At 38.0% G+C, this 144,179-nt stretch overlaps 3 protein-coding genes, 6 long non-coding RNA genes and 1 pseudogene across 10 annotated transcripts in view; 3 read left to right on the top strand and 7 right to left on the bottom strand.

The window, feature by feature from the left end:
• The window catches only part of LOC149270100 (uncharacterized), a 16,587-nt gene extending 5,438 nt beyond the window's left edge, over positions 1 to 11,149 (bottom strand). The window contains exon 1 of the mRNA XM_089463596.1: positions 1 to 11,149. This exon is cut by the window's left edge and continues 5,438 nt beyond it. Within this exon, the coding sequence (XP_089319722.1) occupies positions 8,513 to 10,528 (2,016 nt within the window). The 5' untranslated portion in view covers positions 10,529 to 11,149 and the 3' untranslated portion in view covers positions 1 to 8,512.
• Positions 11,150 to 33,643: 22,494 nt separating this feature from the next.
• Positions 33,644 to 45,684, bottom strand: LOC149270099 (uncharacterized). Its single transcript, XR_016268940.1, has 3 exons — positions 44,490 to 45,684; positions 43,976 to 44,084; positions 33,644 to 34,739 (listed from the first exon to the last, which is right to left on the bottom strand). It is a non-coding gene; the product is annotated as an uncharacterized LOC149270099 (long non-coding RNA).
• On the top strand, positions 41,713 to 91,563 carry LOC149270094 (uncharacterized). Its single transcript, XM_089463595.1, has 8 exons — positions 41,713 to 42,105; positions 45,680 to 45,962; positions 46,020 to 46,388; positions 52,857 to 52,926; positions 52,989 to 53,088; positions 69,693 to 69,858; positions 72,345 to 72,428; positions 91,263 to 91,563. The coding sequence occupies exons 1-8, from the start codon at positions 41,917 to 41,919 to the stop codon at positions 91,451 to 91,453; spliced, it is 1,452 nt and encodes a 483-aa protein (XP_089319721.1). The 5' UTR covers positions 41,713 to 41,916; the 3' UTR covers positions 91,454 to 91,563.
• On the top strand, positions 56,631 to 66,926 carry LOC149270096 (uncharacterized). Its single transcript, XR_016268942.1, has 2 exons — positions 56,631 to 56,842; positions 66,254 to 66,926. It is a non-coding gene; the product is annotated as an uncharacterized LOC149270096 (long non-coding RNA).
• LOC149270098 (uncharacterized) lies at positions 60,246 to 63,626 on the bottom strand. Its single transcript, XR_016268938.1, has 2 exons — positions 61,879 to 63,626; positions 60,246 to 61,794 (listed from the first exon to the last, which is right to left on the bottom strand). It is a non-coding gene; the product is annotated as an uncharacterized LOC149270098 (long non-coding RNA).
• On the bottom strand, positions 66,165 to 66,789 carry LOC149270097 (uncharacterized). The gene is made up of 2 exons (XR_016268941.1): positions 66,485 to 66,789; positions 66,165 to 66,398 (listed from the first exon to the last, which is right to left on the bottom strand). It is a non-coding gene; the product is annotated as an uncharacterized LOC149270097 (long non-coding RNA).
• LOC149270095 (uncharacterized) lies at positions 67,195 to 69,686 on the top strand. Its single transcript, XR_016268939.1, has 3 exons — positions 67,195 to 67,990; positions 69,324 to 69,487; positions 69,540 to 69,686. It is a non-coding gene; the product is annotated as an uncharacterized LOC149270095 (long non-coding RNA).
• A 24,149-nt stretch (positions 91,564 to 115,712) lies between the features above and the next one.
• LOC149270093 (uncharacterized) lies at positions 115,713 to 116,938 on the bottom strand (annotated as a pseudogene).
• Positions 116,939 to 129,345: 12,407 nt separating this feature from the next.
• LOC149270092 (uncharacterized) lies at positions 129,346 to 129,918 on the bottom strand. Its single transcript, XR_016269128.1, has 2 exons — positions 129,858 to 129,918; positions 129,346 to 129,772 (listed from the first exon to the last, which is right to left on the bottom strand). It is a non-coding gene; the product is annotated as an uncharacterized LOC149270092 (long non-coding RNA).
• Positions 129,919 to 134,020: 4,102 nt separating this feature from the next.
• Scp1 (Sarcoplasmic calcium-binding protein 1) lies at positions 134,021 to 141,383 on the bottom strand. 2 transcript variants are annotated; one of them, XM_089464321.1, is made up of 6 exons: positions 141,316 to 141,383; positions 141,144 to 141,228; positions 138,762 to 138,928; positions 135,534 to 135,614; positions 134,535 to 134,687; positions 134,021 to 134,475 (listed from the first exon to the last, which is right to left on the bottom strand). In XM_089464321.1, the coding sequence occupies exons 2-6, from the start codon at positions 141,193 to 141,195 to the stop codon at positions 134,359 to 134,361; spliced, it is 570 nt and encodes a 189-aa protein (XP_089320447.1). In that variant the 5' UTR covers positions 141,196 to 141,228; positions 141,316 to 141,383; the 3' UTR covers positions 134,021 to 134,358. The 2 variants fall into 2 exon arrangements, with proteins under 2 accessions (XP_089320447.1, XP_089320446.1); XM_089464320.1 differs by having other exon boundaries at positions 141,144 to 141,240; positions 141,316 to 141,377.
• Between the last annotated feature and the right edge of the window lie 2,796 nt (positions 141,384 to 144,179).

Genomic DNA, 144,179 nt, shown 5'->3' with positions numbered 1-144,179 from the left:
CTTCAGACAAAACTACAGTAACGGCTAGAAAGTCCAGAAATCAATCGAAATTCTAAGAATGTGAGAAAAGGCGCGCTTCTGTCTGTACGCATAGAATAGACGATGAGTGTGTGCACAAGCATAGGAAAATCGCGCTGATCTGCTGTTAGCTTGAAGCCGGTATCCAATATATGGATATAAATATATAATAAAAATCAAAATTGTATAAATTATATATGTATGTAATTTGAATGCAATAGCTATCGATGATTTTCCAATTTTAATGGCATCATGCCGTGTTTTTTGCTGCACATTAGACTTGAAAATTGCACTATATACTCTGGTTGCCAGCGTTTGGGCTGTGAATGAGTCTTCTGCTTTCGGTATCGCCCGATTGCAACGTTCTTACTTGTTGTAATTACTACAGACGATTCATTAAGAACTTCGCCAACTATTCTCGTCACATAACAAAGTTATGCAAAAAATATGTCAAATTCGAATGGACGGCAGATTGCCAAAACGCCTTCGAACATCTAAAATCGGCATTAATGAATCCAACACTTCTCCAATACCCAGACTTCAGCAAAGAATTTTGCAATATAACGGATGCCAGTAAGCAAACTTGTAGAGCAGTCCTGACCCAAAACAAAGATGGACTTCAACTCCCGGTAGCATACGCATCAAGATCTTTTACTAAAGGAGAAAGTAATAAAAGCACAACAGAACAGGAACTAACAGCCATACATTGGGCAATAACGTACTTCAGGCCATACATTTATGGTAGACACTTCACTGTCAAAACAGATCACAGGGCACTCACATATCTATTTTCAATGACAAATCCGAGCTCCAAACTCACCAGAATAAGACTTGAACTAGAGGAATATAATTTTACTATAGCATTTCTAAAGGGAAAAGACAACTACGTAGCCGATGCGGTATCTAGAATAACTTGCAGCCTGCAATTCGAGCCGGGGTATACAACATTAGTATGATTGTTTACTGTTATCCTCCAATAAGAAACTGCAGCAAATGCCTGTTCGCTTGCATCTACAAATGTATGCAACTCCACATCAGCTTCATTTGATAGAAAATGGGGTGAGTAGCATCTTCCTATCTTGAAATTCTTGACCTTTTCGATTTGGAGCATCCATTGCTTAAATCGAACGAATAAATCCTCGGGCAATAAATCATTCCAGTCTATTCCAAGTCGCCACACTGCTTGCATCAAATGGATCATAGATTGACATCACTAAACTGAGCAATTGTCGTTTAGATGGACACTTAATCCCTCTTACGATGTCCTTATCCACCTTATTTAACTTCAAGTCAAATACGAAGTTGTCATCTGTGCTTTGCCAATGCATACCCAAAATCTTATCAATGGCCTCAACGTCCATTTTAACCGTTCGTATCCTTGTTTAATTTTGCTTGTACTTCCGTTGAATTTGATACAAAGCCTCTCAGTTCGAAATGCGCCATTTTGTGTACTCGACATACCTCTTTGCTTATTTCACATGCTTGTTCTTCAGATTGAAAACTAGCAATATAATCGTCCACATAGTGTTTTGAGTGTATCGCGTCGATCACTTCATCCTTATATTTTACAGCTTGATACGCATTTACATTCTTCACGTATTGAGCGCAGCACGGTGAGCACGAAGCGCCGAATATCATAACCTTCATCTTATAGGTATCGACTTTTCCGTTTGAGCAGTTACTCCTCCATAAAAATCTCAAGGAGTCTTGAAGAAACATCTCTTTTATATCCGCGCATATTCCAATCTTGCCCTGTCGAAATTTATATAATATCTTCGGTAAAGGCGGGTTCTCATCTGGTCCTTTCAGCAATTTGGAGTTCAATGACACTCCGTTGACCATTGCAGCCGCGTCAAATACCAGCCGTATCTTGTTTGGTTTATTAACATTGTATACAGAGAAGTGTGGTAGGTACCACGTCCTCGGACCAACCTTTTCTGCATCTTCGTTCGACATTTTTATTGCATATCCTTTTCTAACAAATTCCATGAGAGCATCATTATACTCTGTGAACTTTCCATTACGTTCCAATTTATATTCTATAGCCTTTAATCTCTTTAAAGCTGCATTGTAACTATCCGGAAAATGTACATCATCTTCAGACCATAAGAGACCAGTTTCATAAGCTCCCTCAAGCCGCTTTGTAGTTTCCATCAATATTTTCCGAGCACGCTGCACAGTTACAGATTCCAAAGCTTTCCCAATCGCTTTTACTCCAAAATTTTCTGTTGAAAAATAATCAGACATAAGTTCATGCAAATTTGACTCATCAGCATTTTCTTTAATATGTGTATAAAATACGATTAGCAATAATGGAGACTGGACTTGTTTCTGCGAACCCATCGATCCATAAACAAGCCATCCTAACTCCGTTTTTGCTGCTAACAAGTTGCTATCCAGATTGATACTTCTCGATGTTGATCCTAGATGACAATTATTTATCCCAATTAGTATTGTGGGATCTGCATTCATATATCCGCCCAATGGGATATTTCTTAGCTGTTTGTATTTATTTTTCAATTCTTGCAGATCTACCGTCTGCAGAGGTAGCTTCAAGTCCGGGACTGTATTTGCTTCAAACCTCATCCATTTTCCATTCCCTCCTGGGGCTCGTATTCTCAAGTGACAGCTCATTGACTTTACATTAGTCGCATGACTACCAATCTAGTTAAGCGTAAGATCAGACCTTCTCTGATTCACTCCCAGCTGACAAGCAAGTTTCTCATTTACGAGTGATGCCGATGATCCCTCGTCTAGAAATGCATATGTTTTCATTATTAGGTTATTCGGACCCATAACCTCAACTGGCAAAACCTTAAATAACAATTTCGACCCTCCATGGTCAAGCTTATTTATGGCTGCCTTCGCGGCGCTATTAGTAGACACATCTTTCATAATTACATAATGCAGTGACTTATGATGTAGCTTTATACAACCATCCTGACCGCAACTACGTTTCTTCTTGCATGTCGTCAAACTGTGTCCTCGGTTCAGACATCCAAAGCAAACTCTCAATCGTTTCACCATGGACCACCTTTCCTTTGTGCTTGCTTTGTTAAATTCGTCGCATTTCTGAATCGTGTGATCTCCCTCGCACTGATAACATTTTATCGACGAATTAACATGTCTCGTTGGCTGCTCAGTAGTTTGATATATCCTCTGTGTGTTGGCTGGACCACTCCTTGATTGTGTCCTTTGACTATTTATAGTTGTTGCTGCTCGTGCAACGCTTCTCGCCACGCCACTGAGCCAATCAGTGAAGTGTCTTAAGTCTGTATATGGGCGAATAGATGCTGCATAATCTATCCACTGAATCCGTTTCGTCATTGGCAGCTTCTCCACGAGTTGCTGCAGAAGTACAGGATTGTGCAAATGCTGCACTGCATTTGCTGACTGTAAAAATACTACCAAATTCTCAACTTTAGACGAAAAATGTACCAAACGTTCCAAATTATTCTCATTAACCGGACGAATCTCACCAATCAACTCTAATTGGCTTTTTATGAGTAACTCCGGGCGTCCATACATAAATTGTAGACGTTCTATGATGCGTTCCACATTGATCGGGTTTATTAGAAGACCTTTTACTTCTTCCTTCGCCGGTCCCTTCAAGCTCTTTTGCAATCTGAGCAAGTTTTCCAAGTTAGAGTATCCATACGCTGCTGATGATTCTCTAAACATAGTTACAAATACAGGCCAGTCTTCAGCATTTCCTGTAAACTCTGGCAAATCAATTAACTTATACAACGGTGAAGTACGTGGCATACTCATGTGTGTTCTATTCTGTTCTTCTCTATCATTTGTTCTGCGACCCCGTGCAGCCAAGTCTACTAGATCGCAACCCCGAAATCCCACATGCCCCGATACGTTACCATACATGCTGGCTTCAACAAACGATTCATCTGGATAGGGGACTCCACATCTTGTACCAAAGCCATAAGCTCCATGGGCAGCTGCACCAGCTCCATACGAGACGCCATACACGCCTCTCAGATTCGGTATACCAGATTTCACGCCGCCACCAGTTGGCGCCGCTTGCTGCACAGCTTCAGACGAGACGCCATACACGCCTCTCCGCTCATCTTGATTGTCACATAAGTCACCCAGTGTGACTCCTTGACAATCCACGTTGGTCACATATGCAGCTCCATCTCTTCCAGCTTCTGTTTCAACCATGCCGCCTCCAGTACGCGCATCACCTTTGCCCATACATTTGGCACGATCATCATCATTTGTGTCGACTCGATGAGAATTCCCAGAACCAGTGCTTCCATTTGCTGATACCACCTCGTGCGTATCCAGTTTCGATGTAGGCGTGACGTTTACTTTTGATGTTGCGCTTCCATGTAAGCCACCAGCATCCATAATAGCAATCATTGGGCCGCCCTTTGCTGCACCAACTAGTCCATCGTTGTCGCAAACTGCATTCTGCGAAGCTTGTAGTTCTTCCAGTATGCCCTTCTGTTCCGCTTGAGTATTCTGCATCGTTGACACTTGCATAGTTAATTGCTTAATTTGCTCTAATACGCTTTTAACCAAATCATTGTTCATATTGTTATCTTTCTCTTTATTAATAACAATATCATTATTATTTGCATCCATTTCAAATAATTCATCTAACTTGTCGTTTGTCTTCTTATTTTCTTTCTTCTGCTTTTTTGCGCTTCTTAAAACCGACATCTTGCTTCAGCTATGTACTCAAAGCGTCGGAAAAAACACCAATACAGACATACATGCACGTTTGTATGTGTCACTGTATTGCGCCGAATTTCACAATTCCATGTAATTGCGATCCATATATTCCAATAGCGACGGCAGATAAAATAAGACTTTGAGCCAATACAGACACACATGTACTTATGTATGTATCACTGCATTGCTCCCAATATCACAATTCTATATAATTGTGATTCACATCCAAAAAACGGCAACAAATAAAAATAAAACTGTTGCTACTCTTGCTAGCAAGTAATTTCATTTTATTACATCACGAAAATAGAATAAGTTTTAGTCGTTTTCTTTAGTTTTTCCATTGGTTTATTCCATTTGTCCATAGTTATATTCAATATTTCACGCATTAATCTTATTTAAACATAATTAAATGATCGTTAAACAAATAAACGTAAAACTTGTAAAATTTATTTTTATGTGTTGTGCTGCCGTTCTTCAGCTCTTTCTTACGACTAACTGATCGACATATCGAAGCTTGAGACCAGGGCTGCGACCTATCGATAACTTACTGGGGTGCAATAGATATCTAATTCGAAATTAACGTTTGATATATTTTAATTCACAACACATACATTAAAAATTTGGAGACTCTAGCAATAAAGGTGTAGAAGATATAATTTTATAACTGGTTTTCGATAAGGGTTTTTATCGATAAAAAAAGATCGGGATGATAAACTTGATATGCGCGCTGTAATTACGGACATTTTTAAAAAAATTTGAAGTCTCTAGCTCTTATATCTTCTGAAATCGACGCGTTCATACATACGGACAGACGGACAGATAGACGGACAGGGCCAAATCAACTCAGCTCGTCGCCCTGATCAAGAATATATATACTTTGTGGGGTCTGCCACGCCTCCTTCTCCCTGTTACATACATTTCAACAAAACCATTATACCCTGATTTCCCATTGAAAATGGGTTCAGGGTATAAAAATAACACAGTAAAGGTTCGAACCTCCCCTACTCTAACATTACTTGCGTCGCCCTTAGCACCCGCGCCACTGCTTTGCTCGAACAATCAGTTGCTAAAATAGAATAGCTTACTAAGAGAGCGTCTTCAGACAAAACTACAGTAACGGCTAGAAAGTCCAGAAATCAATCGAAATTCTAAGAATGTGAGAAAAGGCGCGCTTCTGTCTGTACGCATAGAATAGACGATGAGTGTGTGCACAAGCATAGGAAAATCGCGCTGATCTGCTGTTAGCTTGAAGCCGGTATCCAATATATGGATATAAATATATAATAAAAATCAAAATTGTATAAATTATATATGTATGTAATTTGAATGCAATAGCTATCGATGATTTTCCAATTTTAATGGCATCATGCCGTGTTTTTTGCTGCACATTAGACTTGAAAATTGCACTATATACTCTGGTTGCCAGCGTTTGGGCTGTGAATGAGTCTTCTGCTTTCGGTATCGCCCGACTGCAACGTTCTTACTTGTTGTAATTACTACAGACGATTCATTAAGAACTTCGCCAACTATTCTCGTCACATAACAAAGTTATGCAAAAAATATGTCAAATTCGAATGGACGGCAGATTGCCAAAACGCCTTCGAACATCTAAAATCGGCATTAATGAATCCAACACTTCTCCAATACCCAGACTTCAGCAAAGAATTTTGCAATATAACGGATGCCAGTAAGCAAACTTGTAGAGCAGTCCTGACCCAAAACAAAGATGGACTTCAACTCCCGGTAGCATACGCATCAAGATCTTTTACTAAAGGAGAAAGTAATAAAAGCACAACAGAACAGGAACTAACAGCCATACATTGGGCAATAACGTACTTCAGGCCATACATTTATGGTAGACACTTCACTGTCAAAACAGATCACAGGGCACTCACATATCTATTTTCAATGACAAATCCGAGCTCCAAACTCACCAGAATAAGACTTGAACTAGAGGAATATAATTTTACTATAGCATTTCTAAAGGGAAAAGACAACTACGTAGCCGATGCGGTATCTAGAATAACTTGCAGCCTGCAATTCGAGCCGGGGTATACAACATTAGTATGATTGTTTACTGTTATCCTCCAATAAGAAACTGCAGCAAATGCCTGTTCGCTTGCATCTACAAATGTATGCAACTCCACATCAGCTTCATTTGATAGAAAATGGGGTGAGTAGCATCTTCCTATCTTGAAATTCTTGACCTTTTCGATTTGGAGCATCCATTGCTTAAATCGAACGAATAAATCCTCGGGCAATAAATCATTCCAGTCTATTCCAAGTCGCCACACTGCTTGCATCAAATGGATCATAGATTGACATCACTAAACTGAGCAATTGTCGTTTAGATGGACACTTAATCCCTCTTACGATGTCCTTATCCACCTTATTTAACTTCAAGTCAAATACGAAGTTGTCATCTGTGCTTTGCCAATGCATACCCAAAATCTTATCAATGGCCTCAACGTCCATTTTAACCGTTCGTATCCTTGTTTAATTTTGCTTGTACTTCCGTTGAATTTCATACAAAGCCTCTCAGTTCGAAATGCGCCATTTTGTGTACTCGACATACCTCTTTGCTTATTTCACATGCTTGTTCTTCAGATTGAAAACTAGCAATATAATCGTCCACATAGTGTTTTGAGTGTATCGCGTCGATCACTTCATCCTTATATTTTACAGCTTGATACGCATTTACATTCTTCACGTATTGAGCGCAGCACGGTGAGCACGAAGCGCCGAATATCATAACCTTCATCTTATAGGTATCGACTTTTCCGTTTGAGCAGTTACTCCTCCATAAAAATCTCAAGGAGTCTTGATCTTCTTCTCGTACTGATACTTGAAGAAACATCTCTTTTATATCCGCGCATATTCCAATCTTGCCCTGTCGAAATTTATATAATATCTTCGGTAAAGGCGGGTTCTCATCTGGTCCTTTTAGCAATTTGGAGTTCAATGACACTCCGTTGACCATTGCAGCCGCGTCAAATACCAGCCGTATCTTGTTTGGTTTATTAACATTGTATACAGAGAAGTGTGGTAGGTACCACGTCCTCGAACCAACCTTTTCTGCATCTTCGTTCGACATTTTTATTGCATATCCTTTTCTAACAAATTCCATGAGAGCATCATTATACTCTGTGAACTTTCCATTACGTTCCAATTTATATTCTATAGCCTTTAATCTCTTTAAAGCTGCATTGTAACTATCCGGAAAATGTACATCATCTTCAGACCATAAGAGACCAGTTTCATAAGCTCCCTCAAGCCGCTTTGTAGTTTCCATCAATATTTTCCGAGCACGCTGCACAGTTACAGATTCCAAAGCTTTCCCAATCGCTTTTACTCCAAAATTTTCTGTTGAAAAATAATCAGACATAAGTTCATGCAAATTTGACTCATCAGCATTTTCTTTAATATGTGTATAAAATACGATTGGCAATAATGGTGACTGGACTTGTTTCTGCGAACCCATCGATCCATAAACAAGCCATCCTAACTCCGTTTTTGCTGCTAACAAGTTGCTATCCAGATTGATACTTCTCGATGTTGATCCTAGATGACAATTATTTATCCCAATTAGAATTGTGGGATCTGCATTCATATATCCGCCCAATGGGATATTTCTTAGCTGTTTGTATTTATTTTTCAATTCTTGCAGATCTACCGTCTGCAGAGGTAGCTTCAAGTCCGGGACTGTATTTGCTTCAAACCTCATCCATTTTCCATTCCCTCCTGGGGCTCGTATTCTCAAGTGACAGCTCATTGACTTTACATTAGTCGCATGACTACCAATCTAGTTAAGCGTAAGATCAGACCTTCTCTGATTCACTCCCAGCTGACAAGCAAGTTTCTCATTTACGAGTGATGCCGATGATCCCTCGTCTAGAAATGCATATGTTTTCATTATTAGGTTATTCGGACCCATAACCTCAACTGGCAAAACCTTAAATAACAATTTCGACCCTCCATGGTCAAGCTTATTTATGGCTGCCTTCGCGGCGCTATTAGTAGACATATCTTTCATAATTACATAATGCAGTGACTTATGATGTAGCTTTATACAACCATCCTGACCGCAACTACGTTTCTTCTTGCATGTCGTCAAACTGGGTCCTCGGTTCAGACATCCAAAGCAAACTCTCAATCGTTTCACCATGGACCACCTTTCCTTTGTGCTTGCTTTGTTAAATTCGTCGCATTTCTGAATCGTGTGATCTTCCTCGCACTGATAAAATTTTATCGGCGAATTAACATGTCTCGTTGGCTGCTCAGTAGTTTGATATATCCTCTGTGTGTTGGCTGGACCACTCCTTGATTGTGTCCTTTGACTATTTATAGTTGTTGCTGCTCGTGCAACGCTTCTCGCCACGCCACTGAGCCAATCAGTGAAGTGTCTTAAGTCTGCATATGGGCGAATAGATGCTGCATAATCTATCCACTGAATCCGTTTCGTCATTGGCAGCTTCTCCACGAGTTGCTGCAGAAGTACAGGATTGTGCAAATGCTGCACTGCATTTGCTGACTGTAAAAATACTACCAAATTCTCAACTTTAGACGAAAAATGTACCAAACGTTCCAAATTATTCTCATTAACCGGACGAATCTCACCAATCAACTCTAATTGGCTTTTTATGAGTAACTCCGGGCGTCCATACATAAATTGTAGACGTTCTATGATGCGTTCCACATTGATCGGGTTTATTAGAAGACCTTTTACTTCTTCCTTCGCCGGTCCCTTCAAGCTCTTTTGCAATCTGAGCAAGTTTTCCAAGTTAGAGTATCCATACGCTGCTGATGATTCTCTAAACATAGTTACAAATACAGGCCAGTCTTCAGCATTTCCTGTAAACTCTGGCAAATCAATTAACTTATACAACGGTGAAGTACGTGGCATACTCATGTGTGTTCTATTCTGTTCTTCTCTATCATTTGTTCTGCGACCCCGTGCAGCCAAGTCTACTAGATCGCAACCCCGAAATCCCACATGCCCCGATACGTTACCATACATGCTGGCTTCAACAAACGATTCATCTGGATAGGGGACTCCACATCTTGTACCAAAGCCATAAGCTCCATGGGCAGCTGCACCAGCTCCATACGAGACGCCATACACGCCTCTCAGATTCGGTATATCAGGTTTCACGCCGCCACCAGTTGGCGCCGCTTGCTGCACAGCTCCAGACGAGACGCCATACACGCCTCTCCGCTCATCTTGATTGTCACATAAGTCACCCAGTGTGACTCCTTGACAATCCACGTTGGTCACATATGCAGCTCCATCTCTTCCAGCTTCTGTTTCAACCATGCCGCCTCCAGTACGCGCATCACCTTTGCCCATACATTTGGCACGATCATCATCATTTGTGTCGACTCGATGAGAATTCCCAGAACCAGTGCTTCCATTTGCTGATACCACCTCGTGCGTATCCAGTTTCGATGTAGGCGTGACGTTTACTTTTGATGTTGCGCTTCCATGTAAGCCACCAGCATCCATAATAGCAATCATTGGGCCGCCCTTTGCTGCACCAACTAGTCCATCGTTGTCGCAAACTGCATTCTGCGAAGCTTGTAGTTCTTCCAGTATGCCCTTCTGTTCCGCTTGAGTATTCTGCATCGTTGACACTTGCATAGTTAATTGCTTAATTTGCTCTAATACGCTTTTAACCAAATCATTGTTCATATTGTTATCTTTCTCTTTATTAATAACAATATCATTATTATTTGCATCCATTTCAAATAATTCATCTAACTTGTCGTTTGTCTTCTTATTTTCTTTCTTCTGCTTTTTTGCGCTTCTTAAAACCGACATCTTGCTTCAGCTATGTACTCAAAGCGTCGGAAAAAACACCAATACAGACATACATGCACGTTTGTATGTGTCACTGTATTGCGCCGAATTTCACAATTCCATGTAATTGCGATCCATATATTCCAATAGCGACGGCAGATAAAATAAGACTTTGAGCCAATACAGACACACATGTACTTATGTATGTATCACTGCATTGCTCCCAATATCACAATTCTATATAATTGTGATTCACATCCAAAAAACGGCAACAAATAAAAATAAAACTGTTGCTACTCTTGCTAGCAAGTAATTTCATTTTATTACATCACGAAAATAGAATAAGTTTTAGTCGTTTTCTTTAGTTTTTCCATTGGTTTATTCCATTTGTCCATAGTTATATTCAATATTTCACGCATTAATCTTATTTAAACATACTTAAATGATCGTTAAACAAATAAACGTAAAACTTGTAAAATTTATTTTTATGTGTTGTGCTGCCGTTCTTCAGCTCTTTCTTACGACTAACTGATCGACATATCGAAGCTTGAGACCAGGGCTGCGACCTATCGATAACTTACTGGGGTGCAATAGATATCTAATTCGAAATTAACGTTTGATATATTTTAATTCACAACACATACATTACATACGCACACACACGCACGTACGCACACACAGGCACGCATAAACACGCATGGGCTGCAGTGTGCGCTTACTATGAGAACTTAATTGTTTAATAACTTGTTTTTATGCACGTACGATCTTCATGAAACTTTCAGATTATGATTATAACATGAATATGCATGTAATTGCCAAAGCACAAGTCTCTAGTATTTTAAATACGCTTTTTACAAAAGTGATGGTGAGGGGGTGAATTTAAGGGAGGGGGGTAAATTTTAACAAAAACCGAAATTGTATAAATTGCATATAAGCATACATTAAAAATTTGGAGACTCTAGCAATAGAGGTGTAGAAGATATAATTTTATAACTGGTTTTCGATAAGGTTTTTTATCGATAAAAAAAGATCGGGATGAGTTATCGATTTTTAATAATAAACTTGATATGCGCGCTGTAATTACGGACATTTTAAAAAAAATTTGAAGTCTCTAGCTCTTATATCTTCTGAAATCGACGCGTTCATACATACGGAAAGACGGACAGACGGACGGACGGACAGACGGACAGACAGACGGACAGGGCCAAATCAACTCAGCTCGTCGTGGGGTCTGCCACGCCTCCTTCTCCCTGTTACATACATTTCAACAAAACCATTATACCCTGATTTCCCATTGAAAATGGGTTCAGGGTATAAAAAGAAATAAAAACAATATTCAAACTTAAAAGTATTTAAACAACTTAAACCGAAAATCTTCAACAAATATAATATTAATATTATTATTGCATTGATACTAAGTACTTATGATGGAAAAATCCAAAATGAAATAACTAAAATTAAAATTTTTACAATTTATTTATGCGTGCGAGCTTTGAATTAGACTTGGGTAGCTCATGAGTGAGTGAGTTCACTGAACTGAGCCACTGAACTTGTTCTTTCAATATTACTCATTTTGGCACACTAGCTCGTATGACTCATTTTGCGTTCTTCGGAATTGGCGTTCGCCAAATTAACGTTCACATTTTTGAATGTCAGACTATCGATAGACGAAAATAATATCGAGGTATCGCCGTTTTAGAAAACCATCGATAGTACCATCGATTGTTTTGCATTCCTAGCGTCCGGTATCGAGTGGGCGTTGAGCTGCCGGTAATCCACACACATGTGTCATTCTCCTGTCTTCTTCCTGACCTTCCTGTGGGTACACTGTGCGGGCTCCTCGACGGCTTAATGGCTCCGAATCTGAGCAATTCGTCGACATGCTCGTTGATTACCTTCTGCATGGCCGGGTTCTTCGGGTAGTACCTTTGTTTGAGAGGCTTATCGTCTCGCATCCTGATGCTGTGATCCGCGACGTGAGACACCCCCTCGAGCTTCTCGTAGAGTGCCATCTCGGTCTCCAGAAACTCCTTCAAATTGGGTTTCAAGTCCTCCGGCCATCTCACGGGGGAAGGCCCTGCGTCGTCTTTTTCTTCCGGACCCACTGCTCCTTGTATCGGAGATGCTCTCCCGGTTTCTAGCCGCTCGTCTTCCTTCCTGAAGGCTAACAGATGTCCGGCGCCCTCTGCGATCCGGCGTCTGCCCGAGCTTTCCGTTTCTCCGACGGCGGAGTCCAGCTTGGCACCTCGGGGTTCAACCTCCTCTTACCTACACAGCTCGGGACGTCTAGCGACCACCCGTCCGCCAGCCTTATTCGTGACCGTAACTCCTGTGACTCTCCTTGAACCGCATTTCGGCGCACCCCGGTGTCGATTGTGGCGGTCATAATCTGGCCTCCAATACTCACCGCCGCGACGATCTTCCCTTCTTTTAGCCTCCGCGTCCCCACTACGCATCCGTCTGAAGGCAACACTCTTGTGTGCTCCTCCCTTTTCTGCCGCATCTTCGACAAATCAGCACCTGCGCGTTGCGACATTCCCTCGCGAAGTGCACATCTGTAGTACACTCGGTGCGGATCGAAATCGAATCCGGCATCCTGGGCCATCACGCGATGCACCGCCTCCGTGGGTGGCGTTGCTGACGCCGGGACGTGGTCCAAGCTTTTCCGCTCAACTCGCGGCTCTGGCACTTGTACGCCGCCAAGGCGCCCTCGAATGGCTCGCTCGAGTTCTTGAAGATTGCGAAGGTCTGGCTCCGACTTCTGCTAAGCGCGCCCTCCCATACCTTCCGCCCCTCCCCCCTGGAATGTATCCGCCCCTTTGGGAATTCGTTGAGGAAGGCCACTACCGCGCTGCTGCAGCTAGCGTTCCGGGAACGTATACTCAGCAGATTTGGAGTACCCAGGACATTCGTCTGCGACAACGGCGTTCAATTTACAAGCAGAAGCTTCAACGCTTTCATGGAATCCCTGGGGGTGACACTCCAATAAACAGCGCCTTATTCGCCGCAGAAGAATCCGACGGAGAGGGCAAATCGCACGGTAAAGACGATGGTAGCACAATATATCGAAGGCCATCAAAGCTCGTGGGACGAGCTGCTGCCTGAGATAACGCTGGCCGTCAACTCGAGTGTGGCCGATTCCACAGGCTTCACTTCTGCATTTCTAATGCTGGGGCGGGAGCCACGCCTGCCCGCCGCATTGTATGAAGCAGTCACACCCGGTTCTGCGACGAGAGAAATCCAGCCCAAGGCCAAAGAAGTTAGAATGAGGGAAATCTTCGACATAGTGCGCAACAACTTACAGCGAGCCTCGAAAGATCAAGGACGATATTATAATCTGCGTAGGCGCGAATGGAGGCCGAGGCCAGGTTCGTCAGTCCTGTTGAGGCAGCACTTGTTGTCCAACGCGGCGGATGGCTTCGCAGTACGAAGGCCCCATCAGGATCACTAGTTTCATCTCCCCCAACATCGTACGGCTTGCCAAACGCGGTGAACGCAAAAGACGGGTGGCTAACATCTCCCAGCTCAAGCCCTTCCACCACGACGGCGATGAGAGCGAAGGGGAATCGGATGACAGCCGAGGGAGCATGGACAAAGAATTCCAAAACACTGACGGCGACACACCCTGGGCAGACTGACGCTGCCCCAGCTGAAAATTGGAACCTCACAACACACACATACACAAACATTTACATACACATACACACACAAGCAAAAAAACGCATGGGCGGCAGTGAGCGCTTACTATGAGAACTTAATTGTTTAACAACTTTTGTGGACGTACGATCTTCATGAAACTTTCATGCCTCCTTCTGCCTGTTACATACTTTTAACAAAACCATTATACCCTGATTTCCCATTGAAAATGGGTTCAGGGTATAAAAATTATAACTTCAGTATCCATGAGCCTAAAGCTGACTCTCCTCTCTACAACTTATATACATATGTATGTACTGTAAAGTAGTAATTTTATAGCTGGGATAGATTCAGTCTGCCCAGGGTACTCTCACAGGAATATTTATTTAAAAAGTGTGAATGGGAGAATGTTTCAGTAATTGGGCTGGGAATAGGGGGAAAGGGGAAGATGATAATTAACCACCACTCACGTGTACCGTTTTTACCACCGTTTAGCCTTGAGTCCGCCGCCGTCTCCCATCGATCCTCCAGACATATCGCCCGCCTCCACTAAACACAGTTCCGCGTTCTTCGCCTTTTATTCCACTTTCACAAACCAAGTTAAAGACTTATATGCTACATTACAATCGCTTGGTAGCCACTCGCTGACCTTAAGAGACACTTAAACTTGACCGCTCTGCCCGGCGGTCACTCATCCACCCTTCGTCGTCCGACGACCTTTGCTGCTCAATCTCCACTAACTCTCGTTTTTCTTTCTCCCTCGCCCAGTGCTGTCATAATTTTTCGAGCATATAGAGCCAGATTGGCAAAAAAAAGAAGCTAAAAGAAGCTAAATTCAAGAAAAAATAAGCCAAAATAAAAGATGGGTTTAAAAAACACTATTTTCTTAATTAAATTCATTTATGATCATTCATTTGTTTTTAATTGTTTGATTCCTTCAACTATAGACAAGGAATCTCCACTTTCAAGAGAAATATTAAAATCAGGAACGTCGAAATCATTACTCCACTATCAACAGAGACGTATTTAATAACGACACCTAAAGCCATTAACGTAGAAATTATAGATATTTGTATATGCATATACATATATACAAATTATAAAGTATTCAATCTTTTAAAGAGAGGTCAGGTGTTTAATGAATAATTGTTATTTACCGAGCCGCTTTGTCACTTGATTTGTCCAAAACCAAAATAAATTTAACGCTTCCAATCTTATTTCTAAGATCCTCCAGAAAATGAGGAGCCAACGAATGTTTAATTATGTTGTACATTTAATACGGCATAGTTTAAATCGCTAAACGCTCATGCTGTCGCATATATTTTTTTTTTTTTTTGGCAGAGAATACCTAGGTTGTTGATGATGATGTGTGATTTGCCACATAGAGGAAATGTTCTGTTGGTTGTTGCTATGGTTTTTGTTGGAGCTTTCCCAAAATCAATTTTTTCTTTCTGTGCCCATCCAATTCGTGCACGTTAGTGTTTTTTTTGTTGACAAACAAGACCTGTTGCTCATATCACGAAATGATTTCGATAGATTGTATGATATAAAATCATGTATCGACACTTGTATTCATGATTTTTACTGTTGACAGCGATAAAAACAAAAGAAATCAAAATAAATAAATGAATATTAAATAAAGCTAAATTATTTTATTGAAAGCCAGAATTCCCGCAGCCCGCCGTTTTCGAATTTTTCCCGCAATGGGACTTTAAATAAAGCCAGATCTGACGGGAAAAAAGCTGAAATGACAGCCCTGCCCTCACCCAAAGCGCTCGACGTCGGCGACGTAACTCTCCGCTTAAAACTCTCCACGCAGGGTTGCGCCGCCGATCGCCGATAAATCATCAGCGCTTTGGGCGGCCTTTTCAAATACAAATTTAAATGCAAACTAATACTTCTTAATTTACTAACTTAACCACTAATTACTACGTCTAGATCTTAACAAACTAAACTTAAAAGAAAATCTATGACTCTAATTCAACATAAGAAATTTATTCTATACCAAAAATTCCAATTTAATACTTCATTTTTTCTCGCTCATTAATTCGACTAAACCAAAAACTACAACTTCAATTTAATACTTCATTTCCTTTTTCCTGTTGTTCATTAATCCAACTTAAAACTATAACTTCATGACAATCATCGTGAGGCGGTGATCGGCGAGCCGTCTCACAGTACCTAAACCTTATCGACTACCAATTCTATATCTAAGGCGTGAGCCACTAACCAGAGAACACATAGACCGGACACGTAGTGTAAAGCTTTTTGCACACTTTTTTTCGAGCGTCAACACCCCAGACAACTTCGTATTCGCTCGGCTCCCCACTTTTAGGTTTGGGTTACTAAAATATACGAAAGCACAATCATTTCGCTTCATGCGCTCGACCGAGATGGTCAAATGTTGAACAAAAGATCACTCTATGCTCAAAGTTTCCCTTGCTCTCTCTCTCTCTCTCTCGATACTCTCTGCTCTCTCAAATGTGTATATGTATGTATGCATGAGAGGCTCACGAAAATTGAAATTTCTTCGCAGCAAGAACCCATGCCTTCCTTTCTGTGTGAAGGGTATTCCGAACTCTTTAAGCAGTTTGCCATGCGTTTTCGTTATTATTTGTCGGAAGAGTATGAAAGCGTTGGTGCGCATAATGTATGTTTATATGTATGTGTATGCATGCGACATGAGCATTGACGTGTGCCTACGACAACTTAGAATTGTGTGAACGATTTTGGGTTTTATTTGAAGAGGCGCGCTTACATTTAAGTAGATGATTTTGTTTCAATGGTCGTGGGTTTGCCTATCAGAATGATATTTGCTAAAAATGTAGTACCTGATCAATCCCTGTGGCCAAATTGGAATGCGATTTTCGATCCCTTGTACCTGCACATACACAGGTGAAATTTACCTTTTTAATAAGAAGCATGTGTATGTACATACATACATATACTGGCTAAATGGACCCATTTTAAAGGGTGCATCTGTTAGATGTCATAAAAATCATACAATTAAAAAATACCTATAAAAGTAATAGGAAGTGCACTTGTTATTTTAATTAGTCAGCTACTTAAATAAAAGCGCTTCTTCAATTAAAACCCAAAATCGTTCACACAATTCTAAGTTGTCGTAGGCACACGTCAATGCTCATGTCGCATGCATACACATACATATAAACATACGCACATACATATAAAGGCACTAAAATGCTTCTACAATGATTACCCCATCATTTGTGAGCATCGCGGCCCCTGCGTACACACAATCAAACATATTTCTGTAAGTGTGAGCACTTCACAATATCGACCAAATTCAAATGCTAGGATTTCAAATTGCTACAGCCAGCAAGGGCTTTGCACACAGGCATACAAATGCTCATAGTACATGTAGCATACTGTAAGCGTGTGTGTGCATGCTCGTCGCGAAAACATTTTCATTATGCGCACCAACGCTTTCATACTCTTCCGACAAATAATAACGAAAACGCATGGCAAACGGCTTAAAGAGTTCGGAATACCCTTCACACAGAAAGGAAGGCATGGGTTCTTGCTGCGAAGAAATTTCAATTTTCGTGAGATGCTGCTTGTGCTCACAATGTGAGCCTCACATGCATACATACATATACACATTTGAGAGAGTAGAGAGCATCGTGAGAGAAAGAGAGCAAGGGAAACATTGAGCATAGAGGGATCTTTTGTTCAACATTTGACCATCTCGGTCGAGCGCATGAAGCGAAATGATTGTGCTTTCGTATATTTTAGTAACCCAAACCTAAAAGTGAGGAGCCGAGCGAATACGAAGTTGTCTGGGGTGTTAACGCTCGAAAAAAAGTGTGCAAAACGCTTTACACTACGTGTCCGGTCTATGTGTTCTCTGGTTAGTGCGTGAGCGCAATGTAAGGTGGGTCGTAGGTGAGCCATCTTACAACTTAATTATTGAAGTAAATTATGTACCCTAAAAGCTTTAAATGAAATGAAAGTACTGTTTTTATACCCTGAACCCATTTTCAATGGGAAATCAGGGTATAATGGTTTTGTTTGTTGAATATTGAATTTCATCACCATGTTTAGAAACACTCATGTTGCGACATATAGCAAAAGTTTGCAACATTGTGAAATTCATTTTCATGCAAAAGCAACATCGATCGTCATGTTGACTGTCGCGACGCTAGTCTAGAAACATTATGGGTCTGACGAATTTGACTAGCACGCGTTGAATGTTGCTGCGTCGTGATCTGTCTTGTTGCGATTCTTGACCTGTGTATATCGATGTGCTGTGCCGTGCTTAAATCAAAATTTAAGTCATAATACAAAGTAACAATTACTGTGTTCTTATTTCGGGCCTGGTTTTTTAGCAGCTTATGGGCCCAGGCACGAATAAGTAAAATAAATTAAAAGTTAAATATATAGATAATTAAAAGTTTTATTAGTGGTTCGAAATAAATACATGTATGAAATTTATTGGCAGTGCATATAGGTATACACATACAAACATATGTACATACATACATATACGCAAAAGAAATTGCGTCGAGCAGTGGACAGTTTTGTGTGTACAGACAAAACATAGCTAGATCAGTGGCGCCGCAGTTCTTGGAAAAGAAACAGCAATATATACATTTGTATATATGTGAGTGCATGCTGTATATTAGAAACGTGGTTTACACATACATACATAGCTAGCGCAGTGGCGCCGCAGTTCTTGGAAAAGAAGAATTCATGGAAAAAGTGAAGCGCAATATCAAGCCGTTTGACGGCGAAAAATATTCTATTTGGAAATTTAGCACGGAAAATAATTGCATCGGGTGCAAAGGCTGAGGAGGTGGACAAAGTGAGCCATTTATTGTTGACATTGTCGCTTTGCTATAATGGAATCATAACTGCTATTGAAACGTTGTCCGAGGAAAATATAACTTTGTCTTTTGTGAAAAATCGGTTGCTTGACCATGAAGTAAAATTGAGAGGTGATGCTAAAAAGCTAAAGCCAAGCAATAATAAAGAAAACGAAAAGCAGGTACAAGCAACATCAGTTGTACCACAGCAAGCAATCGCTTTCATGACAAGACGGGCGATAAGTCACTGTGCCATATGTGGCGGTGTGTCATTTATTTTGGACTCAGGAGCGTCTGATCACATCATAACCACCAAGAGTCTGTATGCTGATCATATTGATATGGAATCCCCTATTGGTATTGCAGTGGCAAAGTGTGGCAAATATGTAAATGCCACATCAAAGGCATAGTTAAGCTACGCAGCAGGAGCCAAGTCGATGTCACTCTGGAGGATGTTTTGTTTTGTACAGAAATTCCTCATAACTTGCTCTCTGTGAAGCGAATGCAAGATTCTGGAGTAACAATCGAGTTTCATCCAGGAGGTGTGAAGGCCACAAAAGATGGGCAAGTGATTCTGGAAAGTATTTGTGAGTAAAACGTTCCCATTATAAACTTTGAGCTATGCCATAGAGCATAGAGCAAAGAATATCGTTTGTGGCATGAAAGGTTGGGGCATTTAAGTAAAGGTAAATTTTTAAAAATCAAGAGACATAACATGTTTGAAGATAGTCATCTCTTGAAAAATGTACAAATTCATAATGAATTTGTGAAGCATGTGTAAATGGGAAGCAATGTAGATTTCCATTTTAAAAATCTAAAAATAAGGAATATATTAGAAGACCTTTGTTTATTATCCATTCCGATGTATGTGGTCCGATAACACTTTCTACTCTAGATGGCAAAAGTTATTACGCTGTATTTATTGATCAATATACACACTATTGCGTAACATATCTTTTGGCCCATAAATCAGATATTTTTGCAATGTTTAAAGACTTTATAGCAAAAAGCGAGGCTCATTTCAGTTTGAAAGTTGACAATCTATATATAGATAATGGAAGGAAGTATTTATCCAACGAAATGCGACAATTTTGTGTAGATAAGGGAATAATCTACCATTTAACAGTACCTCATACCCCTCAGCAAAATGGCGTTGCAGAACGCATGATAAAAACATTAACTGAAAAGGCTCGCACCTTGGTAAATGGCGCACAAGTGAATAAAATGTTCTGGGGTGAAGCTATTTTAACAGCTACTTATTTAATAAATAGACTCCCAAGTAGTGCAGTAAGGGGCCACAATAAAACTCCATATGAAATGTGGCACCAAACCAAATTTCAAATATTTAAAGGTGTTTGGTTCTATTGTGTATGTTCATCAAAAGGTGAGAAAAAGAAAGTTCGATGATAAAGCATCTAAAGCTATTCTTGTTGGCTTTGATCCATATGGTTTTCGACTTTGGGATTTAAGCGCAAGAAAGTTTGTGGTTGCAAGAGATGTTATTGTAGATGAAGCTACAATGAATTCTAGAGCTGATGCAGATTCTGGGTTCCTGAATGAGAATAAGAAACATGAAGCCCTGGACCTCATTGATAATCCCAGTGATAGTGGGAATCATAAAGGTCATGATGATATCCTTAAGAGTAAGGATTGTGAAAATTCCGATTTTCTGAATACAGACCTCATTAATGAAGATAAGGAGCATAAAGGTCATGAGGATATCCTTAATAAGAGTAAGGATTGTGAAAATTCAGATTTGCTGAATGTGGACTTCATTGCCATTCCTAATAAGAAGCATAAAGGCCAAAAGGGCATCTGTAATGAGAGTACGGAGGAAAATGCAAAAATATGAAAATATAAATGAAAAAATATATGTGTATCAGATGATCCGTCTAGAAATTCTCTTGAAACACTATGTTTTGGTGTGGAATCCATTGATAAGAAATGTGATGTTAGACGAAGTGAAAGGTTAATGAACAAACCAGCGAAGTCTTACAAACTTTTAATGAATGCGCAGAATTTTCCCAATAATGTTCCCAAGTCATTTGATAAAATCACGAATAGAGCTGATAAGGCAGATTGGCAGAAAGCTATAAAAGAAGAGTTGGAGTCTCATTATGAAAATGAGACATGGACTATTGTAGATAGGACAGAAAATAAGAATTTAGTCGATAGTAAGTGGGTTTTCTTGATAAAGCATGATGAATTTGGAAGTTGTATATACATAATTGATAATGAAGACATTTTAAAAAATATTTATGTACTTTTATATGTAGACGACATAATTATAGCAACGAAAAACCTTGAAACTATGTCTAATTTTAAATCATATTTAAAGAGCAATATTAAAATGACTGATTTAATGGAAATAAAATTTTTTATTGGAATTAAAGTAGATAGGAGTGGAGATAGGTTAAGTCTTTGTCAGTCAACTTATATTAAAAATTTTTTAGAGAGATTTAAAATGCATGAGCCCAAGCCAGTTAGTACCCCACTTGCAAATAAAATTAATTATGAAGCATTGAACTCAGAGGAGGAATGCGATGCTCCTTGTCGAAACTTGATTAGTTGCTTTATGTACATAATGTTATGTACGCGCTCTGATTTATGTACATCAGTGTGCATTTTGAGCAGACATACCAGCAAAAATAACAAAGAACTATGGCAATGCCTGAAAAGAGTTTTAAGATACCTGAAAGGTACGATTGATTTGAAATTAACGTATGTTAAGAGTTCAAACTTTGAGAATGTTATTGTTGGATATGCTGACTCGGATTGGGCAGGTTGTGAAATTGACAGGAAAAGTACGATTGGGTACATATTTAAAATGTTTGACTTAAATCTGATTTGCTGGAATTGTAGGAAACAAAATTCAGTAGCGGCTTCTTCTACAGAAGCAGAATACATGGCTTTATTTGAAGTAGTCAGGTAAGCTTTATGGCTTAAGTCATTAATGCAAGGAATAAAGGAATAAGAAAATAAATAAATAAATTCATATTGAATGATAAATTCTTATCTTAGTTTATAATTGAATGTTTAATTTTTTCTTTCATTTTTCAATTGAAATTTAAATAATATTAGTACTATTTAGAATGGTCTGGTTGGGTTTTGTCTGGGTTTCCCCAATCCATCGCAACGAATGTTGGACCATGTTATTGTAATTATTCCCCAGAAAGGTACAGCACATCAAGTTAATTATAATACAATTGAATTAATGTAATATAATTTTTTTGAAATTTAATTTTTGTTATATCGATGTTTCTTTTGAGGAGGTGTGTTGAATATTGAATTTCATCACCATGTTTAGAAACACTCATGTTGCAACATATAGCAATAGTTTGCAACATTGTGAAATTCATTTTCATGCAAAAGCAACATCGATCGTCATGTTGACTGTCGCGACGTTAGTCTAGAAACATTATGTGTCTGAAGAAATATAAGTCATAATACAAAGTATAACAACTACTGTGTTCTTATTTCGGGCCTGGTTTTTCAACACTGTTAAATGTACATATGTAACAGGCAGAAGGAGGCGTGGCAGACCCCACAAAGTATATATATTCTTGATCAGGGCGACGAGCTGAGTTTATTTGCCCCTGTCCGTCTGTCTGTCCGTCCGTCCGTATGTATGAACGCGTCGATCTCAGAAGATAAGAGACTTGAAATTTTTTTCCTAGGTCCGTGTATATCACGCGCATATCAAGTTTTTCTTTATATATCGATAACTACTCCCGATATTTTATTATCGATTAAAAACCTTATCGAAAGCTAGTTATTTAATAATATCTCCTACACCTTTAGAGCTAGAGCTTCCAACTTTAAATATAGATTTATATGTATTTTATATCATTTCGGTTTTTATCAAAATTTACCTCCCACCCCTATATCTATCCCGTCACCATCACCTTTGTAAAAGGCGTATTTCAAGTACTAGAGACGTGTGCTTTGGAATGTACATACATTTTCACCATATGATTATGCCCTGAACGTTTCATTAAGATTGTGCGTCTAGAAATTAAATTATTCAACAAATAAATTCTTATAATGTTGCCCACACTACAGCGCAGCCCAAGCGCAGTCGCTGCTTACTGCGCAGTTAGCAGAGCGCGTTCTAATACGTGCGTGTGTATGTATGTGTGTCGAAAAGAAGTGCAGACTGATTAGAATATCAGATTAGAGGGTTCAGGGTATCTCCTAGTCGAGCAGTTCGACTAGAGTCTTCTTAATTGTTTTTTTTTTTTATATTCGTTTATTGACAATCTTTATAATACAAGTTGCAAGTTGAGTGCTGGCTAGGATAGTGCGCGATGCTTGCGGGACGGCCGTAAAGCATTGCTTCGCAAGAACTGTGCACGACCTTAGCCTGGGACAGCTCGTCTTCTCATTCGCTCGACTCTGCGGAGCTCCATCATCACTGTGGCCGCGAAGGTGCTTGTTAGTTTCCAAGCTTCCTCCGATTGACTATGTTGTCCGCTCTGATGGAGCGGCCCACTGCCTCTTCCAGACGACGCCTCTCCTCCAGGAACCGTCCACATTCGAAAAGAATGTGGTTGGCGTCTTCCACATGCCCTCGCTCGCACCAGGGGCACTCGTCAGATCCCTCGTGGCCAAAGCGCTTCAAATAGCTCCGAAAGCATCCATGTCCCGAGAGGATCTGCGTAAGGTAGAAGTTTACCTCGCCGTGTTTGCGTTTGACCCATGGTTCAAGCTCCGGGATGAGCTTGTGCGTCCACCGCCCTTTAGCTGAGCTATTCCACCCTCTTTGCCATCGTGCAATGCTGTTCGCCCTCATAGCGTTGAGTCGCGCAGGCGCGTGCGAGTTCCGCTCCACGGCTTCGGCGACCAAGTACTCCAGTGGTACATACCAGCTATGACGAGCGCCGTGTCATCGGAGATAGTGCTGAAAGCGCAGCTGACTATGGTTGCGTTCAATCTGTAGATCCCGCAAATGCCCCAGCTGTATCGCTCTTGCCCATATTGCCGCAGCATAGAGGATGACGGACCTAATGACGCTCATTAGAAGGAGACGTCGTTGCTGTTTAGGTCACCGTGTGTTAAGCATAATTCTTGAGAGAGCTCTACAAGAATCAGCTGCCTTTTTATGCACATACTCTAAGTGCTCGCGGAAAGTTAATCTTATGTCTATCATGACACCAAGATACTTATCGCCCTCTTTGACGCAATGGTGACGCTACCGATCTTTATATTGGCAGTTTCCACTCTTTTGCGACTGCTGACTAGGACAACTTGAATTTTGTGTGCCGCTAGCTCGAGCCCAGCTCCAGTCAACCAGCTTCGTATGCGATTGATACTTTCGCTGCACATATCCTTTGTATCTTTGAGCTCCTTTCCTATGGCTACGACAGCTACATCATCAGTAAAGCCAATGGTGTGCGCACCTGCATGATATTCCATAGGAGAGGCCCGAGCACTGAGCCTTGGGGTACTCCAGCTGACACTGTATGAGTTTGGGGACCCTCACTCGTATTGTATACCAGTGTTCTTCCTCTGAAGTAACTCTTTATTGTTTCTTTAAGATATTTAGGGATATTATATTGTGACAGCGCATCCAGTATCATATCCCAACTAGCTGTATTGAAGGCATTCTTTACGTCCAGGGACGCAATAATGCAGTATTGCTTCGTCCCATGCATCCATCTTGCGCCATGGATGGCGGAAGTGGCCAGACCAACAACTTTGTTTAGCGCATCCGTTGTTGACCGGGCCTTCCGGAATCCAAATTAATTTGGTGACAGGCCTTCGGCGCTAGTAATCGCAGTCTCCAGTCTAGAGCAGATCAATTTTTCAAACACCTTTCCCATGGTGTCTAAGAGACAGATCGGTCTGTATGAAGATGGCTCATCTGGTGGTTTGCCAGCCTTGGGTAGCAACTCCAGGTTCTGGGCTTTCCATTTTCCCGGGAACGTCTCTTGAATTAGACAGTCGTTGAATAATTCAGCGAACGTACTAGGGTGCAAGGCGAGGGCTAGCTTTAGCGCACGATTGTGGATCCCGTCCGGCCCTGGAGCAGTGTTGGTTCTAAGACCCCGGAGAGTTACTATGATTTCTTCCTCTGTGACTAAAACAATTTCAGTGCTGGTTGAGCCCTGATCAGCAGACTCAGACCCAGGGGCGTGAATGGAGCTTAAACTTTCTGGAAAGAGCATTTCCACAATCGATTTAAGCTCCAGACGATCCTGCGTATAGTCTTTTAACTACTATCTTATATTTAACTACTATATCATATTCGGCTGAGTCGCACAAATTTAAAAAGCATTCTCTTTTGCTTGCCCGAATGGCCCTCTTCAGCTGTCTTCTAGCTGCCTGGTAAGCTAATTGTTTCTCAAAAAAAAGGTAGACCTACCGCGAGCCCGTTGGTAGCTTCTTCTCGCCTGGATGCATTTGCGACGAATGTCACCTATTTGTGCATTCCATCAATACGTAGGCTCTTGTTGTCGCGTGAACTGCTGCGGTGTAACACAAATGTATGTATGCATGTGCTCACTTCACAAGGCAGACCAACGGTAAATTTTGGGCTGATGCTAGACGAAAATACTGAGAAAGAATTGAGTTTCGCGACGCACGCACACAAAAGCACATACACGTAGCAAAGATGTAAGTGTGTGTGTGCATGCTCGTCGCGAAAATGTATTCTTTCTGTGCACAACAGCCTGTGCAAATTGTAAAGCCCAAAATTTACCGTTGGACTGCCTTGTGAAGTGAGCACATGCATACATACATTTGTGTATGTGTATGCTTGTATGGGATGGCAAGCTAATTGTCTCTGGATTTAGTAGTTTGTAAATTTTGTATGATTTGAATCGTAGGGTGACTATAAAATGGGCCATTATGACCTAATTAGAAATTTTTGACAATAATGAGTAAAGCTTGAGTGTAATATGACATATGTATTTCATATATTGCATAGCATTTAATAAAGTTAGTAGTGTTTTACGATAATTTTTTCGGTTAAAAATGTGTATAAAATAATTTTAATTATATATAATTATTTACGGATATAAACACATTTATAAACATGATTAGCAATAATAATATATAAATGTACTTATGTACATATGTATGTATGTTCATACATAGTACATCTGTTTAAAGTGGTTATTACAGTCCGTAAGACCGACCAAATGCAAATGCTGGGCTTTAAAATTGCTACAAGCAGCAAGAGTAACGCACGCAGGTCACAAATGCTCATACATGTAGCAAGGGACTACAAGTGTGTGTGTACTTGCCCGTCGCGAAATCATATTCTTTATGCGTATCAACGCTTTCATACCCTTCAAGAGGAAAGAGCTGGGATCGTCGCGAACAATATTCAATTTCTGTGCGCTGCTGCTATTTGAGAGGCCATAGAGAGAGAGAGATAGAGTGAGAGAGAGAGAGTAGGACAAATAGCGCATAGCCGTGCTTCATATAAGAATGGCACCATTTCGTTTGAGCGCTTGCAGCACACTGATTTTGTCGTGCAATATTTTCACTGCTTGAGCCTCAAGAGACTGAGCCGAGCAAATACGAAGTTGTGTAGTCTCCTCAGCGCATTTTTTCGTCGGTGAAAAAATTTGTTCTAGATGTCTAGTCTATGTGTTCTCTGGTTAGTGGTGTGAACAATAGCAGACGTGTGTAAATCAAGAAATTAAGAAATAAAGAAATTAAATAAAGGGCCTACTACACCTGCAAGAGAAACCACATATTTTCCAACTAAAATAAATAGGAAACACGCAATAAAATACACAAGATTCAGACTAGGACACACAAAACTAACTCACGAATATATTTTCAACAAAACACCTGCTCCTATTTGCCCTTTTTGCAATAGCGACACCCTAACAACAAAACACCTACAACTCCATTGCCAACACGTAATCAATATCTGCAAATCCCTTAATTCTCCCACACTCAATATCCTCATCTCCAAACCCAACAAATCAAACATAGAAAATTTTATAAAAATAATCAAAAAACTTAATATAGACCTATAATATATAAAATGTAAATAATGTATATAGAATGTAAATAATGTATATATATATATAAAGCAAATAATGTATATAATGTAAAAATGCCTGAAGGCTTTTGTCGCTCTGGCTTAAAGAAATTGTTACATAGAATTAATTTTTGGTAACAATAAATAAATAAATAAATAAATAAGCTCATTTTTCGTCTTAGGGCTCCGTTTGGCGACTTTTCTCTTTAGTAAAGCCCACAAATTCTCAATCGGATTGATATCCGGGCTTTGGGGTGGGGTGTCAATAACTTTGCTGCAGTTATAAAGAAGCCAAGTGCGACACAGCAGTGACTTGTGTTTCGTTTGCTGGGGTTTTCAGGATTAATGAAGCCAAAGTTGTGCGCGCTTTTTGTCAATTCGTTCTTCAAAATATCCAAATAAAATTCCTTCGTCATGATATCGTCGAATATTCTCAGCTCTCCCACACCTTTCGAAGAAATACAGCCCCACATCATCACTGATAGCTTGCCAAACTTAACAGTAGTTACAATGTTTTTGGCGTGGAGGGCTGTTTTGGGTTTCCGCCAAACTTTTCCTGGGCCATCATTATAAAACAACATTATCTTTGTCTCGTCGCAAAAGATAACATTATTCCAATAGTTAGGAGGACAGTCAATATGAAGTCTTGCGAAGGTCAGACGTTTTTCAATATTTACAGCAGACAGCAACAGTTTCTTTCTTGCCACATGTGAGGAGTATTTGTGTAAATTAAGAACTTTTCTCACAGTCTCGCGACACACTGTCTTTTGAAGGTTTAACCTAATGTCCGTCACCAACTCCCGGAGACTTGTGTGTGGTTTGTTTTCCACTGTCTTAAGAATTTGAGAACAATCTCGTCGAAAGAGCTTTGCTGGTCTGCCTTTAGAGCTGTTTAGCTCCAGTCTATTTTCTTTTTCTGCCCGATTAATAATATTATAAACTGTTCTAAGCTTAATATTAAACATTTCAGCTAACTCCTTGATGGTTTTTCCTTTCATATAATTAAAATGCACTAATTGTATCAAATTGTCATCGGTGCGTTTACCAGGCATTGCAAAAATTCAAATTTTATGAAAAATAGTAGTGATCCCACGACTTTATTATAACGAATGAATTCGCGGAAGACTTGTGAAAATAGACCCAACGAGCCGTATTTAATTTTGATGTCCCGTTAGTTTTTTCCCGTCTTCTTTCAACTAATATTTGCATTTTGCAAAGAATTAATGGACAGCCGATATTTGCTGTTTTATTTTGTTTTGAATTATTTTGTATGTTTTGTTGCTATTCTTATTATTTTCGTTATTTATTTTCTTTAAAGTAATGTAAAAAAAAAATTCTGAGAAAAAGTGCCTTTCCTAATAAAATATGATGTTAAAGTTAAATTTGTACGACTTTTTTTATTTGCAAACAATTAATGGACATACTGTATATCGTGTAAGTAAAAACATACTCATTTATACCCTTTATACAGATAATAACAATATTCTAAAAAATTCTAAGCTCTTTCAACAGTCTGGTATATTCTTCAATGAGAAGGGCAATGGACGAAAATGGGTTTGTCGCCAACTTTAATTTTTGTACGCAACTGGCTTGAGCGTGCAAACATATGTACATATGTACATATAAATTCACTTTTACATTACATTTACATTTACATTTACATTACATTTACATTTACACTCTTATTATTAAAATATCTTTGTTTTTATTGTTTTGTTGTTAATACATATGTATATTAAATTTTTTGTTTTCTATTTATTAAATTTATGAAATATTATTAAACAGATTGATTAAATATTGTAAAAGCGCGCCTCTGCAATTCGAATCTAAAATCGTTTACACAATTCTAAGTTGAGGTAGGCCCACGCCAATGCTCATGTCCCATGAATACGTACATGCACATACACACAATCAAATGTATATATGTACATATGTATGTATGTATGTGATCACTTCCCAAGACCGACCAAATGCAAAAACAAGAGTAACGCACACAGGCATACAAATGCGCATAGTACATGTAGCAAGGGAGAGTGTGTGTGTGCATGCCCGTCGCAAAATCATATTTTTATGAGCACCAACGATTTCATACCCTTCTTAGAAATAATCATGAAAACGCTAACATTTTGTATGAGCGTGGCGAACGCTTTACAAATTTCGGTATACCCTTCACTCATAAGGAACGAGCTGAGATTGTCGCGAACAATTTTTAATTTCTGTGCGCTGCTGCTATTCGAAAGACCATAGAGAGAGACCATAAAGAGAGGGAGAGAGTGAGTAAGGGAAAAAGAGCGCATAGCCGTGCTTCATTAGGTAATGCGTGCATATCGAGGCAGCAGTCGCAGCGCACTGATTTTGTCTTGCCTTATTTTCACTGCTTGAGCCTCAGAAGACCGAGCCGACCAAGTACGAAGTTGTCCGGTCTCCTCAGCGCATTTTTTCGGTGTTGAAAAAGTTTGTTCTACATGTCTAGTCTTAACTACAGCGAGAGCCCGAAAGTATGCACTACTTTTAATAAATGCTAGCTCACACCAGCAGCTAGGTTGCTGTCTTTGCTGAGACTTAGCAACTCACCAAAGTTAGTGAGCAGCTGATTGTCCGCTGCAATTTTCAGCACCTGATTTTTTTTTATTTGCACAAATGTGACGCCTAATGTGACAAATCTTTTCGCGCTTAAAAAAAAGAAAGGGAAAGAGGAAAGCCCTGACGCCAAAAACAGTGACGCTATTGCCCCCCTATCTTGCACCACCGGATTGTACCACTGGGGTACTCCGCGAGACCGCCGCGAAGTAAGTCTTTGATAGTTTTTCCGTCGCTGGGTGCGTCGCGCCCACAGCAACCACGTTGTCTATAGTTCTTTCCACTTTCACAGGGAAAAACACAGATCAAGCTAGTGACGATGACGACGACCGTACGCCACGAAAACGCAACTCGAACTCTGTATGCCTGAGTGTGGGTGTGTGTGTGTGTGTGTGTGTGCGTGTTTTTTGTGTAAGCTGAAAGACGCGAAAAATTTTTGATATAGCTCAAAGGGCTCAGGGAATCTCGTAGTCGAGCTAGACTAGAGCTTTTTTACTTGTTATACCCTGAACCCATTTTCAATGGGAAATCAGGGTATAATGGTTTTTTTGATATGTATGTAACAGGCAGAAGAAGGCGTGGCAGACCCCACAATGTATATATTCTTGATCAGGGCAACGATCTGAGTTGATTTGGCCCTGTCCGTCTGTGCGTCTGTCCGTATGTATGAACGCGTCGATTTCCGAAGATATAAGAGCTAGATACTTCAATTTTTTTTTTAAATGACCGTATATACAGCGCGGACGTCGAGTTTGCTTTTAAAATTAGATAAATCATCCCGTTATGTTTTTATCGAGTAAAAACATTCATGTTCAAGTCAGATGCCACTATAGCGAATTGTGAATGATTTTTCATTTTTTTAAATTTCTCAAATATTCAATATAATATGTAGATCATATGCTGAAAGTTTCATTAAATTCCGTTCAGTTAAAAATTAATAAAAAATAATCAAATATTTGCCAATTAACAAACGCACGTGCAGCAGCTACAACAGCATCGTATGCGTGTGCACACATACACTTGCTCGCAGAACTCTGCGTACACTTGCAAACAAACCCCTATTTTTAAGTTTACATGTATATAGTATATAATATAGAAGACTTACGGAAATACTTCTTTTTGTATAACAATTTTCATGTATTTATTAACATAATTATGTTTTCATTTTATTATTAAAACTAATCCTAATATTAAAAAAAATTATAAACAAAACACATTACCAAAAAATGACACCTCAAAAGTCTGCGTACATTTTAAGTTTGCTACGTACAGCGCTGGAATTCACGATCACCGTTAGTTTTTAAATGTTTCTTTAATTCCTCTTCGCTGATTTGCCTAATTTGCTATCACTTTGAAAAGAAATTTGGCACGCGTTTCATCATTGAGCAAAAAGGAAAAGAAATATACGAGAGTAAAAACGTATTGTCCAATTGGTACCTCAAAATCCAATGATATCTGCTCACCAAGGACGTCTGGAAGTTGCAGAACGTTTCTCCAAAACTGTTAATGAGGAAACCGTTCGACGCACTTGGAAAAAAGCGGGCTATCATGGCCGCGTTGCACGTAGGAAGCCACATGTATCAGAGGTGAACAGGAAAAAGCGTATGGACTTCGCCAATGAGCAAAACTGTTAATGAGGAAACCGTTCGACGCACTTGGAAAAAAGCGGGCTATCATGGCCGCGTTGCACGTAGGAAGCCACATGTATCAGAGGTGAACAGGAAAAAGCGTATGGACTTCGCCAATGAGCACATTTCCAAGCCTTCTAGCTTCTGGAAAATGGTAATTTTCTCAGATGAGAGCAAGTTTTGCCTATTTGGCATAAAAGGAAAGAAAATAGTATGGAGAAAAAGCGGAACAGCCATGGATAAGGAAAATTTATTGCCTACAGTAAGGCATGGTGGAGGTGGTGTAATGGTGTGGGGATGTATGGCGGCTAGTGGCGTAGGAAATCTCTCTTTTATAGAATCAACAATGGACCATAAGGATTATATAAAAGTTCTTAGTGAGAATCTGCATCAGAGTGCCCAAAAATTGCACCTGGAGGGCGAATTTTGCTTCCAACAGGACAATGATCCGAAGCATACAGCCCACAATGTAAAGCTCTGGCTACTTTACAATGTAAAAAGCCAACTCCGAACGCCTGCCCAGTCCCCAGACCTCAATCCTATTGAGCATCTATGGGACTTACTCGAGCGTAGGATTCGGCAGCACACCATAAGGTCTAAGAACATGCTGAAGGAGGTCATGATGGAAGAATGGGGCAAAATAACTGCAGAGGACACTAAAAAGCTGGTTGAGTCAATGCCTCGCCGTCTGGCTGAGGTGTTAAAACAAAAAGGGTATCCTACAAGATACTAACAACTAACAAATTCCAGCGGTGTTCGCAGGAAACTTAAAATGTACGCAGACTTTTGAGGTGTCATTTTTATACCCTGAACCCATTTTCAATGGGAAATCAGGGTATAATGGTTTTGTTGAAATGTATGTAACAGGCAGAAGGAGGCGTGGCAGACCCCACAAAGTATATATATTCTTGATCAGGGCGACGAGCTGAGTTGATTTGGCCCTGTCCGTCTGTCTGTCCGTCTGTCCGTCTGTCCGTCCGTCCGTCTGTCCGTCTGTCCGTCTGTCCGTATGTATGAACGCGTCGATTTCAGAAGATATACGAGCTAGAGACTTCAAATTTTTTTTTAAATGTCCGTAATTACAGCGCGCATATCAAGTTTATCATTAAAAATCGATAACTCATCCCGATCTTTTTTTATCGATAAAAACCTTATCGAAACCCAGTTATAAAATTATATCTTCTACACCTTTATTGCTAGAGTCTTCAAATTTTTAATGTATGCTTACATGCAATTTATACAATTTCGGTTTTTGTTAAAATTTACCCCCCACTGTTAAATTCACCCCCTCACCCTCACTATTGTAAAAAGCGTATTTCAAATACTAGAGACTTGTGCTTTGGCAATTACATGCATATCCATGTTATAATCATAATCTGAAAGTTTCATGAAGATCGTACGTCCATAAAAAAAGTTATTAAACAATTAAGTTCTCATAGTAAGCGCACACTGCAGCCCATGCGTGTTTATGCTTGTGTGTGTATATGTATGTAATTGTTTGTGTATGTGTGTGTGTGTGTGTGTATGTATGCCTGTGCGTGCGTGTGTGTGTGTGTGTGTGTGTGTGTGTGTGCGTGTTTCTTGTGTAAGCTGAAAGACTCGGAAAATTATTGAAATAGCTATTACTCCAAGGGTTCAGGGGATCTCGTAGTCGAGTAGTCTCGACTAGAGCTTTCTTACTTGTTTGGTAATGTGTTTTGTTTATAATTTTTTATACCCTGAACCCATTGAAAATGGGAAATCAGGGTATAATGGTTTTGTTAAAAGTATGTAACAGGCAGAAGGAGGCGTGGCAGACCCCACAAAGTATATATATTCTTGATCAGGGCGACGAGCTGAGTCGATTTGGCCCTGTCCGTCTGTCTGTCCGTCCGTCCGTCCGTCCGTATGTATGAACGCGTCGATTTCAGAAGATATAAGAGCTAGAGACTTCAATTTTTTTTAAATTGTCCGTAATTACAGCGCGCATATCAAGTTTATCATTAAAAATCGATAACCCATCCCGATCTTTTTTTATCGATAAAAAACCTTATCGAAAAGCAGTTATAAAATTATATCTTCTACACCCTTTTTGCTAGAGTCTCAAAATTTTTAATGTATGCTTATATGCAATTTATACAATTTCGGTTTTTGTTAAAATTTACCCCCCACCCTTAAATTCACCCCCTCACCATCACTTTTGTAAAAAGCGTATTTTAAATACTAGAGACTTGGGCTTTGGAATATACACACATATTCACCATATGACTACGCTCTAAAGTTTCATTAAGATCGTATGTCTACAAAAGAAATTATTTAACAAATAAATTCTCATAATATTGCCCACACTGCAGCGCAGCCCAAGCGCAGTCGCTGCTTACTGCGCAGTTAGCAGAGCGCAGGCTTATGCGTACGTGTGGATGCATGTGTATGTATGTGTGCATAAAAGAAGTGCAGAATGATTAGAATATCAGCTTGAAGGGTTCAGGGTATCTCCTAGTCGAGCAGTCTCGACTGGAGCTTTCTTACTTGTTTTAATATTAGGTTTAGTTTTATTAATAAAATGAAAACATAATTATGTTAATAAATACATGAAAATTGTTATACAAAAAGAAGTATTGCCGTAAGTCTTCTATATTAAATACTATATATATGTAAACTTAGAAATAGGGGTATGTTTGTTTGAATCTATTTGAATTTTGCCAGCGCCACTTGCAGAAGTGAGGTGGCGTAGTGTGTTAGCTGCATGACACTCGAATGAGATGTCGCGTTTCAAGTCCCGATCGGTGCAACTGATGTTAACTTTTTTAATTGTTTCAAAATATTTTTATATTTTCATAAATGAGTTTTCTATTTATCTTATATTTTTAAATACACCGAAATTGAAATTTTAACCATACTTTATGTGCGTTTTTAATAGTTTGGTTATTCTAGCAGATTCTTAGAATCACATCAGCAGTTAGTTTCGTTTAGTTTTGATGTTATTTTTTTTTAATTGTTTCAAAATAGTTTTATATTTTATTAAATGAGTTTTGTATTTCATTTATATTTTTAAATACATAGAAATTGAAATTTTAGCCATACAGAATGGGCATTTTTATTAGTTGGGTTCAGAGTAGTATCTAGTCGAGCACTCTCGACTAGAGTTTTCTTACTTGTTTTTATATTCGTTTATTAACAATTTACGTATATAATACAGTATGTGTTTAGCTGGCTAAGGGTAGCACACGATGCTTTCGGGACGGCCGTAAAGCATTGCTTCGAAAGCACTTTACCATCCCTTAGCCTGGGACAGCTGGTCTTCGCTCGATCCTGCGAGGTTCCATCATAATTGTGGCCGCGAAAGTGCTTATAAGTTTCCAAACTGCCTCCAATTCTAGCATTTCGTTAACCATGTTGTTCGCTCTAATGGAGCGCCCCATTGCTTCTTCCAGACAACGCCTCTCCTCTAGGAAGCGTCTACACTCGAATAAGACGTGGTTGGCGGGCTCCAACAGGCCTCGTCCGCAGCAAGCATGTTCGTCAGTTTCTTCGTGGCTAAAGCGCTTCAAGTAGCTCCGAAAGCATCCATATCCCGAGAGAATCTGTGAAAGATAAAAGTTAACCTCGCTGTATTTGCGGTTTACCCATGGCTCAAGCTCCGGAATGAGTGTATGTGTCTACCACCCTATAGTTGAGCTGTTCCACCTTTTTTGCCATCGTGCAATGATGTTCGCTCTGATATCGTTCCTCCGTATAGGCTCGTGTGCATTCCATTCCACGGCTTCGGCGACTAAGTCCTCCAGAGACACCATGCCGGCTATGAAGAGCGCCGCGTCGTCAGAGACTGTTCTGAACGCGCAGCAGACTCTGATTGCGCTCAGTCTGTAGGTGGCGCAAATGCCCCGGCTGTAGCTCGGCGTTGCCTTCTTGACCATATGGGCGCAGCATAGAGGATGACGGATTTAATAACGCTCATTATAAGGAGACAGCAGACTGGGACTCAGGGGCATGAATGGAGCTTAATCTTTTTGGAAAGAACGTTTCCATAATCGATTTAAGCTCCAAGCGATCCAAGCGATAGGCTGCACCTGTTTACCTGCGTATAGTTTTTTAACTACTATCTTGAATGCTCTGCCCCAAGGGTCATATTCGGCTGAGTCACACAACTTTAAGAGGCATTCTCTTTTACTTGTCCTAATGGCCTTCTTCAACTGTTTTCTAGCTGCCTGGTAAGCTAATTGTTTCTCAAAAGACGTAGACCTACCGCGAGGCCGTTGATAGCTTCTTCTCGCCTCGATGCATTTGCCTCGAATCTTACCTATTTGTGCATTCCACCAATACGTAGGATCTTGTTGTCGCGTGAACTGCTTGCGACGTAACATGCTCCTATTGCAGGCACTCTTAAATTGGGCTACCATTTGGCATGCTCTGGCCTCAGCATTACCAATTGTGCCCAGAGACTTTCTTACTTGTTATTTCAATGGGAAATCAGGGTATAATTTTTTTTTTAAATGTATGTAACAGGGAGAAGGAGGCGTGGCAGACCCCTTAAAGTATGTATATTCTTGATCAGGGCGACGAGCCGAGTCGATTTAGCCCTGTTCATCTGTCCGTATGTTTGAACGCGTCGATCTCAAAAGATATAAGAGCTAGAGACTTGAAATTTTTTTTCCTAGAACCGTGTATAGCACGCGCTTATCGAGTTTTGCTTTAAATATCGATAACCCTGTTTTTTATTATCGATTCAAAACATTACCGAAAGCCAGTAATAAATTTATATCTCCTACATCTTTGAAACTAGACTCTCCACTTTTAAATGTATACTTATATGCGTTTTATAAAATTTTTATCAAAATTTACCATACGCCCCTATATTCACCCCCTCACCATCACATTTGCAAAAGGCGTATTTTAAATACTAGGGACTTGGGCTCTGGCAAATACATGCTATGTTAGCTTCATGAAGATTGTCCATCCGCCCGCGCAGAGCGCCGCGCTAGTATGCAGAAAAGAACGGCCTTAATTTGAAGAGAGGCAGCCCGTGAAACGGCAATAAGAAATGGTTAAAGTATTGACTTGAATCGAACAGCGTTTCGATATGATTGCACCGACTACACCTTGTATCCTTTAGTTTGCATTGGTCTAATGGACGTTGTTTGTTAACATTGAAGTTTGCTGGTGAAACGCCCGGTTTGTGCTGCCTTAGTTGTAAAGTGACATTGCCATTAATGGTTCCGCCACCAGAGCCATAGCGTTCCCTGCTTTATGGCGAAGCATTAGAATCACGACATTTTCTAGCGAGCACTTAAAAATACAATGACTGTTTTCAAATGACGGAAATGGGGCGGAAATTATTGAAGAAGACGGATATAATCCGACATCTAAGGTAATTTACGTCAGAAACTTTATTTTCTTTGATTGCAAAAAAAAAAAAAAATTTTTGGAATAATGTAGTTTGTTAGATTTCTGTAAGAACTGTTTGTAAGTCAAATGAAGAAATCACAGCTATGAAAAGAGCAATTCTCCAAGATTTGCAGCAAATGCTTTGTTGGGCTCAGCAATCATCGCTTCATTGCAATTAAGAGCGGCAGTTCATAGAATATGTTAGCATTTAAGAGAATTTGTAACTGAGATTGCGCACTCTCTTTTGCGTTGTCTCTTTCTCCCACGCAGCGGCTCAGCTTAATCAACCGGCTCGCGTACATTGAAATTAGTATGCAATTAACTCTTGTTTAAAGCAGATGCAGTGTTAGATTGACTATTACATACATAGTAGCGTACAGCTTGACAGTCTAGTCGCTTGCTCGCGTCTATCACATAAGCTGTATAAACTCTAATAATCGCTAATAAACTAATCATTAAGTAAATTCAATCATTTAATAATTTAAAGCTATTCGACAAGTCTCGATAGCTCAACATGCTTCATGTACATCATGCATTGGTCAGGCTGTTTAAGACTGCTTTAGAGCCAGCTGGAACACATGAACGCACACATGAACGCACACAAACCAATTAGGGGTTCTAAAATACAATTTTTACTGTATTTGTTTCAGGTGAGGAAACTACCAAGAAGGTTAGTTCGATAAATTATTACGCATATCGTTTGATGATTCGTGAAAATTCTGACAATTATTTTTTGTGATTTCGTCGACTGCTTCAACAATACTGCGTTGACATGTACGTTAAAATCGAAACGGAGCGCCTGACTTTCATCCCTTTTAATCAAGCTAAATTGCGTTCGGAAGAGTATATTCATTTACGCGAATTTTATTTACGAAGAAGAAGCCACTAATTATCCAACTGAAATTTTGAACTCCTTGGATGTGCCTAATTTACCACTGCACAATTTACAACTGAAGGTTGGCTCGGTAGTTATCTTGCTTAGAAATTTAAACCAACCAAAACTGGGCAATGGAACGCGATTGGTGATAAGAAAACTGATAAGCAATGTGATTCACGCGTCGATAATCAAAGGAAAATTTAAAGATGAGGAAGTTCTTATTCCAAGGATTGCGATGATCCCAACAGATATGCTCTTTGAGTTTAAACGAATTCGATTCCCGATTCGTCTTGCCTTCGCCATGACGATCAACAAATCACAGGTCCAATCCTTGACTATTTGTGGCCTCAATCTAGAAAATGTGTGTTTTTCTCATGGTCAATTGTACATGGCATGCTCACGTGTTGGCAAACCATCCGCATTATTTGTTCTTGCACCTGACCCAAAAACGAAGAATGTCGTTTACCACAAGGTACTTGAATAAAATCCAATTAATAAATTAATCAGAGTGAACAAAATAGCTTTCAAAATTTTTTTACCTAGAAATAATGGATAGGACAATGCAACGTTTGCCGGGCCAGCTAGTATGTGCATAAATATAAAATAATTATACTGCACTATAGAAAAAAGACCGAAATTTTTGAAAAAAAAAAAAAACAATTTTTACCAATATTTAACATGAAGCTTACAGCACATACTTTTAGATACAAATTATTAAACAAAATCATCATATAATACAAATATGTAAAAGTGTATGACAATCCAGTTTTTATTATACTCTAAAATAAAATTAAACAAGTAAGAAAGCTCTAGTCGAGTCTACTCGACTACGAGATCCCCTGAACCCTTGGCTATTTCAATAATTTTTCGCGTCTTTCAGCTTACACAAGAAACACGCACGCACACACACACACACACACACACACACACACACACACACACACATATACACACACACACACACGCATACAAACAATTACATACATATACACTTACAAGCATAAACACGCATGGGCGGCAGTGAGCGCTTACTATGAGAACTTAATTGCTTAATTAATTTTTTTTTTTTTTGTGGGCATACGATCTTCATGAAACTTTCAGATTATGATTATAACATGGATATGCATGTAATTGCCAAAGCACAAGTCTCTAGTATTTGAAATACGCGTTTTACAAAAGTGAGGGTGAGGGGGTGAATTTAGAGGTGGGGGGTAAATTTTAACAAAAACCGAAATTGTATAAATTGCATATAAGCATATATAAAAAATTTGGAGACTCTAGCAATAAAGGTGTAGAAGATAATTTTATAGCTGGTTTTCGATAAGGTTTTTTATCGATAAAAAAAGATCGGGATGCGTTATCGAATTTTAATGATAAACTCGATATCCGCGCTGTAATTACGAACATTTTACAAAAAATTTGAAGTCTCTAGCTCTTATATCTTCGGAAATCGACGCGTTCAAACATACGGACAGACGGACAGACGGACAGGGCCAAATCAACTCAGCTCGTCACCCTGATCAAGAATATATATACTTTGTGGGGTCTGCCACGCCTCCTTCTGCCTGTTACATACATTTCAACAAAACCATTATACCCTGATTTCCCATTTTCAATGGGTTCAGGGTATAACAAGTAAGAAGACTCTAGTCGAGACTGCTCGACTAGGAAATACCCTGAACCCTCTAATCTGATATTCTAATCAGTCTGCACTTCTTTTCGACACACATACATACACACGCATGTATTAGAAGCGACTGCGCTTGGGCTGCGCTGTAGTGTAGGCAACATTATAAGAATTTATTTGTTGAATAATTTAATTTCTAGACGTACAATCTTAATGAAACTTTCAGGGTGTAGTCATATGGTGAAAATGTATGTACATTCCAAAGCACACGTCTCTAGTACTTGAAATACGCCTTTTACAAAGGTGATGGTGAGGGGGTGGATATAGGGGTGGAGGGTAAATTACAACAAAAATCGAAATTATATAAAATACATATAATTCTACATTTGAAATTTGGAAACTCTAGCTTTAAGGGTGTAGGAGATATAATTAAATAACTAGCTTCGATAAGGGTTTTAATCGCTAATAAAATATCGGGAGTAGTTATCGATATATAGAGAAAAACTTGATATGCGCGTGGTATACACGGACCTAGGAAAAAAAATTTCAAGTCTCCAGCTTTTATATCTTCTGAGATCGACGCGTTCATACATACGGACGGACGGACGGACAGACAGACGGACAGGGCTAAATCGACTTTGCTCGTCGCCCTGATCAAGAATATATATACTTTGTAGGGTCTGCCACGCCTCCTTCTGCCTGTTACATAGTTTTAACAAAACCATTATACCCTGATTTCCCATTTTCAATGGGTTCAGGGTATAACAAGTAAGAAGGCTCTAGTCGAGACTGCTCGATACTCGATAGGAGATACTCTGAACCCTCCAAGCTGATATTCTAATCATTCTGCACTGATAAGTTATTAGTTGAATAATTTACCTAGTAGTTAGATTATGTTTATGAAACTTTCATATTGTAAATATGTATATGTATATGTATATGTATATTGTATATGTATGTGTGTATAGTCTAAAGCACAGATCTCTAGTACTTGAAATTTAAAAAATTACAAAATCTTTGTCTTCATCGTATGTACACATGTTTATACGCAGTAAATCTGAAATCTCCAGGTCTTCCTTCTGCCTACTTTTCACTAAACCCAATATACATATGTACATGCCCTGATTTCCCATATTCAATGGGACATATACAAACATATACATATACATACATATAAATATACATATACATATACATATACATATACATATACATATACATATACATATACATATACATATACATATACATATACATATACATATACATATACATATACATATACATATACATATACATATACATATACATATACATATACATATACATATACATATACATATACATATACATATACATATACATATACATATACATATACATATACATATACATATACATATACATATACATATACATATACATATACATATACATATACATATACATATACATATACATATACATATACATATACATATACATATACATATACATATACATATACATATACATATACATATACATATACATATACATATACATATACATATACATATACATATACATATACATATACATATACATATACATATACATATACATATACATAACATATACATATACATAACATATACATATACATATAAATATATTCAATTATTGTTTTATTATACATACATATGTATGTATATACATAAAAAAAAAATAACTGGCCATAAGATTCTTTTCTACAAATGAATATACTCGTTTCAATTTGCTGTAGAGTATGAGAATGGGCGTACCTATTTTTTTTTACTTATATAAGGTAGTGAAAAAGATGGCAATAGCTTTAGCCACACAGAAAAATTCGTATGTCACTTTGACTCAAGCTAAAAAACCGGATCTTGACTCGGGACTTGAGTAAAATTACGTCCTCGACAGTAGTTATGAATGGAGGTAGTAGTTGCAGCCCAAGTGTTTGCACCTGTTCCATCCAGAAGTCGAAGTAAACTCGTTGAGTGTAACTCAGTAAGCAACCACTTATTGTCGGCAAGATGTTATGGAGAAAGAGATGGAAGGGTGGGTCGAAAAGAGCTCAGCTCTACTCAGCTGAAGCGAGTTCTCTCAATGGCCGTGAGTAGTTGCCGCTCACCCCGAAATTTCATTCAAAGTCTCCAGTTATAACCCGAATCGGCATGTTGAGCTTAAGACAACTACAATAATAATACTAAAACAGAAACAACAAAGGAAGGGAATTTAGCAATGCTGAGTTAATGATAACAAGCCATTCGCTTACGTTACACGGCAACAGGTGATGGACGACAAGAGTCGTCTTCGTCTTAGAGTAAAGTTAAGTTGCTACCTGTTAATGCATACATACATCAAACGATGCCTACAAACTAATACATAAGAACAATATATATATATATATTTAAGTGTAGTAGTATATATATATGTATGCGTGTGGCCAAACGCGTACAGGTGCTTATACCCGTGCCAGAGCGTTCAAGACGGGTTTGTTTGAGATCAATTGATAGCCGTAGCATTGTGTAATGTTGATCTTGTTTTGGTAACGTAGTGGAGCATTGAGTTAAATGAGCCTGACTCTTATTTTTTCTGGATGTCTGCTGGTCTGGTCCGCAAGACAACTTTTAGTATGAGAACGCTAGTGTCTTTTGTGAGTATATTATATCTGAATGGTATTGGTATTTCAAGTGTTTGCACTTTTTCATCAAGAAGGTCATGGTCGATTCAAGCGATCCTGATCTCGCAGTATTTCTTGAACATTGAACGAAATGGGTGCGCAGAGTCACTCGTAAAATATAAAAATAATTTAGCAGTTTACATTTATTCTCTTCTTAAAAAAATTTAATGCTAATTGCTTTTTAAAATGGAATCATGCGTTTTGATACCAAAAGAATTATCTTTAACCGGAATATCCTTACCAAATAAACAAAAAGAATTTGTATTAACTGTGTGTGCAACTACTAACATCAAAAAAGGAACTGTATTTTGTCCGTTTCAAGGTACTATTCGTACCGATAAAATTGAAAACTTAAAGCATCCTGATGAAAATGATGTAAGTGCGCTTGTGCCAGTTAATAATAATAATAATTCATTTTAAAATAGTGTTGTTTAAAATTAGAAATTAACCAAAAAATTATTTATTATTTATTGTATATAGCGCAGCGACTAGAATAAGGTTGATCAGCAAAGAGTCTACAGGTACCAGAATTTCGTATGGTTTTTATATTTCTGATCCGGAAGAGCTTAGTTGGTGTAGCCATATTTCCCTATCTGTATGCATAAACAGAACCCACAAGAGACTCGAAATTTGTTGTGTATGATCCTATAAAAAAAGCGCGAGAATTAATTATGTAAAAAAAAAAAAGAAAAACGTTCAATGTAAATTTGTGAACGTATGTATTTCGTATATCCTTTACAAATTTGTTGTAGATTTTGGATACCCAATTTAATCAAATAATTAAAGTTACTTTGCATTTTTTCTTAGTTGTCAAATATTTAATAAAACTTCTAGATCATTTTACTGATAATTTGATTGAAATCCATACCAAATCATTGATGCTGTTAAATATTAATGTTAACATAAATACAAAAAATCTAAAGATGTAAAAGATATAATTTATAATTTAAGTTTGAAAAGGCTTTTAGTCGATAATAAAAACGCCTCGACCGTTTTTTAAAATGCAAGTATACACAGCGCGGATATCGTTTGCTTCAAAAAATCGGTAACTACTACGGTCGAGGCGTTCAAGCATACGGACAGACAGACATAACTAAATCGACTCATCTCGTCTCTGATCGGGGTACGCCACACCTCCTTATACGTGTTACATACATTTAGACAAAAACATTAAACCCTGATTTCCCATTTTCAATGGGTATAACCCTGCGAAAAGCTTATATTCTCATCATCCTGGGGGGATGAAGTTTTTGAAGTTTTTCACTACTTTCCACGCCTCTAGTAGGCGTAGACTCTTAATGTTCTATCAGTTGGAATGTAGCATAATAGTATTTTGGAAATTTACTCTCAATAAATGAAATCGGGCGTTACCAACTACATCCCATCAGCAATTTAGTAGCTACGTTTAGCTTTAATACTGTAGAAAATTCAGTTTTTCCCGATTGACCAAGCCTCTACTGGGCGTAGACACCATTTTGGTCAGTTCTTAGAACGAGCTAACTGTAACCTAACTACAAAATAGGAATGCTTGCGCTAAAAAATATGAAAATTACAGACGTAATAATTATGTTTGGGTCATCGATAGAGGAGGTTACTAGTAACTTAGCTCATGTACTTTAGGAGATATAAGCTTTTGCGGTTTGCCACGCCGCCTATGGGCGGAAATATATCTACCATAACTACACAAAATTCCAGGTCTCTAGCATCAATACTGCCCAGAATATAGCAGAATTTGAAAAATTACTATATCTTCACGTCCGATTTGTCACGTCCCTAGTGGGCCTAGCCATATAATTTTTTTATCTTTATACAATCATAATATAAGCTCATGTGCAAAATTGTAGAGTTCTAGCTGTAAAACTCTAGGAGATACAGCTTTATCCGATATGCCACGCCTCCAGTGGACGTAGATATATCCGCCGTAGCTTGTTGACTTGGCTGGTCAACACGAATCTACATTCCAAATTTCAAGGCTCTAGCTTTTCAGCTAATATGATTTCTGGCATATCGGAAAATGCATTTTTACAAACATCGCTAAATCGACTCAGTTCATCCCCGAGATCAAGATTAAATATACTTTGTCAGCCTCCTTCTGCCTGTTACATAATTTTAACAAAACCATTATACCCTGATTTCCCATTTTCAGTGGCTTTAGGATAAAAAAAAAAAAATAATGTGAATGGTTATTCTTTAGGTGGTGACACCCGACGTTCTTACTTGTTTAATTTGTGATTGACATAACTACCTTTTGAGTGATATCAAGCAGAATTTGAAGCCACTCCTCTTTCTTGGATGTTACAGTTAGTCGCCGCTGAATGGAGTAGCGAATTGTTGTCATCGCCAAAACCTATTTTCTGCAAATATTGTGCAAATTGTCTTTTAAAGCTTATAGGTAAGCCTTGTGGCTCAATACACACAAGTTTTCCTACTCCTCTTGATCTCCTAATTGATGTTTGTGATTAAAAACGATTTCAAAATTCAGTTATACTATGTATATTTTCGGATTTTGCTCTTACTTTCTCAAAAGAATATAATATAGAACATTAGTTCCTGAAAGTACTATCAATTATTATTATATATATTCTTTTTTTGCAAATACATATAAGTATATATTTGATTTTCAACTCCGACTATTAAATCTCTGGATATCAATGATAAAGTTAATTTAGAAATCAGAACTTCAGAAAATACCACAACGGCGATTATTATCACACCATCTACTATTTACTATTTATTTATTTAGTTATTTTACTACTTACTATTTTACTATTTACCAGACATTGCTTCACATTAAAAAAAAATAATGTTCATGCATCGCCGCTTCGCAAAATATTTTTATAAACATATGTACATACATATGCATATACATACATATGTACAAATATATGTATGTGTGTATTTTATGAATGATTTAGAACATTCACAGGGCTGTGGTAAATAACTTCTGAAGCATTAAAGAAAACTGTGAGAACTTCTTTCAAATTCATTGTGCCCATCTTTAAGAGTTCCCAACGTCATGGGAGAGTGATCACCCCATGAACTTTAAAAAAGAATGTTGATGCATTTAATTTGATATACTTAAATCTAAATGAACGTGTGTTCTTATGTACTTCTGATACATATACATACATATATATTTAGTTAGGAGCTACGGCTAAAAGTTAACAAAAATACTAAACTACCAAAAATTCAATTGCTGGAATATTTAATGCGTTATAGGATGTCCTTTATTGTTTAAACAGCTTTTAGAAGTTTTAGCATTGACAACACTAGTTTTCTTGAATACCCCTTAACGATTTTTGCTCTTTCTTTCACGATATCTAAAGGCTTAGGTTTCGATTAAAGTTTTGAAATAGTATGTATCTTACCTGAAATGTTTTTCTAACATATACTAACAATATACTTTTGGATGTATATCAGGATTTTTGGAAGGTGTTTTAATGGGTGTGGTGTATTATATGCATTTTCCGATATGCCAGAAATCATATTAGTTAAAGAAAGCTAAAATTTCCTATATATTCTCGGGTTGACCACCCAAGACCAAAGATCTATGGCGGATATATCTACAGAGCGTGGCAAACCTTAAACGTTTATATTTCCTACAACTCAAAACTTCAAAGCTTCAAAAAATTGCTTAGAAACTGACCATAATTTATGTGTCTATGTTCAGTGGAGGCGGGACAAAGCTGGGAAAAACTAAATGTTCTACAGTATTAGAGCTAAAAACTCATAACTTAAAGACTAATTTGCGGTTCCCTTATTATCCTCTATTATTTTTTGAATACCGACTCCAATCTAACCGGTATTGATTTGTGGCTTTTTGACTAAAGTTTTCTTGTGTTTTTATACCCTTATTACGGTATTTACTCATCGTTAATTAAATATTTATAAATATTTATAATATAATTTAGAATATAAATATTTTATACATATTCACTTTATTTTTCAGCTAAGATATCGGCACGGTTTATATCACGAAATTTCATACAATTATGGAAAGGGTGTTATTCATTGTAATTGGATAAGATTTCTTAAAATTGCCAGTTCATTCGACTCTAATGTAAATATAATCAGTTCGATGGTTAAAGGAGATCCATTGTATGAAGTTATAAAGCCAATAAAAATGTATGAAGAATTAGTCGCATATTATATTCCGGAACCCCCCGAAGACAGTATATTTTTGACTGTGCGTTCCACGCTCTATAGAGAAACTATGAACTCGATTTTAAAGGGTATTTACATAAAAGGAAAATAAAAAATTGTCCTTAATTACTATTCTACTTTTCCAGATACTCCCCTTGATTTGTCATTAGCATTAATGCATAAAACACCAGATTTGCCACTATCTCCTCCAGTAAGTGAGGACGAGCAAAAGTCAACCTTGAGTGACTCTTCTGGTTCTTTATTATCACTTAATGACAGCACAATTGACAGCTCAACTGCTTCTTCATCTACGTCAATGGACGAAATAAATAAATATGGATTACAAAATATTACTGCAATCTCATCTAAAAATAAAATTAACTTTAAAACCTACCAATACGGACCAGTGAAAAAACGAATGGGTAAAAACGAAAGAGCCTTACTTCCCTGTGAAGTCTGCGGAAAAGCATTTGATAGGCCTAGTCTATTAAAGAGACATATGAGAACACATACAGGTAATTTTGTTTTATATATGTATATATTGGGTAATTAAGATTGAGTACTCTAATCGATCAATTCATATCTGTTATAATCCGATTGACAAAAATTTGGCTATTTAGAAATCAATTTGATTTTTATCTGTAGCTCTATTTTAGCACTATGTATGTGCCATCGGACACCTGGAACAAATTTATTCAACGCATACATTTTTATACCCTGAACCAATTTTCAATGGGAAATCAGGGTATAATGGTTTTGTTAAGTGTATGTAACAGGCAGAAGGAGTCGTGGAAGACCCCATAAAGTATACATAGTCTTGATCGTTAATACATATATGCTTTTTAACTTTTTTTTTGGAAAGCACCTTTAAACAAGTAAGAAAGCTCTAGTCGAGACTGCTCGCTACGAGATCCCCTGGACCCTTGGAATAATAGCTATTTCATCTTTCGTCTTTCGTCTTTTAGCTTACACAAGAAACACGCGCACATACAAACACACGCACGCACGCACACACAGGCATACATACATACACCCACACACACACAAACACACACATACACATAAACATTTACACACACATACACACACAAGCATAAACACGCATGGGCGGCAGTGTGCGCTTCCTATGAGAACTTAATTGTTTAATAACTTTTGGACATACGATCTCCATGAAACTTTCAGATTATGATTATAACATGGATATGCATGTATTTGCCAAAGCAAAAGCCACTAGTATTTGAAATACGCGTTTTACAAATGTGATGGTGAGGGGGTGAATATAGGGGTGGAGATTAAATTTTAACGAAAACTGAAATTGTATGAATTGCATATGAGCATACATTAAAAATTTGGAGACTCTAGCAATAAAGGTGTAAAAGATATAATTTTATAACTGGTTTTCGATAAGGGGTTTTATCGATAAAAAAGATCGGGATGAGTTATCGATTTTTAATGATAAACTTGATATGCGCGCTGTAATTACGAACATTTAAAAAAAAATTTGAAGTGTCTCTTATATCGGTAATCGACGCGTTCAAACATACGGACAGACAGACGGACAGGACCAAATCGACTCAGCTCGTCGCCCTGATCAAGAATATATATACTTTGTGGGGTCTGCCACGCACGAATAAACACGCATTGGCTGCAGTGTTGGCTTACTATGGGAACATAATTGCTTAATAACTTCTTTTCTGGATAGACCATCTTCATGAAACTTTCAGAATATAAATATAATATGTTATGAATATAACATAGATATGCATGTTTTTGCCAAAGCACAAGTCTCTATTATTTGAAATACGCCTTTTACAAATGTGATGGTAAGGGGGTGGATATAGAGGTGGGGGTAAATTTTAACAAAAACTGAAATTGCATAAATTGCATGTATGCATACATTTGGAGACTCTAGCAATAAAGATGTAGAAGATAAAATTTTATAACTGGTTTTCGATAGGGTTTTGGATCGATAAAAAAAGATTGTTATGAGTTATCGATTTTTAATGGTAAATTCGATATCCACGCTGTAATTACGGACATTTTAAAAAAATTTGAAGTCTCTAGCTCTTATCTCTTCTGAGATCGACGCGTTCAAACATACGGACAGACGGACAGAGCTGAATCGACTCAGCTCGTCGTCATGATCAAGAATATATATATATTCGCCGCCTTCTGCTTGTTACATACATTTAACAAAACCATTTTACCCTGATTTCCCATTGAAAATGGGTTCAGGGTATAAAAATGCAAATTTCATGAAGAAAGTACATCCACAAGAAAAGTTATTAAATAATTAAGTTCCCATTGTAAGCCACCACTGCAACCCATGCGTGTTTAGGCGTGGGTGCTTGTGCGTGTGTGTGTTTGTGTGGGTTTGTGTGCGTGTGTATGATGTGTGTGTCTATGCTTGTGTGTGTATGCGTGTGTGTGTCTTGCGTAAGCAGAAAGACGCGAAAAATGATTGAAACAGCTATTGCTCGAAGGGTTCAGAGGATCTCGTAGTCGGGCAGTCTCGAATAGATCTTTCTTACTTATTATTAGTTGGGTTCAGGGTAGTATCTAGTCAAACACTCTCGACTAGAGTTTTCTTACTTGTTTAATCATAAAAGAGTCTTCCACGAGTCATAATTTAATCATTTCTGACTCATATTCGAATGAAACTTTCAATAATTTGCAACGAAAATAATTGTTTTATTAAGCTGCGTGGGAATTAACAGACGTGTTTACTTTTGTGTTCTGCAATTATTCTTGTTTTCTTAATTAAATATTCTTATTAAATTTTACATAATTGCGGTTCGGTTGAATATAGCAAATATCTATATTTTTCCTGTGCACGGTTTGATCCGTTGTTCACTGTGTTTTTATACCCTGAACCCATTTTCAATGGGAAATCAGGGTATAATGGTTGTGTTGAAATGTATGTAACAGGCAGAAGGAGGCGTGGCAGACCCCACAAAGTGTATATATACTTGATCAATGTGACGAGCTGAGTCGATTTGGCTCTGTCTGTCTGTCTGTCCGTATGTATGAACGCGTCGATTTCAGAAGATATAAGAGCTAAAGACTTCAAATTTTTTTAAAATGTCCGTTATTACAGCGTGGATATCGAATTTATCATTAAAAATCGAAACTTATAACAATCTTTTTTTTATCGATAAAAACCCTTATCGAAAACCAATTATAAAATTATATCTTCTACACCTTTATTGCTAGAGTCTCAAAATTTTTAATGTATGCTTATATGCAATTTATGCAATTTCGGTTTTTGTTAAAATTTACCACCCACCCCTATATTCACCCGTCACCCTCACTTTTGTAAAACGCGTATTTCAAATACTAGAGACTTGTGCTTTGGCAAATACATGCATATCCGTGTTATCATCATAATCTGAAAGGTTCTTGAAGATCGTATGTCCCCAAAAAAAGTTATTAAACAATTATGTTCTCATAGTATGTTCTCATTGCATGTGTATGTGTTTGTGTATGTGTGTGTAAATGATCGTGTATGTGTGTGTGTGTATGTATGCCTGCCTGTGTGTGTGTGTGCGTGTTTCTGTTTAAGCTGAAAGACGCGAAAAATTATTGAAATAGCTATTACTCCAAGGGTTCAGGGGATCTCGTAGTCGAGCAGTCTCGACTAGAGCTTTCTTACTTGTTTATTATTAATTTGTGAAGTCTTGTGTGCAGCGTCGGTTCATTAGTTTCATTATTTGCATGTTTGCTTTAGTGTTTCTATTTGTTGGCGCTCTCCCCAGTTTACTCTTTCTAAGTTTTTTAGTGTGAGTGTGTGCTAATTGCTTTCACTATCTACTGTTGTTGTATTTGCCTCTCTCGTAATCTTTGATTTTCGTGCTGTGCAAGTATGCTCTCTCGCTGTGGACCTTTGATCCGCTCTGTAACGGCTGTTTTTGTTGTTGACTCGCTCTCTCAACATATATTTTCGTTGCGCTCTGTAACGGCTGTTTGTTTTTGGGCTCGCTCTGAGCACATTTATACCTCTCTTGGTTTTTACATTTCTGTTTACATCCAGTAATTTTGTGATCTATATGCAAAAAAGCTTGCACTTTCAGGCAGGCAGTTGATTCTGCTTAAGCACTATTTATAAGTTGCTGGCTGTGTGATAACATGATGCATACTAAGTGTGCAGGTCTTACTGGGCGTGAATATGACACTACTACTAAAGCTGGTAGTGGAGGCGTACGCTGGTCTTATCCGATTTGCTTGGAAAAACAGATAAACATTTCTAAAATGTATAGTGCTGTGAGGACTCAATTTTTAAAACTGAAGAAGATTTCTATGCAGTTGACCAGTGACATGAAGAAATAATAAATCAGTATGGCTTTGAAAGTCCTCTCTCTCAATTGGAGACTCCTTCTGTAATAGTATCGTCACCTAATTCGCTTGCTCCTCCCTCCCCATGCGCTTCTGTTTTGTCGTCGGCTCCTAATTCACTAGATCCTCCTTCACCTTGTCCCAAATCTGTTTCTCCTATTAAGGCTTCTATTGAAACTCAAGCCCCCATCCCAAATTTAGTTACTACTTCTATTGTTGATTAAAAACATTATCGAAAACCAGTAATAAATTTATATCTGCTACATTTTTAAAGCTAGACTCTCCAAATTTTGTATGTATAATTATATGCATTTTATACAATTTCGATTTTTGTCAAAGGTTACCGCCCACCTCTAATTTACCCCCTCACCATCACATTTTTAAAAGGCGTATTTCAAATACTAGGGATTTGTGCTTTGGCAATGCATATCTATGTTATATTCATAATCTGAAAGTTTCATGAAGATAATTGAACAATTAGGTTCCCATAGTAAGCCACCACTGCAGCCCATGCGTGTGTATGCGTGCGTGCGTATCTCTGTGTGTGTTCGTGTATGTGTGCATATGCGAATAATTATTGATATATCAGTTGCTCGAAGGGTTCAGGGGATCTCGTAGTCGAACAGTCTCGACTAGAGCTTTCTTACTTGTTTTAATTTAAATTGACTCTCGTTTTTGTCAATAGCTTTCAGAAATAAATAAAAAATAAATAAATAAATAAATCATTTTCATTTACTATTGATATATTATCTTAAAAAATAACAACAACAACAAGTAAGAAAACTCTAGTCGAGAGTGCTCGACTAGATACTACCCTGAGCCCAACTAATAAAAATGCCCATTTAGTATGGCCAAAATTTCAATTTCGATGTATTTAAATTAAATAGAAAACTCATTTATAAACAAGTAAGAAAGCTCCAGTCGAGACTGCTCGACTAGGAGATACCCTGAACCCTCCAAGCTGATATTCTAATCATTCTGCACTTCTTTTATGCACACATACATACACATGCATCCACACGCACGCATAAGCCTGCGCTCTGCTAACTGCGCAGTAAGCAGCGACTGCGCTTGGGCTGCGCTGCAGTGTGGGCAATATTATGAGAATTTATTTGTTAAATAATTTCTTTTGTAGACATACGATCTTAAACTTTTAGAGCGTAATCATATGGTGAATATGTGTGTATATTCCAAAGCCCAAGTCTCTAGTATTTGAAATACGCTTTTTACAAAAGTGAGGGTGAGGGGGTGAATTTAAGGGTGGGGGGTAAATTTTAACAAAAACCGAAATTGTATAAATTGCATATAAGCATACATTAAAAATTTGGAGACTCTAGCAATAAGGGTGTAGAAGATATAATTTTATAACTGGTTTTCGATAAGGTTTTTTATCGATAAAAAAAGATCGGGATGAGTTAGCGATTTTTAATGATAAACTTGATATGCGCGCTGTCTCTAGCTCTTATATCTTCTGAAATCGACGCGTTCATACATACGGACGGACGGACGGACGGACGGACAGACAGACGGACAGGGCCAAATCGACTCAGCTGACTCGCCCTGATCAATACTTTGTGGGGTCTGCCACGCCTCCTTCTGCCTGTTACATACTTTTAACAAAACCATTATACCCTGATTTCCCATTTTCAATGGGTTCAGGTTATAAAATATAAAAACATTTTGAAACAATTAAAAAAAATTAATATTAGTTGCACCGATCGGTATTCGAACCGCGACTTCTCAATCGAGCGTCATGCAGCTAACACACTACGCCACCTCACTTCTGATAGGTGCCCTGGCAAAATTCAAATAGATTCACAGCTGCAGCGCCATCTAGCAAAACTAAACCAAACTAACAGCTTATGTGATTCTAAGAATCTACTAGAATAACCAAACTTTAAAAAACGAACATTTAGTATGGTTAAAATTTCAATTTCGGTGTATTTAAAAATATAAATTAAATAAAAACTCATTTATGAAAATATAAATATATTTTGAAACAATTGAAAGAATTAACATCAGTTGCACCGATCGGGATTCGAACCGCGACTTCTCGATCGCCAGCGCCAGCGCCACTAGTAGGAGTGAGATGGCCTAGTGTGTTAGCTGCATGACGCTCGATCGAGAAGCTGTGGTTCGAATCCCGATCGGTGCAACTGATATTATCTTTTTTAATTGTTTCAAAATATTTTTATATTTTATTAAATGAGTTTGGTATTTTATTTATATTTTTAAATACATCGAAATTGAAATTTCAGCCATACTAAATGGGCATTTTTGTTTGTTGGGTTCAGGGTAGTATCTATTCGAGCACTCTCGACTAGAGTTTTCTTACTTGTTACATTTGTTTTAGCGTAAGTATTCAAATTTTCTAGTTAGGTTACCATTAGCTCGTTCTAAGAACTGACCAAAATGGTGTCTACGCCTAGTAGGGGCTTAGCCAATCGGGAAAAACTGAATTTTCTTCAGTATTAAAGCTAAACGTAGCTACTAAATTGCTGATGGGATGTGAATGAGTATTCTGGAGTCGGTAACGCCGACTGCAACGTTCTCACTTGTTTTCTAGCTGTTTTACATGTACATGTATGTTTAACTATATTATAAATTTTCTTGCTGATTTTTGACATTTATTATGAATATTTGTTTTGCAGGGGAGAAACCTCATATTTGTTTTGTTTGTGGAAAAGGCTTTAGTACTTCGAGCTCTCTAAATACTCACAGGTAAAAACATATTATAAAATACACAAAAAATTAAGTAAATAATACCTACAATATTATAATAGACGGATTCACTCAGGTGAAAAGCCCCATGAATGTCAAATATGCGGTAAGAAGTTTACTGCTAGCAGTAACTTATATTATCATAGGATGACACACATAAAGGTAATAATTAAATTATTTCCATACCCTGAAGTCATAAATAACCCCAAAAAAAGTAGCTTTAGTCGGGACTGCGCGACTATGAGATCCCCTGAACCCTTTGAGCACCTGATATTTCAATAATTATTCGCACATGCACACACGCACATAAACACGCATTAGCTGAAGTATGAGTTTACTACGGTAACTTAATTGCTTAATAACTTTTCTTGTTGATGGACTATATTCACGAAACTTTCAGATGCTAATGTACAAGCACTAACCAGAGAACACATAGACTAGACATATACAACAAACTTTTCTACAGCAGAAAATGTTAACAAAGTCAGTGCGCTGCAAGCGCTCAAACGAAATGGTTCCATTCTTATATGAAGCACAGTTATGTACTAATTGTCTTACTCTCTCTCTATCCCTCTCTATGGTTTTTCAAATCACCGAACTCAGCAGCACACAAAAATTGAAATTTATTCGCGACTATCCCAGATCTTTCCATTTGAGTGAAAAGTATACCTAGATCATAAAAGAGTTTGTCAGGCTCATGCAAACAAAACGTAGCGTTTCGATGGATATACGTGGGAAGGGTATAAATCATAGCTCGCAAATAACTGTTAACACTTTTTCGTTGTCTGCAAAAAAGTGTCTTTCAGTGACACAGTCAAAAAAACTCAGACAGAAACTGTTTTTGTCGCGTTTGGCTTAGCTCTCTCGCGCTCTGAGGGAGATAGTTCTTTCTGTTTTCGTTTCCTCAAGTCAAACACTGATCGTTTGCTTGAGTTAAATGAAGTAACGGTAAGTTGCGTTTGTATGGGTAATCACGCGCGATTGCTGCGTTCTTTTTGTATGTATGTATGCGTGTATTTACATGCACACGAAGGCAAAAACATTTTCTGCTGAGTTTGTTAGTCAAAGTGTTTTTTGCTGAGAGGCTTTGTGTGAGGGAAAATCGTGTTAGTTTTACGCGACACTCATGTGAGAGCGTCACACGAATGAGTCATCGCATTGCGTCTGAGCGAAACAGATGCCAAAGAAAACAGAGAGTGACGCTCAGAGAGAGACGTGTCTGCACAATTTTTTTTGGTTATGATGCGAGAAAGAGAATAAACGAAAAAACGCTCAACTCTCATTTGCAAGCTCTGGTATAAATGCGTTGGTACTCACAATGAAAATGTTTTCGCGACGGGCAAGCAAGCTGAGTTCGGTGATATATAATTTGTGGGGTCTGTCACGCCTCCTTCTCCCTGTTACATACATTTCAACAAAACCATTATACCCTGATTTCCCATTGAAAATGGGTTCAGGGTATAAAAAGAAGGTGATGGGTGTAAGAATGGATTTCTAAATGAGATCAAAAATGAGTACATCAGAACCTTTTGAAAGAGCTACAATATGCCGATGAAACAAACTATTAAAAAATTTGTCGCATGTCAATTGTGACATGATTTGAATTTTTTATTAGAATGAGTAAATTATTTGTTTGTAATTTCGCAATAAGCATTTTGCTTTTTAGACTCATTCACGAAAGTGAAATGAGTATATTGGTTTTGTGCAATGTCCGTCTTGCTGTCCGTCCGTCTGTCCGTATGAACGCAATCTATTTCGGCGCTATTGAAGCTAGAGACTTGAAATTTGGAACACATACTCATGTATATCTTCGATTTATATAGTGTAAAAATTTTCCCGATCCGCCCACTAGGGGCGTGGCAAATCGGAAAATGCATTTTCCGATATACCAGAAATCACGTTTGTTGAAGAGCTAGAAAGCTGAAATTTGGTATATAGGTCCGCGTTGACCACCCAAGATTACGAGCTATGGCTGATATATCTCCGCCCATTGGGGGCGTGGCAAATCGGACAAAACTGTATCTCCTAAAGTTAGAATGTTGAAATTTTGCACGTAAGCTTATATTTTAATTTTATAAAGATGGGTGAAAAAATTATATATCTACCGCTACTAGGGGCGTGGCAAATCGGACCTGAAGATATAGTGATTTATCGAATTCGGCTATATTTTGGACACTATTGATGCTAGAGACCTGAAATTTGATATATATATATATACGCGGGTTGACCACCCACGTCCAACAAGCTATGGTAGATATATGTCCGCCCATAGGGGGCGTGGCAAACCGCAAAAGTTTATATATCCTACAGTTTAAGAGCTAGAAGTTTCAAATTTGGATAGTTTAGTTACTGGTAGCCTCCTCTATCGGTGCCCCACTGCTTTGCTTGACCAACCAATTGCTAAAATAAAATAGCTTATTAAGAGAGCGTCATCAGACAAAAGTACAGTAACGGCTAGAAAGTCTAGGAATCCATCGAAATTCTAAGAATGTGAGAAAGGGCGCGCTTCTGCCTGTAAGCATAGAATAGACGATGAGTGTGTGCACATGTATAGGAAAATCGCGCTGATCTGCTGCTGGCTTGAAGTCGGTATCCAATATATGGATATAAATATATATTATTAAATGTCAAAATTGTATAAATTATATATGTATGTAATTTGAATGCAATGATGCAATGATCATAGAAATAGCTATCGATGATTTTCCAATTTTATTGGGATCATGCCCTGTTTTTTTGTTGCGCACTAGACTTGAAAATTGCACTATATACTCTGGTTGACAGCGTTTGGGCTGTGAATGAGTCTTCTGCAATCGGTATCGCCCGACTGCAACGTTCTTACTTGTTATACTTATTTTTATAGTCTACTGACGAAACATCGCATAAAACTGAAAAATTCTCGTACAATTCAATTAATTCAATCGTTTTGTCGCCATCCCACATTTTACTTTGCTAGATTGTCGTGGTTTGAACCCTGCTGCTGTCCGTCTGTCCGTCCGTCCGTCTGTCCATATAAACTCTGTTTATTTAGGCGCTCTTGAAGCTAGAGACTTGAAATTTGGAACAGGTAAAAATATCTCCGATTTATAAAGCGTTAAAATTTTCCCGATTCGCCCACTAGGAGCGTGGAAAATCAGAAAATGCATTTTCCAATATGCTGGAAATCATATTAGTTGAAGAGCTAGAAAGCTAAAATTGAAATTTTGTATATATACTCTGGCTGACCACCCAAGATATATGTCCGTCCACAGGGTGCGTGGCAAAGCGCAAAAGTTTATATCTCCGAAACTATAAAAGCTAGACGCAAATTTTGATAATTAAGTTACTACTAACCTCCTCTATCTATGAGCCAAAAATAATTTGTACGCCTTTTTAGGGGCGTGGAATATCGGAAAATACCATGTAATTCTCACATTTTCATCCAAATTTTGTAGTTAGGTTACCGTTAGCTAGTTCTTAGAGCTATTATTGGTTCATCGATAGAGGAAGTTACCAGTAACTCAACTAACTAAATTTGATGCTTATAGCTCTTAAACTTTAGAAAATATAAACTTTTGCGATTTGCCATGGCACCTTTGGGCGGAGATATATATTCACCATAGCTCTTTGGACTTGGGTGGTCAAATCGATATAAGTTAAGACTATCGACAATCTAAGGAGGCTGGAGAGTCCAGTCATACATTCAAGGGGAGAAACTAACCAGTAGAACAGATTTAGTTCAGATTATATTCGGACTAGAGAGAGTTTAGACCTATTGTTCCAAATTATATAAAATATATTATTTCATCGAACACCAAGCTGTTATATATTCACAAGAACCCAACACAGCGTCCCTAATCACTAGTAGTCTAGTGTGGGAGCGCTTAACTGGCGCCCGAGCAGGGACCCACATTCTTCACGGAAATAAAGGGAAATGGTGACGTGTCAATAATTCTATAAAAATAACTTATTAACGAGATCCCCTGAGCATTAGCTATTTCAATAATTTTTCGCGTCTTTCTGCTTACACAAAAAACACGCACACACACACACATACACACACACATACACACACATACACAAACACATACATACACACACACGCATGGGCTGCAGTGTGCGCTTACTATGAGAATTTAATTGTTTAATAACTTTTTTTGTGGACGTACGATCTTCATGAAACTTTCAGATTATGATGATAACACGGATATGCATGTATTTGCCAAAGCACAAGTCTCTAGTATTTGAAATACGCGTTTTACAAAAGTGAGGGTGACGGGTGAATATAGGGGTGGGTGGTAAATTTTAACAAAAACCGAAATTGTATAAATTGCATATAAGCATACATAAAAAAAATTTGCAGACTCTAGCAATAAAGGTGTAGAAGATATAATTTTATAATTGGTTTTCGATAAGGGTTTTTATCGATAAAAAAGATCGGGATGAGTTATCGATTTTTAATGATAAACTCGATATCCGCGCTGTAAATACGGACATTTTAAAAAACATTTGAAGTCCCTAGCTCTTATATCATCTGAGATCTACGCGTTCATACATACGGACAGACGGACAGACGGACGGACAGAGCCAAATCGACTCAGCTCGTCACCCTGATCAAGAATATATATACTTTGTGGGGTCTGCCACGCCTCCTTCTGCTTGTTACATACATTTCAACAATACCATTATACCCTGTTTTCCCATTGAAAATGGGTTCAGGGTATAAAAAAATCAAGTACAAATAAATTGTTCCAATCCAATTGGGCAATTGTTGGCAAAATTACGAAGTACTTCTGTAATTTGCAAAGTAATGGTGTCTTTGCCATAACATAATACAATAAATAATAACATAATTTCTAGCAAGTGTTGGTGCACTAGATAATTCTATAGCATAAAAGAAATCGTGGCTAAATGGTGGTATTGGCAATACCTAGGTTCAAATCCCTGGCGAGACGACTCTTAAAACAAAAATACAAGAAATTTGCAGGTATATTGGTGGTACGAAATTGATTCTCATATCGAGGTTCAAATCCTTGCCGTAAGACAATTTTCATAAAAAATAAACTTCACAATTTCCACCTGTGTTGAATGATGGGTTTCCGTATAAATTAAAAGGAATCTAGTGGTCGAAGTTAATTTTAAAGCACTAAATATATAACAAAACAAGTAAGAAGGCTCTGGTCGAGACTGCTCGACTAGGAGATACCCTGAACCCTCCAAGCTGATATTCTAATCATTCTGCACTTCTTCTATGTACACAAACATACACATGCATTTATAAGCACGCGCTCTGCTAACTGCGCAGTAAGCAGCGGCTGCGCTTGGGCTGCACTGCAATGTGGGCAATATTATGACAATTTATTTGTTGAATAATTCCTTTTGTAGACATACAATCTTAATGAAACTTTCAGAGCGTAATCATATGGTTTAAATGTGTGTACATTCCAAAGCACAAGTTTCTAGTACTTGAAATGAGTTTTTTACAAATTGGCGTGGTATCCAAAATCTGTAAATTACAAAATCTTTGTGTCCATTAACTTTATATACAACGCAAATTTGAAGTGTCCAGGTTTAAGAGTGTTCAAACTAGGCTGAAAAAAACCAAGTCGATTTTTCGATTATTCGCGATAAAAAAGTTATCGGATGAGCTATCGAAAAAATAAAGCAAACTCGTACTGCCTATGGTATACACGAGTATGCATGCTAAATTTCAGCTCTCTAGCTCTTATATCTTCTGAGATCCCTTTGCTCATACGGACGGACGGACGGACAGACGGACAGGGCTATATTGACTCAGCTCGTCGTCCTGATCAAGAATATGTATACTTTGTGGGGTCTGCCACGCCTCCTTCTGCCTGTTACATACTTTTGACAAAAACATTATACCCTGATTTCCCATTTTTAATGGGTTCAGGGTATAAAAAATAAATAAATTAAACGAAAGTAAGAGAGAGACCAGATGATTGTGGAACCACCCTCACCTAAGTAGGTCTTACACCAAAAAGGACACTGAGGGCTTCCCAAGCTATATAAAATAATAAAAAGTGTTTGCCGGCTCGGTAATAAAAGATAATAATAATAATAGTAATTGTTAATTCAAGTAATTCTATAACAGACAACGCAATAACACACGTAAGAATACACATAACACACGTAATTCAATACAATAGGTAATTCAATGAAATAATATAAAAGAAACAATCAAATTAAGACTAAGGACAAAAAAAGATTCGCAAAAGACGAAATGAAGGAGGACCGCAGTGTGTCGGTCAAAACAAAAACTGGAAAAATTCTTCGTAAATCACACTTAAGAAAATAGAAAAAAACGAGTAAGAAAGCTCTAGTCGAGACTACTCGACTACGAGATCCTCTGAATTCTTGGAGCAATAGATATTTCAATAATTTTTCGCGTCTTTCAGCTTACACAAGAAACACGCACACACACACACGCACGTACGCACACACAGGCATACATACACATACACGCATACAGACACACATACACACACACACACATAAAAAAAACATACACAAACACATACACACACAAGCACCCACGCATAAGCACGCATGGGCTGCAGTGTGCGCTTACTATGAGAACTTAATTGTTTAATAACTTTTTTTATGGATCTTCCGATCTTATATCTTCTAATATCGACGCGTTCATACATACGGACAGACGGACGGACAGACGGACAGGGCCAAATCAACTCAGCTCGTCACCCTGATCAAGAATATATATACTTTGTGGGGTCTGCCACGCCTCCTTCTCCCTGTTACATACATTTCAACAAAACCATTATACCCTGATTTCCCATTGAAAAAGCGTTCAGGGTATAACCAGTTAGAAAACTCTAGTCGAGACCGCTCGACTAGGAGATACCCTGAACCCTCCAATCTGATATTCTAATCAGTGTGCACATTTTTTCGGCTTCCATACATACACACGCACGTATTAAAACGCGCTCTGCTAACTGTGCAATAAGCAGCGACTGCGCTTGGGCTGTGCTGCAGTGTGGGCAACAGTATAAGAATTTATTTGTAATATATTTTAGAAAATATTTGTATTATAATCATAATGTTCGAATGTATTTACATTCCAAAGCACAAGTCTTTAGTATTTGAAATACGCTTTTTACAAATGTGATGGTGATGGGGTGGATATAGGGGTGGAGGGTAAATTACAACAAAAATCAAAATTATATAAAATACATATAAGTCTACATAATTTGCAAGCTCAAGCTCTAAAGGTGTAGGAGATAAGTTAAGCGCACCCACACTAGAGTACTAGTGATTGGGGACGCTGTGTTGGGTTCTTGTGAATATATAACAACTTGGTGTTCGATGAAATAATATATTTGATATAATTTTGAACAATAGGTCTGAACTGTGTCTGGTCCGAATATAAACTGAACTAAATCTGTTCAACTGGTTAGTTTCTCCCCTTGAATGTCTGACTGGACTCTCCAGCCTCCTTAGATTGTCGAAAGTCTTAACTCTTCCCCATCTAAATATCTGCGTCCCGCAGATCAGGGTGCATATGTCCATTATAACGATATTCATTCAATATAAATTGTCCAATATAATGATAATTATCCAATATAAATTGCCCAATATAATGATATTTATCCAATACGATATCCATCCAATATAAATTGTCCAATATAATGATAATTATCCAATATAAATTTATTATCCAGAGTCCATAAATTAGCATAAAGAGGGCCAATGATATCCACCTTCAAGTTAATTCAAAGCATTCATAGTTCCATACATTTAGTATTCATTTGTGGTTATGGCAATACATCCAACATTGTAAGCGCATTTATTTCATTCCGTCTGGCATCTCGGAAATCCCTATTACCATGAATGATGGAAACTAGGAGGGATATACCACGTGTAAAATGCTGTGGATGCTATGGGTGCTAAGGAAGTTAAGGAAGCTAAAAGAAGATTATTGCAATATAATTAAATTTGCTATGGGTGCCAGGAAAAAAATTAAAAGAGGATTATTACAATATAATTAAATGTGCATTTTCCTTCTTTTTTTCTATTTTCTTAAATCTGATTTATGAAGAATTTTTCCAGTTTTTGTTTTGTTGATAATCATTAATTCCACGAGACATATATGTCCCTTGTACACCATTACTTCTTAATGAAATATTCTGTAAATTCACACAAATGGCATAAGCTTCCGGTAAATTTTTAGGTTTGCTAACTGTTAACATCCTCGGTAGGTCACCGTTTAGTCCCCTTATGAAAACATCTAAAGCTCTATCTCTATATGATTCTATTAATGCGGACAATACTACGACTCATTGTTCGCTTGCCTTTAAGGCCTGTAAAATTAAAGAAAACTGACTATTAACTTGCTTATAGTAGGTTTCCAAGTCGTTGTTGCCTTGAATCATTTGATTCAATTCGTATTCCAAGGTTCGAACATCCCTTTTATCAGCATAATGCAATCGCCAAACTCGCTTAATTTCAGGCCGTACGATTACAGTGAAACATCGGCAATTCCAATTACTTTTCCTCGTATATGTAAAATTATTTAGCGATATAGAGGTCTTTCCTTGATAATAGAATAATCTTCAAGTACGGACTCGATCCTGTTTACCCACGAGGCATATTGTGAAGGGTTTCCCTCAAATGTGGGCAACACTTTAACACAGTCCGGCAATGACGAAATTTCATTTCATTCAAGCTCCGAACGTGGACGGGCCAGTGAGGTTTGTTCCTCTATGAGAGACTGATTAGTATCCTTTTCCAAACGATCCACTTTCCTATTCAATTGCTTCGAATCTTCCTTAAGACTCGAAAATTGATCGGCTAACACCGTTATTGCCGCGCTTAACCCTTGCAATGTTTCATTTATATTTTCCATACTGCCTACGAATTTAAATTATTTATTAGCAAATTAATCTCACTTTAAATGTTATTTTAAACAAGAGCATTTTTTTATGACTTACTCACCCGTTACCTGGTATTTTTATACCCTGAACCCATTGAAAATGGGAAATCAGGGTATAATGGTTTTGTGAAAAGTATGTAACAGGCAGAAGGAATCATCGCAGACCCCATAAAGTATATATATTCTTGATCAGGACGACGAGCTGAGTCGATATAGCCCTGTCCGTCTGTCCGTCCGTCCGTCCGTCCGTCCGTCCGTCCGTCCGTCCGTCCGTCCGTATGAGCAAAAGGATCTCAGAAGATATAAGAGCTAGAGAGCTGAAATTTGGCAAGCATACTCGTGTATACCATAGGCAGTACAAGTTTGCTTTATTTTTTCGATAACTCATCCGATAACTTTTTTATCGAGAATAATCGAAAAATCGACAATGTTTTTTCAGCTTATTTTGAACACTTTTAGACCTGGAGACTTCAAATTTGCGTTGTATATAAAGTTAATGGATACAAAGATTTTGTAATTTACAGATTTTGGATACCACGCCCCCTTCGCCCCCAATTTGTAAAAAACGCATTTCAAGTACTAGAGACTTGTGCTTTGAAATGTACACACATTTAAGCCATATGATTACGCTCTAAAAGTTTCATTAAGATCGTATGTCTGCAAAAGAAATTATTCAACAAATAAATTCTCGTTATATTGCCCACACTGCAGTGCAGCCCAAGCGCAGCCGCTGCTAGCTGCGCAGTTTGCAAAGCGCGTGCTTATACGTGCATGTGTATGTATGTGTGCATAAAAGAAGTCCAGAATGATTAGAATATCAGTTTGGAGGGTTCAGGGTATCTCCTAGTCGAGCAGTCTCGACTGGAGCCTTCTTACTTGTTATACCCTGAACCCATTGAAAATGGGAAATCAGGGTATAATGGTTTTGTTGAAATGTATGTAACAGGCAGAAGGAGGCGTGGCAGACCCCACAAAGTATATATATTCTTGATCAGGGTGACGAGCTGAGTTGATTTGGCCCTGTCCGTCTGTCTGTCTGTCCGTCTGTCCGTCTGTCCGTATGTTTGAACGCGTCGATTTCCGAAGATATAAGAGCTAGAGACTTCAAATTTTTTGTAAAATGTTCGTAATTACAGCGCGGATATCGAGTTTATCATTAAAATTCGATAACTCATCCCGATCTTTTTTTATCGATAAAAAACCTTATCGAAAACCAGTTATAAAATTATATCTTCTACACCTTTATTGCTAGAGTCTCCAAATTTTTTATATATGCTTATATGCAATTTATACAATTGCGGTTTTTGTTAAAATTTACCCCCCACCTCTAAATTCACCCCCTCACCCTCACTTTTGTAAAACGCGTATTTCAAATACTAGAGACTTGTGCTTTGGCAATTACATGCATATTCATGTTATAATCATAATCTGAAAGTTTCATGAAGATCGTACGTCCACAAAAAAAGTTATTAAACAATTAAGTTCTCATAGTAAGCGCACACTGCAGCCCATGCGTGTTTATGCGTGGGTGCTTGTGTGTGTATGTGTTTGTGTATGTGTGTGTGTTTCTTGTCTAAGCCGAAAGACGCGAAAAATTATTGAAATAGCTAGCACTCCAAGGGTTCAGGGGATCTCGTAGTCGAGCAGTCTCGACTAGAGCTTTCTTACTTGTTTTATTCTATTTATTTATATAATTTTTATTATTATTATTATTACCTTTTTTAGTTAGATTTCTTTTTAGGTTTTTTTTATTTTTTCGTAAATTTTTCAAAAAATTTTTTGCTTACGGCTTGAGCTCGGTGCACAAGTGAACTAAATTTTAATGTCGGAATACTTACTTACTATTCGACTCGATGCAAGGCCTACTATGTTATCAATTTAATTTTTCGATTTAATTTTTCTACATTAAATCAGTTTTTTCATTGTTTCCAAGTTACTGCTATTTTCCGTTTCCAATTGAGATAAGAAAATGATATTAATCGTCTCGCGGAATTCCTTGCTGTGGAGATAAAACGTTAGTAATGCTCTAACAGTCTTGTAAACACCATTTTTTTAACACATTTTTTTTAAACACATTTTTAGACTCATTCACGAATGTGAAATGAGTATATTGGTTTTGTGCAATGTCCGTCTTGCTGTCCGTCCGTCTGTCCGTCCGTCCGTCTGTCCGTCTGAAGCTATTGAAGCTAGAGACTTGAAATTTGGAACACATACTCGTGTATAACTCCGATTTATAAAGTGTTAAAATTTTCCCGATCCGCCCACTAGGGGCGTGGCAAATCGGTAAATGCATTTTCCGATATACCAGAAATCATGTTTGTTGAAGAGCTAGAAAGCTGAAATTTGGTATGTAGGTCCGCGCCGATCACCCAAGATCACAAGCTATGGCGGATATATTTCCGCCCATTAGGGGCGTGGCAAATCGGATAAAACTGTATCTCCTAAAGTTGTAAACCTAGAATACTGAAATTTGACATGTAAGCTGATGTTTTAATTCTATGAAGATAGGTGAAAAAATTATTTATCTACGCCCACTAGGGGCGTGGCAAATCGGACCTGAAGATATAGTGATTTTTCGAATTCTGCTATATTTTAGGCACTATTGATGCTAGAGACCTGAAATTTTGTATATATACGCGGGTTGACCACCCACGTCCAACGAGCTATGGTAGATATATGTCCGCCTATAGGGGGCGTGGCAAACCGCAAAAGTTTATATCTCCTACAGTTTAAGAGCTAGAAGCTTCAAATTTGGATAGTTAAGTTACTGGTGTCCTCCTCTATCGATGCCCCAAAAATAATTTTTAAGCCTCTTTAGGGGCGTGGCATATCGAAAAATACCCTGTAATTTTCAAATTTTTGAGCGTAAGAATTCAAATTTTGCATTTAGGTAACCGGTTGCTCGTTCTAAAAACTGGCTTAAATTGAGGAGTCTACGGCCACTAGGGGCGTGGCAATCGGCATTTACAGTGCCTGAATTGCGACATTTATATGCGTCAGCCATCTATTTATGTATATGTACACATAAGTAGGCTTAATAGGCATTGATAGCACGGAAGGAAACATTTTAATAAAATTAATAAAATATAAAAAAGCTAAAATAACAAAAATTTGCAATTTACAAAAAAGTGTTTCAGCGGGATTTGAACTCGCACCCAACCCAAACAGCATGTTTGTCAAAATAGCTAAAGTAAAGATCGTCGGCGCTTCAGCCTACAGCACCACCGCATCGTTTCGATCAAGAGTAGGTAAAACGAAATCACATTATTGTTATGACGCCGCATAGCAAAGAAAAGCCAGTGTAGCGGCTGGAAATTCAAAAACAATGCAAAGACAAATCAATCGCAACGGGATTCTTAGAATATGCTAAAGCACGCATTTATGTGTACATACATAACGAAATATGTATGAAAAAATAAAAACAAGTAAGAAAGCTCTAGTCGAGACTGCTCGACTACGAGATCCGCTGAACCCTTGGAGCAATAGATATTTCAATAATTTTTCGCGTCTTTCAGCTTACACAAGAAACACGCACACACACACGCACGTACGCACACACAGGCATACATACACACACAAGCATACAGACACACATACACAAACACATACACACATACACAAACACATACACACATACACAAACATTTACATACATATACACACACAAGCATAAACACGCATGGGCGGCAGTGAGCGCTTACTATGAGAACTTAATTGTTTAATAACTTTTTTTGTGGACGTACGATCTTCAGATTATGATTATAACATGGATATGCAATTGCTAAAGCACAAGTCTCTAGTATTTGAAATACGCTTTTTACAAAAGTGAGGGTGAGGGGTGAATTTAAGGGTTGGGGTAAATTTTAACAAAAACCGAAATTGTATAAATTGCATATAAGCATACATAAAAAAAAATTTGCAGACTCTAGCAATAAAGGTGTAGAAGATATAATTTTATAACTGGCTTTCGATTAGGTTTTTATCGATAAAAAAGATCGGGATGAGTTATCGATTTTTAATGATAAACTCGATATCCGCGCTGTAAATACGGACATTTTTAAAAAATTTAAAGTCTCTAGCTCTTATATCTTCTGAAATCGACGCGTTCATACATACGGACAGACGGACAGACAGACGGACAGGGCCAAATCAACTCAGCTCGTCGCCCTGATCAAGAATATATATACTTTGTGGGGTCTGCCACGCCTCCTTCTGCCTGTTACATACATTTCAACAAAACCATTATACCCTGATTTCCCATTGAAAATGGGATCATGGTATAATGAGTGGAAGGGGGGGCGCTAACCTGATGACGCGCAGTGTATTTATTCCTTACTTTAAGGAAATGTTATTATGAATTATCTTTATTTTTAATTTTATAAAAAGGGAAAATGCACAATTAATTATATTGTAATAATCCTCTTTTAACTTCCCTAGCACCCATAGCATCCACAGCACTTTACACGTGCTATATCCTTCCTAGTTTCGATCATTTACGGTAGTAGGGATTTCCAAGATGCCAGAGGGAATGAAATAAATGAGCTTTCAATGTTCGATGTATTGTCATAACCACAAATGAATACTAAATGTATGGAAAAATATATTATTTCATTAAACACCAAGTTGTTATATATTCATATAAGTATATATATATATATTTATATATACCTATACTTATATATATGTCGGAATGATATTATGAGAAATGAATTACACAGGGACGTGTAACTGTCAGTATGGCCGTGTCGTGTCAGTGCGATATTACACTGTTGAAATTGCAAGATTGATTTAGTATTGTGGTGCAATTAAAGGATGCACTGTCACTAAGAGAGAGACAACAATAGCTGTTGCTGAACGTAGTCCCGGGTGTCGCTGGGTGAGAGCGAGACGGCTAGTCATGCCGTTCGCAGCAGGGTCGCTGTGCTTTCGATGAACAAGAATATGCGACCATGATTAGAACTTTCGAGAGTAGAAGAGAGGTCACACTTGGAATGAGTATTGAACGAGAAAGAGCATTAAAAAGAGTTTAGCGACACACCGGGAATTCGTTATTAAGCGCAGCTATGATGGAAAACCAGAATGAGAAACGCATCGCCCCGACATATATATATATATATATATATATATATATATATATATATATATATATATATATATATATATATATATATATATATAAGTATATGTATATACATATATAAATAAGTAGAATTAATATATTGGCGCGCACTGTAATTGTGCCTTCTACCTATTTGAATGCGAGTACTTTGACAGGGTATGGTTTCACACGAGCGCAGCATGCATAGTGAAGTTGCTTAGAGCATTTAGATTATCAATATTTATAGAATCGTAGCATTAGCAAGATTTTAGCGATCTAGTTTTACAGATTTAGAAGATATAGTTTTATCAGATTTGCCAGAATAACTTGTTGCTCTTGGGTAGTCAACACTAATCTACATACCAAATTTCAGCTTTCTAGCTGTTCAGCTAATATGATTTCTGGCATATCAGAAAATGTATTTTCCGATTTGCCACACCCCCAATGGACGAATCCGGAAAATTTGAGCATTCGGAGATATATACGAGTATGTGTTCCAAATTTCAAGTCTCCAACTACAATAGCGCCTAAATAAACTGCGTTCATGCGAACACACGGGCGGACATGCATCAAACAAGTATACTCATTTCACTTTCGTGAATGTGCATAAAATTTTAAGTTTCTAGACCATATCTTCTGAGATCGACGTGATGAGACACACGGACGGGCGGATAGACAGACAGACGAACAGGGATAAATCGGTTCAGCTCGTCGCTCAGGTCTGCCAGTCCTGCTTCTGCCTTTTACATACTTTTAACAAACCCAGTATGCCATGATTTCCCATTGAAACTGGGTTCAGGGTATAACAACTAAGAATGCTCTGGTTGAAACTGCTTGCTCACGGCATCCCCTTTCGAGAAACTAACATTTAAATAATTCGTCGCTTCTTTTCTATTTACACAAGGGAACATATTTATAAATACGAGCTTATTAAGTTAAAGTTTAAGTTTAACCCCAAACATTTTTATCGATTTTCTGCGTGTGCACCAAAATTTCCAAATTTAAAGACCCTAGCTTTTTAGGTTATGAAATCGAAGCGTTCATATATACTGATGGACGGTCGGACATAAAACATGGTCCTAAGAGAAATTTTATAAATGAGTATATACAGTGACGAACTAAATTATTGGCACAGCAAGGCTTTAAAACTTTATAGCAATTTTTCAAATGTTTTGAAACGTTTTTTTAATGAAACAAAAACTTAACCAAATAGAAAAAAAATTTTTCTAAGAATTTAGCATATTTTTTTACTTTTCTTAATAATGGTACCTAAGCTAAAAGAGACATCGATAGCTCAAAGGAAAATGATCCTGCATTTGGATGATCAAGGCAAATTTTATGCATAAACCAGAGAGATAATAGAAAGAAACCGATTTTCTATTCGAAGCTACGTGCAGCGCTCCAAGGAAGCCCGCAATCTGCAAAGTTCATAAATATACAGGTCGCCTTAAGTTGTTGAACAGCCATGAATGCAGGAAAATTGTTCGAAAAGTGCATGTGAATCCCAAAATAACATCCACACAGATTTCTGCTGAAGTTACAAAAGAAACGGGGAACGATATGCACCCGATTACGATACGAAGAGTACTGCACATGGCTAGACGAAAGCCGTGCATCAAAGGTGCTTATAAAAAAAGCGTTTGGAGTACCCTAAGGAAAATTTTAGCAAGCCATCTGATTATTGAAGTCAAGTCTTCTTCTGTGATGAGTGGAAATTCAATATATTTCGATCGGATGGGCGTTAAACTGCTTAGAGAATGCCGAATACTTCGTTTCACAAAATCAAAATTACGCCAAGTTTGAAGCATGGTGGTTGTGGGGCGATGGTCTGGGGTTGCATATTTGCTGCAGGGGTGCCCGAATTGGTATTTGTAGACGGTATAATGGACTAACATTTGTATCTAAACATTTTGAGTGATAACCTTTAAAAAAATTCTGAAAAGCTACAACTACCAAGCTCGTTCACATTTCAACATGACAATGACCCAAAGCATTCTGCCCATATCGTCAAAATATGGCTACCGCCCATGTGTTGCCGCACTCACCACTATCTCCAGACCTAAATAGAATTGAACGCTAGTGGAAAGAATTGAATAGGCGCATCTCAAATCGGGTAATAACAAAACAAGCCGACCTAAAACAAGCTCTTATTGAGGAATGGCAAAAATTAGTGAAGACGTCACTCAAAAATAATTTTTTTTTCGATGCCAAACCTATTATTAGCCATTATTAAAGTTTAAAAGATACATACGCAATGTTTTTATGTTTTTTAATTTTTTGTTTTTAGTGTGCCAATAATTTAGTTCAGCAAAATCGAGGTTTATTTTTGGTTATTAAATTTTTTTAAAAAGTGCGTTGAAGTTTTTCGCAATATTTTTACTGTATAATTTAATAAATACCCAATTCTAGTTAGTAGATTTTTTGTTTCACTAAAAAAACGTTAAAAAACAATTACAAAATTGCTTTAAAATTTAAATAGCTTGCTGTGCCAATAATTTAGTTCGTCACTGTAGCTTATTTGGCTTAAGAGATCACATACAGGCGCTCTAATCAAGAATAAATATGTATTAGATGTATGTACATATATGTATGTATGTATTTATTTTATTGGGTCTGTGTAAGCAGAAAAGAAGTGAAGTTCCTCCTCGAGCAAAATAGGGGAAGTCTAGACAAGAAATTTACACGTCATCAATGAATAATTACCTAAGAAGAACCTTAAATTATTTTAGAATTTTTAAATTATTATATTATATTTCCTCTGTTCTTTAAAAAAAAAAGGAAAAACCTCACAAGTGCAATTTGTGCGCTAAATCATTTCCAACTCCTGGCGATTTAAAGTCACATAACTACGTCCACAGTGGAACCTGGCCATTTAAATGTACAATTTGCTTCCGTGGATTTTCAAAGCAGACAAATTTGAAAAATCATTTGTTTCTGCACAGTGGTAAGTCCTAACTAATTTTTATTAAAACAAGTTGCAGTCATACGTTACCGACTCCAGAACACTCATTCACAAAACATTTTCTGATTTGACACGCCCACAATCGGTACATAAAATTTACATACAATTTGGCAAGAAAGTGTTTACACACAGGGAAAAAATTTTAATATTTTACTTTGAAGCGAAATAAAATCAGTAAGAATATGCATATTTAAATGTTTATACCCTGAACCCATTTTCACTGGGAAATCAGGGTATAATGGTTTTGTTGAAATGTATGTAAGAGGCAGAAGGAGGCGTGGCAGACCCCATAAAGTATATATATTCTTGATAAGGGTGACGAACTGAGTCGATTTGGCCCTGTCCGTCTGTCTGTCCGTCTGTCTGTTCGTCCGTCTGTCCGTATGTATGAGCGCGTCGATTTCAGAAGATATAAGAGCTAGAGACTACAACTTTTTTTAAAAATGTCCGTATTTACAGCGCGGATATAGAGTTTATCATTAAAAATCGATAACTCATCCCGATCTTTTTTTATCGATAAAAAACCTTATCGAAAACCAGTTAGAAAATTATATCTTCTACACCTTTATTGCTAGAGTCTCCATATTTTTAATGTATGCTTACATGCAATTTATACAATTTTTATACCCTGAACCCATTTTCAATGGGAAATCAGGGTATAATGGTTTTGTTGAAATGTATGTAACAGGGAGAAGGAGGCGTGGCAGACCCCACAAAGTATATATATTCTTGATCAGGGCGACGAGCTGAGTTGATTTGGCCCTGTCCGTCTGTCCGTATGTATGAACGCGTCGATTTCAGAAGACATAAGAGCTAGAGACCTCAAATTTGTTTAAAATGTCCGTAATTACAGCGCGCATATCAAGTTTATCATTAAAAGTCGATAACTCATCCCGATCTTTTTATATCCCTAAAAAACCTTATCGAAAACCAGTTATAAAATTATATATTCTACACCTTTATTGCTAGAGTCTCCAAATTTTTAATGTATGCTTATATGAAATTTATACAATTTCGGATTTGTTAAAATTAACCCCAACCCTTAAATTCACCCCCTCACCCTCACTTTTGTAAAAAGCGTATTTTTGTCAATTACGTGCATATCCATGTTATAATCATAATCTGAAAGTTTCATGAAGATCGTACGTCCACAAAAAAAGTTATTAAGCAATTAAGTTCTCATAGTAAGCGCTCACTGCCGCCCATGCGTGTTTATGCTTGTGTGTGTAAATGTTTGTGTATGTGTGTGTGTGTATGTGTGTGTATGTATGTGTGTGTATGTATGCCTGTGTGTGCGTGACTGCGTGTGAGTGCGTGCGTGTGTGTGTGTGTGTGTGTTTGTGTGCGTGTTTCTTGTGTAAGCTGAAAGACGCGAAGTTATTGAAATAGCTATTACTCCAAGGGTTCAGGGGATCTGGTAGTCGAGTAGTCTCGACTAGAGCTTTCTTACTTGTTATTGGTTGGGTTCAGGGTAGTATCTAGTCGAGCACTCTCGACTAAAGTTTTCTTACTTGTTTTTAATTAATTTTTGACTTAATGGAATTTAATGAAACTTTCAGCATATGATCTACATATGTATTATATTGAATATTTTAGAAATTAAAAAAAAAATTAAAAATCATTCACAATTATCTATAGTGGCATCTGACTTGAACTTGAATGTTTTTATTCGATAAAAACATAACGGGATGATTTATCGACTTTTAAAAGCAAACTCGACATCCGCGCTGTATATACGGTCATTTTAAAAAATTCAAGTCTCTAGCTCTTATATCTTTGGAAATCGACGCGCTCAAGCATACTGACAGACGTCAGACAGGCGGACAGACGGACTGACGTGCTTCTTATAAAAATGGGACAATTTCGTTTGACCGCCTGCAGCACACTGACTTTGTCGTGTAATATTTTCACTGCTCGAGCCTCAAGAGACTGAGCCGAGCAAATACGAAATTGATTAGTATCTAATGCACATTTTTTCGGTGGTGAAAAAGTTTGTTCTACATGTCACATGTATGTGTTCTTTGGACAGTTATTTCAAATAGTAGAGACTTGTGCTTTGGCATATACACGTAATTTAATGTTATATTAACGATCTGAAAGTTTCACGAGCATAGTTCATCAACAAGAAAAGTAATTAAACAATCAAATAGTAGTACATAGTAGTAGTAATTTGCCCACGCTGCAGTCCATGCATGCTTATGCCTGCATGCCTATGTGTGTGTTTCTTGTGTAAGCAGAAAAGTGCTAATAATTATTGTGAAATATCAATCCTTAGAAGGGTTCAGGGATTTCGTAGTCGAGCAGTCTCGACTAGAGCTTTCTTACTTGTTTGTATAGCTGGCATGTTTGCAATTATTATATTAAAATACAAAGAAAGTTAAAAATTGATTATTTAATGCATTTTTTACATATAATTTGAATGCAAACCAAATGTATGTTTATTAATCTTACATTTTTTATTTAATTAGGGGATAAACCGCATGGCTGTGAATTATGTGGAAAAAAATTTGCATTAGCGTGCAACCTGAGAGCACACATGAAAACCCACGATGGTAAGAATATAGACAATATTACAATAAATAGGATAAAATTAAAAATAAAGATAATTCATAATAACATTTCCTTAAAGTAAGGAATAAATACACTGCGCGTCATCAGGTTAGCGCCCCCCTTACACTCATTATACCATGATCCCATTTTTAATGGGAAATCAGGGTATAATGGTTTTGTTGAAATGTATGTAACAGGCAGAAGGAGGCGTGGCAGACCCCACAAAGTATATATATCCGTCTGTTTGTCCGTCTGTCCGTCCGTCCGTGTGTATGAACGCGTCGATTTCAGAAGATATAAGAGCTAGAGACTTTAAATTTTTGTAAAATGTTCGTAATTACAGCGCGGATATCGAGTTTATCATTAAAAATCGATAACTCATCCCGATATTTTTTTATCGATAAAAACCTTATCGAAAACCAGTTATAAAATTATATCTTCTACACCTTTATTGCTAGAGTCTCCAAATTTGTAATGTACGCTTATATGCAATTTATGCAATTTCAGTTTTTGTTAAAATGTACCCCCACCTCTAAATTCACCCCCTCACCCTCACTTTTGTAAAAAGCGTGTAATTGCTTTGGCAATTACATGTATATTCTTGTTATAATCATAATCTGAAAGTTTCATGAAGATCGTACGTCCATAAAAAAAGTTATTAAACAATTAAGTTCTCATAGTAAGCGCACACTGCAGCCCATGCGTGTTTATGCGTGGGTGCTTGTATGTGTATGTGTTTGTGTATGTGTGTGTATTTGTTTGTGTATGTGAGTGTGTGCATGCGTTTGTGTCTGTATGCGTTTGTTTTTATGTATGCCTGTGTGTGCGTACGTGTGTGTGTGTATGTGCGTACGTGTGTGTGTGTGTGCGTGCGTGTTTCTTGTGCAAGCTGAAAGACGCGAAAAATTATTGAAATATCTATTGCTCCAAGGGTTCAGGGGATCTCGTAGTCGAGCAGTCTCGACTAGTCTTCTTACTTGTTTTTATAACCTGAACCCATTTTCAATGGGAAATCAGGGTATAATGGTTTTGTTGAAATGTATGTAACAGGCAGAAGTAGGCGTGGCAGACCCCACAAAGTATATATATTCTTGATCAGGGCGACGAGCTGAGTTGATTTGGCCCTGTCCGTCTGTCTGTCCGTATGTATGAACGCGTCGATTTCAGAAGATATAAGAGCTAGAGAATTTCCGTGATTACAGCGCGCATATCAAGTTTATCACTAAAAATCGATAACTCATCCCGATCTTTTTTTATCGATAAAAAACCTTATCGAAAACCAGTTATAAAATTATATCTTCTACACCTTTATTGCTAGAGTCTCCATATTTTTAATGTATGCTTATATGCAATTTATACAATTTCAGTTTTTGTTAAAATTTACCCCCCACCCTTAAATTCACCCCCTCACCCTCACTTTTGTAAAAAGCGTATTTCAAGTACTAGAGACTTGTGCTTTGGCAATTACATGCATATCCATGTTATAATCATAATCTGAAAGTTTCATGAAGATCGTACGTCCACAAAAAAGTTATTAAGCAATTACGTTCTCATAGTAAGCGCTCACTGCCGCCCATGCGTGTTTATGCTTGTGTGTGTATATGTATGTAATTGTTTGTGTATGTGTATGTGTGTGTGTGTGTGTGTGTATGTATGTGTGTGTATATATGTATGTGTGTGTATGTATGCCTGTGTGTGCGTGCGTGCGTGTGTCGTGCGTGCGTGCGTGTGTGTGTGTGTGTGTGTTTGTGCGTGCGTGCGTGTTTCTTGTGTAAGCTGAAAGACGCGAAAAATTATTGAAATATCTATTGCTCCAAGGGTTCAGGGGATCTCGTAGTCGAGCAGTCTCGACTAGAGCTTTCTTACTTGTTAATTTATTCTGTCAGTACCCACCAGGTTAACTTATCAATAAGTGATTCTTGTTGACATAAAAATGTAGGTATTATCATTTAAACCCAAGTGATTCTACTAACTATAAATATCATGTTAAAGTTTTTTTTTTTTTTTTTGTTTCTTACTTATTTTTGTTTGCACAAAAATCTTGGTTTTCTTTAAAAAGTTATAAAATTACTTCAAAAACATTATTAATAATTTTTAAGTTTATTCGCGGGGCTTAAAAAATTAAAAAAAAAAATTCTTTATAACTTTAAACTAGTTTTAAACAAACTCTTTTAAATTACCGCTGGTATCGATGGTTTTTTCCATCGCTGAAAAATCCATCGAGTGGTGCCACCATGTATGTAAATGTTTGTGTATGTGTGTGTGTGTGTGTATGTGTGTGTGTTTGTGTGTGTGTGTGTGTGTGTGTATGTGTGTTTGTGTGTGTGTGTGTGTATGTGTGTGTATGTATGCCTGTATGTGCGTGCGTGTGTGTGTGTTTGTGTGTTTGTGTGCGTGTTTCTTGTGTAAGCTGAAAGACGCGAAAAATTATTGAAATAGCTATTACTCCAAGGGTTCAGGGGATCTCGTAGTCGAGTAGTCTCGACTAGAGCTTTCTTACTTGTTATTGGTTGGGTTCAGGCACTGACCAGAGAACACATAGACTAGACATGTAGAACAAACTTTTTCAACACCGAAAAAATGCGCTGAAGAGACCGGACAACTTCGTATTTGGTCGGCTCGGTCTTCTGAGGCTCAAGCAGTTAAAATAAGGCAAGACAAATTCAGTGTGCTGCAACTGCTGCCACGAAATGCACGCATTACCAAATGAAGCACGGCTATGCGCTCTTTTTCCCTTACTCACTCTCTCCCTCTCTTTATGGTCTCTCTATGGTCTCTCGAATAGCAGCAGCGCACGAAAATTGAAAATTGTTCGCGACGATCTCAGCTTGTTCTTTATGAGTGAAGGGTATACCGAAATCATAAAAGCGTTTGTCACGCTCATGCAAACAACATGTAAGCGTTTCGATGGTTATTCGTGGGAAGGGTATAAAGAATATGATTTCGCGACGGGCAAGTACACACACACTTGTAGTCCCTTGCTACATGTATGAGCATTTGTGAGCTGCGTGCGTTACTCTTACTGCTTATAGCAATTTTAAAGCCCAGCATTTGCATTTGGTCGGTCTTACGGACTGTCATAACCACTTTACACAGATGTACTATGTATGAACATACATATGTACATAAGTACATTTATATATTATTATTGCTAATCATGTTTATAAATGTGTTTATATCCGTAAATAATTATATATAATTAAAATTATTTTATACACATTTTTAACCGAAAAAATTATCGTAAAACACTACTAACTTTATTAAATGCTATGCAATATATGAAATACATATGTCATATTACACTCAAGCTTTACTCATTATTGTCAAAAATTTCTAATTAGGTCATAATGGCCCATTTTATAGTCACCCTACGATTCAAATCATACAAAATTTACAAACTACTAAATCCAGAGACAATTAGCTTGCCATCCCATACAAGCATACACATACACAAATGTATGTATGCATGTGCTCACTTCACAAGGCAGACCAACGGTAAATTTTGGGCTTTACAATTTGCACAGGCTGTTGTACACAGAAAGAATACATTTTCGCGACGAGCATGCACACACACACTTACATCCTTGCTACGTGTATGTGCTTTTGTGTGCGTGCGTCGCGAAACTCAATTCTTTCTCAGTATTTTCGTCTATCATCAGCGGCAAATTTTGGGCTGATAGTTAGTCAGCTACTTAAATAAAAGCGCCTCTTCCGGTCAAACCCAAAATCGTTCACACAATTCAAAGTTGTCGTAGGCACACATCAATGCTCATGTCGCATGCATACACATACATATAAACATACACACACGCACATATAAAGGGACTAAAATGCTACTACAATGATTACCCCATCATTTGTGAGCATCGCGGCCCCTGCGTACACACAATCAAACATATTTCTGTAAGTGTGAGCACTTCATAAGATCGACCAAATTCAAATGCTAGGATTTCAAATTGCTACAGCCAGCAAGGGCTTTGCACACAGGCATACAAATGCTCATAGTACATGTAGCATACTGTAAGTGTGTGTGTCCATGCTCGTCGCGAAAACATTTTCATTATGCGCCCCAACGCTTTCATACTCTTCCGACAAATAATAACGAAAACGCATGGCAATGGCTTAAAGAGTTCGGAATACCCTTCACACAGAAGGGAAGGCATGGCTGCGAAGAAATTTCAATTTTCGTGAGCTGCTGCTTGTGCTCACAATGTGAGCCTCACATGCATACATACATATACACATTTGAGAGAGCAGAGAGCATCGAGAGAGAGAGAGAGCAAGGGAAACATTGAGCATAGAGGGATCTTTTGTTCAACATTTGACCATCTCGGTCGAGCGCATGAAGCGAAATGATTGTGCTTTCGTATATTTTAGTAACCCAAACCTAAAAGTGAGGAGCCGAGCGAATACGAAGTTGTCTGGGGTGTTAACGCTCGAAAAAAAGTGTGCAAAACGCTTTACACTACGTGTCCGGTCTATGTGTTCTCTGGTTAGTGGTAGTACCTAATGCACATTTTTTTGGTGGTGAAAAAGTTTGTTCTACATGTCTCATCTATGTGTTCTTTGGTCAGTGGTGCAATTAAAAGATGCACTGTCACTAAGAGAGAGACAACAATAGCTGTTGCTGAACGTAGTCCCGGGTGTCGCTGGGTGAGAGCGAGACGGCTAGTTATGTCGTTCGCAGCAGGGTCGCTGTGCTTTCGATGAACAAGAATATGCGACCATGATAAGAAGTTTCCAGAAGTGAAGAGCAGACACACTCGGTCGAAGACGATTGAACGAGTAGGAGCATTTAAAAGAGTTTAGCGACACGCCGGGAATTCTATTTTAGCAACTGGCTAGTCAAGCAAAGTAGTGGCGCGGGTGCTAAGGGCGACGCAAATTATGTTAGAGTAGGAGAGGTTTGAAACCTCTTCGATGTTATTATTATTTTTTTTTTTCATCATATTTCGTTTTTTATAAAATACTAGCTGGCCCGGCAAACGTTGCATTGCCCTCTATATTATTTCTAGATAAAAAATTGTTGAAAGCTGTGTTGTTCAGGTTGGGATACACTCGGATTAATTTATTAAATGTCGGATTATATCCGTCTCCAATAATTTCCGCCCCAAATGAAGTCATTTGGAAACAGGCATTGTATTTTTGAGTGTTCGCTAGAAAATGTCGTGATTCTAGTGTTTCGCCATAACGCAGGAAACGCAATGGCGGGCGTTTCACCAACAAACTTCAATGCGCCACAATGCTGGCAAACAACGTCCATTGGACCAATGCAAACTAAACGATTCAAGCTATAGTCAATGGTGCAATCATATCGAAACGCTTCTCGATTCAAATCAATCCTTGAACCATTTCTTATTGCCATTTCACGGGCTGCCTCTTTGAGAAGCACGAATTATGGCCCTTCTTTGCTGGGTACTAACGCGGCGCCTTTCTCGGGCGATTTCTCGCTCTTCGTCAGATAATTGACTCGCGCTATTCCGTTGCCTAATTGCATTATGGGTCCGCCGGGAAAGATTAGATCTTCTAGGACGCGGCATTTTTATACCCTGAACCCATTTTCAATGGGAAATCAGGGTATAATGGTTTTGTTGAAATGTATGTAACAGGGAGAAGGAGGCGTGGCAGACCCCACAAAGTATATATATTCTTGATCAGGGCGACGAGCTGAGTTGATTTGGCCCTGTCCGTCTGTCCGTATGTATGAACGCGTCGATTTCAGAAGATATAAGAGCTAGAGACTTCAAATTTGTTTTCAAATGTCCGTAATTACAGCGCGCATATCAAGTTTATCATTAAAAATCGATAACTCATCCCGATCTTTTTTTATCGATAAAAAACCTTATCGAAAACCAGTTATAAAATTATATCTTCTACACCTTTATTGCTAGAGTCTCCAAATTTTTAATGTATGCTTATATGCAATTTATACAATTTCGATTTTTGTTAAAATTTACCCCCCACCCTTAAATTCACCCCCTCACCCTCACTTTTGTAAAAAACGTATTTCAAATACTAGAGACTTGTGCTTTGGCAATTACATGCATATCCATGTTATAATCATAATCTAAAAGTTTCATGAAGATCGTACGTCCACAAAAAAAGTTATTAAACAATTAAGTTCTCATAGTAAGCGCTCACTGCCGCCCATGCGTGTTTATGCTTGTGTGTGTATATGTATGTAATTGTTTGTGTATGTGTATGTGTGTGTATGTGTTTGTGTATGTGTGTGTGTATGTGTGTGTGTATGTGTGTGTGTGTGTGTGTGTGTGTGTGTGTGTGTATGCGTTTGTGTGTGTATGCGTGTGTGTGTTTATGTGTGTCTGTATGCGTGTGTGTGTATGTCTGCCTGTGTGTGCGTACGTGCGTGTGTGTGTGCGTGTTTCTTGTGTAAGCTGAAAGACGCGAAAAGTTATTGAAATATCTATTGCTCCAAGGGTTCAGGGTGTCTCGTAGTCGATCAGTCTCGACTAGAGCTATCTTACTTGTTTTTTTTTTTAATTTCGAATTTTGAATTTTTTATTTTTTTTTTTTTTTTGAATAGTCAGGTCTGCTTGAGGCTGTGCCGTAGACTGACTGACTACATTTGTTTATTTACTTCTATACAGGACCGAAACTGTCACTGTTGTCAAGGCTACTGAGTATAAATGAAAATGAAAATCTTTAGGGAAAAAACCGCGTTTTTCAAGTATTCGTCAAATTTTTTCAATATTTTAAAGATCTACTGACCTACTCGTGGCGGAGACGAATCCAACAAATCAAAAACCATGAAAATTGGCCCAGCACATATCAAGTTATAAGTGTTGGAGCACTTTTACACAACTCTCTTTTATATACACTGCGCGTCATCAGGTTAGCGCCCCCCTTTACACTCAACCTCAAAGCTAAATAAAATCTAAACCATCAGAGCTCCATCTTTGAAATTTTTTTACTTTATACTCCGTTTATTTCTTTTTAAAATACAAAAAGAATGGCTACTGTAACATTAAGGATTATTTTTAAATAATTTTTTTTGTAAAATGTACAAAAAACATGTAACAAAAATTTGGTCATCAGATTAGCGCCCCCTACGCTAAATTCGATTTATTTAAGCTAATGACCAAAAATAACACCGTATTTTAAGCTATTATTATTTTTAAGTAATATTAGTAGTGCGTAGTGCCGTTTTTTGTTTGAAATTACTTCAAAAATTCGATTAGGAGTGGAATTATAAAGTTGTTCAATATTGTTCAAGGATATGGTTGGCCAAGCGTGTTCAGTACCTTCGATTAACTCTGTCTTTGCACTATAATGCTTTCCGGACTCATATACTTCCTGACCATCCATCCCCAGACGTTTCCAATGATATTAAGGTCGAGTGAGTATGGTGGCCACTCCATGAGATCAATTTTTTGGCCCTGAATCCAGGACTTCAGGGATTTGGAGCATTATCATGCTGGGAAATCTAATGCCGGTTTTCAGACAGATTATAGAAATGCGGAACAGCAGTTTTAAACACGGTGTTATAGTCCTATGCGTTCATGCGCGATGTCAAAAATTGAAGCTTACAAGCGCTGTAGTAAGATATTGCACCCTAAATCAATGCCACACCACCCCCCCGCCGCAACGGCTTGGAAACCGTTCCAAATTATGTTCTTCTATGCTTAGGTCATGGATATAATAAATTTAGCCATCAGTTCCTTCCAAATTCAATTTTTCTCATCAGAAAAGCCAACATGCTGCCATTGGATAAACCACGTCATGTTCGCCCGGCCAAAATTAATGCGTATTTCTTTTCTCAGCATATCGACTGGTGTCTTTTTTTTTACATACTGTTTCTTTAGGTAATTAACTTTCCTTATTGCTCTTTGGACCGTTGAGAAGCTCGTCTTAACACCGATTTTATCCCTAATCTTGGTGGTCGATTCATGGGAATTCGAAGCTTCCCGAACTAATGCTCTTCTATTTCCTTCTGAAATCGCTTGATTATTGCCGCTTATATAGTTTTTTCCATAGTTTTCCCTATTTGTAAGAAAATTGCCACTTAGTTTTCTGTTTTTTCCTGTTTTTTCAGCAATTTTATGGTTGCATAGTCTAGATTCAAAGTATGCCTCAATCTTTGATTTTCAACCAAAGATAAAATTGTTTCTTTACCCATACTATAAATATATTGAATACTTTGAGCTTCACAAAAAATTTGGTGAGTGTAATTGCCAAAATAAGCAAGATAATTACAATTGCATTTGGGGGCGCTAATCTGATGACGCAAAATAAGTGCACACATTTTTTGCGAAAATAGAAAAGAATAGAAAATAAAACAGAACGGGTTTTCTCTCGCGCTTTTTTTTGGTATGAGAGACATCTCATATGATGATAATGAAATAAAAAAAAAAACAAGAAGTTGCGTGCAATAGGCAAAGAGAAAAACGTAAAAGAAAATGAGTGTAAGGGGGGGCGCTAACCTGATGACGCGCAGTGTATATACATAGATATTTATTTATTATTTATTTATTTATTTATTGTTACCAAAAAATTAATTCTAAGTAACAATTTCTTTAAGCCAGAGCGACAAAGGCCTTCAGGCATTTTTTACATTATATACATTATTTGCTTTATATATATATATACATTATTTACATTCTATATACATTATTTACATTTTATATATTATAGGTCTATATTAAGTTTTTTGATTATTTTTATAAAATTTCCTATGTTTGATTTGTTGGGTTTGGAGATGAGGATATTGAGTGTGGGAGAATTAAGGGATTTGCAGATATTGATTACGTGTTGGCAATGGAGTTGTAGGTGTTTTGTTGTTAGGGTGTCGCTATTGCAAAAAGGGCAAATAGGAGCAGGTGTTTTGTTGAAAATATATTCGTGAGTTAGTTTTGTGTGTCCTAGTCTGAATCTTGTGTATTTTATTGCGTGTTTCCTATCTATTTTAGTTGGAAAATATGTGGTTTCTCTTGCAGGGTTGATCGTTTTGTAGAAGTGTGAGTAGTCGTTCCAGATTGTTTTGAGTACTTCTTTGGTTCTGACGTTAATCAATTTATTGATATCTTTTTTGTTGTTGATGTTGTGTAGAAGCAACGGAGAACGTGTGGCCATTTTAGCTGCTGTGTCTGCCAGCTCATTTCCTTTAATCTTGACATGTCCAGGGGTCCAGAGTAGTTTGATTCTTTTTTGATTTGAGTTAAGTTTGTCCCGAATTTTTGTAATTGTGGGTTGATAGGTGTTTGGGTTTTTTACGGCTAGTAAGGTGGAGAGCGAGTCGGTGCAGATAACAAATTTAGTTTTTTTGTCTTTTTGCGTGAATTCTACCGCACAGAGGATCGCTTCCGCTTCCGCTGTATAAATTGAAGAGTGCCAGGGAGTGACTGCTGATTTTAATATTTTATTGTCTTCAGTAACAACACTGAAGGCAATTATGTGATTTAGTTTAGAAGCATCCGTGTAGAGAAAAGTCCATGCCTTGTATTCGTTTCTGATTTTGTCGAAACTTTTTCTGTAGACTTCGTCTGGTGTATTGTCTTTTTTAAATTCCGTGAGCTCTAACAGTATGGCGGTACTGTTTCTTGTCCAAGGTGGGAATTTTTCTTTGTATTTGCGTTCCGATGACAAAAATATGTTAAGAGCTGCAGCTTCTTTGATAATCATTTCTAGGCTTGATGGCTTTTTGATTGCTCTTTTCCGTTTCAGCTGCTTGAGGAGTGTGTTTTGTAAAGAGGAACCATGTGTATTTGTGATGTTTTTAATATGTCGTCCAATGCTCCAGTGGAATCTAGTGACTAAATCAGGGAGTCCTGTTTCTGCCAGCATGTTATTTATTGGAGTGGTACGGAAGGCGCCTAATGATAGTCGGATGGAGGAATGGTAGGGGGTGGAAATTTTTGCGAGATTTGTTTTGTTTGTTTTTCCATATATTGCAAGTCCGTAATCAATCTTGGCGAGTATTATTGATTTACTTATATTAATTAAAGATGAGGTATTGCATTTTAGCTTATTATTACTTAAACATTTAATTATATTCAATCTATTATTTAGTGAGTTTGTCAAAGCTTTTATATGTTCATTCCAATTATATTTACTGTCGAATGTTAAACCTAGAATTTGGAGGTGTTGTGTTTTTGGTATGTTAACATTGTTTATTGTAATATCTATGTTAGAGCAATTATGTTTCTTACAGATATGAAGGTGCATGGACTTTTCCGCTGATATTTTTGTTCCTGTGATATTGCACCAGTGATGAATTTTAGAAAATAAATTATTTATTTGCGTGTTATAGCCGGGGCTTGGATTGAAAAAGAGGCAAAGGTCGTCTGCGTACATAGTGTGTTTGAAAAATGAATTTTGGTTTATCAAGTGATTTAATTTATTAAAAGCGATGAGAAAAAGTGTGACTGAAAGTGGAGAACCTTGTGGGATGCCGTTTTTTAAGCCCATTACATTAGATAATGTGTTATTGGCTTTAACTCGTATTTTACGGTTGTTTAGGTAGCTACGAATGTAATTGACAATTTTTGGACCAAATTTCCAATCATATAGTTGCTGTATGATGCAATGAGCTCCCACCCTGTCAAAAGCTTTTTCCATATCGATTGAGAGCACCGATATGTGGTTTTTTGTGGCTAAGCTATTACAAATAAAGTTATCTATTATAAGTAAGGGGTCCATGGTCGACCTGTTTTGTTTGTATGCATATTGGTTAGGTGATAGGAGGTTCTCTTGGTTGAGCATCCACATAATTTTTGATATGATTTTTTCTAGGATTTTGGAAATACAAGGGAGCAGTGATATTGGACGATAACTGTTGAGTAAGTGCTTTGGTTTATTTGGTTTGTTTATAGGTATTATTGTTGCAATTTTCCATTGTTGAGGGATATTGCTGGTGTCAAGTATTATATTATAAAGCTCTAAGAGTTTGTTTATTGCAGATGAGGGAAGCTTTTTAATTATTTGATAAGTGATATTGTCCTGTCCGGGAGTAGATCCTTTAAGGGTATCTAGGCAGGATTGCAATTCTAAAAGTGTTATAGGTTTTTCAATGATTTTAGCTCTATTTCTTGGAGTGTATGTGATGGTTGTTTGGGCTATGTGCTGTTGTTTTTTATTATTGAAGGTGTGTGAGAAATTTGAGTTGTCTGAATAATTTGACCAGGTTTTGCAGAATGCTTCGGTTATTTTTTCCGGATCGCATGAGTTTCCTGTTTCTGTTTGTATGGAATGAATGTGGGTAATTTTATGTATCCCCGAGAGCTTGTGAACTTTGTCCCAGAGTACTTTAGTTGTTGTGTTAGGGCTTATATCTTCTGTAAATTTAGCAAAGCTTATTCTTTGGGCTATTTTGGCCGTATATTTAAACTTTGCGTTCGCTTTTTTGTAGATTAGCATGTTTTCTGTGCTTAGGTGTTTTCTTAAATTATTTAAACATTTTATTTTTTCTTTTTTTAATTTTTCAAGTTCTGGGTTCCACCAGTATATGTGATTATTTTTCTTTCTGTTGGGATTGGATGTGGGTATTGATTTATTAGCAGATGTCTTCACTATTTTGAGGAATTTAGCGGCTGTTTGATTAGTATTGTGTGTTATAGTTAGTCCTGGTATTAGTTCGTCTATATTTTCCTGGAATAATTCCCAGTTCGCTGAGTGAAGTTTATATCTATGTGTTTTATAGAATTTTGTATTTGCTGTGGGAAAGATTTGTATGTATATTGGGTAGTGGTCGCTTCCGTATAGATCTTTATCTATAGCCCAGGTGGCGTTAAGGTTAACTGGTGGCGTACAGAAGGCTAGGTCAACGTGTGTGAATGTGTTATGAGTGGAGTAGTGTGTGGGGTCTCCTTTGTTTAGAGCTATTAGATTACTGTTGAGAACAAAATTTGCAATAGTTTTACCTCTTGGGTTGTTTGAGGGTGATCCCCAAAGAGAATGCCAGGAGTTAAAGTCACCTAGCAGTAATACTGGCTTATTAAAACTGTCTGTCAGGTTATGAAGGTCTTGTTCTGTGAACTTGTCCGTAGGAGAAAGGTAAATATTAATAATTACAAATGGTAATTTAGCTTGAATTTCGGCACATATTGCTAAAATGTTAGACCGGTGATCTACTATTCTGTGTTGTATATTTTTTGATATTAGGAAAGCTACTCCTCTGTTGGCTTTAGGAGCCGATGGATTAGTATCATTTTTCTGATAAAACGAGAATTGGTTTGGTATGGGAATTTTTGAGCTGGGATCGGTCAAATGGGTTTCTTGTAGAGCTATGATATGTGGGTTTTGGTTTTTTATTAAGAGAGAGAGATTATTGTAATTGTGCTTATATCCATTTATGTTCCATTGTAATATTTTTAGAGTCATTATGTTATGCTTTGTGTTAATCCGTTTTGTTTTGATTTTTGTGTTAGTTTTATAATCTCTCTCTTGCACGTTCTCCCTCTCGGTTTAGCGAAGTTGCGCTTTAATGCAGTAAATCATTATAGGCTTTCGCAGAGACCGAGAGAGAGAGCGAGCTTTGAGAGCTTTGAGAGGTTTTATTATAACTCAACGTCCTCTATGATACTATCCGTATCAGAGAGCGTTGGGTGATTTTGGTTGTTCGTCTTGTATTTATTTCTTAAGTAAGTGATGTCTATGTCTGTTTCTGAGTCGCTTGAGATAATCTTGTCTTTGTGATTTGAGCGTTTCGTTGTGTTGAGTGTTTGTTTATTTGGTTTGCTTATGCTATGTTCCGGCGTTTCTTTTGTATATTTTGTGTTTGTGAAGTCAAAGGGGTTTTCGGGTGTGCTTCTAGTTTTTGATTTGTCTTTAGAATTATTTTCTTTATTGGAGGTGGATGGTAAGATTTTTGTCTCGTTTTCTTTTTGCGGTGTTAATTTAGCGGCTATTTCTGAAAATGTTTTTTTCGTATTTGTCGGTGTCTGTGTGCGTTGTTTGTAATATTTCGTTTTGGCTTCGTACATGGTGCATTTGTCTGTGGTTTTTATTTTGATTATTTCTTTCGCTTCTTTAAATTTTGGACAGTCTTTGCTGCTAGCTGCATGCTCTCCATTACAATTCACGCAGAAAGTGCGCGTGCACTGAGTAGGTTTGTGAACTGGTAGACCACATGGGTCGCAAGCCGCTGTTGCTTTGCAATACTTTGCTGTGTGGCCAATAATTTGGCAATTTTTGCATCGCATTGGGTTAGGTATATATTGTTTGACCTTTACAACGTGCCATGAAATTTGCATTTTTGGGGGAAGATTATACAAGTTGAAGGTGAGCTGCACTACGCCAGACGGGATGGTTTTGCCATCTATGAGTTTGGTGTATTTATATACATCGACAACTCCTTGAGATTTAAGTTCTTTGAGTATTTCATCATTTGTGACGTTGTTAAGGAATGGGGCATATACTGTTCCTTTACAGTAATTAAGATTTTTGTGATATTCACAAGATATTTGGCAAATACCATGGAGCTCTTTGGAAGCAATGAATTTTTCAGCTACTGTTGCGTTCTCTACGAATAGTAGAAGATTTCCGTCACGCATTTCGTTAATTTTTAATATGTTTTTGCTGATGAGTTTAATTGCACGTTCAACGGCGAAACAGGAGTATGTGGAGATAGGGTTTTTAGTGTCGGTGGCTGACATAATAATGAATTTTGGATTTGGTAAATTAGGAGTTGGGAGTTCTGGGAAAGCTTCTGCAAGTGGTGTCGGTTTTTTTCTTTTGGTTTTGGGGCTATCGCTTAGCATTGCAAAGCGATTCGCCCCTTGGCTATAATGCCCGTTGGGCATAACTGTGTATTTGACTTACTTTATGCTTATATGCTTCTGTGTATATTGAAAGACAAAGAATTAGTGCAAAAATAGAAGATAGGCGCTTGAAAAACTGATAAGCTGTGAACTGAACTCTGCGATAACACAACCGTTCGGTACGAGGTCTAGTCGACGACTGATATACATAGATATATTTGATTGGAAAGGTGCGAGCTCGGATGAATGGCACTTAATACTTTTCTTTTTCGTAGTCGAATAATTTTATAAGTTTAAATTTGTTTCTTATTAAATGGCCCTCAAATACATATACGCAAATTTATACATATGTAAGTCTGCTTTTTTATATACAATAGAATCCGGTTATAGCGACATTCAAGGGACCGTCGATTTTATTTCGCTTTACCCGGAGGACGCTTTAGCCAAAAAGAGTAAAATTTTTTTTTTTTTCATTTTTTTTTTACGGTTGCCATGTTCGTAATAGCTTTTAATATAAAACAATTTAAATTTGTAATCAAAACAACCATTTTTTATAAACTTATTTCAATAACATGGTTTAGAAACATTTTTGTGACGTCGGCATTGTACTTTGTTTCTCTCCCTCTCTATGTCTTAGCAGCATTTGTGGCGTTGCTACGCACACAAGCAATGATACTGATCACTGATCAATACATACATGTATACATTTTTAACAGAGCCTTTTTATGCTGAAATTTGTTGTCATTATTTCGCGATTTTTTGTTATCACGTCGTAATAACCGGTGATTGACTCAAAAATATGAAAAAAAAAAAGCGTCAGCATAAGCGGATTGTCGTTAAAAGCGGAGACGAACTAAGCGGAGGCTCTTTCATATAAGTTTGTATGAAGACCAACCAAGACATCGAATTTTTGTCTACGTAACCGGTTGGACGCTTTTAGCGGAGTCGTTATAGCCGGATTCTACTGTATTATTAAGTCTATAAAAATATTTCCTTCCGTGTTATCAGTACCTATTAAGCCTATTTATGTGTACAAATACATAAATAGATGGCTGACGCATATAAATGTCGCGATTCGGGCGCTATAAATGCCCATTTCCACGCCTTTAGTGGCCGTAGACTCCTCATTTCTGGCCAGTTCTTAGAGAGAGCAACCGGTAATCTAAATGCAAAATTTGAATTCTTACGCTCAAAAAATGTGAAAATTACAGGGTATTTTTCGATATGCCACGGCCCTAAAGAGGCCTAAAAATTATGGTTAGGGCATCGATAGAGGAGGCTACCAGTAACTCAACTATCCAAATTTGAAGCTTCTAGCTTTTAAACAGTAGGAGATATAAACTTTTGCGGTTTGCCACGCCCCCTATGGGCGGACATGTATCAACCATAGCTCGTTGGACTTGGGTGGTCAACCCGCGTATATGTACCAAAATTCAGGTCTCTGGCATCAAGAGTGTTTAAAATATAGCCGAATTCGAAAAATTACTATATTTTCAGCTCCGATTTCTATTTCGGCGCTATTGAAGCTAGAGACTTGAAATTTGGAACACATACCCGTGTATATCTCCGATTTATAAAGTGTTAAAATTTTCCCGATCCGCCCACTAGGGGCGTGCAAATCGGAAAATGCATTTTCCTAGATCACGAGCCATGGCGGATATATCTCCGCCCATTGGGGGCGTGGCAAATCGGATAAAACTGTATCTCCTAAAGTTATAAGCCTCGAATGCTGAAATTTTTCACGTCAGTTCATGTTATGATTCTATAAAGTCTGAAGACAAAAATTTAAGTCTACGCCCATTAGGGGCGTGGCAAATCGGACCTGAAGATATAGTGATTTTTTAATTCTGCTATATTTTGAACACTATTGATGCCAGAGACCTCAAATTTTGTATATATACTAGGGCTGATCACCCAAGACCAACAAGTTTTGTCGGATATATGTCCGCCCACAGGGGGCGTGGCAATCCGCAAAAGTTCGTATCTCCTACAGTTTAAAAGCTAGAAGCTTCAAATTTAGATAGTTGAGTTACCGGAAGCCTCCTCTATCGATGCCCCAAAAAATCATTTTTACGCCTTTTTAGGAGCGTGGCATATAGAAAAATATCCTGTAATTTTCACATTTTTTGAGCGTAAGCATTAAAATTTTGCATTTGGGTTACCGGTTGCTCGTTCTAAGAACTGGCCGGAAATGAGGAGTCTACGCCCAGTAGGGGCGTGGCAAATCTGAAAAACCGGTATATTCTACAGTATTTCTATACCCTGAACCCATTTTCAATGGGAAATCAGGGTATAATGGTTTTGTTGAAATGTATGTAACAGGCAGAAGGAGGCATGGCAGACCCCACAAAGTGTATATATTCTTAATCAGGGTGACGAGCTGAGTCGATTTGGACCTGTCCGTCTGTCTGTTCGTCCGTCTGACCGTATGTATGAACGCGTCGATTTCAGAAGATATGAGCTAGAGACTTCAGCGCAGATATCCAGTTTATCATTAAAAATCGATAACTCATCCCGATCTTTTTTATCGATAAAAACCTTATTGAAAACCAGTTATAAAATTATCTCCTTTACACCTTTATTGCTAAAATCTCCAAATTTTTAATGTATGTTTATATACAATTTATACAATTTCGGTTTTTGCTCAAATTTACCTTCCACCCCTATATTCACCCCCTCACCATCACTTTTGTAAAAGGCGTATATCAAATACTAGAGACTTGTGCTTTGACAAATACATGCATATCCATGTTATAATCATAATCTGAAAGTTTCATGAAGATCGTATGTCCACAAAAAAAGTTATTAAACAATTAAGTTCTCATAGTCAGCGCACACTGCCACCCATGCGTGTTTATGCTTGTGTGTGTATATGTTTGTGTATGTGCGTGTAAATGTTTGTGTATGTGTTTGTGTGTGTGTGTGTCTGTGTGTGTGTGTGCGTGTTTCTTGTGTAAGCTGAAAGACGCGAAAAATTATTGAAATAGCTATTACTCCAAGGGTTCAGGGGATCTCGTAGTCGAGCAGTCTCGACTAGAGCTTTTTTACTTGTTATATCCTGAACCCATTGAAATGGGAAATCAGGGTATAATGGTTTTGTTAAAAGTATGTAACAGGCAGAAGGAGGTGTGGCAGACACCACAAAGTACATATATTCTTGCTCAGGGCGACGAGCTGAGTCGATTTGGCCCTGTCCGTCTGTCTGTCCGTCTGTCCGTATGTATGAACGCGTCGATCTCAGAAGATAAGAGACTTGAAATTTTTTTCCTAGGTCCGTGTATATCACGCGCATATCAAGTTTTTCTTTATATATCGATAACTACTCTCGATATTTTATTATCGATAAAAAACCTTATCAAAAGCTAATTATTTAATTATATCTCCTGCACCTTTAGAGCTAGAGCTTCCAAATTTTAAATTTATGATTATGTTCTAAAAGTTACATTAAGATTGTCCGCCTTGAAATTAAATTATTCAACAAATAAATTCTTATAATGCGCTGCAGCGTCGCCCAAGCGCAGTTGCTGCTTACTGCGCAGTTAGCAGATCGTGTTCTAATACGTTCGTTTGTATGTATGTGTGCCGAAAAGAAGTACAGAGTGATTAGAATATCAAATTAGAGGGTTCAGGGTATCTCCTAGTCGAGCAGTCTCGACTAGAGTTTTCTTACTTGTTTATTTTTATACCCTGAACGCATTTTCAATGGGAAATCAGGGTATAATGTTTTTTTATACCCTGAACCCATTGAAAATGGGAAATCAGGGTATAATGGTTTTGTTGAAATGTATGTAACAGGCAGAAGGAGGCGTGCAGACCCCACAAAGTATATATATTCTTGATCAGGGTGACGAGCTGAGTTGATTTGGCCCTGTCCGTCTGTCTGTCTGTCCGTCTGTCCGTATGTTTGAACGCGTCGATTTCCGAAGATATAAGAGCTAGAGACTTCAATTTTTTTGTAAAATGTTCGTAATTACAGCGCGGATATCGAGTTTATCATTAAAAATCGATAACTCATCCCGATCTTTTTTTTTATCGAAAATTATATCTTCTACACCTTTATTGCTAGAGTCTCCAAATTTTGTATATATGCCTATATGCAATTTATACAATGTGTATGTGTGTGTATGTGTATGTGTGTGTGTGTGTATGTGAGTGTGTGTATGTGTTTGTGTCTGTATGCGTGTGTGTGTATATATGCCTGTGTGTGCGTATGTGCGTGTGTGTGTGTGTGTGTGTGTTTCTTGTGTAAGCTGAAAGACGCGAAAAATGATTGAAATAGCTAACACTCCAAGGGTTCAGGGGATCTCGTAGTCGAGCAGTCTCGACTAGAGCTTTCTTACTTGTTTTTTTTTTGTTTTCGTAGTCTGTAACTCATATACTCTCATATACACGAGTATATGTATTGTATGTCATAAGAGAAACATAAAATGATTGGAAAATCAGCTCTTCAAAAATCGCATCATCTACAGCACCCTTACTTGCATTATTTGCAAACAATAACAAGTAAGAAAGCTCTAGTCGAGACTACTCGACTACGTGATCCCCTGAACCCTTGGAGTAATAGCTATTTCAATAATTTTTCGCGTCTTTCAGCTTACACAAGAAACACGCACACATACACACACACACACGCACGCAAGCGCGCACACACAGGCATACATACACACACATACCTACACACACATACCTACACACACATACACAAACAATTACATACATATACACACACAAGCATAAACACGCATGGGCGGCAGTGAGCGCTTACTATGAGAATTTAATTGCTTAATAACTTTTTTTGTGGACGTACGATCTTCATGAAACTTTCAGATTATGATTATAACGTGAATATGCATGTAATTGCTAAAGCACAAGTCTCTAGTATTTGAAATACGCTTTTTACAAAAGCGAGGGTGAGGGGGTGAATTTAAGGGTGGGGGGTAAATTTTAACAAAAACCGAAATTGTATAAATTGCATATAAGCATACATTAAAAATTTGGAGACTCTAGTAATATTGATTGAATATCTCATAGTTTACGGTTTCTCCTAGCCAAGCAAAGCTGACTAGGCCTTTTATTGTCTTGCGCTTTACATTGATTTGTTTTAACATTTTTTCTTTAAAGGTAATACCCGGGATGACTGTATTAGATGTGACAAAATAATTATTTCTGAAAATATTTTAAACAAAAGAAAATCTTGCAACAAATGGAATAATCTGGACGACTCAACTGATGAAAAACAAATTCCTTTACCATCAGTAGAACGAAGTAGGTGTACCGAACAAGGCTCTTCCGTAGAATACAGCGATAAATAATTTGTACTCGTAGTTTTTATTTAATTTAATGAGGAACTAATATATTAAAATTTATTATTCATTCCGTAAATTATTTTGACCAAATATTAAAAATGTTAAAACAAAAAATCTCAATTTATTACTGGTTTCAGCATTTTACTATTCATTAATTAGTGCTTTCGGTGGTGAACCATAAATTCACTGTTACATGCAATGTACAACTTTTTGCGACAACTTCGTATTTCCACGGCTCCTTTAAAGTTCAGGCTACAAAAATATGCGAAAAAAACAATCATTTCGCTTAATGCGCTCGTCCGAGATGGTCGACATTTGAACAAAATTCCTTTGTGCTCTAATGTTACATATGAGATTTTTCGTACGAAAGAATCGAGCTGTTGTCAACTTCGTTTTTGTATGCCCCTTCCCCTAGTCTTTCGTAGCGTCGTGACGAGGTCGCTACCTCTGCCGAATTTCGTTTGGTTTCTTTGTCTATGCCTATTCCTTTTGTGCATGTAGTGTTAATGTTTGAAAATACAAGTGCATAATTGCATATGTGACACGTCCCTTTTTAGATTTTATTGTGCTTTGTGAACGTAATTTTGAAGGAAAGTATTACGCGGTGAGTTATAAATATAAATATGCTCTATCTGGAATGTATAAATCATCTTAATTGAATTTTTAATGATAAAAAATTAATAATGTATATTTAACAGACGCTATTAAAACCGAAGGGTGGGATCAGAAAGGGCGACAGGCAATGCAAAAATTTGACCACAAAACAAATAAATATGTAGTTATGTAAATATAGACTGAATGAATTTAATATTTTAAGAATGTAAATAAAAATTAGCTAAAAAGGCATAAAAAATTATAATTATTATAAATTTAAACAAGTGAGAAAGCTCTAGTCGAGACTGTTCGACTACGAGATCCCCTGAATCCTTCGAGCAACTGATATTTCAATAATTATTCGCACATGCACACACACAGACATACACATGCACAGACACAGACATATGTACGCACACATAAACACGCATTGGCTGCAGTGCACTACGAAAAAAAAACCCGAAATTTTGTCATAAATGCAATTTTTTTGGTGTTTATCTAAAAAAAATTTTTTTATTTACCAATAATAAACATAACTAAAGTAGAAAGTATTTGCAAAAATATTTATGAATTTTCCCTACTATAAAACGTAGGGCTGAAATTCACCTGACCCAGAATTGCTCTGTAAGAAAAAAAAACGCGGGAAAATTTGTGTAACTTTCAGTTTTAATGCTGCGGTAAATAAAAAGAAAACTTTATATTTTAAAAATGGAAAACATTACTAATAATATATACTATAAACTGTCAATTCAAATTTTTGAGTACATTTGTCGTGTATTTTAACTAAAAAATAAATAAAAAATCGTGTTTCGTGGAGTATAAGTTACAAAAAGAGGAAAGTAGTGATGATAATTGTACACGTATTGTGTGAACCCTCTATTATTAGAGGCTATTAACCGTTTTTGATACTTTTTGCTCTATTTCGAAAAAAAAATTTTTTTTTTCTAGTAAAATATGAGTTTCAAAGCTAGGAAACTTGACGTATGGTCAAGCAAAAATCGCCAAGTAGAGCTAAACAAAATGTTCTATCGTTGAGAAAATGAATAACAATATGAACGAAAGTATGGAAAACATTATTACTGCTTAAATTGTAAAATTTATTGATTTTATTAAAAATGTTTGCCAAAAACTAGCCGGAATCTATAAAAATTCAAAAATGGTCATTCATAGGAAGAATATTGAGAAACTTAAAAGAGCCGAGGTCCTCGCGAAATAAAATTCTCCATAAGGAAGCTCAAATATTAAAATATACATGAATAAATTTGCTTCGTATCCCATGTCCCAACTGTGAATATAGTTTTGATCCATGGATACTAGTTGATGGATAGCTGCTAGTATTCTTGAAGAAAACGCATCAAATTTAAAAAGTTTTCATATCCGCAAGAGCAGAATGTTTTCCAGAGGGTATTAGACTTATCTGATCAACTCTTGTTGTCTTTGTCTTCAGTAAAGATAGGAAATTCAAAAGGAAGACGAAGATAAACATGATCTAGACAATTTGAATATCGAATTAGGTGAAAAATATTAAGATTATTTAATGTTAATTTTCTAAATATGTTATAAGTGAAAAAGAAAAACATTTTTTGTTGGTCATTTTTAAAAATAATTTTTTGTATTATACTATGATTTATTTTAATAATTTTTATCTAAAAATATGGGCTGTAAGCTTTATGTTGAATATTAGTAAAAATTATGTCTAAGGAACGCAAATGCATCAAGGCGAGAAGAAGCTATCAACGGGCTCGTGGTAGGTCTTCGTTTTTTGAGAAACACTTGGCTTAACAGGCAGCTAGAAAACAGTTGAAGAAGGCCATTAGGACAAGTAAAAGAGAATGCTTCTTAAAGTTGTGTGACTCAGCCGAATATGAGCCTTTGGGCAGAGCATACAAGTTAAAAAACTATATGCAGGTAAACAGGTACAGCCTACGGATCGCTTGGAGCTTAAATCGATTATGGAAACGTTCCTTCCAGAAAGATTAAGATTCATGCCTCTGAGTCCCAGTCTGCTAATCAGGGCTCGACACTTGTTTTAGTTACAGACGAAGAAATCTTAGTAGCTTGTAAGCAACCTTCGGTTTATCCTGAGTCTAAGCTGGGCTAGTTTCAGCTGACTGTGGATTCGTGCCAACAAATTTATTTGTTGAAGCCCCTGCGATATTAATTAGTCACTTGTGATTTAGTTTATAGCGTATATTTTCTTGAATGTAAGTTGTTAAATTTACACGTCACTTATTTTATGCTGGTTCGCTTTAGCAAGGCACAACGGCTGAGTACTGGTTCAACGCACTCCGGCTGGGAGAGTGTTAGCTAAAACACGCTAGTTTCAGTGGAACGATTCGGAAAACGCCAGGACTTGGGTCTGTGAACTCCGGCGGCTCGCTCGGCTATACAGATCTCTCTTACTATTCCACTCGCTTACAGCACAACACTAGCTTCGTTTCACTCACAACACTTCTCTTTTTACGCACGGCTACGTGAACTTACTCAGATATGCAGGCCTCGCTTAAGCTGCTGGGCTGCACCAATGTCCTGATGACCTGCTTGCCTCTTTAGTCGTCGCAAGGATTCCCACTGGATATCCTTGCTGTCCCACGATGTCCTGGGAGTCCTGATCTGCCGCTCGCGTTGACTCTCACTTTACAGTTTCACTTCTGCACTTGTCGGTGGCCGGTGCCGGTGGCCTTTTATAGCCCAGCCACAGGCCCGGCGTAAGCTGGGTGACGCCACTTTTGCGTGGCAGCCTCCCATTGGCCGAAGTACCGTTGGTGCCATGCGAGTGAAAGTGTGCACTACTATCACCCGGCCCGATCGACGTGTGTGCGAAGCGAGCCCATTGCTGAATCTGTAGGAGCGAAAGAGGCCGACTATAGTCAGACCTTGACCCCCTTTCCAGTCGCGAGGGTGCTCTAAAGCTAGCCCTCGCCTTGCACCCTAGTACGTTTGCCGAATTAACAACGAATGTTTAATTCAGGAGATGTTACCTGCAGCCCGGAAAACCCAGAACTTGGTATTGCTACTTGCTCCTAGACTGGAGACTTCTATTGCTAGCGCCGGAGGCCTATCACCTAACCAATTTGGTTTCCGGAAAGCCCGGTCAGCAACAGATGCTCTAGAAAAAGTTGTTGGCCTGGCAACTTCCGCCATCCAAGGGATCAGATGGGACGAAGCAATATTGCGTCCCTTGATGTAAATAATGTTTTTAAAATGGATACGCTTTCACAATATAATATCCATAAATATCTAAAAGGGATAATAAAGAGTTACTTCAGAGGAAGAACACTGGTATACAACACAAATGAGGGTCTCCAAACTCATACATTGTCAGCCGGAGTCCCCCAAGGTTCAGTGCTGGGGCCTCTCCTATGGAATATTATGTGCGACGGCGTACTGCGCTTGGACCTTCCAGCAGGTGCTCATACCATTGGCCTTGCTGATGATGTAGCTGTCGTCTCCATAGCCAAGGAGCTTAAAGATACAGAGGATATGTGCAGTGAAAGTATCAATCGCATACGAAGCTGGTTGACAGGAGCTGGGCTCGAGCTTGCGGCGCACAAGACGGAAGTCGTCCTAGTAAGCAGTCGCAAAAAGGTGGAGACTGCCAATATAAGGATAGGCAGGGTCACCATCGCGTCAAAGAGGGCGATTAAGTATCTTGGCGTCATGTTAGACACAAGATTAACTTTCCGCGAGCACTTAGAATATGTGCATAAAAGGGCAGCTGATTCTTGTAAAGCTGCGGGGACCAAAACAGTAAAACGTCTCCTTCTAATGAGTATCATAAGGTCCGCCATCCTCTAAGCTGCGCCATTATGGTCAAGAGCGATGGCAACGCCGAGCTACAGCCAGGCATTTGCGCCAGCTACAGATTGAGCGCAATCAGAGTCTGCTGCGCGTTCAGAACAGTCTCTGACGACGCCGCGCTCGTCATAACCGACATGGTGCCTCTGCAGGACTTAGTCGCCGAAGCCGTGGAATGGAATGGACACGAGCCTATACGGAGCAACGATATCAGAGGGAACATCATTGCACGATGGCAAAAAGGTGGAACAGCTCAACTAAAGGGCGGTGGACAAATACTCTCATCCTGGAGCTTGAGCCATTTTTAATTTTTATCTTTCACAGATTCTCTCGGGACATGAATGCTTTCGGAGCTACTTGAAGCGCTTTGGCCACGATGAAACCGACGAATGTTCTTGCTGCGGACGAGGCCTGTTGGAGCCCGCCAACCATGTCTTATTTGAGTGTAGACGCTTCCTAGAGGAGAGGCGTTGTCTGGAAGAAGCAATGGGGCGCTCCATTAGAGCGAACAACATGGTCAACGAAATGCTGGAATTGGAGGCAGCTTGAAAACTTTTAAGCACCTTCGCGGCCACAATTATGATGGAGCTTCGCAGAATCGAGCAAAGACGAGCTGTCCCTGGCTAAGAAAGTGCAAAGTGCTTGCGAAGCAATGCTTTACGGCAATCCCGCAAGCATCCTGCGCTACCCTTAGCCACCGAAAATCGTATTGTATTATATACGTAAAGTTGTTAATAAACGAATATAAAAAAATAAAAAAAACAAGTAAGAAAGCTCTAGTCGTGGCAAACGCTTTAAGATTTCGATATATCGATATATCTTCATTGAAAATGAAAAAGCTAGGATCGTCGCAAACAAAAATTTAAATTTTTGTGGAGTTATGACGCGCTTGAGAGCGAATGTCCGTTGCAAACGACCGGATTTGTGGTGGAACAACAGCTGGATTTTGCACCACGATAATGCACCAGCGCACAAACGATAATGCACCAGCGCACAAAGCGATCAATGTGAACGAGTTTTTGAACAGAAATTCAACAAATATTATCGAGCAACTACCGTACTCCAGATATGGCCCCGTGTGACTTTTTCCTGTTACCAACACTCAAATTACCACTTCGTGGAACCCGTTTTGAGAGCATTGAAGACATTAAAACTAATTCGCAACGAAAACTGAAGGCCATCCCGGAATATAGCTTTAAAAAGTGTTTTGATGATTGGATTGTTCGTTGGAAAAAGTGTGTTGCCTTAGAAGGGGCCTATTTTGAAGGGGATATTATAAATTTGGATGATAAGTTGTTAGTTTTAGTTCAAATTTCCGGGTACTTACTTGACAGAATGTATAAAACACCACAGCACATTTCGCTTGCAAACAATTCTCTATTGACACTTCTTTCTTAATAGCTAAGCTGTTGCGCGCGATTAAAGCTCGTTATTTAATTATATATCCTACCTTTAGAGCTAGAGCTTGCAAATTTTATATGTAGACTTATATGTATTTTATATAATTTCGATTTTTGTTGTAATTTACCCCCCAACTCTATATCCACCCCCTCACCATCACCTTTGTAAAAAGCGTATTTCAAATACTAGGGACTTGTGCTTTGGAATGTACAACAAGTTTCATTAAGAATGTACGTCTAGAAATTAAATTATTCAACAAATAAATTCTTATAATGTTGCTCATACTACAGCGCAGCCCAAGCGCAGTGGCTGCTTACTGCACAGTTAGCAGAACGCGTTCTACTACGTGCGTGTGTATGTATGTGTGCTGAAAAGAAGTGCAGAGTGATTAGAATATCAGATTGGAGGGTTCAGGGTATCTTCTAGTCGAGCGGTCTCGACTAGAGTCTTCTTACTTGCTTTTTTTTTATACCCTGAACCCATTTTCAATGGGAAATCAGGGTATAATGGTTTTGTTGAAATGTATGTAACAGGGAGAAGGAGGCGTGGCAGACCCCACAAAGTATATATATATTCTTGATCAGGGTGACGAGCTGAGTCTATTTGGCCCTGTCCGTATGTCCGTATGTATGAACGCGTCGATTTCAGAAGATATAAGAGCTAGAGACTTCAAATTTTTTTTTTAAATGTTCGTAATTAAAAATCGATAAGTCATCCCGATCTTTTTTTATCGATAAAAAAAACATCGAAAACCAGTTATAAAATTATATCTTCTACACCTTTATTGCTAGAGTCTCCAAATTTTTAATGTATGCTTATATACAATTTATACAGTTTCGGTTTTTGTTAAAATTAACCCCCCACCTCTATATTCACCCCCTCACCCTCACTTTTGTAAAAGGCGTATTTCAAATACTAGAGACTTGTGCTTTGGCAAATACATGCATATCCATGCTGTAATCATAATCTAAAAGTTTTATAAAGATCGTACATCTACAAAAAAAAGTTATTAAACAATTGAGTTCTCATAGTAAGCGCACACTGCCGCCCATACGTTTTTATGCTTGTGTGTGTATGTGTGTGTAAATGTTTATGTGTATGTGCGTGTGTGAGTGTGTGTGTATGTATGTATGCCTTTGTGTGCGTGCGTGCGTGTGAGTGTGTGTGTGTGTAAGCGTGTTTCTTGTGCAAGCTGACAGACGCGAAAAATTATTGAAATAGCTATTACTCCAAGGGTTCAGGGGATCTCGTGGTCGAGCAGTCTCGACTAGAGCTTTCTTACTAGTTTTATATTCGTTTACTTGCAATCTTATTATACTACAAGTGGTGGTGGTAATGACTCGGAGAGCGCGCGATGCTTGCGGGATGGCCGTAAAGCATTGCTTCGCAAGCACTATGCGCTACCTTAGGCTGGTACAGCTCGTCTTCTTGTTCGCTCGTCTCTGCGCAGCTCCATCATCACTGTGGCCGCGAAGGTGCTTGTTAGTTCCCAAGCTTCCTCAGATTCCAGCATGGCGTTGACTATGTTGTCCGCTCTGATGGAGCGGCCCAGTGCCGCTTCTAGACGACACCGTCCACATACGAAAAGGATGTGTTTGGCGTCTTCCACATGCCCTCGCCCGCACCAGGGGCACTCGTCAGTTTCCTCGTGACCAAAGCGCTTCAAATAGCTCCGAAAGCATCCATGGACCGAGAGGATCTGCGGAAGATAGAAGTTTACCTCGCCGAGTTTGCGGTTAACCCATGGTTCGAGCTCCGGGATGAGCTTGTGCGTCCACCGCTCTTCCTTTGCCATCGTGCAATGCAATGTTCGCCCTGATAGCGTTATGTCGCACAGGCGCGTGCGAATTCCGCTCTACGACTTCGGCGACCAGCTACTCCAGTGGCACCATGCCGCCTATGACAAGCGCCGCATCATCGGAGATAGTCCTGAAAGCGCAGCTGACTCTGATTGCGCTCAGTCTGTAGATCGCGCAAAAGTCCCGGCTGTAGCTCGGCGTTGCCATCGCCGTTGACCATATTGGCGCAGCATAGAGGATGACGGACCTAATGACGCTCATTAGAAGGAGACGTCGTTGCTGTTTAGGTCCCCGCGTGTTAAGCATAATTCTTGAGAGAGCTCTACAAGAATCAGCTGTCTTTTTATGCATATATTCTAAGTGCTCGCGGAAAGTTAATCTTGTGTCTAACATGACGCCAAGATACTTAATCGCCCTCTTTGACGCGATGGTGACCCTGCCTATCCTTATATTGGCAGTCTCCACCTTTTTGCGACTGCTTACTAGGACGACTTCCGTCTTGTGCGCCGCAAGCTCGAGCCCAGCTCCTGTCAACCAGCTTCGTATGCGATTGATACTTTCACTGCACATATCCTCTGTATCTTTAACCTCCTTGCCTATGCCGACGACGGCCACATCATCGGCAAAGCCAATGGTGTGCGCACCTGCGGGTACTTCCAAGGAGAGCCCCATCACTGAGCCTTGGGGTACTCCAGCTGACACTGTATGAGTTTGGGGACCCTCACTCGTGTTGTATACCAGTGTTCTTCCTCTGAAGTAGCTCTTTGTTATCTCTTTTAGATATTTAGGGTATTATATTGTGACAGCGCATTCAGTATCATATCCCAAATAGCTGTGTTGAAGGCGTTCTTAACGTCCAGGGTCGCGATAATGCAGTATTGCTTCGTCCCGTGCCTCCATCTGGTGCTTTGGATGGCGGAAGTGGCCAGACCAACAACTTTGTTTAGCGCATCCGTTGTTGACCGGGCCTTCCGGAATCCAAATTAATTTGGTGACAGGCCTTCGGCGCTAGTAATCGCAGTCTCCAGTCTAGAGCAGATCAATTTTTCAAACACCTTTCCCATGGTGTCTAAGAGACAGATCGGTCTGTATGAAGATGGCTCATCTGGTGGCTTGCCAGCCTTGGGTAGCAACTCCAGGTTCTGGGCTTTCCATTTTCCCGGGAACGTCTCTTGAATTAGACAGTCGTTGAATAATTCAGCGAACGTACTAGGGTGCAAGGCGAGGGCTAGCTTTAGCGCACGATTGTGGATCCCGTCCGGCCCTGGAGCAGTGTTGGTTCTAAGACCCCGGAGAGTTACTATGATTTCTTCCTCTGTGACTAAATCAATTTCAGTGCTCGTTGAGCCCTGATCAGCAGACTCAGACCCAGGGGCGTGAATGGAGCTTAAACTTTCTGGAAAGAGCGTTTCCACAATCGATTTAAGCTCCAGACGATCCGTAGGCTGCACCTGTCTACCTGCGTATAGTCTTTTAACTACTATCTTATAAGCCCTGCCTCAAGGGTCATATTCGACTGAGTCGCACAACTTTAAAAAGCATTCTCTTTTGCTTGCCCGAATGGCCCTCTTCAGCTGTCCTCTAGCTGCCTGGTAAGCTAATTGTTTCTCAAAAAAAAAGGTAGACCTACCGCGAGCCCGTTGGTAGCTTCTTCTCGCCTGGATGCATTTGCGACGAATGTCACCTATTTGTGCATTCCACCAATACGTAGGCTCTTGTTGTCGCGTGAACTGCTTGCGGTGTAACATGCTTCTATTGCAGGCACTCTGTATTTGGGCTACCATTTGGCATGCTCTGGCCTCAGCATTACCAATTGTGCCCAGAGACTGAATGGCCTCTGAAAAGATCGCGGGGTCACAAGCATCTAGCCGATACGACTCCCTCCACAAGGTTGACGCCCTGGCAGGTGGCTCACCTATTATGAACAGAAGTGCCGTATGATCGCTGCCCGTATAGATATCGCAGTGGCTCCATGTTGCTTACCGAACGAGGGATGAAGTAACAAAAGTAATGTCAATTACAGATCCGTATCCAGCCCGACTGAAGGTGAACTCGTGACCAGTGTTGAGCAGTGCAACATCTAGTGTCGCGAAAATCTCCAGTAAGATACGGCCTCTGGCATTTGTTGTGTGGCTACCCCATTCTAACGCCCATGAGTTAAAATCTCCAGCTATTATGGCCTTCCGACCCCTAGCGTCCTCGGCAAGCTCGTCAAGCGCCGCTGTGAAATCACTGAGCTGCATGCTGGGGGATAGGTAGCAGCTGTAGAGCCATAGGCTAGCGTATTGGCCACGTACGAACCCATTAAATGACTTAACATTCGAAAGAACATTCGTTGTGTTGCCACATACCCACAACACCGCTTTGCCATTAGCATCTGTTGCCCATGTCCTAGGGCAGCTGGTTCTACGTCTGCTACGTCTATACATTTTTATACCCTGAACCCATTTTCAATGGGAAATCAGGGTATAATGGTTTTGTTAAATGTATGTAACAGGCGGAAGGAGGCGTGGCAGACCCATAAAGTATATACATTCTTGATCAGGGCGACGAGCTGAGTTGATTTAGCCCTGTCCGTCCGTCCGTCTGTCCGTATGTTTGAACGCGTCGATCTCAGAAGATATAAGAGCTAGAGACTTGAATTTTTTTTTTAAATGTCCGTAATTACAGCGCGGATATCAAGTTTATCATTAAAAATCGATAGCTCATCCCGATATTTTTTTATCGATAAAAACCTTATCGAAAACCAGTAATAAATTTATATCTCTTACATCTTTAAAGCTAGAGTCTCCAAATTTGTTATGTATACTAATATACATTTTATACAATTTCGATTTGTGTCAAAATTCACCCCCCTTCCCTAATTCACCCCCTCACCATCCCATTTGTGCTTTGGCAAATACATACATATCCATGATATAATCACAATCTAAAAGTTTCATGAAGAAACTACATCCACAAGAAAAGGTATTGAACAATTAAGTTCCCTTAGCTATCCTTCAACTCCGCTTTAATTGACTCCAAGATCTCCTCTTTGCTCGCTAACTCATCTAGGTCGCGAATCTCAATTTGAGCCGATTCGGTAAGTGTTTTAACTACCGCTCGGTCACCCAAGGCCTTGCCTACAGCTTCGTGAAGGGCCTCAGCGCTATGCTCCGACTTTCTGCTCAATTGCAACAAAAGGTCCCCCTTAGCTCTCTTCCTAATCCCTTGAACGTCGCCGCTCAGATGCTTTAGATTTGGGTCGGTCTTGACTACACGAAGTATGTCCGCATAGATGCAACCATTCACGCCTAAAATCGCGATTGCGTCACTTCTGGGTCGTTTTTGCATGGGCTTGCGTCCTTTAACGACTGTCCAGCTGTTCGGGTTTGTCTGTCGACCTGCCTGATTTGAACTTGCAGCTGTAGCCCGTAGAGCCATTGGCTCTTTTGGGTTCGCTGCGCCTTTATTGGGCCTCGGCTTTTTTGAGGGTGTTTTCCTTTGATCGGTGGCAACTTCCCTCGCCCGCTTGGGCGTATTGCTACCTGAGATCGCGCTAGTGCTCGCTTTCTCCACTACTTTCTGGAGCGGGAGATTGGAGATTGACCAGCCTAGCCAGCTCCTCTCTCATTAGGGCATTAATATGCCGCTGACCCCCAAATAAGGCGGTCAAGCCCTCTAGAGTAACTCCTATTTGGGCTAACGCTTCTTTTAGTGAGTTGGGCGCCTGGCACTCAGCCACTGGGGACTGATTAAAGGTCGACGGCTGCGGCAGCGCCCTCTGTTGCTGCTGCGGTGATCGCTGCAACGAGGAACGACGCGCGACTACAACGACGCGAAGCCTGTAGTGGGCAATGGCTACTAATATAATTTAAGTTTACAGACCACAGTATCGTAAACTCTTCACTCCAGATGTTAGAATGCACCAAAGTGAATGCACCTGATTTTTATTAATTGCACAAGTATGACGCCTAGTGACAAAACTTTACGCGCACGAACCGCCGCGCAGTAAGTCTCTGGTAGCTTTCGAGATCGCTGGGTACGTTGCGACCACAGCATACACGTTTTCTTTAGATATTTCCACTTTCGCAGGGAAAAACTCGGAACAAGCTATAGTCAACGATGGATCACAATAACATCGACCGCACTCCATGAAAACGCAGATTATCTGAGCTTTGATTTATGTATGTGTGTCTTCTACTATTGACACGCTTTTTATACTCATTCAAGTGAAATACACTTGCTCGCAGAACTCTGCATACACTTACAAACAAACCCCTATTTTTAAGTTTACGTGTATATTGTATTTAATATAGAAGACTTAAAGCAATACTTCTTTTCGTATAACAATTTTAATTTATTTATTAACATAATTATGTTTTAATTTTATTATTAAAACTAAACCTAATATTAAAAAAAAATTATAAACAAAACACACTTCCAAAAAATTACACCTCAACAGTCTGTGTACAGTTTAAGTTTGCTGCGTACAGCGCTGGCATTTGTTAGCTGTATGATACCCTTTTCGTTTTAACACCTCAGCCAGACGGCGAGGCATTGACTCAACCAGCTTTTTAGTGTCCTCTGCAGTTATTTTGCCCCATTCTTCCATCATGAATTCCTTCAGCATGTTCTTAGACCTTATGGTGTGCTGTGAATCCTACGCTCGAGTAAGTTCCATAGATGCTCAATATAATTGAGGTCTGGGGACTGGGCAGGCGTTCGGAGTTGGCTTTTTACATTGTAAAGTAGCCAGAGCTTTACATTGTGGGCTGTATGCTTCGGATCATTGTCTTGTTGGAAGCAAAATTCGCCCTCCAGCTGCAATTTCTGGGCACTCTGATGCAGATTCTCACTAAGAACTTTCATATAATCCTTCATATATATGGACCTTCCTGGTCCATTGTTGATTCTATAAAAGGGAGATTTCCCACGCCACTCGCCGCCATACATCCCCACACTATTACACCACCTACTCCATGCTTCACTGTAGGCAATAAATTTTCCTTATCCATGGCTGTTCCGCTTTTGCTCCATACTATTTTCCTCCCTTTTATGCCAAATAGGCAAAACTTGCTCTCATCTGAGAAAATTACCCTTTTCCAGAAGCTAGAAGGCTTGGAAATGTGCTCTTTGGCGAAGTTTATACGCTTTTTCCTGTTCACCTCTGATACATGTGGCTTCCTACGTGCAACGCGGCCATGATAGCCCGCTTATTTCCAAGTGTGTCGAACGGTTTTCTCAGAAACAGTTTTGGAGAAACGTTCTGCAACTTCCAGACGTCCTTGGTGAGCAGATATCATTGGATTTTGAGGTACCAATTGGACTATACGTTTTTTCTCTCGTTCCATGAGCAAGGTTGGGCGGCCTGGACGAGACTTGAAAATTTTTTTTCCTAGGTCCGTGTATAGCACGCGCACATCGAGTTTTGCTTTAATTATCGATAAATTGTCCCGTTATTTTGTTATCGATTAAAAACTTTATCGAAAACTAGTAATAAATTTATATCTCCTACACCTTTATTGCTAGAGTCTCCAAATTCTAAATGTATACTTATATGCAATTTATACAATTTCGGTTTTTATTGAAATTTACCCCCCACCCCTAATTCCCCCCCTCACACTATTTCAACACTAGAGACTTGTGCTTTAGCAAATACATGCATATCCATATTATAATCATAATCTGAAAGTTTCATGAATATCGTATATTCACAAGAAAAGTTATTAAGTTCCCATAGCAATCACACACTGCAGACCATGCGTGTTTAGGCGTGGGTGCTTCTGTGCGTGTATGTGTGTGTGTGTATGCGTGTGTGTGTGTGTGTGTGCGTGTGCGTGTGCGTGTGAGTGTATGCGTGTGTGTGTGTGTGCGTGCCTTGCGTGTGTGTCTTGTGTAAGCAGAAAGTCGCGAAAAATGATTGAAACAGCTATTGCTCGAAGGGTTCAAGGGATCTCGTAGTCGAGCACTCTCGACTAGAGCTTTTTTACTTGTTCAGAGATGCATAATTTGCTTTCGTGCAAGGCCTCGACTCGTTGAGCACATAATGGCAGATCTACCCAAGGATCGAGTCGACGGCTATCGGGTCTTTGGAGTGACTGGAGTAGACATTTGCGGACCCTTCTTTTAATCTTTTTAATCGTTTGGATGCTTGGCAGCGCGTAAGCTATCTCCATTATCTCAATGTTCTCCAAAAATATATATGCATGAAAAGGAATCAACATTTTTCACTATTTGAAAATTTGTCGGCAACCTTAAACACATAAACTCCTGTACTACACGCTATCAAAAGAGTTGCATACATTTTTTAAATCTTTTCGTTTCATTTACATAGAATCAAAAAGTTCGATATTGTTGTTCACAATAAGTTGGTCTGAATTAAATATAAATCATATCCTAGTTTAGTTAGTTCCATATTATTAGCGCTTGGTTCGTTCATTGAAAATTGAATTACTGAACTATTTGGTTTTAATTTAACAACAATGTAGAAAACTTCATTCTTCATGCCGAATTATCCATACAAAACTTGAAAATTTCTTCAATAAATAAAAAAGCGAAAATAAAGCAAATTATTCGTAAAAAAAAAAACCAGAATTCCCGCTGCCCGCTGTTTTGGAATTTCTTTTCAGAAAAGCCAGATTTAACGGGAAAAAAGCTGATTTGGCAACACTGGAAAGCACAATCATTTCGCTTCATGCGCTTGGCCGATGTTGAACAAAAGATGCCTCTATGCTAGGTATGCAAAACAATCGATGCTACTATCGATACTATCGATAGTTTTCTAAAACGGCGATACCTCGATATTATTTTCGTCTATCGATAGTCTAACATTCAAAAATGTGAACGTTAATTTGGCGAACGCCAATTCCGAAGAACGCAAAATGAGTCATACGAGCTAGTGTGCCAAAATGAGTAATATTGAATGAACAAGTTCAGTGGCTCAGTTCAGTGAACTTACTCACTCATGAGCTACCCAAGTCTAATTCAAAGCTCGAACGCGTAAGTAAATTGTAAAAATTTTAATTTTAGTTATTTCATTTTGGATTTTTCCCTCAGAAGTACTTAGTATCAATGCAATAATAATATTAATATTATATTTGTTGAAGATTTTCGGTTTAAGTTGTTTAAATACTTTTAAGTTTGAATATTGTTTTTATTTCTGTTTTATCTTATATTACATTCCATTACATATTTACCCATTACTGCTGTGAAAATTATGAATGAATATATTTTTAAGTTGCTACAAATATTGTTTTTTGTTTTCGTTTTATATAAATATACAACAATTATAAATAATAGCTGTAAATGGTTTTCACTATCGGATGTGAAAAAATCGATGGCCTCACTATCGATAGTTTTGCATCCCTACTCTATGCTCAATTTTTTTCTTGCTCTCTCTCTCTCGATGTCTCTCCCAGTGGCGGAAATGCCCATTATTTTGTCCATTGCTCATGGATTACTTGTCGCCTGTGTGCATGAAAAGATCGATTACAAGCTGCCTTACTTTTTAAGGAATGGCCGCTTTTTCTCTCGGGTGCATGAAATTATTGAATTTTGTAATGCAGAAAGTAATGAGGTGACGAAGTTTTCTTCGGCTCTCCATTACCCATGCGTATACTTTTTATACCCTGAACCCATTGAAAATGGGAAATCAGGGTATATTGGTTTTGTGAAAAAGTATGTAACGGGCAGAAGGAGGCGTGGCAGACCTCACAAAGTATATATATTCTTGATCAGCGCGACGAGCTGAGTCGATATAGCCCTGTCCGTCTGTCCGTCCGTCCGTCAGTCCGTCCGTCCGTCCGTATGAGTGCGTCGATCTCAGAAGGTATAAGAGCTAGAGAGCTGAAATTTGGCTTGCATACTCGTGAGTACCATACGCAGTACGAGTTTGCTTTATTTTTTCGATAAATCGTCCGATAACTTTTTTTATCGAGAATAATCGAAAAATTGATTTTGTTTTTTAGCCTAATTTGAACATTTTTAGAGATGGAGTCTTCAAATTTGCGTTGTATATAAAGTTAATCGATCGATTTTGTAATTTACAGATTTTGGATACCACGCCCCCTTCTCCCCCAATTTGTAAAAGACGCATTTCAAAGACGCTTTGGAATATACACACATATTCACCATATGATTACACTCTGAAAGTTTCATTAAAAAATTATTCGACAAATAAATTCTCATAATATTGCCCACATTGCAGCGCAGCCCAAGCGCAGCCGCTGCTTACTGCGCAGTTAGCAGAGCGCATGCTTATGCGTGCGTGTGGATGCATGTGTATGTATGTGTGCATAAAAGAAGTGCAAAATGATGAGAATATCAGCTTGGAGGGTTCAGGGTATCTCCTAGTCGAGCAGTCTCGACTGGAGCTTTCTTACTTGTTAAATATTGTAATGTAGAAATTCCGCAACCTGAAGAAAACGCCGTATACATTTTCAAAATCGCTTATGGGTTAGTAATGTGCGTACATTACAACACAATATACCTGCAGCCCATTTTCCCACAATATAAAATGGCTTACTTCTTAATGCAATGTAATTGGAGAAATAATTGATTACTAATTGAAAGATAGAAACGCTTGAGTAATGTAGTATTTTTTGTTTTAATTTTTAAAAATTATAATTTATTATTTCCTAATATCTATAAATAAATGTATAGTCTATGGCTTATTACTATTTTATTATATCTATCTACATCTAAATCTTAAGCTATGTCTTATTATCTAGTTTGTCCTTATTATCGAACTTCTGCTTTGCCAGTCGAACTTTCTGGACCCGAAAGCAGTTTCTTATTGTACTTATATAGGTCTTCGTAGTGGACCCTTTGGTTTTTATAGCATCTGTAAATTAAACATTATTAATTTGTTTGTCATTAAAAATACATGTAAGATGATTTATACATACCAGATACTTCCCTTTAAATTTACGTCCGCACGGCTCAACAATATCAGAAAAGTGACGCGCCGCGGCGGGTAAAACGAAAACAGAAATTATCACACATATGCATTTTTGCACTTGTATTTACACTCATTAACACTATACACACAAAAGGAATAGACATAGACAAAGAAATCAAACGAAAGAAGGCACGCCTTGCATGCAAAAAACGGTAAAGTCCAAAACGAAATTCGGCGATTTTTTCACGACGCAACGAAAGACGAAAATCGTTTGTTGGTTAGCGGGGAAGGGGCATACAAAAACGAAGTTGACAAGAGCTCGATTCTGTCGTATGACTAGCACTTTTAATTTTGTACATTACAAATGCGCTGAAAAAATGTTCATAGGTAATCATTACTTTTTTCTCGTATGTAATGCATTATTTCAACAGACCTCATTCAGGTCGTCGCCACTGGGCTACTCTCTCAAATATGTATATGTATGTATGCATGTGAGCACAAGCAGCAGCTAACGAGAATTGACATTTCTTTGCGTTAGACTGCCGTTTCCTCCCTTCTGTATGAAGAGTATTCCGAACTCTTCTAACCGTCTGCAAAGCTCATAAAAAATATTTGCGTTTTAGTTATTATTAGTGGGAAGGGTATGAAAGCCTTGGTGCGCATTATGAAAATCTTTTCGTGTCCAGCATGCACACACACACTGTCCAGCATTTGTATGCATGTGTGCGCAGCTCAGGCTGCCTATAGCAATTTTAAATCCCAGCATTTTAATTTGGTCGATGTGAAGTGCTCACATACATACATATGTATGTATGTATGTATATACATTTGATTGTGTGTACGCATGGGATGTGCTGCTCACAATTATGGGATATCACTTGTAGAAGCATTTGTATGCCTATGTGCCTTTACATGTGCGTGTGTGTATATCTTTGTTTGTATGTGAGCACTTCACAAGATCGACCAAATGCAAATGCTGAACTGTAAAATTGCTACAGGCGGCAAGAGCTTCGCACACAGGCATACAAATGCTCATAGTACATGTAGCAAGGGAGAGTGTGTGTGTGCATGCCCGTCGCAAAATCATATTTTTATGAGCACCAACGATTTCATACCCTTCTTAGAAATAATTATGAAAACGCTAACATTTTGTATGAACGTGGCGAAGGCTTTACAAATTTCGGTATACCCTTCACTTATAAGGAACGAGTTGAGATCGTCGCGAACAATTTTCAATTTTTGTGCGCTGCTGCTATTCGAGAGACCATAGAGAGAGACCATAAAGAGAGGGAGAGAGTGAGTAAGGGAAAAAGAGCGCATAGGCGTGCTTCATTTGGTAATGCGTGCATTTCGTGGCAGCAGTCGCAGCACACTGATTTTGTCGTGCCTTAATTTCACTGTTTGAGCCTTAGAAGACCGAGCCGACCAAATACGAAGTTGTCCGCATTTTTTCGGTGTTGAAAAAGTTTGTTCTGCATGTCTAATCTATGTGTCTCTGGTTAGTGCACGATATCAAGATATCTAATTGCAATTTCAACAGTGTAATATCGCACTGACACGACATATATTATAATACTTGAATAAGGCTTGTGCCTGCCATGGGCTTTCAATTGTGCGATCGATTTAAATTAAATCTGCAGAGGGTTTGTTAGGCAATATTTTATTATTACTTCAATGTTTAACTATGCTACAGTTAACAATTGTGCCAGAATTAATAAAAAGCCAAGCTACCTATTGATTTTTATACCCTGAACCCATTTTCAATGGTAAATCAATGTTGAAATGTATGTAACAGGCAGAAGGAGGCGTGGCAGACCCCACAAAGTATATATATTCTTGATCAGGGCGACGAGCTGAGTTGATTTGGCCCTGTCCGTCTGTCTGTCCGTCTGTCCGTATGTATGAACGCGTCGATTTCAGAAGATATAAGAGCTAGAGACTTAAAATTTTTTTTAAATGTCCGTAATTACAGCGCGCATATCAAGTTTATCATTAAAAATCGATAACTCATCCCGATCTTTTTTTATCGATAAAAAATCTTATCGAAAACCAGTTATAAAATTATATCTTCTACACCTTTATTGCTAGAGTCTCCAAATTTTGAATGTATGCCTATATGCAATTTATACAATTTCGATTTTTGTTAAAATTTACCCCCCACCCTTAAATTCACATGTGCTTTGGCAATTACATGCATATCCATGTTATAATAATAATCTGAAAGTTTCATGAGGATCGTACGTCCACAAAAAAAGTTATTAAGCAATTAAGTTCTCATAGTAAGCACTCACTGCCGCCCATGCGTATTTATGCTTGTGTGCGTATATGTATGTAATTTTTTATGTATGTGTGTGTGTGTATGTATGCTTGTGTGTGCGTGCGTGTGCGTGTGTATTATAGCTTTTAATCGCCCCTTTACATTACATTTTCTTATTGTACGTATATATGATTAATATTAATGCAATCAAAATACTTATTAACATAGAAGCATGTAATGAAAATTAAGCGCTTTTAATTCTATATGGCTCTCCTTCATTTGCTGTATTGTATAGTGTGGTTTATTCTTGATAGTTCTAATGGGCTCCAAACTATTTATGGAACGTCAACAATCTTTCCTACGTATGAGGGTGCGATTTTCTCGTGTCTTTCAGTGTGAATATCATTATTATGAGCTATTATGGTCTTATCTCCTGATCGACCGGTGCAATCTGATTTCATTTTTAACACACCCTGTTCTGGTAATTCTATTAGTTCTTCCTGTGCTCCCTTGCACATACTTTAAATAACCACTTACTTTTACCTTCCAATTCAACCCAGTATGTTTTTGAATGAACTAATGTTTGATAAATACAGTTCGCCGGTCGGTTTGGCCACTAACCAGAGAACACATAGACTAGACAACTAGTGGAAAGCTCTTTGCACGCTTTTTTTGAGGCTTTAGCACCCCAGACAGCTTTGGACTCGCTCGGCTCCTTACTTTTAGGTTCGAGCTACGAAAAAATACGAACGCACAATCATTTCGCTTCATGCGCTCGACCGAGATGGTCAACTTTTGAACAAAAGATCCCTCTATGCTCAATGTTTCCCTTGCTCTCTCTCTCTCTCGATGCTCTCTGCTCTCTCGAATGTGTATATGTATGTATACATGTGAGGCTCACATTGTGAGCACAAGCAGCAGCTCACGAAAATTGAAATTTCTTCGCAGCAAGAACCCATGCTTTCCCTTCTGTGTGAAGAGTATACCGAACTTTTCAAACCGTTTGCCATGCGTTTGCGTTATTATTTGTGGGAAGGGTATGAAAGCGTTGATGCGCATAATGAAAATTTTTCGCGACGAGCATGGACACACACACTTACAGTATGCTACATGTACTATGAGCATTTGTATGCCTGTGTGCGCCCTTGCTGGCTGTAGCAATTTGAAATCCTAGCATTTGAATTTGGTCGATCTTGTGAAGTGCTCACACTTACAGAAATATGTTTGATTGTGTGTACGCAGGGGCCGCGATGCTCACAAATGATGGGGTAATCATTGTAGAAGCATTTTAGTGCCTTTATATGCATGTGCGTGTGTGTATGTTTATATGTATGTGTATGCATGCGACATGAGCATTGACGTGTGCCTACGACAACTTAGAATTGTGTGAACGATTTTGGGTTTGACCGGAAGAGGCGCGCTTATATTTAAGTAGATGATTTTATTTCAATGATCGTGGGTTTGCCTATCAGAATGATTTTTGCTAGAAATGTAGTACCTGATCAATCCCAGTGGCCTAATTGGAATGCGATTTTCGATCCCTTGTACCTGCACATATACAGGTGAAATTTACCTTTTTAATAAGAAGCATATGTATGTACATACATACGTATACTGGCTAAATGGACCCATTTTAAAGAGTGCATCCGTTAGATGTCATAAAAATCATGCAATTAAAAAATACCTTTAAAAGTAATAGGAAGTGCACTTGTTACTTTAGTTAATCATCTACTTAAATATAAGCGCGCCTCTTCCGGTCAAACCCAAAATCGTTCACACAATTCTAAGTTGTCGTAGGCACACGTCAATGCTCATGTCGCATGCATACACATACATATAAACATACACACACGCACATGCATATAAAGGCACCAAAATGCTTCTACAATTATTACCCCATCATTTGTGAGCATCGCGGCCCCTGCGTACACACAATCAAACATATTTCTGTAAGTGTGAGCACTTCACAAGATCGACCAAATTCAAATGCTAGGATTTCAAATTGCTACAGCCAGCAAGGGCGCACACAGGCATACAAATGCTCATAGTACATGTAGCATACTGTAAGTGTGTGTGTCCATGCTCGTCGCGAAAAATTTTCATTATGCGCATCAACGCTTTCATACCCTTCCCACAAATAATAACGCAAACGCATGGCAAACGGTTTGAAAAGTTCGGTATACTCTTCACTCAGAAGGGAAGACATGGGTTCTTGCTGCGAAGAAATTTCAATTTTCGTGAGCTGCTGCTTGTGCTCACAATGTGAGCCTCACATGTATACATACATATACACATTCGAGAGAGCAGAGAGCATCGAGAGAGAGAGAGAGCAAGGGAAACATTGAGCATAGAGGGATCTTTTGTTCAAAAGTTGACCATCTCGGTCGAGCGCATGAAGCGAAATGATTGTGCGTTCGTATTTTTTCGTAGCTCGAACCTAAAAGTAAGGAGCCGAGCGAGTCCAAAGCTGTCTGGGGTGCTAAAGCCTCAAAAAAAGCGTGCAAAGAGCTTTCCACTAGTTGTCTAGTCTATGTGTTCTCTGGTTAGTGGCCAAACCGACCGGCGAACTGTATTTATCAAACATTAGTTCATTCAAAAACATACTGGGTTGAATTGGAAGGTAAAAGTAAGTGGTTATTTAAAGTATGTGCAAGGGAGCACAGGAAGAACTAATAGAATTACCAGAACAGGGTGTGTTAAAAATGAAATCAGATTGCACCGGTCGATCAGGAGATAAGACCATAATAGCTCATAATAATGATATTCACACTGAAAGACACGAGAAAATCGCACCCTCATACGTAGGAAAGATTGTTGACGTTCCATAAATAGTTTGGAGCCCATTAGAACTATCAAGAATAAACCACACTATACAATACAGCAAATGAAGGAGAGCCATATAGAATTAAAAGCGCTTAATTTTCATTACATGCTTCTATGTTAATAAGTATTTTGATTGCATTAATATTAATCATATATACGTACAATAAGAAAATGTAATGTAAAGGGGCGATTAAAAGCTATAATACACACGCACACGCACGCACACACAAGCATACATACACACACACACATACATAAAAAATTACATACATATACGCACACAAGCATAAATACGCATGGGCGGCAGTGAGTGCTTACTATGAGAACTTAATTGCTTAATAACTTTTTTTGTGGACGTACGATCCTCATGAAACTTTCAGATTATTATTATAACATGGATATGCATATAATTGCCAAAGCACATGTGAATTTAAGGGTGGGGGGTAAATTTTAACAAAAATCGAAATTGTATAAATTGCATATAGGCATACATTCAAAATTTGGAGACTCTAGCAATAAAGGTGTAGAAGATATAATTTTATAACTGGTTTTCGATAAGGTTTTTTATCGATAAAAAAAGATCGGGATGAGTTATCGATTTTTAATGATAAACTTGATATGCGCGCTGTAATTACGGACATTTAAAAAAAAATTTAAGTCTCTAGCTCTTATATCTTCTGAAATCGACGCGTTCATACATACGGACAGACGGACAGACAGACGGACAGGGCCAAATCAACTCAGCTCGTCGCCCTGATCAAGAATATATATACTTTGTGGGGTCTGCCACGCCTCCTTCTGCCTGTTACATACATTTCAACATTGATTTTCCATTGAAAATGGGTTCAGGGTATAAAAATAGAGACAATACTCGATAGCCTGCGCGTTATCCGACAAAAATTAATAAATATGTCACCCCTTAGTTGCAGCGACCAATATGGGCCCAGCGATCTAAAAAGGGGACACTTGAGTAAACATCTGTGCACTTGTTTGTATGAGAAAATGCACACTTCCAGTGACTGGAAGTAGTCTTTTAAGAGTTTCGTTTAGGTATATAAGAACTAGGATTTTAAGCAATAAACAGTTCAGTTTCAATCTTGAATTCGGCAAATGTGGAGTTGTTTCATTTAACGCTCTAACATGCAGTTTTATCAAATTGTAAAAATAGTCAAAAGGGGCCTTCAATTTAAGATATCTATTTATATAATGATAATTTTTATTGAGTATCAAATACTCAGAAGAACACTGCATTTCATCTGATGATTTTAGAAGATTTGTACAAACTTCGCTTTCAGTGTTTTACAACAGCTTTTGCAGAAAATAGCCAGCAAAATATCGCAATCCATTTTCATTAAAATCATTTTGTATATTAGCAATCGTGGCATCTAATAACAATTCTATTTCTAAGTCAGCATCTAAAGGTTCAATATCTGTAGTAATATGACGTGAATTACATTGGTCATGAAATACAGATTATTGAGACCCACTATCTTTTATGGTATTGGCCAACATGGGATCTTCATCTAGAATGCAATTTCCAGACACAGAAGTAGATGTCAATATTTTCGTGGATAACATTTTGGATAAAATGGAATTAAATTCAAAAATGGTGGGATTTGTATTAGTTGCTCCCCGACTTCTAATCAACTAAAATAAATTTTCTAATGGGTCTTGATTCAATTTGGATGTAGCAACAATGATTTGGATGTCACTCCAAATATTTTCTGCCAAAGCTATTACCGATGAGACTATAATAATCATCCCATCAATGCAATATACTTTGTGTGGATAATGCATATTTTGAAAATAATTACGCATTTCTACAAGGTACTCATGGATATTATTATTTTTCCTAACAGCACATCTATAAGGGTTGCTGTCAAATAATACATGACTATTTAAGCAATCAAATAGATTATTAATTTTCTCAATAAATATTGCTGTTGCAATTGCACTGTCTTTTCAATCAGCAAACCCACCTGAGTCGACAACTGTACGTATCGCAGCAACTACACTTTGGCTAAAGATTTGTGTGGAAAATTTAACCTTCATTTTTTCAAAACAATTCGGACTGACATGTTTTAAGGACAATTTCGGACATGGACGGGTTAAATTTTTGTTCTCAGTGTCATATAATTTTCTAATTATTCCCCATAACACTGTACCTTCTGGTGTTAAGATATTTCCAAGCGATTTGACTAGATGCGGTGCTAAAATTTCTTTACCATTTATATTAAAGCAAGGATTATTTAAATCAATTCCCCATCTATTAAAAACTGCTCTATTATTAGATCCCTGATCGCAAACAATGGCTTTGACATTAAGCCCCAATGCTTGCGATAGTCCAATATTTTCTTCAACTCTATTTTTAAGGTCAGTATGTGTTAGGCACGAACGAAGTGCTGGCACCGGTGTTCAATTTTGTACTATTTTTATTGAATTTTAACAGCAACGCAAGCGCAGCTTGCACAGCAGAGAGCTCATCTAAGCGCGAGCAGCGGGAGAGCGATTGTTTGGCGAGCGACACTCCCGTGCTAGCGCGTACAACAACAACTACTTTACAGTGGTTTCATTTCCATTCTTAACCTATACCATTTTAATAAGTCAATTTCTTCACTTTTTTTTAATTCTATATAATAAAGAGGGCATATATCCAAATGCCTCAACATCGGCCGCGTTGAAAGGCCGCAGGGCTTCCAGAATATGGGGTATTAGTTGAGTGGCAGTGGGGCAACACGATGAATTGCCCTTTTGTATGTGCCAATTTTTGTCTTAACGACAATTACGCGCACTCTACCATCTCCTCCGGCTATGGCTACCGTTACCACTCCTAGCATCCACTGTTGTGGAGCAGCGTCTCCCACGAGCACGACTGCTCCGACCTGTAGGTTCTGCCTCTCCTTCGTCCATTTTGACCGCTGCTGGAGGCTGAGCAGGTAGTCCCTTGACCAGTCGATCCAAACTCGACTCTTGATGTTGGATATCAGCTGCCATCTTTTTAAGAGTGTCAACTTGGCGTCGTCGACTAGTTCTGTGGAGACGAGTGGCAGCGGCGCGAGCGTTGCTGCTGGGAGCGATCATTGGCCGCGAGTTGAGTACAGCCTCGACCTCGGCCAGCACGGTGGCCACTTCGTCTTGCTGTAATCGAGCGCTGCCCATCGCTTTCAGCAGCAAACCCTTCGCGGATTTCACCGCCGCTTCCCAAGGGCCGCCAAAATGCGGCGCTCGAGGAGGGATGAAAAAAAAAAACTCCATGCCCCGCTCCGCAGCAAACGTTTCCATAGCCGCTGTGTTGCCATGAAAAGTTGCCTTGAGGTCCAGCGTGCGTGCAGCACCCACGAAATTGGTGGCATTGTCGCAATACAGCTTCCGGACAAGCCCACGTCGACCAACGAACCTGGATAAACACATCAGAAATGAATTTGAGGTTAAATCGGTGACTAATTCAAGATGCACTGCCTTCGAAGTGAAACAAACAAATATGGCAATATACATTTTGACTGGCGATTTGCCACGAATTCCCAGCGAAACTAGTATTGGACCACAAAAGTCCACTCCACTGACCTCAAATGGCCTATTACCATGTAAGCGATCAGCGGGAAGATTGACCATTATTTGGGATAAGAGTTTCGGTTTGTAGCGAAAACAATGTACACATTTTCGGACTACTGCACTGCAAGCCTCTCGAGCATTGACCAGCCAAACCTTCTGTCGAAGCAGGCCCATTAGTACTAGTGGACTGGCGTGGCAATGAGAGCGATGCAAATGCAAGCTCAATTTGGCGGTACATTTTAGCGATGTCTACTGTAGCAGCCCAAGGACAAAGTTGAAATCTTAGCAAAGTCTCCCATAACTGCGGCTGGATGGTCGGACCCACCATGAGTAGATCATTCAGCGACAATTGAGAGGAGGACTTGCTAGATGCATCAAACACTACTCGAAGTTTAGTGGATGCGCTGTGCGGTCTTAGCACGCATTTATATGGGATGAAATAATGCGGCTCTCACATGTAAAGGCACATATGTAGGCATACAAATGCTTCTACAAGTGATATCCCATAATTGTTAGCTGCACATCCCATGCGTACACACAATCAAATGTATATACATACAAACATACATATGAATGTGAGCACTTCACAAGATCGACCAAATGCAAATGCTGAACTGTAAAATTACTACAGACGGCAAGAGCTTAGCACACAGGCATACAAATGCTCATAGTACATGTAGCAAAGGAGAGTGTGTGTGTGCATGCCCGTCGCAACATCATATTTTTATGAGCACCAACGATTTCATACCCTTCTTAGAAATATTTAAGAAAACGCTAACATTTTGTATGAACGTGGCCAACGCTTTACAAATTTCGGTATACCCTTCACTTATAAGGAACGAGTTGAGATCGTCGCGAACAATTTTCAATTTTTGTGCGCTGCTGCTATTCGAGAGACCATAGAGAGAGACCATAAAGAGAGGGAGAGAGTGAGTAAGGGAAAAAGAGCGCATAGCCGTGCTTCATTTGGTAATGCGTGCATTTCGTGGCAGCAGTCGCAGCACACTGATTTTGTGGTGCCTTAATTTCACTGTTTGAGCCTCAGAAGACCGAGCCGACCAAATACAAAGTCCGGTCTCTTCAGCGCATTTTTTCGGTGTTGAAAAAGTTTGTTCTACATGTCTAATCTATGTGTTCTCTGGTTAGTGCTATTAGTATGGGTATATTGAGTTATTATACCCTGAACCCATTTTCAATGGGAAATCAGGGTATAATGGTTTTGTTGAAATGTATGTAACAGGGAGAAGGAGGCGTGGCAGACCCCACAAAGTATATATATTCTTGATCAGGATAACGAGCTGAGTTGATTTGGCCCTGTCCGTCTGTCTGTCCGTCTGTCCGTATGTATGAACGCGTCGATTTCAGAAGATATAAGAGCTAGAGACTTCAAATTTTTTTTAAAATGTCCGTAATTACAGCGCGCATATCAAGTTTATCATTAAAATTCGATAACTCATCCCGATCTTTTTTTATCGATAAAAAACCTTATCGAAAACCAGTTATAAAATTATATCTTCTACACCTTTATTGCTAGAGTCTCCAAATTTTTAATGTATGCTTATATGCAATTTATACAATTTCGGTTTTTGTTAAAATTTACCCCCCACCTCTAAATTCAACCCCTCACCATCACTTTTGTAAAAAGCGTATTTCAAATAATAGAGACTTGTGCTTTGGCAATTACATGCATATCCATGTTATAATCATAATCTAAAAGTTTCATGAAGATCGTACGTCCACAAAAAAGTATTAAACAATTAAGTTCTCATAGTAAGCGCTCACTGCCGCCCATGCGTGTTTATGCTTGTGTGTGTATGTGTATGTAAATGTTTGTGTATGTGTGTGTATGTGTTTGTGTATGTGTGTGTGTATGTGTGTGTGTATGCGTTTGTGTGTATGCGTGTGTGTGTGTATGTGTGTCTGTATGCGTGTGTGTATGCCTGTGTGTGCGTACGTGCGTGTGTGTGTGCGTGTTTCTTGTGTAAGCTGAAAGACGCGAAAAGTTATTGAAATATCTATTGCTCCAAGGGTTCAGGGGATCTCGTAGTCGAGCAGTCTCGACTAGAGCTTTCTTACTTGTTTTTATATTTGACTGTAGAGCGATTAAGTGCAATGCATTCACACATACACATGCACAAGCGAAAGCGCGCCGGTATGTGCAAGTGAGAACGCAACGATATTGCAAGCTTGAAATAAAAATGTAGATCGAGCTCATACGATGAGCGCAAAGCGAGAGTGTAAGTTTTGAGCGGCAATAAATCCAAGTTACAAGCGCAAGTTTTGAGCGCAAAGCGAGAGCGCTACTGTGTGTAAGCGCGAATGCAAACGATATTGCTGGCGAGCATGCAAATGATGAGCGTAAATTAAAGCGAAATTTACTGTGTAAGCGCGAGTGCAAACGATATTGCAAGCGCGCATGCAAATGAAGAGCGTAAATTAAGACCGCAATTATCTGTGCAAGCGAGAACGAACTTTAACGTGCGAGCGAGAGCGAGTTCTGAGCGCAATCGCAAAACGAAAGTGCGAGACGAAAATGAGCAAAGAACTGTAACACACTTACGGCGCCAAAGAAAACTTGGATTATACGAGGCAATAGAGATTGGTCAATTACAAAAGTCAATTACAATATGCGCCTTTTTTTTTATTTTTTATTAAATTTCAATTTTAAATAAACTCAACACAATGTACATAGGCGTAGATTGTAGATACATTAATATTTTGTATGTCTCAAGTAATGCATTTATTTATTTATCGCTTGCAATACTTGGTTATCTATGTGCTATATGTATTTATGTACTTCCCTGATTATCCACAAAGTTCATAATCCAGCTTCCTTCAATTCCAGAGAGTGTCCACCCGGGGGCGCCAAAAATGTCCTTCCAAGAGGAGTCTGGTCCGTCGATGGGTCAGTGTATAATATATTTTTGAGATGTAGACTGCAACTTGCGGTCTCTCTAAATAGGCACGAACGAAGTGCTGACACCGGTATTCAATTTTGTACTATTTTTATTGAATTTTAACAGCAACGCAAGCGCAGCTTGCACAATGAGAGCTCATCTAAGCGCGAGCAGCGGGAGAGCGATTGTTTGGCGAGCGACACTCCCGTGCTAGCGCGTACAACAACAACTACTTTACAGTGGTTTCATTTCCATTCTTAACCTATACAATTTTAATAATTCAATTTCTTCATTTTTTTTAAATTCTTTATAATAAAGAGGGCATATATCCAAATGCCTCCACAAGTACATTGTTATTCATGTCCCACTTAAAGATTTTATAGTCGCAAACCGATTTACTGCAAAGCATTTAATAAACTTTGTAGTGTATCACGATCAGTTTTTCGGTTGAAAATGTGTATAAATTATAATCTATATATATAAAAGAGAGTTGTGTAAAAGTGTCCAAGCACTTATAACTCGAGATCTGCTGGACCAATTTTTATGGTTTTTGATTTGTTGGATTTGTCTCCGCCACGAGTGGGTCAGTAGATCTTTAAAATACTGAAAAAATTTGACGAATACTTGAAAAACGCGATTTTTTCCCTAAAGATTCAAATTTCCATTTATACTCAGTAGCCTTAACAACAGTGACAGTTTCGGTCCTGTATAGAAGTAAATAAACAAATGTAGTCAGTCAGTCTACGGCACAGCCTCGAGCAGACCTGACTATTCAACAAAAAAAAAAAAAAAAAAGAAAAACAAGTAAGAAAGCTCTAGTCGAGACTGCTCGACTACGAGATCCCCTGAACCCTTGGAGCAATAGATATTTCAATAATTTTTCGCGTCTTTCAGCTTACACAAGGCATACATACACACACACGCATACAGACACACATACACACAAACGCATACATACACACACATACATACACACACATACACACACACATACACAATTACATACATATACACACACAAGCATAAACACGCATGGGCGGCAGTGAGCGCTTACTATGAGAACTTAATTGCTTAATAGCTTTTTTTGTGGACGTACGATCTTCATGAAACTTTAAGATTATGATTATAACATGCATATGCATGTAATTGCCAAAGCACAAGTCTCTAGTATTTGAAATACGCTTTTTGCAAAAGTGATGGTGAGGGGTGAATTTAAGGGTGGGGGGTAAATTTTAACAAAAAACGAAATTGTATAAATTGCATATAAGCATACATTAAAAATTTGGAGACTCTAGCAATAAAGGTGTAGAAGATATAATTTTAAAACTGGTTTTCGATAACGCTTTTTATCGATAAAAAAAGATCGGGATGAGTTATCGATTTTCAATGATAAACTCGATATCCGCGCTGTAATTACGAACATTTTACAAAAAATTTGAAGTTTCTAGCTCTTATATCTTCTGAAATCGACGCGTTCATACATACGGACAGACGGACAGACAGACGGACAGGGCCAAATCAACTCAGCTCGTCACCCTGATCAAGAATATATATACTTTGTGGGGTCTGCCACGCCTCCTTCTGCCTGTTACATACATTTCAACAAAACCATTATACCCTGATTTCCCATTTTCAATGGGTTCAGGGTATAACAAGTAAGAAAGCTCTAGTCGAGACTACTCGACTACGAGATCCCCTGAACCCTTGGAGTAATAGCTATTTCAATAATTTTTCGCGTCTTTCAGCTTACTCAAGAAATACGCACACACACACACACGCACGCACGCACGCACACACAGGCATACATACACACACATACATACACACACATACACACACACACACGCACGCACACACAGGCATACATACACACACATACACACACATATATACACACATACACACACACACAAACACAAACAATTACATACATATACACACACAAGCACAAACATGCATGGGCGGCAGTGAGCGCTTACTATGAGAACTTAATTGCTTAATAACTTTTTGTGGACGTACGATCTTCATGAAACTTTCAAATTATGATTATAATATGGATATGCATGTAATTGCCAAAGCACAAGTCTCTAGTATTTGAAATACGCTTTTTACAAAAGTGATGGTGAGAGGTGAATTTAAGGGTGGGGGGTAAATTTTAACAAAAACCGAAATTGTATAAATTGCATACATACATACATACATTAAAAATTTTGAGACTCTAACAATAAAAGTGTAGAAGATATAATTTTATAACTGTGTTTCCATAAGGTTCTTTTATCGATAAAAAAAGATCGGGATGAGTTATCGGTTTTTAATGATAAACTTGATATGCGCGCTGTAATTACGGACATTTTTAAAAAATTTGAAGTCTCTAGTTCTTATATCTTCTGAAATCGACGCGTTCATACATACGGATGGACGGACGGACGGACAGACGGACAAACAGACGGGTATATATACTTTGTGGGGTCTGCCACGCCTCCTTCTGCCTGTTACATACATTTCAACAAAACCATTATACCCTGATTTCCCATTGAAAATGGGTTCAGGGTATAAAAAAAAAATATAAAAAAAAAAAAATTTTTTCCAAATCAAAAAGAAAAATATTTCAAATCAAAAATCTGCAAAAATTCAAAAAAATCAAAAGATTAAAACCTGACTGTTCAAAAAATAAATAAAAAATTTAAAATTCGAAATTAAAAAAAAAAATGTTAATTATTAAAAATTGTATTTTTGGCTTTTTATATTTTTGGACTTTTAAATATTTATATTGGACTATAAATATTTCAAATCAAAAATCTGCAAAAATTAAAAAAAAAAAATCAAAAGATTAAAACCTGACTAATCAAAAATAAATTAAAAATTTAAAATTCGAAATTAAAAAAAAAAAAGGTAATTATTAAAAAGTGTATTTTTGGCTTTTTATATTTTTGGACTATTAAACTTTATAAATAATAATTGTGCGAGTGCGTACAAAAGCTAAATACCTCGAAAGTTCAGGTATTTGTTTGTCTCAAACATAAATTTGTGTAAATTATTTATATTTATATTTCTCGATTGTTTTATATGGTTTTGTGCGAGGGCAGTATTACTATTAATAAAAATGCCACGTCCTAGAAGATATAATCTTTCCCGGCGGACCCATAATGCAATTAGGCAACGGAATAGCGCGAGTCAATTATCTGACGAAGAGCGAGAAATCGCCCGAGAAAGGCGCCGCGTTAGTACCCAGCAAAGAAGGGCCATAATTCGTGCTTCTCAAAGAGGCAGCCCGTGAAATGGCAATAAGAAATGGTTCAAGGATTGATTTGAATCGAGAAGCGTTTCGATACGATTGCACCATTGACTATAGCTTGAATCGTTTAGTTTGCATTGGTCCAATGGACGTTGTTTGCCAGCATTGTGGTGCATTGAAGTTTGCTGGTGAAACGCCCGGTTTGTGCTGCCTTAGTGGTAAAGCAACATTGCCATTTGTGGTCCCGCCACCAGAGCCATTGCGTTCCCTGCTTTATGGCGAAACACTAGAATCACGATCACTCAAAAATACAATGCCTGTTTCCAAATGACTTCATTTGGGGTGGAAATTATTGGAGACGGATATAATCCGACATTTAATAAATTAATCAGAGTGTATCCCAACCTGAACAACATAGCTTTCAACAATTTTTTACCTAGAAATAATATAGAGGGCAATGCAACGTTTGCCGGGCCAGCTAGTTATATATAATTAGTAGTATTTTATGGATATACACACATTTATAAACATGATTAACTATAATAATATATGAATGTACTTATACACATACTATGTAGGTATGTATGTTCATACATAGTACATCTCTGTGAAGTGGTTATGACAGTCCGTAAGGCCGACCAAATGCAAATGCTGGGCTGCTTTCAAATTGCTACAGGCAGCAAGAGCTTCGCACACTGTCATACAAATGTTCATGTACTAAGTGTGCAAGTGTGTGTGTGCATGCCAGTCGCGAAATTCAATTTATGCGCAGCAAAACTTTCATACCCTTCCCATAAATAATCATTGAAACGCTTACAGTTTGTTTGCATGAGCGTGGCAAACGCTTTTAAGATTTCGGTATGCTCTTCACTCAAAAGGAAAGAGCTGGGATCGTCGCGAACAAATTTCAGTTTTTGTGCGCTGCTGAGCTTTATGATTTGAGAGACCATAGAGAGATAGAGTGTAAGAGAGAGTAGGACAAATAAGTAAGAAAACTCTAGCTGCGCTGGCAAAACTGAAATAGATTCACTGCTACAGCGCCATCTAGCAAAACTAAATCAAACTAACTTTTGATGTGATTCTAAGAATCTGCTAGTATAACCAAACTTTTAAATACGCACATTAAGTATGGTTAAAATTTCAATTTCGGTGTATTTAAAATATAAATTAAATAGAAAATTCATTTATGAAAATATAACAAGTAAAAAGGCTCCAGTCGAGATTGCTCGACTAGGAGATACCCTGAACCCTCCAAGCTGATATTCTAATCACTCTGGACTTCTTTTACGCACACATACATACACATGCACTTATAAGCACGCGCTCTGTTAACTGCACAGTAAGCAGCGGCTGCGCTGCAGTGTGGGAATATTATGAGAATTTATTTGTTGAATAATTTCTTTTGTAGACATACGATCTTAATGAAACCTTCAAAACGTAATCATATGGTTAAAATGTGTGTACATTCTTAAGCACAAGTTTCTAGTACTTGAAATGCGTTTTTTACAAATTGGGGGCGAAGGGGCGTGGTATCCAAAATCTATAAATTACAAAATCTTTGTATTCATTAACTTTATATACAACGCAAATTTGAAGACTCCAGGTCTATAAGTGTCCAAATTAGGCTGAAAAAACCATGTCGATTTTTCGATTATTTTCGATAAAAGAGTTATCGGATGAGACGGACAGGGCTATATCGACTCAGCTCGTCGTTCTGATCAAGAATATATATACTTTATGGGGTCTGCGATGATTCCTTCTGCCTGTTACATACTTTTCACAAAACCATTATACCCTGATTTTCCATTTTCAATGGGTCCAGTGTATCAAAATATTTGGAAGCAATTAAAAAAATTATCATCTTTTGCACCGATCGGGATTCGAATCGCGACCTTTCGATCGAGCGTTATGCCGCTAACAAACTACGCCACCTCACTTTTGGATATTGCGCTGGCAAAACTGAAATAGATTCACTGCTACAGCGCCATCTACCAAAACTAAACCAAACTAACAGCTGATGTGATTCAAAGAATGTTCCAGAAGAAGTTTGAATGTATGTGTGCACACTTATACGATGCTGTTGTAGCTGCTGCACGTGCGTTTGTTAATTGGCCAAATATTTGATGATTTTTAATTAATTTTTGACTGAAAGGAATTTAATGAAACTTTTCTACATATTATATTAAATATTTGAGAAATTTAAAAAAATTAAAAATCATTCACAATTAGCTGTAGTGGCATCTGGCTTGAACTTGAATGTTTTTATTCGATAAAAACATAACGGGATGATTTATCGAATTTTAAAAGCAAACTCAACATCCGCTCTGTATATACGGTCATTTAAAAAAAAAAATTGAAGTCTCTAGCTCTTATATCTTCGAAAATCGACGCGTTCCAGCAGACATACGGACAGGGCCAAATCGACTCAGCTCTGATCAAGAATATATATACTTTGTGGGGTCTGCCACGCCTCCTTCTGCCTGTTACATACATTTCAACAAAACCATTATATCCTGATTTCCCATTAAAAATGAGTTCAGGGTATAAAAACGCAGAGCTCATACAACGGGACCGTTTCGTTTGCGTGGTTGTAGCGCACTGATTTCGTCGTGCTATCTTTCATTACCCTAGCCAACAAATACCGAGCCGAGCGAATACGAAATTGTTGGTAGCTACTAGACAGATTTTTCGGTGTTGAAAAAGTTTGTTCTATATGTCTAACCTATGTGTTGTTTGGTTAGTGTGTATACCACGCGGATAATTCGTTTTGTTTTAAAAATAGATAACTTTCCCCGTTTTTTATCGATAAAAAACCTTATCGAAAATAAGTAATAAAATTATATCTCCTACATCTTTAAAGCTAGAGTCTGCATGAAACTTTCAGATTATGATTATAACATGCATATGCATGTATTTGCCAAAGCACAAGTCTCTAGTACTTTAAATACGCCTTTTACAAAAGTGTGGGTGAGGAGTGAATTAGGGGTGGGTGGTCAATTTTAATAAAAACCGAAATTGTATAAAATGCATATAAGTATACATATAAAATTTGGAAACTAGCTTTAAAGATGTAGGAGATATAAAATGATTACTGGTTTTCGATAATGTTTTTAATCGATAACAAACTAACGGGGCAAGTTTAAAGCAAAGCTCGATATGCGCGTTCTATACACGGATCTAGGAAAAACAAGTAAGAAGACTTTAGTCGAGACTGCACGACTAGGAGATACCCTGAACCCTCTAATCTGATATTCTAATCACTCTGCACTTGTTTCGGCACACATACATACACACGCACGTATTAGAGCGCACTCTGCTAACTGCGCAGTAATCAGCGACTGCGCTTGGGGTGCGCTGCAGTGTGGGCAACATTATAAGAATTTATTTGTTGAATAATTTAATTTCTAGACGTACAATCTTAATGAAACTATCAGAACATAATCATAATGTTCAAATGTATGTACATACCAAAGCACAAGTCTCTAGTACTTGAAATACGCTTTTTACAAAGGTGATGGTGAGGGGTGGATATAGGGGTAGGGAGACAATTACAACAAAAGTCGAAATTCTATAAAATACATATAAGTCTACATTTTTTACAAGCTCTAGCCCGAAAGGTGTTGGAGATATAATTAACCCTCTAACGCTCATAAGTGTCTTGAGACACTTATTTTATTTTTAAATTTAAAAAAAAAAAGGGAGCTTTTTTGTCTTTCAAATATTGCTTGATCGTTAATAAAACATTCAAATTTACTGAGAAAAAAGCTTTAAAAGCTCTCCAGTGCTTTAAACGGTACTTTTTATTTTCATAAACACAAAACATATGTTTTTTCGCGCGTGTAAATTGATCTGCTGCATGTGCTGTTGTGCAACAATTATTTTACAAAATCTGTGAAAGCAATCCATTTAAAATAATTTTTTATTGGAAGGTATGTTTATTTACAATTAAAACTAGTTTACAAAAATAAAAATAAATAAAAAATGTGCGTTGTAGCTTAAAAACAGTGATAAGTGTCTTGAGACACTTTTGGGGCTGCAAGCAACTTTTTTTACCAGCAGCTATTTCACAACTGCTTGCAATTTTGTGTGTACACTTATTCATTATATGGATTGTTTTACTAGAAACTGACATATTAACCATATAAAGATGGCAAACCGGGTACGATTCAAATTATCCGATTTAACTGATGAACAGTTGTTGGAATTGTTTGAGAATGTCCCTTCCGATGCAGAGTTATCCGAGTCAAGTGACGACGAGGAAGATGACTTAAATGTGGCAGAAACTCTAATAGCTGCTGTGGAGGATATTAGCACAATATCATTTGCTTGTAATGATGAAGAGAATGTGCCTGATAATGGTCAGTCTGAGCCTATTAGGAAATCCTGAAAAGACAACGATCGCCACTACCACTTAGTTAATTAATGTCTTTTAGGTATTGAATCAATAGCAAAGGAGCCGAGCAAAATTTTGTGGCGACAGCAATTTATGCAATTGCATGTAAACAATGTTGCTTTTCAAGGCGACTCTTCATTGCCGGCTGAAATAATGAATCTCGAAACTCCTTCAGAGATATTTCGCTATTTTTTTGATGCCAAAATCATGGATATGATAGTGGAAGAAACCATGCGCGCAGCTTTAGTGGAGAACATATCGACAAGATTCCAAATGAACATTGAAGATGTTCATCATTATATAGGAATTTTGATATATATGTCAATATATCGCTACCCGAGTATGAGAAGCTACTGGGGAAGAAATGCCTTTTTACCCATTGCATCCAGTATGAACCGCACAAAATTTGAGACAATTAAACAGCACCTGTCATTACGTGATGAAAGCCAGCGGATCAAAAAGGGACAACCAGGCTACGATCCATTATTTCGCACTAGAAGACTTGTCGATTATCTTAATACAAGATTTGACTCAGTGCCAAAGCAACCACGCCTCTGTGTTGACGAACAAATGTGTAGCACAAAGATGAAACATCACTTACGACAATATATGCCCAATAAGCCATACAAATGGGGTATTAAGCTGTTCGTTTTGTGTGATTCATATGGCTATGCATACCGATTCGAAATTTATAGTGGAGCAGGCGATAACATTGTCTTACCTGGTCACCCAGATCTTGGTGCTTCGGCCAACATAGTAGTACGTTTGACCAAAACAGTACAAAGCTTTAAGCACCACATCGTCTACTTTGATAATTTTTATACCTCTTTGCCTCTAATGGTATATTTGCGAGCAAAGGGTATTTATAGCCTTGGCACAGTACGTGCGAATCGAATCCCCAATTGCAAGCTACCTGACGATACAATCATTAACAAAAAGCCGAGAGGGTTTTCGACTGAGTTCGTAGGCACGTCATACGGGGTAGAAGTCAGTAATGTACTTTGGAAGGATAACAAGGCCGTTCGCTTATTGTCAACTTACGTAGGTGTTAAACCGTTTGCTACGGAAAGTTTAAGTGAAAGAACACTTAAGATTGACCGTTATGACAGGAAGAAAAAGCAACATATTGAAATTGACTGTCCGCAAATAATTCGGGAATATAACTCACATATGGGCGGCGTTGATCTTATGGATGGACTTATGGGCCGTTATCACATCAAAGCTAAAACCAAAGATGCTGCTACTCGAATTTTTTATCATTGTATTGATATGGCAGCAACAAATGCTTATATTCTTTATAGGCGAATTCAAAAACAAAACGCAATCAGTGACAAATTGATGGAACTTCCCGATTTTCGCGAGTTAATCGCTGAAGGATTGGTGGCTTTTAGAAATAAAGCCCACGCAGGTCGTCCAGTCAGTACCGTATCTCTACAAGACCAGATGCAGTCACCATCTTTGCGAACAGATCGGTCACCTTTTTCACAATCCCCACGGGCCCGACCATCACAGCTTGAGCTTAAACTTGGAAAAAAAAACTTTACACCCAATAGCGGAATTACGTTTTGACCAAGTCAACCACTTCCCAAATTGGTTGGATCGGGACAATAAGAGACGGTGCAAGCTCTGTAAATCATCACAAACGCAATGCATTTGTGAAAAATGTAATTTACATCTATGCTGCACATCAACAAAAAATTGTTTTAAAACATATCATATGAATAATAAAAATTAACATTTCTATTAAATACGTTTTTTTTTTACTCTTAGATGCCCAAGAGTGTCTTGAGACACTTATTACCTTTTTTGCACCTGACGGCTAAACAAAAACTTCTATATTTTTTCTGAGTTCATTTTTGAGTTTAGAAGCCTAAATTTACTTAAAAAAAAATTGTTCCAATTATTTTCCTCCAATAGTTAAGAAAACAGCATTAGAGGGTTAAATAACTAGCTTTCGATAATAAAATATGGAGAAAAACTTGATATGCGCGGACCTAGGAAAAAAATTCAAGTCTCTAGCTCTTATATCTTCTGAGTAGAGTTGGGAAACCATCGATGGACGGCTCCATCGATGGTTTTTCCATCGATGGAAAAAATAATCGATTATATCGATGGTTCCATCGAACATTTTTTCCTTTCAAATTTTAAACATTTTTTTTGTATATAAGTCGTACTTTTCATAATAGAAATAAATGTAAGTAATGCTCTTGTACTTTCATACTTTTCCTTGTACATATTTACAGAATAAGAATAAAGAATATAGACAAATATAGAGAAAATATAAAGGTTCAATTCATTGAATTTTCAGTTCCAAAACATAACACAAATTCAACATAACGATTTTAAAGATAACTTAAATATATATATCAAGCGCAATCATTTCAGCCAGTGAATTAGCAAGACATGCTTTTTTCGCCGAGCTGGGGGCGCATTGATCCAATTTTGGAGCAGTTGTTTCAACGTGGTCTCTTACCATGAAGGGATGTACACGTCTTAAGTATTCCATCATATTGGAAGTGTTGCCGCTCGGGCGGTACTCTTTTCCGCAATGACGGCATTTGACAAGCATGTTCATCAGTTTCTCAAAATGTAACCAAACTTCTGATGTTTTTTTTTTTTCGTTTCGTGCTAGGCTCATTGGATTCAGTCAATGCATTTGAAGATGAAATTGTAGTGGAGGCATTGCAGGTTTTATCTAAAATGTGAAAAATACGTTGAGGCTAGAAAATAGCACTTTTTTTTAACGTAAAGTGCCCCTCCACAGGGTATAAAATACTTACTTGAAACGACAAACTTGTCCATGTTGAAGAAAAACTACCAATGTTTAACAATGTCCATATATTGGGTAGTCTAAAAAGTCTTTTCGTATTTGTAGTGAAACTTCAAATCATATTTTTTAATATTTATAATAAACTTTATTAAATCAAATATGCACCATTTTGGTCGGCCACCTTTTGCCATTTTTCCACTAGAGACATAATTCCATTCGTGTAAAACATTCGTGGTTTCTCTTTGAAAAACTGCTCCAAGTAATTTTCACAGGCTTCTCTTGAAGCCAACTTTACTCCATTAAGGGAGTTCTGCATTGACCGAAATAAATTGTAGTCCGAAGGTGCAAGGTCAGGGCTATATGGTGGATACATCAAAACTTCCCAGCCAAGCTCTCTCAGTTTTTGCCGGGTCATCAAAGATGTGTACGGTCTGGCGTTGTCCTGATGGAATACGATGCCCTTTCTTTTGATCAGTTCTGGCCGTTTTTTTTCGATTGCTTGCTTCAATCTCACCAGTTGTTCACAGTAAAGTGTCGAATCAATCGTTTGACCAGGCTGAAGCAGCTCATAGTGGATTATTCCTTTCCAATCCCACCAAACACACAGCATTACCTTTCGAGCCGTCAATCCTGACTTTGCGACCACTTGTTGAACTTCACCACTCTTGCACCATGATCTTTTTCGCACATTATTGTCGTATTTGATCCATTTTTCGTCCCCTGTTACCATTCTCTTCAGAAATGGTTCGATTTCATTTCGTTTCAGCAAAGAATCGCAAATGTTAATTCTGTCCAATAAATTTTTCACAGACAATTCATGTGGTATCCATACATCGAGCTTCTTTTTGTAGCCAGCTTTTTCTAAATGGTTCAGAACCGTTTGATGACGATTGTTTAGTTCATTTGCGATGTCATGGCTGCTTATGTGACGGTCCTGGTCAATCCTTTCCATAATTTCATCGACTTTTTCAAAGATTGGAGCGAGGTGCATCTTTCACATCGAAATTTTCAGAACGGAAGCGAGCGAACCATTGTTGTGCTACACGAACTGATAGAGCATCGTCACCGTAAACATCATAAATTTCATTAGTGGCTTGCGTGGCATTCTTCCCTTTTTTATACAAAAATTTCAAAATATAGCGAATTTCATCATTATTTTTACTCATTTTTGAACAGCTGTAACTTTTTTCAAATTCTTTGAATTACTTTTTTTTTTTTGGCAATCGAAGCTTAAAGTGCTACCAATCGAACACCATAATGTGCACATCATGTGATTTGTAGCACTGGAGATATATGACGCCAACGACATCTATTGGCAAAATACGAAAAAACTTTTTAGACTACCCAATACTATGCTTGTCAACTATTTATTAAATTTCCAAAAAATAGATCAAGTACGCAAACAATAAATTTTATTTTGTTTCAAAAGAAAATTTCACATGTTTGATATGTTACCACTGACCAAAGAACACATAGATGAGACATGTAGAACAAACTTTTTCACCACCGAAAAAATGTGCATGCGGGACTACTCACCTTCGTAGTTGCTCGGCTCCGTCTCTTACGGCTCGAGCAGTGAAAATACAACACTACAAAGTCAGTTCGTTGCGAGCGCTCAAACGAAATGGTCCCATTCTTATATGATGCAAGGCTATGCGCTATTTGTCCTACTCTCTCTCTCACACTCTATCTCTCTCTTTGGTCTCTCAAATCACCGAACTCAGCAGCGCACAAAAATTGAATGTTGTTCGCGACGATCCCAGCTCTTTCCTCTTGAGTGAAGGGTATACCGAAATCATAAAAGCATTTGTCACGCTCATGCAAACAAAATGTAAGCGTTTCGATGGTTATTCGTGGCAAGGGTATGAAAGCGTTGATACGCATAAAGAATATGATTTCGCGACGGGCAAGTACACACACACTTGTAGTCCCTTGCTACATGTATGAGCATTTGTGACCTGCTTGCGTTACTCTTGCTGCTTGTAGCAATTTTAAAGTCCAGCATTTGCATTTGGTCGGTCTTACGGACTGTCATAACCACTTTAAACAGATGTACTATGTATGAACATACATACATATGTACATAAGTACATTTATATATTATTATTGCTAATCATGTTTATAAATGTGTTTATATCCGTAAATAATTATATATAATTAAAATTATTTTATACACATTTTTAACCGAAAAAATGATTGTAAAACACTACTAACTTTATTAAATGCTTTGCAATATATGAAATACACATGTCATATTATACTCAAGCTCATTATTGTCAAAATTTTCTAATTAAGTCATAATGGCCCATTTGATAGTCACCCTACGATTCAAATCATACAAAATTTACAAACTACTAAATCCAGAGACAATTAGCTTGCCATCCCATACAAGCATACACATACACAAATGTATGTATGCATGTGCTCACTTCACAAGGCAGACCAACGGTAAATTTTGGGCTTTACAATTTGCACAGGCTGTTGTGCACAGAAAGAATACATTTTCGCGACGAGCATGCACACACACACTTACATCCTTGCTACGTGTATGTGCTTTTGTGTGCGTGCGTCGCGAAGCTCAATTCTTTCTCAGTATTTTCGTCTATCATCAGCCCAAAATTTACCGTCACAAATGCTCATACATGTAGCAAGGGACTACAAGTGTGTGTGTACTTGCCCGTCGCGAAATCATATTCTTTATGCGTATCAACGCTTTCATACCCTTGCCACGAATAACCATCGAAACGCTTACATTTTGTTTGCATGAGCGTGACAAATGCTTTTATGATTTCGGTATACCCTTCATTTAAGAGGAAAGAGCTGGAATCGTCGCGAACAATATTCAATTTTTGTGCGCTGTTGAGTTCGGTGATTTGAGAGACCAAAGAGAGAGATAGAGTGAGAGAGAGAGAGAGAGTAGGACAAATAGCGCATAGCCTTGCTTCATATAAGAATGGGACCATTTCGTTTCAGCGCTCGCAACGAACTGACTTTGTAGTGTAGTATTTTCACTGCTCGAGCCGTAAGAGACGGAGCTGAGCAACTACGAAGGTGAGTAGTCCCTAATGCACATTTTTTCGGTGGTGAAAAAGTTTGTTCTACATGTCTCATCTATGTGTTCTTTGGTCAGTGATGTTACTCAAAGCGGCGATATATCGATATCGACAAAAGTCAATCGATATATCATAAAAATTAAAGTCCATCGATATAATCGATGGTTGCATCGATGGTTTCCCAGCTCTACTTCTGAGATCCACGCGTTCATACATACGGACAGACGGACGGACAGACAGACGGGCAAGGCTAAATCAACTCAGCTCGTCGCCCTGATCAAGAATATATATACTTTGTGGGGTCTGCCACGCCTCCTTCTGCCTGTTACATACATTTCAACAAAACCATTATAATTTCCAATTTTCAATGGGTTCAGGGTATAATTAAGTTCTCACAGTAAGCGCACACTGCAGCCCATGGGTGCTTCTGTGGGAGTATGATGTGTGCCCATGCGTGTGTGTGGGTTTGTGTGTGTGCGGGTTCAGGGGATCTCGTAGTCGAGCAGTCTCGACTAGAGCTTTCTTGCTTGTTTTTCTGCTTACACAAGAAACACGTAAACACGCACACACACGCACATACAAACACGCACACACACAGTCGCATACACACACATACGCATACACACAAGCAGCATAAACACGCATGGGCTGCAGTGTGCGCTTACTAGAGAACTTAAATAATTAGTTTTCGTTAAGGTTTTTAATCGATAAGAAAATATCGGGAGTAGTTATCGATTTATAGAAAAAAACTCGTTTTGCGCGTGATATACACGGAAAAAAATTTGAAGTCTCTAGCTCTTATATCTTCTGAAATCAACGCGTTCATACATACGGACGGACGGACAGACAGACGGACAGGGCCAAATCAACTCAGCTCGTCGCCCTGATCAAGAATATATATACTTTGTGGGATCTGCCACGCCTCCTTCTGCCTCTTACATACTTTTAACAAAACCAATATACCCTGATTTCCCATTTTCAATGGGCTCAGGGTATAATAAAAGTTAAATGACGACCGATATTTACATAAAGGTTCGTAGGTATCACACATTCATCAACTTTCTGATTTAGAATTCTTTGAATTTTCAATATTTCAATATTTTCAGACTGTACTCGAATATACGAATTCGTCTCAATTTATTCGGTTTTACACAAACATATTTTTTGTAATAAACATAACAGGATAACAATTTGATTAAACATTATAAATTTATGAGAGAGAAACATTTTTAGTAGCTTTCATCTGAGAGAAAATTAAAAATTATGCTGAGTTAACATCGGAGAGCAAATATCTATTCTAACTATAAAAACCATTAGAGATAACGAATTGTTCATCTGACGATTCTACACAAATGATATGAATGCATTTAACCTAGCTAAGCATAGTCATAGTAATTACACGATAATCTTAAATAAATAGTAGTTGAACAACAGCGAAGACAATAATAATTTATATAGTTATAAAGGCCCAAACAGATTCACTGCTGAGTGATTATCAGCTGTATTTCCAAGAAATTGGCCATAGAGCTCTTTGTAACGGTCCAGTGAAAGACCACCACGTTTTTTATCATCATCCTTATGAAAAGAAGAAAATTAAAATACATTTAAATTGTTTTGTTCAAAGAAATGCTTACATTTAATAGAGTCTCAAACGCTTTATCAATGGGAGCAACATCATCAATAGCTACCCTTGTAATGCAGTTGTAACGGTATTCCTTAATTCCAACGATTCCATCATTGTCAATATCCAGTAATTTGAAATTGGATTCAATGAATGCTCGCATAGCCTTCAAATAAATCAAAGATATTAATAGTTCACATGTTTTAAAATTTTCGATATACAGAAGATTTGCTCGAAGCAAATGGAATATTTAACATATTCGGCTGATATTTATAGTGTACCAGTAAAGTCACCGTAATGAAAAACGAAAGAGCCTATAACATTTTATAATTTGTATAAAAAATTGTTTTACAATAGGATCAAAATAATAGTAACTTCCTAATTTATTCTAATACTAAAATACTTAAAATATTCCTGTTTTTAAATCCACAAAAGGCACGGTACTTCTATCAGTAATATGGGCTAAACTAATATTCATATGATAGTACTAAAAACTACTCAATCTTCTGATCTCGACGCGTTCATATACGCACAGATGGACGCACAGACAGACGGACAGGGCCAAATCGACTCATCTTGTCTCCCTGATAAAGAATATATATACTTTATGGCGTCTTTCACGCCTCCTTCTGCTTATTACATACATTTCAACAAAGCCATTATACCCTGATATCCCATTAAAAATGTAGTAAGTAGTAGCAAGTATAATGACGTGCACTGTAATCGTGCTTTCTGCCTACGTGTCTATTTCCCTTTCTGAATGCATTCGTACTTGTGCGTGTGTGTTTCGATGCCCCTGAACAAACAATACGAGTTCTATGTACAATAGGGTATGTCGACCGTTTAAGAAGTGGACGGCCACCAAAACTAGCTGCGATATGGGAGCTGTTTGTCTTGACAAAACTGTTTTCTCTCTCAAACATATTGATAACAAGTTGTATAGAAAGGATAGTATTAAATAAGTTTATTTACTGATTTTTAAGTTGAATTGCGGTAGGTATATAAGCCTTACTTGTGGAAATTCTTCATATTTTTTTCCCACACAGGTTTTTTTAACAGCATCTTTGAATTCCTGATTTGAAATTTTTCCATCCTACAACGAAATAAAAAAATAATATAGAAATTAAAAAATATTTCAATAAAATTGATTTCTTTTAATTTCATGTTATTAAAGTGAGTAAATATTCGATAAGCAGGATGCAGTCGGGCGATACCAATTGCAGAATACTCATTCACAGCCCAAACTCTGTCAGTTCGAGTATATAAAGCAACGTCCAGGTCTCCAGTGCGCAACAAAAAGCAGACCATAATGTCATTAAAATTGGGAAAACAGGATCTTCAAATTACATGTATAATTTATTATACTCATTCACGAAAGTGAAGTGCGTACATTCCGCCCACTAGGGGCGTGCAAAATCGGAAAATGTATTTTCCGATATACCAGATCATGTTAGTTGAAGAGCTAGAAGGCTGAAATTAGGTATGTAGGTCCGCGTCGATGACCCAAGATCACAAGCTATGGCGTATATATCTCCGCCCATTGGGGGCGTGGAAAATCGGATAAAACTGTATTTCCTAAAGTTGTAAACCTAGAATGCTAAAATTTTGCATGTGAGCTGATGTTTTGATTCTAATAAGATGAGTGAAAAATAAATAAAATATATATCTACGCCTACTAAGGGCGTGGCAAATCGGACCTGAAGATATACCGATTTTTCGAATTCTGCTATATTTTGGGTATTATTATAACTAGAGACCTGAAATTTGGTATATATACGCGGGTTTACCACCCAAGTCCAAAGACGCACACACACAGACGAATAAGCACGTATTGGCTGCCGTGTTGGCTTACTATGGGAAGTTAATTGTTTAATAACATTTTTGTGGATGGACTATTTTCATGAAACTTTCAAATTATGAATATAACCACTAACCAGAGAACATATAGACCGGACACGTAGTGTAAAGCGTTTTGCACACTTTTTTTCGAGCGTTAACACCCCAGACAACTTCGTATTCGCTCGGCTCCTCACTTTTAGGTTTGGGTTACTAAAATATACGAAAGCACAATCATTTCGCTTCATGCGCTCGACCGAGATGGTCAAATGTTGAACAAAAGATCCCTCTATGCTCAATGTTTCCCTTGCTCTCCCTCTCTCTCTCGATGCTCTCTGCTCTCTCAAATGTGTATATGTATGTATGCATGTGAGGCTCACATTGTGAGCACAAGCAGCAGCTCACGAAAATTGAAATTTCTTCGCAGCAAGAACCCATGCCTTCCCTTCTGTGTGAAGGGTATTCCGAACTCTTTAAGCCGTTTGCCATGCGTTTTCGTTATTATTTGTCGGAAGAGCGTTTGGAAGCGTTGGTGCGCATAATGAAAATGTTTTCGCGACGAGCATGCACACACACACTTACAGTATGCTACATGTACTATGAGCATTTGTATGCCTGTGTGCAAAGCCCTTGCTGGCTGTAGCAATTTGAAATCCTAGCATTTGAATTTGGTCGATCTTATGAAGTGCTCACACTTACAGAAATATGTTTGATTGTGTGTACGCAGGGGCCGCGATGCTCACAAATGATGGGGTAATCATTGTAGAAGCATTTTAGTCCCTTTATATGTGCGTGTGTGTATGTTTATATGTATGTGTATGCATGCGACATGAGCATTGATGTGTGCCTACGACAACTTTGAATTGTGTGAACGATTTTGGGTTTGACCGGAAGAGGCGCTTTTATTTAAGTAGCTGACTAACTATCAGCCCAAAATTTGCCGCTGATGATAGACGAAAATACTGAGAAAGAGTTGAGTTTCGCGACGCACGCACACAAAAGCACATACACGTAGCAAGGATGTAAGTGTGTGTGTGCATGCTCGTCGCGAAAATGTATTCTTTCTGTACAGAACAGGCTGTGAAAATTGTAAAGCCTTGTCTGCCTTGTGAAGTGAGCACATGCATACATACATTTGTGTATGTGTATGCTTGTATGGGATGGCAAGCTAATTGTCTCTGGATTTAGTAGTTTGTAAATTTTGTATGATTTGAATCGTAGGGTTACTATCAAATGGGCCATTATGACTTAATTAGAAATTTTTGACAATAATGAGTAAAGCTTGAGTATAATATGACATGTGTATTTCATATATTGCAAAGCATTTAATAAAGTTAGTAGTGTTTTACGATAATTTTTTCGGTTAAAAATGTGTTTAAAATAATTTTAATTATATATAATTATTTACGGATATAAACACATTTATAAACATGATTAGCAATAATAATATATAAATGTACTTATGTACATATGTATGTATGTTCATACATAGTACACCTGTTTAAAGTGGTTATGACAGTCCGTAAGACCGACCAAATGCAAATGCTGGACTTTAAAATTGCTACAAGCAGTAAGAGTAACGCACGCAGGTTACAAACGCTCATACATGTAGCAAGGGACTACAAGAGTGTGTGTACTTGCCCGTCGCGAAATCATATTCTTTATGCGTATCAACGCTTTCATACCCTTCCCACGAATAACCATCGAAACGCTTACATTTTGTTTGCATGAGCGTGACAAATGCTTTTATGATTTCGGTATACCCTTCATTTAAGAGGAAAGAGCTGGAATCGTCGCGAACAATATTCAATTTTTGTGCGCTGTTGAGTTCGGTGATTTGAGAGACCAAAGAGAGAGATAGAGTGAGAGAGAGAGAGAGAGTAGGACAAATAGCGCATAGCCTTGCTTCATATAAGAATGGGACCATTTCGTTTCAGCGCTCGCAACGAACTGACTTTGTAGTGTAGTATTTTCACTGCTCGAGCCGTAAGAGACGGAGCTGAGCAACTACGAAGGTGAGTAGTCCCTAATGCACATTTTTTCGGTGGTGAAAAAGTTTGTTCAGTCAGTTTGTTTGTCAGTGGTGATAACTTTGAATTAATGAGAGGTTCGAAATAACGCAGGTTTGAAATAACAAGAGTCGGCTGTAACGAGACAAGTTATCGATTATCGATACGCGCGTGGTACACACGGACCTAGGAAAAAAATTTGAAGTCTTTAGCTCTTATATCTTCTGAGATCGACGCGTTCAAGCATACGGACAGACGGACAGAGCTAAATCGACCCAGTTTGTCGCCCTAATCAAGAATAAATATACTTCTGACTGTTACATACCTCCAACAAACCCATTATTTCCTGATTTTCTATTTTTAATGGGTTCAGGGTATAAAATGGGTATAATTACCTTATCATCATCAGCAATCGCAGATATCTCTTCCCATAAATTCTTCATTAATTTTTTATAGTCATCCAAACGGGCGGCACTGCAATCTCCTTTTCCTTCCACTACACACGCTCTAACTGCCATACATAGAAAATCATTTTGATCCAAAAATCCGTTGTTGTCAATATCTGAAAAAAAAAAACAATATATTTTGGTCATGTCAAGAAATTAATTTTGTGATATGTAGTAAGATAGTTAATTCATGGCATAAGGCAAATTATAACTTTTTATTATACATGGGACCCATTTCCTGTCCGTCTGTCTGCCCGTTCGTCTGTCCGTCCGTCCGTCTGTCCGTATGTGTGAACGCGTCGATTTCAGAAGATATAAGAGCTAGAGACTTGAATTTTTTTCCGTGTATATCACGCGCATATCGAGTTTTTTTCTATATATCGATAACTACTCCCGATATTTTCTTATCGATAAAAACATTATCGAAAACCAGTTATAAAATTATATCTTCCACAACCTTAAATGTTAGAGTCTCCAAATTTTAAATGTATACTTATATGCATTTTATGCAATTTCGATTTTTGTTAAAATTTTCCCCCCACCACTAATTCACCCCCTCACCCACACTTTTGTAAAAAGCGTATTTCAAATACTAGAGACTTGTGCTTTGGAAAATACATGCATGTCCATATTATAATCATAATCTGAAAGTTTCATGAAGATCGTATATTCACAGGAAAAGTTATTAAACAATTAAGTTCTCATAGCAAGCACACACTGCAGACCACGCGTGTTTAGGCGTGGGTACTTGTGTGCGTGTATGTGGGTGTGTGTGTATGTGGGTGTATGCGTGTGTGTACGTGTGTGTTTGTGTGTGTGTGCGTGTGTCTTGTGTAAGCAAAAATAAGCGAAAAATGTTTGAAATATCTATTGCTTAAAGGTTTCAGGGGATCTCGTAGTCGAGCAGTCTCGACTACAGCTTTCTTACTTGTTATAGCCTGAACTAGGGCTGCAAAACCATCGATAGATGTTCCCCTAGATAGATTTATCCATCGATGGAATCAACCATCGATACTATCGATAGTTCCATCGAAAATTTGAAGTTCTTAGAAATGAACAAATTTTCAATAATTTAAATCATACATCCAACATAAAATGATTCGTGCAATATTGTATAAGAATACAATACATACAATACAAAAGTAATCGGATAGTTATTTGATGGTTTTTTATCTAATAAAATATATATTTTATTACATATGGATAATTGTTAATCAATGCAAATAATTAAATTCTTTTTTATATGTTTCAAGCTGTTTATATTAATTTTATATGGTATTTAAAGCAGTTTCGTCTTAACAATATAAAATTAAAATAGGTCTTAATACAAAAAAGGTACATGAATTCATTTTGAGATGCCTTTGATACAAAAATTATAAAAATTAAGTAATTTCTAGAGAAAAAAAAAAACACACACACACACACTTGCACAACATCGTATTCGCTCGGCTTGGTATTGGCTGGCTCGGGTAATGAAAGATAGAACGACGAAATCAGTGCGCTCTAAGCACGCAAACGAAATGGTCATGTATGCGCTTTGCGTTTTTTGTCTTACTCTCCCTCTCTCTCTATATGTATGTAGCCAGTGCAAATTGTAAAGCCCAAAATTTGCCGTTGTTCTGCCATGTGAAGTGAGCACATGCATACATACATATAGAGAGAGAGGGAGAGTAAGACAAAAAACGCTTACTATGAAAATTTAATTGTTTAATAACTTTTTTTGTGGACATACGAACTTCATAAAACTTTTAGATTATGATCAAACCACGAATATGCATGTATTTGCCAAAGCAGAAGTCTATAGTATTTGAAATACGGCTTTTCACATATGTGGGTTAGGGGGTGGGGGGTAAATTTAAGCAAAACCCGAAATTATATAAAATGCATTTAAAATTTGCAAGCTCTAGCTCTAAAGGTGTAGGAGATATAATTAAATAACTAGCTTTCGATAAGGGTTTTAATCGATAATATATCGATATCGGGGGTAGTTATCGATATATGGAAACTTGATATGCGCGTGATATGCACGGACCTAGGAAAAAATTTCAAGTCTCTAGCTCTTCTGTCTTCTGAGATCGACGCGTTCATACATACGGACAGACAGACGGACAGGTCCAAATCGACTTAGCTCGTCGCCCTGATCCAGAATATACATATTTTTTGGGGTCTGCCACGCCTCCTTCTGCCTGTTACATACTTTTAACAAAACCATTATACCCTGATTTGCCATTGAAAATGGGTTCAGAGTATAATAACGTACATGTTTGAATAAAATTCTTTTATTTTTTATAAATTTATTGAAAAGGATAGTATATTATTTTTTCCACTTACCATACATATATCGCACAACAAAATCAACTCGATTATCCCAAGAATAAGCCATTTTAACACTGTTTATTTTATAATCATAAAATATCTATAAGGAAAGCTATTAAATGTTTTTTCCTTTATTAAAAATAAATCTTAATTTTCTTGAACTCTTTTAAACAAAATTCTGAAGTACCTTAAGATTCGCTTAATTCAAGCTAACTAAAGTTTTTATTGATGGGAGGATTTCCTTTGCAACATTAGATTTATTTTATAAGTGCATCTAAACATTATCTATAAATAATGTTGTGCAAATTAGAATATATATATATATATATATATATATATATATATATATATATATATATATATACAAAATCAGGTATTTTCTCTAGATATATTTTTAGTGCACGCATAACCTATTGTAAAGAAATTTTTAGAAAAATGTTCATTTAAATTCTTGTCATTTGTATAGCAGGCAATGAAATGCCATCTTTCACCTTTAAGTACGAACATCAAATGATGTTTTTAGGGCATGTTCAATAGTAAAATACCCTATCAAAGACAGACAATTCATTTTTTTGAAAACTGAATCAGGCATTTACAACTATTAATAAAACAAGTAAGAACGTTGCAGTCGGGCGATACCCATTGCAGAATACTCATTCACAGCCCAAACGCTGTCAACCTGAGTATTAGGTGCAATTTTCAGGTCCAGTGCCCAACAAAAAATAGGGTAACTATTGTCGATAACTATTGCTAACATCATTGAATCATTGCAGCTAGGATCTTCAAATTATTTATTTATATACATATATTTATATACATATTGGATACCGGCTTCAAGCTAACAGCAGATCTGCGCGATTTTCCTATAAATATGCACACACTCATCGTGTATTCTATGCGTACAGACAAAAGCGCATCTTTTACCGTATTCTAAGAATTTCGATTGATTTGTAAATTTTCTAGCACTTACTGTAGTTTTTAGACTCATTCACGAAAGTGAACTAGTATATTGGTTTTGTGCAATGTCCGTCTTGCTGTCCGTCCGTCTCTCCGTATAAACGCAATCTATTTCGGCGCTATTGAAGCTAGAGACTTGAAATTTGGAACACATACACATGTATATCTACGATTTATAAAGTATAGGGGCGTGGCAAATCGGAAAATGCATTTTCCGATATACCAGAAATCATGTTAGTTGAAGAGCTAGAAAGCTGAAATTTGGTATGTAGGTCCGCGTCGAGCAGATCACGAGCTATGGCTGTGGCTATAAAGATTGGTAAAAAAAATTATATATCTACGCCTACTAGGGGCGTGGTACATCGGACCTGAAGATATAGTGATTTTTCGAATTCGACTATATTTTGGACAATATTGATGCTAGAGACCTGAAATGTGGTATATATACGCGGGTTGACCACCCAAGTGCAACGAGCTATGGTAAATATATATCCGCCTATAGGGGCGTGGCAAACGGCAAAAGTTTATATCTCCTACAGTTTAAGAGCTAGAAGCTTCAAATTTGGATAGTTGAGTTACTGGTAGTCTCCTCTATCGATGGCCAAAACAAAATATTTTAGGCTTCTTTAGGGGCGTGGCATATCGAAAAATACCCTGTAATTTTCACATTTTTTTAGCGTAAGAATTCAAATTTTGCATTTAGTTAACCAGTTGCTCGCTCTAAGAACTGGCCAAAAATGAGGAGCCAACGGCCACCAGAGGCGTGGAAATGGGCATTTATAGTGCCCATATTGCGGCATTTATATGCGTCAGTCATCTATTTATGTATTTGTACACATAAATAGGCTTTATAGGCATTGATTGCACGGAAGGAAACATTTTGTATAAAATTAATAAAATATAAAAAAGCTAAGATAACAAAAAAAAATTTGCAATTTACAAAAACGAGTTTTCCGCGGGATTTGAACTCGCAACTAAACCAAATAGCATGTTTGTCAAAATATCTAATATAAAGATCGCCGGCGCTTCTGCCTACATCACCACCGCGTCGTTTTGATCAATAGTAGTTAAAACAAGTAAGAAAGCTCTTGTCGAGACTACTCGACTACGAGATCCCCTGAACCCTTGGAGTAATAGCTATTTCAATAATTTTTCGCGTCTTTCAGCTTACACAAGAAACACGCACACACACACACACACACACACACGCACGCAGTGAGGTAGTGAGCGCTTACTATGAGAACTCAATTGTTTAATAACTTTTTTTGTGGACGTACGATCTTCATGAAACTTTCAGATTATGATTATAACATAGATATGCATGTAATTGCCAAAGCAAAAGTCTCTAGTATTTGAAATACGATTTTTACAAAAGTGTGGGTGAGGGGGTGAATTTAAGGGTGGGGGGTAAATTTTTACAAAAACCGAAATTGTATAAATTGCATATAAGCATACATTAAAAATTTGGAGACTCTAGCAATAAAGGTGTAGAAGATATAATTTTATAACTGGTTTTCGATAAGGTTTTTTATCGATAAAAAAAGATCGGGATGAGTTATCGATTTTTAATGATAAACTTGATATCCGCGCTGTAATTATGGACATTTAAAAAAAATTGAAGTCTCTAGCTCTTATATCTTCTGAAATCGACGCGTTCATACATACGGACAGACGGACGGACAGACAGACGGGCAAGGCCAAATCAACTCAGCTCGTCACCCTGATCAAGAATATATATACTTTGTGGGGTCTGCCACGCCTCCTTCTCCCTGTTACATACATTTCAACAAAACCATTATACCCTGATTTCCCATTGAAAATGGGTTCAGGGTATAATAAAAATCAAAATTGTATAAATTATATGTAGAATTATATGTAATTTGAAAATTGTATGTAATTTCAATGCAATGATCATAGCAATAGCTATCGATTATTTTCCAATTTTAATGGGATCATGCCCTGTTTTTTGTTGCGCACTACACTCGAAAATTGCACTATATACTCTGGTTGACAGCGTTTGGGCTGTGAATGAGTCTTCTGCAATCGGTATCGCCCGACTGCAACGTTCTTACTTGTTTCAGATGACTCTCTTTT

This window comes from Drosophila arizonae, chromosome 3 (assembly GCF_054131065.1).
Source record: "Drosophila arizonae isolate 15081-1271.41 chromosome 3, UAZ_ARI_1.0, whole genome shotgun sequence".
Taxonomy (NCBI): domain Eukaryota; kingdom Metazoa; phylum Arthropoda; class Insecta; order Diptera; family Drosophilidae; genus Drosophila; species Drosophila arizonae.
The sequence above is the reverse complement of the archived record's forward strand: the minus strand, read 5'-3'. Positions and strand labels throughout refer to the sequence as shown.

What these genes read in the sequence shown, in the direction of transcription:
- Scp1 (XM_089464321.1), bottom strand. Translation starts at nt 141,195, where the DNA reads ATGGCTTATTCTTGGGATAATCGAGTTGATTTTGTTGTGCGATATATG. An exon ending in TGTTGTGCGATATATGTATG is followed by an intron (nt 138,929 to 141,143) that starts GTAAGTGGAAAA and finishes TTTTTTTTTCAG; the next exon opens with ATATTGACAACAACGGATTT. An exon ending in AATATGAAGAATTTCCACAA is followed by an intron (nt 134,688 to 135,533) that starts GTAAGGCTTATA and finishes ATTTATTTGAAG; the next exon opens with GCTATGCGAGCATTCATTGA.
- LOC149270094 (XM_089463595.1), top strand. Translation starts at nt 41,917, where the DNA reads ATGGAATCATGCGTTTTGATACCAAAAGAATTATCTTTAACCGGAATA. An exon ending in AGCATCCTGATGAAAATGAT is followed by an intron (nt 42,106 to 45,679) that starts GTAAGTGCGCTT and finishes TTTATTTTTCAG; the next exon opens with CTAAGATATCGGCACGGTTT. An exon ending in ATAGGATGACACACATAAAG is followed by an intron (nt 53,089 to 69,692) that starts GTAATAATTAAA and finishes TAAAAAAAAAAG; the next exon opens with GAAAAACCTCACAAGTGCAA.